At 46.4% G+C, this 142,239-nt stretch overlaps 4 protein-coding genes, 1 long non-coding RNA gene and 1 pseudogene across 17 annotated transcripts in view; 4 read left to right on the top strand and 2 right to left on the bottom strand.

Moving 5' to 3' along the window:
- The window catches only part of Shank3 (SH3 and multiple ankyrin repeat domains 3), a 54,952-nt gene extending 7,326 nt beyond the window's left edge, over window positions 1–47,626 (top strand). The window contains exons 10-23 of one of the 5 annotated variants that reach the window (XM_087213600.1): window positions 11,567–11,837; window positions 14,198–14,391; window positions 15,190–15,303; window positions 20,320–20,395; window positions 20,618–20,700; window positions 21,043–21,167; window positions 21,265–21,397; window positions 22,352–22,432; window positions 27,140–27,163; window positions 30,619–30,749; window positions 31,312–31,396; window positions 35,087–37,343; window positions 44,299–44,326; window positions 45,190–45,342. In XM_087213600.1, coding sequence (XP_087069726.1) covers window positions 11,567–11,837; window positions 14,198–14,391; window positions 15,190–15,303; window positions 20,320–20,395; window positions 20,618–20,700; window positions 21,043–21,167; window positions 21,265–21,397; window positions 22,352–22,432; window positions 27,140–27,163; window positions 30,619–30,749; window positions 31,312–31,396; window positions 35,087–37,343; window positions 44,299–44,326; window positions 45,190–45,210 — 3,623 coding nt within the window. In that variant the 3' untranslated portion in view covers window positions 45,211–45,342. The other 4 variants (XM_004845281.3, XM_087213599.1, XM_087213597.1 and 1 more) reach the window with 4 other exon arrangements.
- A 16,880-nt stretch (window positions 47,627–64,506) lies between these two features.
- On the top strand, window positions 64,507–69,036 carry LOC101721693 (actin, cytoplasmic 1). Its single transcript, XM_021258705.2, has one exon. It carries the CDS (start codon window positions 68,366–68,368, stop codon window positions 68,813–68,815), a length of 450 nt encoding a protein of 149 aa, XP_021114364.1. The 5' UTR covers window positions 64,507–68,365; the 3' UTR covers window positions 68,816–69,036.
- On the bottom strand, window positions 64,543–64,907 carry LOC147827428 (RNA-binding protein 7 pseudogene; annotated as a pseudogene).
- Window positions 69,037–70,922: 1,886 nt separating the features above from the next.
- On the top strand, window positions 70,923–80,487 carry Acr (acrosin). Its single transcript, XM_004845893.3, is given in 7 exon segments — window positions 70,923–70,966; window positions 70,968–71,066; window positions 71,929–72,135; window positions 72,225–72,508; window positions 75,642–75,787; window positions 76,317–76,818; window positions 76,821–80,487. Coding segments are annotated over 7 exon segments (1,356 nt in total). The 3' UTR covers window positions 76,895–80,487.
- Window positions 80,488–87,194: 6,707 nt separating this feature from the next.
- On the bottom strand, window positions 87,195–107,535 carry Rabl2b (RAB, member of RAS oncogene family like 2B). 9 transcript variants are annotated; one of them, XM_087213601.1, is made up of 10 exons: window positions 107,347–107,527; window positions 106,855–107,124; window positions 105,692–105,844; window positions 93,559–93,588; window positions 92,096–92,175; window positions 91,117–91,196; window positions 89,008–89,119; window positions 88,602–88,699; window positions 88,277–88,360; window positions 87,195–88,141 (listed from the first exon to the last, which is right to left on the bottom strand). In XM_087213601.1, exons 3-10 carry the CDS (start codon window positions 105,796–105,798, stop codon window positions 88,061–88,063), a joined length of 672 nt encoding a protein of 223 aa, XP_087069727.1. In that variant the 5' UTR covers window positions 105,799–105,844; window positions 106,855–107,124; window positions 107,347–107,527; the 3' UTR covers window positions 87,195–88,060. The 9 variants fall into 9 exon arrangements, with proteins under 9 accessions (XP_087069727.1, XP_021114361.1, XP_021114362.1 ...); XM_021258702.2 differs by having other exon boundaries at window positions 107,051–107,124; XM_021258703.2 differs by having other exon boundaries at window positions 105,692–105,808; window positions 107,051–107,124.
- A 27-nt stretch (window positions 107,536–107,562) lies between these two features.
- On the top strand, window positions 107,563–131,691 carry LOC147827427 (uncharacterized). Its single transcript, XR_015452192.1, has 3 exons — window positions 107,563–107,857; window positions 129,335–130,527; window positions 131,627–131,691. It is a non-coding gene; the product is annotated as an uncharacterized LOC147827427 (long non-coding RNA).
- Window positions 131,692–142,239: the final 10,548 nt, after the last annotated feature.

Below are 142,239 nucleotides of genomic sequence, written 5' to 3'. Positions count from 1 at the left end.
CAGTCCTGGGCACTCGTGGGAGTTCTTGGCTGGGGCCTGCACCCTGGAGGACTCCACCCACCCAGCCTCCTCCTCAGAAAAGACACCTTGGGTGGGGATCCACACCCGACGGTGACCCCTGTGCCTCCTGCCTCTGTCACTTGGACTATGTGTGAGCCTGGCCACCTCCTAGGTGCAAGCTTCTTGCACACGAGTGTTCTTGTGGATTGCTGTTCCATTGTGCTTTTGAAGAGTGTCCCCGGGTCCCCAGGAAGCGCTTCTTTTTTTTTTTTTGGTACCGGGGATCAAACTCGGGTCCTTACGCTTGCGAGACCCTTCATGTTAAGCTTCTTTTCCTCAACATTCCCTTTAGCGTCATCTGTTTTCTAGGCTGTATCACTGCTTTATTCCTTTTTATGGCTGATTAATAATCCATTGTTTCCATGACATTTTACTTATTTATTTGTCAACGGATATGTGAGTTGTTTTACCCTTTGACCATTATGTGAGGTGCTGCCATGAACTATTTGTGTATGTATTTACATGAGTAGCTGTTTTCATTCTTTGGATATATGCCCAGGAGGACCTGCCAGACTGTTCCCACCAGCTGTGTATGAATTTCCAATTTCAAATTATCTCAAATGATTGTTATTTATTTATTTATTTATTTATAGATGCTGGGATTGAACCCAGGGCCTCATACATGTAGGCAAGCACTCTGCCACTGACCTACAACCCCAGCCCATTATCGTCTGTCACTTTTCTTTTTCTTTTTTCTGTGGTACTGGGGATCAAACTCAGGGACATTCTACTAGCTGTACCACTGAGCTACATCCCCAGACCTTTAAAGATTTTCTTTTTAATTTTGAGACAGAGGCTTACTAAGTTGCCTGGGATGGCTTCAAACTTTCCATCCTCCTGCCTCAGCCTCTGAAATCACAAGGATTACTGGCCTGCACCAACTGTTCCCAGCTCATTGTGATTTTGATTTACGTTTTCCTAATACCTGATGTGGCTTTGAGCATCTTTTCATGAGCTATTGGGCTTTTATGTGTCTTTGGAGACATGTCAAATCCTTTGCCTGTTTTTAAGTTAAATTGTTATCCTGTTGTACTAGTTCTGTATAAATTTTGAATATTAATCTTTTATGAGGTACAGGGCTTGTAATTTTTTTCCTATTCAGTTGGTTATTTGTGGCTTCCTTTCCTTCCATCTGTCTTCTTTCCTTCTTTCCTTTTCTTTCATTGCTTTTTTGTGGTGCTGGGGATTGAATCAGGGCCTCATCCATGCTAAAGCTACATTCCTAGTCTGTCATTTTTTGATCATGTCCTTTGATATACAAAAGTTTCTAATTTTTTTTTTTTTGGTACCAGGGATCGAACTCGGGTCGTTGCGCTTGCACAGCAGGCAGTGAAAGCACTGAGCTAAATCCCTGGCCCAAGAGTTTCTAATTTTATGAAATCCACTCTCTATGTGCTCCCTTGGTTTGTTTTAGACATGGCGAGTGTGTGTGGGTGTATGTGTGTCTCACTGTGTTGCGTACTACAGGCTTGTACCATTGTTCCCAGCTATTTTTTTTAATTACTTATGCTTTTGATGTCCTATCTAAGAATCCATTGCCAAATCTAAGGTCATGAGGGTTCACCCGTGATATAAGGAAAGCTTAATTGGGTGTGGGGGTGCATGCCTGTGATCCCAACTGCATGGGAGATCAAGGCAGTAAGACTGTAAGTTCAAGGCCAGTCTGGGCAGCTTAGTGAGGCCTTATCTCAGAATAGAAAATGAGTAGGGAGGTAGCTCAGTGGTAGAGGAAAATTTATGCGTATTTAAACTTTAGAGTATATTTGAGTGTTTTGCAATTCAAATTAGAGGTACCACTCTATCCAGAGGGGAACTTTTGTGAAGTATTTATAGAAGCAGGACAACATGCTTTTAATTGGTCAGAAATTGGTTGGTGGTTTCTGACTGGTTCCATTTCTAGTTTCAGCTTCCTGTCCATGTTGGGTTTGTTTGTTTCGTAGGAATTTAAGGTGCCAGAGTTACCCCCATCTAGTGACTGCCCAATTAGAATTAAAATTAAAAATTCCCCTTTATTATCTGCCTCTCATTTATGTGAGATTGACCAAAACTTGAGCATGAGTTCCACCATCATGGCTGATTATCTTTGTCTTACACAGTCAGGATTGATGAAGAAAGGTAACTTTTGTTGGTCATCCATTTTTCTTACTCTGGTCACCGTGAGACCATTTGGCACACTGCTGATGGCTGTGAACACACATCTAAGCCTTTGAGAAGATAAGTGCATTGGAGAGATTTGAGTGATGCCTATCAGGATAACACCAAGACCTGAGTATGCTCCTCAGCCGAGGGCTCCACAAACCAAACCAACTAATGTTTCCATGGAGCAAAAGGAAAAGTGAAAGTCACTGACTAGAACAAGCTAAAAATTCAGTCTTTGAGTCTAAAAGGAAGTTTGTCCAGAAGATTTCTGGATTTAAGCTCAAAGCACAGTTCCTGGTTGAGGTTGGAGTGTCTCTGAGGCTCTGGGTGTCTTCCTGAATCCCCCTGTGGGCCTCACTCAGGCATGGGAGTTGGACCTGAAATTTCGTCATGGTGCTGATCTCCACCTTGTGAGGTTTTAGGAACAGAGCAGTTCTTCTTCTTAGTGATTCCAAGTTGGAAAAGGGGGAGAGAATTAGATTGGAGGAACCCCAGAATAATTTAGGATCCAGTCTAGAGCGCAGGTTCATAATAAAATTTGAAAACAATGAACAGGGCTACAATCTAATGACAGGTGTACTATAGTTTTCTTCTGAGGCATACTTTCTCTCTCTATAGTCGTGCCAGTTTGTACCAGAGATAATCAGAGTTAAGGCCGATTTGATTGCAAAGTAATTTAGTCTTATGAAACTCAGCTAAACTATTTATATAAATGCAGCAAGGATAGCAGTTGACAACATAGGGCTTTTTAAAATTTGTTTTGCCCTATCTTTCCCTTCCTCTCTTTCTTTTTTCTTCTCTTTCTCCCCCTCACTTTTTTTTTTTTTAATATGGGGATTGAATCCAGGGCCTTCACACTGTGCTACTTCCCAGCATCCCCTTTTTAAAGACAGAGCCTCATAAGTTCCTCGAGCTGAGCTCAAACTTTCGATTTTCCTGCTTCAGCCTCTCAGAATGCTAGGTTTGCAGGCATGTGGGTGGAACTTTTGATAAGGAATGTCAGATTGGATTTAAAAAAAAAATCTTTCAAGGCTAGGAAGTCAGATCAAGGGAAACTTCAGGCTTTGCCTGGCTTTTTTGTAGACTGAGTTCAATTCCTGTCTCTTCGAAGGACCCCAAATGTTTCTGAACCTGGTGGGAAGTTCTGGTTTGTGCTCCCTCATAGTAGGGCTGGGAACCCTGGACAGCTACATTCTAGCATGTTCCCAGGGGAGGACACTCTACTCAGAGCCTGGTAATGTAAACAGGGCTTCCAATTGTGTCCAGTTATAAAGAGAACAGATTCTCACTGAACTTGTGCAGAGAACTATATTGCCATGTAATAAAAATAGCCATGATTAGCATTACACATTATGAGGGGTCATATTTCAATTTTATTTATGAAAGTATAATTTAACACATTGCTGTGAGGTATAAATAACTTAAAAGAATTAGAAAAATGTTTCCTTAAATCTGGAAAATAAAACATTAAAAAAAACCAATAGATTTTTAAATAAAGCCATGAAATTATTGCCTCGTCAGTTTCTCAGTCTCGTGTCATTAATTCTTGTTCTGCTTAATCTTGATAAGTAATTTCCCTAAACCACCAGTGTTTTCTTTTTTCTTAAGAGATGGAGTCTTGCTGTGTTGTCCAGGCTGGCCCTGAACTTCTGGGCTCAAGTGATCCCCTGCCTCATCCTCCTGAATTGCCAGGATTATGGGTGTATGACACTGTGCTTGGCTTCTCTTTCATCTAGAGCTCTGGGAATCTTTACCCAGTCTCATGGTATAATCTTAAAGTTCAGAAACCTGGATTCCATCCTACTTGTCAAAGTCCTTTCCATGAATCTCTTTGAAGAAGAATCAGTTTTTTTTTTTCAGTATCAGGGATTGAACCCAGGGACTTGTGCGTGCTAGGCAAGGTCTACCACTGAGCTAAATCTCTAGCCCTTTTTTGAATTTTATTTTGAGACAAAGTCTCACCAAATTGTATAGGTGATCATCCTGCCTCTTAGTTTCCAGAGTAGCTAGGATTACAAGTGTGCATTACCACACTTGGACCGTAGCTGATTGCAGATGCTTTGTAGAGAATAGAAACAGTACCTGACTATGGGTAACAAGATTTAAGGTGGCCTTGGTTAAATTCTGATGAGGATTCATTATAACAGTGATTTGGTTGACAAGGAAATGTGGTTATTTTATGTGGCATGTGACATTTTAATATAATAACCATGAGTACGACTGATAACATTATAACAAGACATCAGATTTCTAGGAATTTCATACAATTCTGCAATACTAATATCAGTAACATACTTGTACTTAAGTTATATAATTTAAGTTATATACTTGTGCTTAAGTTATATAACTTAATGGAAATTTAGTATTATTTCCTGTACAGCTTAACATATCAGACAAGCCTAGTTAATATCTCTTGGATGTTCAAGGGCCCTTTTGGAGCATCCCAAAGCTAGTTTGGGATTAAAAAAAATTTAATTTAGAGTTTGGTTTTGGAAAGTCTGTCAACAGTGTCAGAGGTTTAAAACATTTGATCAAAATCCAAATCACTGTGAAATAATAGCCATTCATTTAACCAAAGTGATAATTAAAAGATTTCAAAGGCAAATACAGAAAATTAAGTATAAAATAATACTTGGCTCTTTTAATAGAGAAGACTCAGTTTTCTTAAATGAACATAAATCTAATAAGGATTATACAAAAGCATAGGAAATTAACTTAATATAACACAAATCCTTGTTTCCTATGTGAGCTACATAAAAGATAAGGAATACCGCATGCCTGTGATCCCATAACTTGGGAGGCTGAGGGAGGAGGATCACCATGAGTTCGAGGCCAGCCTGAACTACATAGTGAAATCCTGTTTCTAAAAAAAAAAGAGAGAGAGAAAACCTTTCTCTAAGTAAACTGTTCTTTTAGCAGAGGAAAAACAGCTTTTACTTCAAACCATTGCTCTTTTGAAATTAAAGCTCATTGTGAAAATAACTTTGTAATAAAGTCATTCAATTTTAGCTGGCTTGGCTACACATGAAACTCCTTTTTCAAATTTTCTCTTTTATAAATTTCTACAAGTTTCTTGGAACCATTTAGTTTGCCCTTCCTCTTCTTGCTCATGTGGAGCCATTGGTCACCGGACTTTGGTTTAAAAATTGCTCATTTTCCTGTAACTGAACCACATCTTTCAGTTTAGAACTTCTGTATAAAACATGCTTTCTCAGCTGGGGCTGGTGGCCTGCTGGCCTGGTGGCCTGTCATCCCAGCACCCTGGAGGCTGAGGCAGGAGGATTGCAAGTTGGATCCCAGCCTGGGCAACATAGAGACTTAGTGAGACCCTGTCTCAAAATAAAAGATACAAAAAAAGTGATGGAATTGTAATTCATTGTCAAGGCCCTGACACTGGGTCCTTAGTACCACACACAAAAGACAAAATGTCACCTATACACACTTTAAACTTATGTTTTAGTATTTAAACTTAACCTAGAAATGATTGAGACAGTTAATAAATATTTGTAGTTTAACATAACTGTAAGATTTTAACTCACTAAAAGAGAGAGTTTTGAAAGTAACATATAGGGGCCTGGGATGCAGCTCAGTGGTGCCATGCTTGCCTGGCAAGTGCAAGGTCCTGGTTTCAATCTCCAGTACCAGGGGAAAAAAAAGAAGAAAAGAAGTAAAAGCAAACCAAAGACTTCCAGGAGCCCACAGACCAACTCGCCAAGAGCCTAGCACGGGGCTCAGAATTGCATTTTGAACCATGGCCCTGTTTATAAGCCCGGCGTAGTGGTGCACACCTGTAATCCCAGCACTTGGGTGGTTGAAGCAAGAGGATTGCTGTGATTTCAAGGCCAGCCTGGGCTACGTAGTGAGTTCAGGGCCAGCCTGAACTGCAAAGCAAGACCCTGTCTGAAAAAATCAAACAAACAAACAAAAAGTAACATATAGCCTATAAAGCATAATTATTATTATTATTTTTTGTACCAGGGATTGAACTCGGGACCTTGGGCTTGCAAGGCGGGCAGTGGAACCACTGAGCTAAATCCCCAGCCTGAGCATAATTATTTTTGAAAAGTTTGATAAACTTTTATTTCATTTGCATTTACTTAACTTTTTTTTATTGTGCTAGGGATTGAACTCAGGGCTTTGTGCATACTAAACACATGCTCTACCACTGAGTTACCCTAGCCCTAATTTTATGCTTGAATTTCTCATGAAAAATTCTATTAGAGACTAAGCAAAGCTTTGCCATTGAAGGAGTTTGGGAAATGCTGTCCTAAAATATGCTCTTTTGGCACATGGATCATTCTGAGATGAAGGCACTTGAAAAATCACAGATGCACAGAGAAGCTTTCTTTGGATACCTTTCCTGGCTAAGGGCAGATGCTCCCAAGGCTCCACTGTCGCCTGTCCTTTCCCTCACCCCATCATCTCATGCTCCTGGATTTCTGTTGGTGAATCAATCAAGCAAGATTCAACCATATCTCAGAAGCTGAGAAGCTAAAAAGTTAAACATGGGTCTTTCAATTCTTTATTTCTGACTGTTATTTACCAAGCAATTCATTTTTACTGCACATTTTACTTTTATAATTTCTGGGTTTATGGTCTTAAACATTAGAGACCACACAGACTGACCAGCAGCCCAGCAAAAATTAGCAATTGTGAAAACACTCTTATTCTTTTTAAAATAACAATTTAAGTAATACTTTTTTTTTTTTTGGTACCGGGGATCAAACTCGGGTCCTTGCGCTTTCGAGGCAGGTGGTGACACCAGTGAGCTAAATTCCCGACCCAGTAATACTTTTATTTACCAGATCTACCTAAACCTAAATGTGAAGTTAGGGGAAAAACACATTTGGGCCAGTTTTTCTATTTGTGAGAGCTTTAGGAGTACTTTGTGAGTGCTCATTTATCACTATCACTAGGCCAATTTAAATAAAACTAGCTTGAAGGATTTTAATCAATTTTCTTAGTAATACCATCCAAAAAATCACAAACCCATAACATTTATACCCAAATATACATATAACACATGAGTGAGGAGTGTGGGTCAGTGGTAGGCGACTGGCTCAGTATATGTGCAGGGCCTAGGTTCAATTGGGCTTTGCAAAAAGAAAAAGCAGCTGGATGGGGTAGATTTACTGGAATTCCTCCATAAGAAATACAGAACCTCCAAATGGGCTCTGAGCTCAGTAACAGATTTGTCTTCAGTCTGCGTGTCTGGTTGATTGACCGATCTTTGTGGTTGGGAAGCACCAGGAATGGGTTTCATCCTCACAGTGATGTGAGGTCCTCTCAATTACACATGATCTCAGGGTGACCCATGAGTAAGATGGACAAAGCATTTTCTTTTTTTTTTTTTGGTATGAGGGATTGAACTCAGGACTGTTTTTTTTGAGACAGGGTCTTGCTGTGTAGTCCAGGCTGGCCTTGATTCACAGTGATATTTTTGTTTTAGTCTCCCCAGTGCTGGGATTACAGGCATGCACCACCACACCTGGACAAAGCATTTTCTGTGTGGACAGGGATACCTTTTGTTAATGCATTGAGCTCAAGATTTAAAAACAAATTTTTGTACTGGGGATTGAGCCTCATTCATGTTAGTGCTTTACGACTGAGCTACATCCCCAGAGCTCCTGTAGGTCTTCATCATTTCTAATACCACATCTGATAAAACGAAAACTAAAGCACATTTAAATTTTAAAGAGTTTGAGTATCGAATGGGGAATGAATACCACTGTAAGGAGGGGAAAGGAGGAAAGTTTTGTAAAGTATTTGTAGAAAATAAGAGAAAGACAATGCTCTTGATTGGTTAGTGGTTTCTTGGTAGTTTCTAGTTTCACCTTACCATTCACATTAGGCTTTAGTTTGTTCGGTAGAAATTTAAAGTGTCAGAGCCACCCCGATTGAGTGGCTTTCCAATTAGAATTTTTTCCTACTATCTCTTATGTTTTCTCCTAAGAGTTTTATGGGTTTAGCTTTTATATTTAGGTCATTGATTCATTTTAAATGATTTTTTTTGAGACAGGGTCTTGCTGTATAGTCTAGGCTGGCCTTGAACTCAGTATGTAGCCCAAGCTGGCCTCAAATGTGTGGCAGTCCTACCTCAGCGTCCCTGGTGCTGGGATGACAGGTGTGCACTACCACACCTGGTGTTTGTTTGTTTTGTTTTCTTGGTAGATTCTTTGTGATTTTCTCTACGTAGGATCATGTCCTTGGCAAGTAGATATAGCTTTACTTCTTCCTTCCCAATTTGGGTGCTTTCATTTGTTTTTCTTACTAAATTGCTCTGGCTAGAACTTCTAGTACAGTATTGGAGTACAGTAGTGAAAGTGGCATCTTTGTCTTGCTCTTGATCTAAGGGGAAAAGTTTGTCTTTCTTTCTATCGTGATGATAACTGTAGGTTTTTAAGCAGTGTCCCTTATGTTGAGGAAGTTTCTCTCCTTACTAGTTGTCTGAGGGTTTTTTTTCTTTTTAATCACAAAAGGATGGTGGATTATAGCAAGTGCTTTTTCTTGATGTAATGTCTTACATTGATTTAATAGTCTCTAAATTTCTTTTCTTGTAATGTCTTTATCGGGCTTTGGCATCAGAGTAATGTTGGACTCAGAATGAGTTGGGAAGTGTTCTTTCCTATTTTGTTTTTTGGAGGAGTTTGAGAAAGATTGATGTTAATTCTTTAAGTGTTAGTAGAATTCACAATGATGCCATCTGGTGGTGGACTTTTGTTGGGAGGTTGATGATTTCTGAATCAGTCTTTCTGCTTGTCATAGGTCTGTTTAGGTTTTCTGTCTCTTAAGTCAGTTTTGGTAATTTGGATTTTTCTAGAAATCTGTCCATCATCTCATCTAGCTTATCTAATTTGTTGGCACACAGTTGATTATTTTATAATCCCTTTTTATGTTTGAAAGATTGGTAGTAATGCTCTAAATACCATTTCAGATTTTAGCTGTTTTTGCTCATCTTTCTTTTTTAGTGTAAGAAAATGTTTAATAATTTAGTTGATATTTAAAAAGCTTTTCATTTCATTGATTCTTAGTTTTTCTACTTTCTATTTTCTTTATCTCTGCTCTACTCTTGCTTTGCTAATTGTCCTTCCTTTTGCTAGTTAGATTTGCTCTTTTTCTTAGTTCTTTAAGGTGTGCGATTCAGTTTTTTCCCCTCACCACTGAGAATTGAATTTAGGGCCTTCAGACTGAGCCACATCCATAGTCCTTTTTTTAATTTTTAATTTTTAATTTTTATTTTTGGTACCGCGGATCGAACTTGGGACCTTGTGCTTGCGAGGCAGGCGCTGGAACCACTGAGCTAAATCCCCGGCCCTTTTTAAAAAAAAAATTTTAAGGCAGACTGTCATTAAGTCACTAAGTTGCTGGCCTGGAGCTTGCCATCCTTCTGTCTTAATCTCTTAGAGAGAGCTGGGATTACAGGCATGCACCAACATGGCCAGCTTTGGTTATTTACTAGAGATCTTTTTCTTTCTGTGTGTGTTTGTGTGTGTGTGTGTGTGTGTGTGTGTGTGTGTGTGTGTGTGTACTGGAGATTGATCCCAGGACTTCATTCATGCTAAGTATGTGCTGTGCTGCTGAGCTATTGCCCCTAGTCTTTCTTTCTTTCTTGGTACCAGGGATCCATCTCAGGTCCTTGCGCTTGCAGGGCAGGTGGTGGAACCACTGAGCTAAATCCCCGGTCCAGTCTTTCTTAAATGTAGATGTTTACCACTATAAATTTACCTCTTAGTACTGCTTTTGCTCCACACCATAGTTGTAGTCTGAGTTTTCACTTTCATAGGTCTTGAAATATTTTCTGATTTTCCTTGTGATTTCTTTTTTGATATATTGATTAATAGTGTGTTTAATTTCTGTTCCATTAGATTGTGTTGAAGAAGATGGTTTGTATGGTTCTAGTCCTTTTAAATTTATTGAGACTTGTTTTGGTGGTCAAACATATGGCCTCTATGGAGAATGTTCATGTTCACTTTAGGAAAATTCTCAATATATTCTGCTATTGTTTGGTGAATGTTCTGTGCATCTATTAAGTCTGATGGGTTTTAGTTTCCTGTATCCTTATTGATTGTCTCCATTATTGAAAACGAAGTATTGAAGTCTCCAGTTATTAGTGGAACTTCCTTTCTCTGTCTTCAAACATGTTGATGTTTGTTTTATATATCTTTGTATTCTGTGTTAATAATCATTAATCTTCTTGATTAGTTGACTCTATCAATGTATAATATTTTCTCTGTCTTTAGTTACGGTTTTTATTTTAAAGTCTATTTTGTCTGATATTAACATAGCCACCAGCTTTCTTTCTTTCTTTTTTTTTTTTTTGGTACTGGGGATCAAACTCAGCACCTTGTGCTTGCAAGCAGGTGCGGTGCCACTGAGCTAAATCTCCAGCCCGCATCAGCTTTCTTTTTCTGTACTTTGTTTTTTTTTTTTTTTTTTTGGTACTGGGGATTGAACTCGGGACCTTGCACTTGTGAGGCAGGTGCCAGAACCACTGAGCTAAATCCCCAGCCCGCATCAGCTTTCTTTTGGTTACCACTTAACATTTTTTTTTTTTTGAGACAGGGTCTCATACATAGTATAAGCTACCCTTGAACTCACTACGTAGCCCAGGCTGGCCTTGAATTTGCAATCTTCTTGCTTCAGGCTCTAAGGGTTAGGATTATAGATGTGTGCCACCATGCCTGGCTTTACATTATATATATGTGTGTGTGTGTGTGTGTGTGTGTGTGTGTGTGTGTGTATATGTATATATATATAGCATATACATAGTTGGATAATATTTTTTAGCTCATCTGCTTTTTAAATAAAGTGTTATTGGAGCACAGACACACCCATGTGCTTATATGTTGTTTATGGCTGTTTTCATTCTACAGAATTTTCATATGGCAGAGTTAAATCATTGCAATAGAGACTGTATGGTAGCAAAGCTTGAGATAGTTTCCTGTGATTCTTCACAGGAAATGTTTGCTGACCCTAGGTCTTTTTCAGTTTCCCTGGCTAGAGTTAACTGTAAATGACCTTGCACAGCAGTAGTCTGGTGAAATTTGTCATGTGAAGCCTATTTTGTGTCTCCTGAAGCTTATGAACTGGGCAATTCTGATGTCAGATATGGGTATCCCAGGGGCCTTGTCTGGCTGAGAGGAGGGGCAGCATCTGCCCCTGAGGCCAGCATTAGAGACAAGGTAACTGAGAAGATTGTCCTTCTATGGTGGCTTCAGTCAGAGGGTGGCCAGCTGCCTTAGTCTTCTGGGACGGAGGTAGGTCCTAGAACATGGATTTTAGTTTTAAAATCTGGCAAGCTTGGGCAGACTAGGACAGCTGGTCACCTAGAGGGCTTTTGAATCTCACCTGTGTCCTTTCATCCCAGTACCATTCAGGGAAACCCCCAGCTACGCAAAGCGGCGGCGCCTGGCTGGCCCCAGTGGCTTGGCATCCCCTCGGCCCCTGCAGCGCTCAGCCAGTGATATCAACCTGAAGGGTGAGGCACAGCCAGCTGTCTCTCCGGGGCCCTCGCTTCGAAGTCTTCCCCACCAATTGTTGCTCCAGCGGCTGCAGGAAGAGAAGGATCGTGACCGGGATGGTGACCAGGAGAATGCTGGTGGCCCTTCAGCAGGCAGGGGAAGCCAGAGCAAGATCAGGTAGGAGGGCCTGGGAGGCTCCTAGAGGCTGGGGGTGCAGCCCTGGGCAGCAGGGAGAGGTGTGCTGGTCCGAACCAGGCCTGGGATGGGCCTCCTTTTGTGAAGGAGGGACAAAGGAGGAGACTCCAGGTTGGGCAGGTCTATCCATGCTGGCCTCTGGTGGATGCTGAACATGCTCTGAAAACAGGCATTTGAGGGAGCCTTTTGGGCAGAGAGGCTGTGGTCCGGAATGTGGTTAGAAAGTCCTCTGCAGCTCCAGGGCTGGTGGTGGTGGGGGTCAGGAATGCCTCTCCATGAGGGGTTAAAACTTAAGGTGACACCCAACCATCCCCCAGCCCCAGCCCTGCATACCTACAGGATTCTTTACCCTCGACCCTGAGTGCTGGGACCCTGAGAAACCAGGGACATTTGAGGGATTTGGCATCACTAGAATTTAAGAGTAGAAGGTGTGGCCTGGAGCCCACTGGCCTCTGCAGGCTGTGGAGTGAGGCTGGGGTGGCCCTGGCTCTCAGGTGGCCACTGTGCTGGCTCCTCATTAAGGGGGAGCTAACACTACCCAGGGATTTCCTGGGGGAGGCTCTCAGTAACTGAACAGTTGTCTGTTGGGCTCTGATGTGCAGCACAGGAGGTGCTGGTGGTGGTACCTGCTCCCTGATCCTTGAGGGCAGGAGCTGTTTTTCTTGCTTTCTCCTGTTCACATCCAGGCACATGGAGGAGTTGAGAGGCACCATTGGGTGAAGGTGTTACATAAACAGTGTGTTGTTTTGCAATGGCAGCTGCTTCTAAAGTCCTGTCACTCACTGTGCCATTGGGCTGGGCAGGTCATCTCTGTTGCCCTCCGTGACTCATGAGGCTATGCCTTGTAAACCCCGTGTTACAGATGGGGCCCTGTTGCCCGGGCTGGGTCAGAAACCTGTCCAGACATAGAGCCAGGTCAGCTCGCCTGGGTTCAGGTTTTGGGGCTTGTGAAAGGCTGCCTTTCTGCCCCTGGCCCCTGCCCTGTGCTGTCTTCAGCATCTGTGTCTGCTTATCCTTGCTGGTCTCCCAGGCTGTCTGTCCTGCCTCAAGTCGAAGTTCCTAGAAGCATTTGCCCCTTGAGTTTTCTAAGGGTTGAGTGGCCCTGTGGCTGGAAGAACGCATCCTTGGATGTTGCCATGTATCCACAAGGTGCTCCTGAGTCAGCACGTGTGGTGCACAGGTCCTTGCATTTGTCCGAATGTTTGTGTCCCATGAGCAGACAGAAAAGAAAGACCTGCAGGGTCAGGGGCTTCAGTTCATCTGCTCCGTGGGGATGGCAGAATTCTCTTCCTACAATTTTAGGTGCCTGGTGTGCCAGATGTGGTGGTAGTCCCAGGACGTGGACAGCTGGACTCAGGGCCAAGAAGCAGTTAGGGGGACAGTGCCCTGTGTTAGGGGGCTGCCCTGCGAGTGGACGGGGTCACATGTGGTCAAAGGACAGAGGACGGCCTTTGTGCATGGTGTGGGGCAGAGTGGCTCACTGGTGCCCCCTGTTGGACGAGCCTGGTGTGGCCCGTCGAGGCCCAGACAGGGTCTTCAGAGTCGCGCCAGCACCCCTAGTCTGTCTCCTAGAGTGGCAAGATGGGAGAGGGCGTTACCTAATATTTGGCGGGATGGCCAGGATTGGAGTAGTTTAGTTTTGGGCAACAACTTGATGAAGGGCCTAGTGCAGGGAGAAGGAGGGAGCCCACCCAGGTGATCGGAATGTGGCAAACTCTCCCAGAAGCCTGGGTGCTGAGGGTGGGAATTTAGCCTGCCTGGGTACTAGGGAGCCAGTCTGAGCAGGGGTCGGCATGGGCAGGGGAGAGTGCGTGAGCAGCAGGAGGAGGTGTGCAGGGCAAGGGACACAGGCCTGGAGGGAGGGGACGGGTTCTCAGTCGCCCTGCGGGCCGGGCTGGGCCCGGAACCGTGCCGCACCCCGTCCCTCCTGAGTGTCCCCATCCTAACGGGCCATCCGCCCCGCCCCCGCGGCCGCAGCCCGGGGTCCGCCCGCCGCCCACCGCCCGCAGAGGGAGGAGCCGGCGCGGAGGCGGGGCCGGCGGCCGCGGCATGGAGCGAGCCCGGCGCGCCCGGGAGCGCAGCCCCGCGGCCCCGGAGCCCTGAGCGGGCTCGGCGCGTGCTGGCGCGAGCGGGCCGGGCGCGGCGGCGCGGCCCATGGAGCGGCCCCGGGCCGGGCCCCCAGCGGGCGCCGGGCAGCGGGCGCTGCGGCCCCGGCTGCGGTGAGGCGGGCGGCGGGCGGCGGGCGGCGGGTCCGGGCCGCGCGCCATGGAGGCCCCGGGCGCCGGCTTCGCGTGCCCGCTGCCCCCCGGCATCGCGTCCGTCACCTACGTGTTCGTCTACAGCCCGAGCGGGCCCGGTGGCCCGGGCCCCGCGCCCGGCCCGGGCCCCGCGCCCCTCGCGCCCCCAGCGCCGCCGCCCCGGGGCCCGAAGCGGAAACTTTACAGTGCCGTCCCCGGCCGCAAGTTCATCGCCGTGAAGGCGCACAGCCCGCAGGGCGAGGGCGAGATCCCGCTCCACCGCGGCGAGGCCGTGAAGGGTGAGGGGCACGGGGGGCGGGGCCGGGGGCGGCGGTCAGGCTCTCGGGTGTCAGGCTGGAGCGTTTCTGTGTCACGATGGGGGCTGGCTCTGGGGTCTCCTCGTGGAAGGACCCTGTCCCATTGCAATGCTTCCTCGGCTGCGGGGTTCCTGTATCACTTCTGGGGCGTCTTCTCTGGAAATCCTTGGGATGTGTGGGGCCTTTGCCATCCTGGGAGGGGGCTGTGGATTGTAGGTGTCTGTATAGTGTGTACGTTCCTGTTGTGTTTGTGTGTGTGTGGGGGGGTCCTTGTTTTTTGGGAGGCACAAGCCTCTCTCCCTGGAAGGTCTGTGTTCACCAGGGTCCTGTCCTCCCCTGCCCTGTGTCCGTGGGGGCCTGAGGTAGCAGCAGTCCTGAGGATCAGCCCTCCTGGTACATCATGTGGCTCAGCCTGCTGGCCATAGCACAGTGACCCTGAGCTCTGGGTAGTGACCCCTGCGTGGGTAGCAGAGCCAGGAGAGTGGAGGGATACTGGTCATCAGGGCAGGATCACGAGTGGCCCCTGCCTTTGCCTTCTGTCCTCCTCAAGTGTGTCCATCTGCATGCCTGTCCCCCACATGCCCATCCTGTGCTGAGCCCATCTGCTTGTTCCTGTTTCCTGTGTGGATCCCAAAATCTCCCCGAGGGATAAAGCTAGGAGGCTGTGGGAAGGGAAGGGAAGCAAGGGTGGAGGGCAGAACGTGAGCCTGCAGTGGTGGGGAGGCAGGGGCGCCCGGCTCTGCCCTCCCCTGATAGCCTGCCTGGCTTCTTTCCCTCCAGTGCTCAGCATCGGGGAGGGCGGATTCTGGGAGGGAACCGTGAAGGGCCGCACGGGCTGGTTCCCCGCCGACTGTGTGGAAGAGGTGCAGATGCGACAGTATGACACCCGGCATGGTGAGTGACCCCAGGACCCCATCAACTTCCCTTTGGTCTCCTTCGTGATGAATCTGGATGTTCACAGAGAAAAGAGAAGTAAACTCAAACATACCCGAAGTAGATGCAAACTTGTATACATACAGCAGGCATGATGTGTGCATAGCACACATGTGCTTTGGCACGCATGTACTTTGGCACGCATATGCCTCTGACCTGACACTTCACGTGTAGTAGCCATTCCTGCAACAGCCCCACAGGAGGGTACATGCTGGTCAGCAATCACACACGTGACTCCCAGGCACTCTAATTGCACCTCTGGCACAGTCCTCACAGAAATACTAGGTGTTTGGAGCTTGCGATTCATGCGCAGCTGGCAGACCGGTAAGGAGGTCAGTGTGAGAAAAGAGGCGTTTTTCCAAAGTGGACAGATTGTCCAAGTGGGCAGAGCAGGAGGCCTGGCCCAGCAAAGAGGAAATGAGGCCAGTTGGTCCCTGAGGGGCAGTCATGGGTACCCTAAGGCTGGGGTGGTCTGAGTGCAGCTGGTAAGACATGGCTCCCATCCTTAGCCAGCAAGAGGACTTAAAAGTGAAGGCCAGAGCTCTAGTCCTACCCTGCTGGACACCTGGCCTTCCAGGAAGGACTCCCCTGGCTGCGGTCTGAGGGCTCCTGCTGGTGGTAGAAATGAGCTGGTCCTTTGGAGTCTGCAGAATGAGCTGGTTGCTTGTCTTGGATAGACCTCTGCAACAGGCCCTTGAGGGTCCTAGAAGGCCCAGACACATGAGTGTCACTTCTGTCCTGGAGAGCTGGGGAGTAAGCTGAATGATTCCTGAGTGGTGGTCACTGGAGGTTATCTGTGGTGAGTCTGGATTGAGGAACTTGTGTCCCTCCATTTGCATGTGGAAGACTTGGGCCAGGGTTGCTTTGTCTCCTTCCCTGGGTTGAGGACTTCCCAGGGGAGCCCAGCCCCTGGCCATGACTCTTGCCCTGTGCTGACCTTGAGGGGCCCGGGTTGGCAGGAACTGCTGACACCTTGCTGCTCTCGGCCCCACTCTGATGGGCTCCCCTGGTGGCTTGGAGGTAGAAGGGACAGGCTCTCTTGTTCCTGTGGGAGTGAGGAAATCTGATTTAGAGGTTTGGGCCCTAGGAAGGAATGGGGGGTGCTGCAACCTGTTGAATGGGAGCCAGTCCTGTGCCTGGGTAACAAAGGTTCTGGTTTTGGAACCGTGGATCCAGAGACATTTGGATTTTAGTCTGAAGCTGAGGAGGGAAGGAAGTTTGGGCTGGAGCAGATGCTTGTTAGGTTTGCCTCATGCTGGGGCTTGGACTGGCTTTACAGAGGCCCAGCTCTCAAGCTGGAGGAGAACAGGGACCCTGTGACTGCAGTGGGTGTGCTGTGTGCTGCTGTGCAGAGGTTGTGTGCACTGAGGTGCCTGACCTGAAGTAATCCGAGGGCTTTGAAGTAGAGGCATTGTTTGGGCTGAGTCTTCTAGGTGTTCCGCAGATAGGATGCCTATGTTGATTGTTTTTAGGATTGTGGGTGTGTGCCACTGCTCCTGGCTTGGGTGTCCATGTTTGGAGGTGTCCGGCACAGTGTTCTAGAGCTCTGCATGTCAGCACCTCTCATTCGAGGAGCCAAGGAGCCTAGCAGTTTTAAGAAGTGCTTGACATAGCTCAGCAGTCCTGGGAGGTGAGAATACTTGATATTAGTCCATTTTAGGGGATCCCTTGGCCCTGAGGGCAGGATCTTGTTAGGTTGGCAGTTGGCTTTGTGAGGGGCGGTGAGGCTGGAGTGGGAAGCATGGGGCCAGTTAGGTATCCGTGGAGTGGAGGAAAGGATAGCATTGTGGTGAGAGCGGACCAGGGTGGGGCTGCCTGATCCTGTAGGCCTTCTTTTTTTGGTACCGGGGATTGAACTCAGATCCTTGTGCTTTCGAGGCAGGTGGTGGAACCACTGAGCTAAATGCCTGGCCCAACTTTCCCCCTGTAGGCCTTTTAAGTTCAGGGTCAAGATCTGGGCAGAGCAGAGCAGAGCAGAGAGGTAGTCAGGGTAGGCCAAGGCCATGGAGAAGGGAGAAGGGTACAGTAGCCATCCTGGGAGTGGTGGAGCTGGAGGCCTCCAGGAAATGGCAGGGCTCCTAGGTGCAGCTAGAGCATGTGATCCAGGGGAGTAGGTGTCAGAGCCTCCTGGGTAGACAGGGGCTCTGTGGGTGGGCAGAGGGCGAGGGGTTTGGGGAGGCTGCCTGCAGGGGGTCAGGAGGAGCTGTCATGGTCTCCTGACATCACCTGCACACTTGGTCAACACTTGGGGCAGAATCTCCCACTTGGGACTCAGGCTGAGTTTGGCCTCAGGTTAGAGGGCAGCCCAGCAGTAGGAACCTGCTTCCTGCAGGCTCAAATTAAAAAAAGATCTGGGCCGGGGATTTAGCTCTGTGGTGCCGCTGCCTGCCTCATAAGTGCAAGGTCCTGAGTTTGATCCCCAGTACCAAAAAAAAAAAAAAAAAAAAAAAAAAAAAGATCTGATTCAGGGACTGGAATGGGAGTGGATAAGGGTTTAAAGGCCAAGGGGGCACACGCTGAGGTGCATGGGCCAGGCTGGTGTCCAGGGTCACTACCTGTTGTGGGACCAGGGCACTGTCCAGAGCACTAAATGAGCAGGACAGAGTTGAGCTGAGAGGGAGGAAATTTGGGGGCCACTTGTACTGAGACCCTAAGGCCCAGTGTGCCAGGATGCTCATTGTCCCTCCCTCCCCCATTCCTTCTTTCCAGTCCTTCCTTGGGGCCTGGTGCTGGGCATTTTCCCTTCAGCTGGCTCTTACGTGTCTGATTAATAAAACTGGAAAATGAATTTGTATTATGTAATGAATACATTTGTTTGGTTGATAAGTCTAAAAAGAGGTTAGTAAATGCAAATTTGGGCTTCTGCAAACAGGAACTGTGAGCATTTCTATGACTGGGTTGACCTGGAGAGGTTGTGGTGGAGGCCAGGGTGGGGCTTGAAGCTCCGTCTGCCTGGTGATGATGCCTAGTCTGTGCTGGCCTTGGAACAGCAGGATGGTGGGGGTGGGTGTGTCACTGAGGGCCCCAGCCCCAGCTAGCTGATGCTCACTCACAAGGACCAGTATGATGAGATAATAGGCCACCAGAACCCAGGGACCCTGCCAGGGGACTCTTCCTCCTCTGTAAGGAGAGGCTTAAAGAGAACAGCTGCCTGCCTTTCTGAGAGTTACACACCCTCATGACAGGGCTTGAAGTTTGAGCCAGGGTTTCTCTTGATGTGTGTCTTCTAGTAAATAGGAATTCTTTCTTCCTCCCATCCAGCCACTGCTCTATCTCTGTATCTATCTGTCCTTTGACTCACCCACCCCACCACCCATCTACTCATCCAGCAACCCACTCAGTTCACCCAGTTTATTCATTCATTCATTCATCCATCTATCCATCCATCCATCCATCTGCCTACCACCCACTCAGTTCATCTGTCCATCAACTGATCCATCCATCCATCCATCCATCCAGCCAGCCAGCCATATAATTATCCACCCATCTTTCCATCAGCCCTTTAGTCCATCCATTTACCTTTTATCTTACCGTATTCGTTCCATCTCTTGACCCACTCGTCCTTCTGTCCATGTAGCATAAGTCCATCCACCCACCTGGCCAGTTGGATACTGTCTTCCTTCCTGTTATATTTCAGGTGCTATGCGGGGCCTGGGCCCACAGAGGTAATAAGAGGTGGTCCTTCCCTTTGAGTTCACAGTTGGGGGATGATCATAAAAAATAGTAGGCTTCCTCTAATCTCTTTTTTTCCCCCACTCTGTCTGCCTTCCTTTGCTCCATTTGCACAGGTGCCATACCATCCCTCCAATGTCCCAGGCCAATACCCACTGTGGGCTTCACCCTGACCACCCGCTTCTAGTCACCCCTTTAACCTTATTTCAAGAGGCCTCTCCTCAGCTCCCTGTGCTGGTGAAGCCTTCGTGTGATCCCCTAGAACTGCACTTTTCCTGCACACTTGCTCTAATCACTTATCTCTTAAGTGCTTGGCAGCATGTGGCATGTTGTATGTTTATTGTCTCTTTATTCTGCCTCTCAGCATATTAACTCCACGAGGACAGAGACTTTGTTCTCTGCTACATTTTCAGAACCTAAAACAATGCCTGGTACATAGTAGGAGCTCAGTAAATACCAGTGGAAATAAAAAACAAATCCTGAGAAATGCTACAGTCAGAGAGCACCTTGGGGGAGCAGAGTGGAGTGTGCAGAGCCTGAGGGGCAGGTCTTGCTCACTTGGATTGGGGCTTAGTATGGAGACAGCAAGGCTGAGGTAGAGCAACAAATAGATCCTGGTCAGCTCCATTGTGGCCACGAGGGACTTTGAGGTCAAAGGACAGATGAGGACAAATTTTGTGGCATGCAGTGAAGTCAAGGAAGGGGACTTAGTGCAGGTCTGCTGTAGCAGGGACTTCAGAGTGCATGTCAGTGAAGACACAGTGTGCTGTCTGGGCAGAGTAGTGTACTGTGCACCAGTGAGGGTCACACATACAAGGAACTGACAAGCATGAGGACAGCACGTGCATATACTGCAGGTCACAGAGCCATGCAGTGTGGACACAGTGTTGACCCTGGACTGTGAGGTTCACACACATGCGTGCCTCTGTGTGTGTGTGTGTGTGTGTGTGCGTGTGTGCGCACGTGTGCGCATGCGTGCGTGCTCTCTCCTACATGTGGCTTTAGGGTTTGCTGGCTGGGTGGTCCTGGCCATGTCTGGTCTCCTTTGTTCAGCTGCATGCTCCTCAGGAGAGATGAGCATGGCTGCTGCCCCCCTTTAGGCCTGACTCCCAGAAGGTAGGGTTCCCCGCATGGTCCCTCAGCCTTCTTGCCTTAGGATCTGTGGACCCAGGACCCCAGGATTTGGGGCCTCCACTTCCATCTGTATACAGCCAGGCCAAGGGTATGTGTGAAGCCAGCAGAATTAAGAACAACGTAGCAAGCTGGAGGGCACAGCCATTCCTGAGCTCCTGATATTCCCTCCAGAAACCCGGGAGGACCGGACGAAGAGGCTTTTCCGCCACTACACAGTGGGCTCCTATGACAGCCTCACTTCACACAGGTACTAGCCGGTGGGACAGGGCGTGGACACACAGAGTCATGGGCTGGGTCTGCAGATGTGGGGCGGATGTCTGAAGAGGGAGGCCAGGGTGTGAAGAAGAGGATGCCAGCCACCTCTGCCTTCTGCTGTCACTTGGGGTGGCCTGTGCTGTGCGACCCTGCGGGATCAGCCTGCCACGCTCCCTACAGGGCTGGCCTTACCCTCCCTGCTTTCCTCCGTCAGCGATTATGTCATCGATGACAAGGTGGCTGTCCTGCAGAAACGGGACCATGAGGGTTTCGGCTTCGTGCTCCGGGGTGCCAAAGGTAATGGCGTGCTGCTGTGGGAACCCAGTGCATGCTGGGGCGTCTTCTGTGCCCCGCCCCCGCCCCTCCCCTCCTCCCAGCCCCTCCCACCGTCCTGTGCTGCTGGCGCCCGACTTGGTTTGGAGTCCCAGCTCAAGACAGCGGTTCTCTCCTTTCTGTCTTTCCCTCTCTGCTGTGGCGAGCCTGCAGAGTAGGGTCCTTCCTGGGGGGTGAGGGAGAACCTTGAGAGGGTGTGTCCTGGGTCCCCGGCTGGTGCTGCACCTGCTGCCTGCCCAGCCTGGGTCATGCCCGGACCTGAGCTCCAGCCACACTGCTGAGGAGCCCTACTGCTTGCCTCTGCAGCAGAGACCCCCATCGAGGAGTTCACACCCACACCAGCCTTCCCGGCGCTGCAGTACCTCGAGTCTGTGGATGTGGAAGGGGTGGCCTGGAGGGCCGGGCTGCGCACTGGAGACTTCCTCATCGAGGTGAGGCCCCTCCTGCCCTCCGTGGCCTGGCAGGGTGCTGACTCCTGAATCCAGGGGGATGCACTTGGACATCGCGCCCGCTGCTTCTCTGGCTCAGGTGAACGGGGTGAATGTGGTGAAGGTTGGACACAAGCAGGTGGTAGCTCTGATCCGCCAGGGTGGCAACCGCCTGGCCATGAAGGTCGTGTCTGTGACGAGGAAGCCGGAGGAGGACGGGGCTCGCCGCAGAGGTGAGGGCTCAGGCTCTGGGCTTTGGCCCAGACTCTCCCCTTTGCTCCTGACCTTAGCCCTGTAGCGTCACAGCCACATTTCTGTCCCCATCCCTGACCCAACACTGCTGACATCAGATCCCTGAACCATCAGATTCTCAGTCCAGGGTGCTTCTGATCCCCGCTATTAGACCCGCCCTGACCCCTCGCCAGGCCTCTGGTCCCTGACCCCAGGTACCCTTCCTCAGATTCCCGCCCCCTCCTTCCCAGTCCCCCAGCCCCTGGCGTGGCAGAACCCTCCTTCCCGACACCACCAGCAGCTGCCTGGAGGCCGGGGTTGCCATGGCAACTGTGAGGTTGACGCTGCTGCTTATTGTTGGAGGGAAGGGGGAGGCGGCACCTGAGGGAAGAGGAAAAGCGTCTTCTCCCCGCGCCACGCCGGGGAACAGCCTGGGCCCAGGAGGGTTTGCTGCTGGACCAGCCCAGACGGGCCTGTGGCTTGGCTGGCCACACCCTGGTCCCCCAAGGGGCAGTGGCTGCTCTGCCCCCTGGGGGGCCCCTGGAGCAGCAGCAGCTAACCGGGCAGGAGACCCTCCCAGCCCCCACCCCATGGCTTTGGTGCCCCCTTGCCAGGCCCTTAGAGCCTGCAGGGTGGGCACTCAGTCCAGAGCCAGCCAGCACTCTGACCCCACCAGCACCAGTTGACGGCCTTCTGAAGCCCAGGCTTTGGGGGTCCCGGGGGTCCCAAGGGCCCCAGAGGCCCCCATTGCCCCAGCCCCGGTGCTCCCTGATCTCCCCACGCCATGAAGAAGTTTGCATCCAGCCGCAGCCTGAACAAGATCCTGGCACAGTGTGACTCGTCCTCGAGGGAGTACGAGGAGATCCAGGCGGTAGAGCGCAAGTGGCATCTGCACCTGGCCACACCGCGCCGCCTGCTGCTGGACAGGAGGTCCAAGGCCTCCCTCTTCTTTGCAGCCCCACCGCCTCCCAAGAGGGCTCCCAGTACCACCCTGACCCTGCGCTCTAAGTCCATGACGGCAGAACTGGAGGAACTTGGTGAGCACTGTGGGGGCTGTAGGGGTGGACAGCAGGCAGATGGCCCAGGGCGGGAGGCCAGGGTGGGAGGCCAGGGCCCTGAGCTGGGCTGAGGCTAGGCAGACTGCAGGGAGGAGTCAGACGGTGGTGGTGCTGAAGAGGTAGAAAAATTCAGTGCCTGTAGGGTGAAAAGGGAATGGCGTGTGGAAGAGGTGAGGCCTGAGGGGCTGGAGGTGAACAGCAGGACCACCAGGACAGATAGCTGGGGAGCAAGGCCTGGACTTGCAGCAGGTTTGCACGTGTGTGCATGTGTATGTGCGTGTGCTGCTCCTGACTCCACATCTCCACTTGGACTTGGCTGCTGCATTTTGTCCAAGTAAGGAAAGAATAATGGATGGGCAACCTGGGGTCTGTTTCTGATTCTGCCAGGCACTAGCCAGGTCTTTTTTTTTTTTTTTTAAGATTTTAGTTGAATTTATTTTTTATACTAAAATTTGGTAACAGATTATTCTATAAAGTAGAATAAGTGCTCCATGAACTGAGGAGAAGAGGTTGGTTTAATACAGAAGGGCTCAAGAAAGCAGAAACAAAACAGTAGCAAGAAGAATTGGTCATTTCAAAGTTACTGTTCCCATAAGGCAGAGATAGATCAATAGGATAATATATGCTAGTTAACGTCAAGTTGTTTCATGTTTTCTGTGTGTGAGTTAAAGCAGAGGAAAGTTCATTATCACGCCATTGAAGCTGGCCTGCTTGGAAGATTTGATGGCTCTTTTTCTAATGCTGACTTTTCAGAAGGTCGGGTCATCAGCTTAGTCTTAGATGGGTGCCACAGAACTCTTAGCTGGCTCACTTTTATGTTTCTTTTACCTGGTACCTGTCCACTTGTCCAAGTGAGCTTGCTGACAGCTGGGTCCTTGGTGAGCACTTCTGGTCTGAAGATGGGACAGGGCCTCATAGGCTGTGGAGGGGAAGAGTGTGTGGGTACTGATGGGAAAGCTACAGGGACAGTTTCAGGGTGACCACGGACAGCATCCACATGGGCACGTCCCACATGCACGACTTCTTGACACAGTGAACAGCCTTGTCATGGGTGCATCCTGGTGTATATGACCATTTACATGTGATGATTAACAGCCTTATCATGGGCATGTCCATATGTACATGACCATGTCCTTTTTTTTTCTTTTTTTTTTTTTGTACCAGGGATCAAGCTCAGGTCCTTGCACTTGCGAAGCAGGCGGCGAAACCACTGAGCTAAATCCCCGGCCCCTACTATGTCCTCTTAACAGCATCATCCTGGTTGTGTCCCAGTGTACATGACCACGTCCTGACATGTCACGGATGACAGCCTTGACGTTGATATATGTGACTTATCCTTTTGGTGGACATGTCCTAATACATGTGTCCATGAATAGCCTTGTGGGTGTATTCCAGCCATTAGCCTCATTGCCAGTACATGTGATAGCTGACACGTTCTTTTCCTCCAGAGTCTGAGCCCTGTCTCAGTTCCAGAGTTTACTGTTGCTGTGGCTTAGTCTGGTTCCCAGAACTATCTCTGACCTTGCACACGGCCTGAGTTTGACTGTCCAGGCAACAGGTTGAGCTGTCCTATACTAAGCAGGTGCTCTTGACTATAGTTTGGTTCATTGTGGAAAACAGCTACCAAGGTAGACTGGGCTGATTTGATCAGGATTTTCCTTGCCATCAATATTCAACATGTAGTCACTTCAAACACGAAGGAAGAGGAATTCTCAGGTCTCAAAAATAAAGATAGAAATCAAAGTCAGGGGAGCAGGAGAAAGTTGACACTTCCTCAGCCCATGATTGAGGTGTTTTTTTTTTTTTGGTACCGGGGATTGAACTCGGGTCCTTGCGCTTGCGAGGCAGGTGGTGGAACCACTGAGCTAAACCCCCGACCCATGATTGACGTTTTAAGGGCAAGGGTTAGGTTCTGAAGCCTCCACAAGGCTAGGAGACATGAAACTAGCATAGCCTGAGAATTGCAAATCAGAGAAAAGTATGAAAGAGTAAAATAAAATGTTGAAGTTATTAGAGAGTTTAAGAGAACCAAAGCGCTAACAAATGAGAACAAGATAGAACAAAAAGAATAAGCAGATTTTAAAACTATTACTAAAGAGAACTGTTAATGAAACAAAAAAATACAGATTAAAAAATCTGTGGGTGGGATAAACAGTAGACTAGATTGAGTTGAAAAAAGAAGCAAGGAGTGAGAAGGTTTGAGGTGATTAAGTGGGATCAGCACAGGAAGAGGAGGAGCAGCCACCAGAGAACAGTGAGGGGACATGAGGACAGTGAGCACCAGTGAGAAGGTCCCAGAACCTACCCAGTGGGAATCCCCATGGAAACAGTAAAAAGACAGCATTTGAAGAGTAAATAGCTAAGAATTTCCCCAAAGTGGACAAAGATGTGAGACTCCAGTTTGAAGAAGCCTTAAGGAAATAACAAATCTACATTTAGATCAGAATAAAGCTTTAGACTACCACTGACAAAAATGTTAAAAATTGTGTGTGTGTGTGTGTATGTGTGCAGCAGTGGATTATCTGACAGCAGACTTACCAGCAGTAGAAGGCAGATGACGATGGAACAATATGGGAAGCCTTCCCAGTTAGCTTCTGCACTTAGCCAAAACTACTCCTTGAGAGAGCTAAAGATGATTGCAGACTTCTGGCTCCAGGGTTGTGAGAGTCCAAGGTCAGTCACAGAATGTTGACTTGACCAGTAAGCCAACACCACTTGGCAGCTGTATCTGGTTGGACACCAGGCAAGGCTGGTAGGTGGTCTCTGGAGTCACCTGCGACAAGCTGCCACAGCCATGTTTGGCTGCGTGTTCAGTAGGGACTCTCCTAGTCTGCACAAAGAGGTTTTGGAGAGCCTGAGTACTGTGATCCAGAGACCCAGGCTCTCTGTCCTGTAAGTGGAAGTGTTCTTTACTGACTAGAAGCAGTGAGTAGAAAAGATGAATCTTCCCTTCTACTCCAGAAGCCTCTTTGCTTCAGACCCTAGTAGTCCAGAGGACCTCAGTCATGGTGTCAGGCTTTTCCCTAGGCTGAATCTAGGGGAGGAGGAGAGAACAGCTTAGCACAAAGCCCATAATTCTGGGCCCAGTGTGCTGTGTTCAGAGAAGGGCTGGGCGACCAGGGGCTTGGAGAGCCACCCTGTACCCACATTTGTCCCAAGAGACCAGTCCACTTGCTCACCTCCTGATCAGGCTCCTCTGGAAATGTTAGGTCGAGGAAACAAGCATCAGGGTTCCCCAGGTGCCTGAGGCACCACCCCATAATCCAGTGTTGTGCTTCTGAAAGTTAGGAATAAGATATGTTGTTACCCCGAACATAAACATGTCCATCCTGCCGTTTGCACCATCAGGAACTGATAGAGCCCTGTAGGATCCATAGTCTATCGAGAAGCTGAACACTTAGAAGGAATTAAGTATGAGATGACGGGGAGCAGGCGGAAAGGGTGAAGGCTCACACCCGGATAGCTTGTGCTGGGTGGAGGGAGCGAGAGGGCTCCTGTGAGCCAAGGCTGGTTGCAGGAAATTAAGGGTGTGGGGGCTGAGTTAGAGGAAGGGGTTGATGTGGGGACCCTCTTGTGAGGTGATGGAAGGGGAGAGTGCAGAGCACCCCTGTTCCCTTCCTCAAGAGGGCTCCTCCGGGCCGGGACCCGGGATGTAGCTCAGTGGCACCGCACCTGTCTTGCAAGTGCAAGGTCCTGCGTTCAATCCCCGGTACCAAAAAAAAAAAAAAGAAAAGAAAAGAGGACCTCCTCACTGTCATAATGTGCACATCTGCTCAGCTTGAACGAAAGATGTGCTGGGGCCAGAGGCCAGGGCAGACCAGGACTGGGAGGGCCCTGGTGGATCCAGTGCCCTCATTCGTTCACTTTTTAAGGTGAAATCAGTTCCCTGTAATAACTGGGCCCCCTTTGCTTTTGTGATGAGAAGTTAGGGTAGGTGACATGCCCTTGTGCCTGTTACTGGCATCAGTGTGGAAAGGTTTCTCTTCTAAACATACTTGTCTTGCCTTTTGTTAAAAACCTACTTTGGGGGCTGGGGAGTGTAGCTTAGTGATAGAGTGCTTGTCTAGCATGCTCAGCGCCCTGGGCTCTATCCTGAGCAATAGGCCCCCCCCAACCCCCCCCCACAAGAAATAAACCCCCTCCCCCCAAACCTACCTTGCACAGAATCTTTTTTTTTTTGGTACCGGGGATCGAACTCAGGTCCTTGCGCTTGTGCAGCAGGCGGCGAAACCACTGAGCTAAATCCCTGGCCCCTTGCACAAAATCTTAAGGGTGACCATCTTGGTTTTCAGTGGCCTCTGAACTTGATTTTTATAGGTTTTTTCCTCCTTTTCTGAACAAACATTTGACTGGACCATGGCTTACTTGTACATGTTGTCATGTGCTTGTGTCTGTGTGCACGCATGTGTGAGTGGCCATGATGCATGTGTGAGCATGTGTGTGTAATACATACAAGTGTATATTCCTGCTGTGTGCCAGCCAGCACAGTATCTGGGTAGATTTGTGCTCACAGTCCAGTAAGGCGTGTAGGCTGGGCGGATCACTGAGGCCCTGTTTGGTGGGGAAGTGGGGAGTGGGGAGTTGGCATGGGGGATTGAATGGATGGGGAATGAGTGCGGAGAATGGGCCCAGTGCCATGGGATGAAGCCTGCCTCTTACCCCTTTGCTCTGTTTCTCGATTCCAAGCCTCCATTCGGAGAAGAAAAGGGGGTAAGTCATCTGCTTATGTCCCTAGGCCCAGCTCTTCCTGGCCCCTGTTGGGGAGCAGGTGTTGGAGGATGGTGGCCTGGAGTCCTGGCATACCTTCCCTTTGGGGGTCTGATAGGGGCATCGTGCATGGCCTGGGAAGGGCCGATGGGGTGTTGCCACGTGTATGACTATGTGGGATCCAATGAGGGCGCACACAGCTGAGGACCCTGGGGCTCAGGCGAGCTGGGAAAGGCCCTGGTGGAGGGTCCTGTATGTGCCGTGGCCGAGAGCTGGGGAGAGCAAGGCCTCCGAGGGTGCCACCATGGAGCTTGGGGCCTGAGTGACTGGGCCATAGTGGAATGTGGGCTTTAGGGGGTGCAGCTCTGGCCCGTGCGGCATCTTTCTGTCCATCCTTTTGGGGCTTCCCTGCCTGAGTTGTGGGCCCCACTATCATGCTGGATGGAGCAGGGCTCGGCCATACTGGCAGTCCCTTTAAAGTAGGGCTCTGGGTCCCTCAGCCCTGGGAGGGGTGCTTGGCCGTCCTTCCTCACATCCCCAGGCTGCTGACTTTGCCACCCTGTCTTCAGATCAGTCTCCCTGTATCCTACTGTCTGTATGTCTTGTGGGATGGCGTGGGGACAGAGTTGCCTGGGCCGGATACAAAGTCCAGTGTCTGGTGAAGTTTGGGGGCTTGGGTTGTGCTGCTGCTTCTCTGCCTTTTGGGTAGATGGGAATGAGGCCCAGGTAGAAACCATAGGGTGGGCTCAGGCATGTGTGTGTTTGCAAGTTGTCCAGACACCCGGTGCCCCTCCCCCTGTGATCAGCTCTTCTGGCCTCTGCTGTGTCCCCCTCCCCCAGCACCCCTATGCTCCCTTACCCCTGAGTCACCTGTGGTTCCTCCAGGTATTAACAACAGAGGATGAGATCTCTAAGCATCCCTTTTGCATGAATTTGGGACATTCTGGTTCTGCCTTGCAGTAGATTACTGGGGCTTCTGCCAGGCTGTGCTGTGGCCTGTGTGCCTCTTCCAGCTGGGGAAAAGTAGCAGATTTGTCAGCTCTGCAGGCCCCTTGTCTCTGCCTGGGCCCCAGCACATTCTGCCCTCTGTTCAGATGACCTCCATGGGAGACTGGTGGTAGTGCGTGGACCTGGCTCATAATGGCCTTTCCTTTTTTTAAGCACCTAAAATAATTTATCTAGGATTATGTTTACTAGCTTTTTTAGGGATATATCTCAACCTCAACCCTTTTAAAACTTTTGAGACAGGCTCTTCCTGTGTTGCCCAGGCTGGCTTTGACTTTGTGATCTTCTGCCTTAGCCTCTTGAGTAGCTAGGATTACAGGCATGCACCACCACACCACTATGCCCAGCTTCATTTGCAGATTTTTTTTTTTTTTTGGTACTGGGAATTCAACTCAGGACCTTGCACTTGTGAGGCAGGAGTGGCACTACTGAGCTAAATCCCTGGCCCTTGCAGAATTTTTTTGGAGACAAGGTCTTGCTATGTAGTTCAGGCTGGTCTTAAACTCACTGTGTAGCCTAGGCTGGCCTTGAACTCATGGTAGTCCTCCTGCCTCAGCCTCCTGAGTGCTGGGGTTACCCCCTGGCATTTGCAGAATTCTTTCCCTTTTGAAAACTGAACTCCACCATTGTCTCATGATCTAAAAGAGGTGCTTTGCTAAATTGTGTGCACTCTTTGGCAAGATGTGCTGGACCGAGAGATGCATCTTTTCTAAACTTACAGCTGAAGTGGCAGTGTGACTTGTTAGGAGACAGGCCGCCAGTGTTTGTGTCTCTTGCAGCTTCTAGGTAGTGTGGCAGTTAAGTGATTTCTTATTGGGTCTGTGATCTGGGGCAATTTAACTCTGTCTCTCTCAGTTTGCTCCTGGGTAAAATGAGGTTTATAATGGGATCTTCATAAGGTTTATGTGGGACTTTTATGAAGCCCTGCACACGCTGGACATCACCAAGGATTCAGTACCAGGTGGCAGTGGTGATTTCATCTTCAGAAAGGAAATTATTAATTTTATCACCAAAACAAATGAGAAGAGCCCTCAAACCAGCAATTCCTGACCTGTACCTGGACCCATCTCCTGTGTTGTTCAGGGCATAGTCTGGACTCCAACAGAATATGTACTCTCTTCTTCTGAGGACTTGCTAATTGTTTGGGGAGACAAAGAGTCAGTTGTTTTAAGTATGTGCTCTGTATGTGCATGGGAGGCAGCACAGTTCTGGGTCCTCTGTGCTGACTCTCCCCGGAGTTGTGGGTTGCAAGTGCTGGGTCAGTGCCTGTTGTAGCAGGTGTGGTTGGTGTGCAGGTTGGGTCTGGGTTGGGTACCAGACTGTCTCAGGGAGTCAGCACGGATTGCAGGGGGCCCCAGCAGGTGCTGGTGAGCAGCCTTGGGTTGGGGCTGGAAGGAGCAGGTGTCTAGGTGGACCATGGATCTCCAGCAGGAGCACTTTGAAAGTGAAAGAGTAGTACCAGGACAAGTGTCCCCTGAGCGTGCAGTGGGACCTGGGGCATGGGGAGAGCATGAGGGATGAGTGGGCTGGGTGAGGTCCTGTGTGAGAGGGCTGGCGTGGCAGCCAGGCAGGTATGGGTGCTGTCTCCAACTGCTGCTGCATGCTCTAAGCGCTCAGCTGAGTTTGTCCCCCTGGGGGATGGCCAGTCGCAGTCCTGACAGCTCTCAGACACGTGTTAGTTGGACAATATTTTCAAATCCTTTTGATAAGCAGAAGTACTGCTTTTTAAAACATTAATTTCGCTTTAATAAAAACAAGCAAACAAAGCTTTTCTTTTATAATGGACTTGAAAAGAACATGCCTGAGACCTCCTGGTGCTTTTCCACCCACTGGGCCTTGTTCAGACGTCAGCCCTCCACCCCAGCTCTCTGTTCTGTGGCACCCACTGCTGCCTGAGGGCCTGAGGGAAGCCCTTCCAGAAGGGTCTTTTCCAGCACCTCCCATCCTTGCTGGAGCTGCCTTTCCTCAAGGTGAAGGAGGAAGATTCTTTGCCTCCTGTCTGTATTGAACCATTTTTAGATTTCTGGCCCAAGCTTTGTTTTCAGGAAGTGTCCTCTACTTATCTGTTCATTTACTATGGGCTTGTTCACCCATTTGGACATCTCACAGGTTCTTGCTTGTACATTGGGTCTCCCAGGCTGGGGTCCCCCAGGAGCGACTTGCCCTGGGTGGGGTGCTGTGGGTTCAGGCCTTGTGCTGAGCGTAGGCATGGGATGGGGTAGGGTGAGAATTGGGGGGTGGGGCTGGAAAGAGTTCTTTCCCCCAGCTGGCCCTGTCCCTGCTGGTCAGTCAGTGACTATTTGGGGTCCAGGCTACCAGCCTTGGGCACTGAGGAGCCTGAGGACAGGTAGGTCCCGGGGTCCTGTCAGCGTCATGGGGTAATGGGCTGGGGGGTGCAGCTGTGGCTCAGCGGCAGGTCCAGGGGATGAGGGTAGCTCTCCTTGGCTGTGCAGAGAAGCTGGATGAGATCCTGGCAGCTGCTGCAGAGCCGACTCTGAGGCCAGACATTGCGGACGCCGACTCGAGGGCAGCCACTGTCAAGCAGCGACCCACCAGCCGGAGGATCACCCCAGCAGAGATAAGCGTAAGCTGCCCTGGGGCCTGGGGGCAGACGGTCACGGGCTCCTCGCTTCTGAGGGGAGAGTCCATCCTTTGGACCCCTTGTCTGGGGCGCAGAGCACCCCATGGCCTCTCTCGGAGACCCTTGGAACGGTGCAGCACCCATGGTTCTCGCCGCTGTGGCTGCTTCGTGTGGTGCAGTGGCGTCAGGCAGCTTCTGTGTCACTCCAGTACCACTCGGGCCCTTCAGCCCTCTGGGGCCACAACCCAATGTGTCCCTGTCTCTTTTCCCTCCCCGGCGTGGCACTTTCTGGGCCCCTGTCCCTCCTCTGCCCCCACTGAGGCCATGCCCAGGTCTGTTTCCACTGTGTCACTGTCCATACTGCCAGGTGAGCCAGTCCCTGACTGGCTGCACCCCCTGCTGCCTGAACGCAGGGCCTGGGCTGATCCCTGTGTCCAGTGCCACTGGAGAGGGTGCATGAGGCTGTAGTCTCCAGCTTAGCAGGAGGGGGGACTGGACGGAGAACTGGGGACCCTAGTGCCCTGGAACCTCCATGTTCCCCTCCCCAACCCCCCCCCCCCAACAGTCATTGTTTGAGCGCCAGGGCCTCCCGGGCCCAGAAAAGCTGCCGGGCTCTCTGCGGAAGGGGATTCCACGGACCAAGTCTGTAGGTATGGCTGGGTTTGGGGCTGCATGGGGCCTGGAGGGATGCGGCTGGGCCAGGTGGACTCAGCTGGAGGACCCTGCTTCTCCCTGCCCCCAGCTGGGGCTTCCATTTTCCCAAGCCCCACCTCTCCCTGCTGGGCCCAGGGAGCTCATTTGCTAGTGGACATAAATGCATGAGTCCTCCCCCAGCCCAGAGAAGCACTTCTGGAAGAAACCTTTAGGATTCCTTCACCAGCACTCCTGTCCACTGCTCCCCACCCCATTCCACTGCTCCCTTCTACTGCCCCACCTCAATTCCACTGCTCCTGTCCTCTAGACAGTCCATCACTTCTGCCTCCCACCGGCACCAATGTGCTTGTTCCCCAAGTCAGCCATCTCCTTTCCTGCCCGCAGGTCCAGTTTCTTATCCTAAAACCACCCTCTCCTTGAATCAATCTGTCTTCCCCTTTATAGCCAGTTTTCCCCAAATGATCCCTGTCCTTGCTCTGTCTCCTGTCCCTCACCTGTGATAAGCTTGTAGCAGATAAACTCTTTCCACATCCCAAATTGAAACTGCTCTCACCAGCCACTGCCAGTGGACTTCCCCGGACATCTTTGCTCCTTCCTCCCTGAAATTCCTCCCAGGGCTCTGGGCAGTGTTTCCTGATTTCTCCTTCTTTCTCAGGCTGCACCTGTTTAGTGCCCACCCCTACCTCCCCAGTGAGGGGCCTCCTCGGGGCTTCGGTGTCCCCTCTGGACCTTATGAGTCAGGCCCTTGTCAGACTCCAGTCACATCACACCCCACCCTTGGCTGGCTCCTCTTCTAGGACTTTACCACTCCCTGTCTGCCTGCAGGTCTCCAGTATCCCCTGCCTGTGACCTGGGCATCTGCCCACGGGTACCCTGTGCCATCTACTCCTCCTCTGTGCAGACCTTGCTTAGCACTGCCCTCAGGTGGACACTGAGTGTGTGTGCACAATGGTTCATGGAATACAGCAGCCATATTGAGCAACACCATCTATGTAAAATGATTTGCAGGGTTACACAGCTGTCCTGTTTCCAGTCCACCCTTCAAGCGAGCTCCTCATGTACCTCAGGATCCCTGCTTACTCTAGATCAGTGACAGTGACCCTTTTAGAGCTTTCAGTGATACAGCCACCCCGCTGCAGCATGTGTAGGTTCAGCCACTGCTCCAGACTGATTCTGGGCTGGGTCTGAGGCTCAGTTGAGGACTTCCTGTGACACCTAGGTGTCACAGAAGGCTGGGGGGTGGCGTGGTGTATTTGAGCTTAGAATCGGGATAAATGGGAGTTTCCTGGGGACAATGGGGCAGACTGCTGACATAGGCTGGTGTTTAAAAATCACATGTTCATTCATTGATTGCCCAGGATCATTTTTATAGATGGAAGAAAGAAGGTTGGTAAGATTTCAGCTACTTTGGACCAAGAAGTGCTCGTCTCTGACTTCTCTGATGGTTTCTTCTTTTTCCTCTGCCTTCCCTGGCAGATTTGGGGTGGGCTGCCTTAAAAGTCTGCCCAAGACAGGCCTCATCGTCTTGAACCTGGACCACAGCTTTGTTCTCAGGACCTTTTGTCCTGTTCACTATCCCATCCCTCTGGCAAAGCTGGCTTTCTGCAGTGCAGTTATCCCCCTTCCTCCCCTTGCTGGACCCTCATTTTAGGGCCCCAGGGACCAGCACCAGTCCTCTCCTCGCCCACTGGGGACCTGGTCTTCCAGCGTTTCCTTTCCTCATCTGCCTTCACTCTGTGGATAGCCTGTCCCGCAGCCCTGCCCTGTCCACAAACTGACACTGCAGGTCCAGATCTATGCTTTCGCTCTGCAGGCCTCCAGGTGGCTGGTAGGCTTGCTGGCCCCTCCCACCAGTTCCTCCTGTGGTCTGTTGACAGTGAGGTGACAGATGCTCATTGTTGGCATCTAGCTCCCAACATGAGCATTGCCAGGCTCCCGGGCTCTTCCTCTGTGGTGGGTGTGTGGCCCTGGGCACATGATGCAGCCCTGGGAACTGCAGGACACTATCCATGACCATGGAAACCACCTGGTACCTACCTCCAAGGCTCACCTAGGAGGCTGGTTCAGGCTAAGCTCTGCTTGGGCACATGGACTGCTAAGGTCCTGCACCAGGAGGCTTGCATACAGTGAGTGCTCAGGAAACTTGGCAGACAGGGTCACCTTTGCCCCCAGTGGCATCAAAATGGATTCCCAATCCATGCCTAGCAAGTGGCTTTTCTTTATCCTGAGGCAGAACTTGGCATGCCATTAGCATTAAATTTCCCCATTTTCATCTTCACACGTCACTCCCGCCTTCAACATCCTTGCAGCGCACTAGTTCTTCCTGCGTAGCTAACACACAGGTTGTGGGTGTTCAGTGCATGTTCATGTGTTTTGCAGGGGTACAGCTGGAAGGAAACCCAGGGCCAGCAGGCAGACTGTCCAGCAGTGGGAGGGAAGGCAGACCTAAAAATAACGTGATACCTCAGCCACCTTCCCGGGTGTTGCTGCCCGCTCAGCCCTGTGTTGTAAACCTCAAATGGCCCTGAACTGGGGAGGGGTCTGCCTTAACGAGACTGAAATTCCTAGAGAGGACAGGATAGAGCTGGAATTCAACCTTAAGTGTAGCCAAAGCCCACCCTTGCTACACCTGCAGAGCAGTAACACCTGGAGGTGCAGGCAGTGTAGAGTGGAGGTTGAGGGATGCTGGACTCAGGGACCGGCAGCCTGCGCTGGAGTGCTGTCCTAACAGTGCTGACCAAGCGCAGACAGAGGCCGTGTTCGTTCTCTACTCAGGTTGGGCAGTTCATCCTTGTGGCACGAGTGCCCACATTATGTACCAAAGGACACAGGAGGTTCTGATAGGCTCTGGCTGCATCCTGCATCCTAATGACATCTGAGGAAGGGAGTAGGAGGTTCACTGTAAGTCTCTGTTGCCCATGAGAGAACAAGCTCAGAGGGCTTAGGGCCTGGTCTGGGGTTACACAGCCAGTAGAGGGTCGGCATTGTTGCCTTCCATTTGTCTATCTGCTCTTCCGCTCATCCAGCCTTACTGAGTTTCAGCCACTGGCTGCATCCACAGCCTGGCAGCTCCTTGGCCCAGTGACGGTTTCTTGGAGAGGCCTCCAGGTTGCTTTCGCAGTACCCTATCTGGGCGTCAGCCCTTTCTCTGCCGCGTGTGGCTCCACTGTACACGGTCCTCCTGTACCACATCTGCAGGCGTCCTGCAGCCCTGGGCAGGGCCCCCTCACCTCTGGCCGTCTCCCTCCAACTCCTGGACTGTGATGTTTCTGAGTTGCCTTGTGGGGCCTTGGGCGGTCTAGGGCGGGGGGCTCTATTCCCCGCCCCCCCCCCAGCTCCTCTTTTTGTTTGTCCCCACACCTGGGGAGGAGCCCACCCCTGCCCTGCAGAACTGTCTCGCTCTCTCAGTGTGCTCAGGCTTGGGGAGGTCAGGAAGGGTCCTGCTCCGAGGCTTGCCCCGGGCGGCCCACTCCACCTATGAATGAACTCGGCTTTCCTCAAGAGCCCTTCCCGGTGCAGTGGCTGGGTGCCTGGCTGGTGTCTCGCTCAGTGCCCTCGCTGTGGGCTCCCTGTACCTCCCTCGCTCCCATGGGCCCTGACCTCCTTTCAAGAGTGGGGCTGCCGCCGCTCGGAGGGGTGGGGGCGCCGGACCAGGCTCACGCGCCCCTCCGTCCGTCCGTCCGCAGGGGAAGATGAGAAGCTGGCGTCGCTGCTGGAGGGGCGCTTCCCGCGGAGCACGTCGATGCAGGACTCTGGGCGCGAGGGCCACGGCATCCCGCCCCCTCCGCAGACCGCTCCGCCTCCGCCGCCCGCGCCCTACTACTTCGACTCGGGGCCTCCGCCCGCCTTCTCACCACCACCCCCGCCTCCCGGCCGCGCCTACGACACGGTGCGCTCCAGCTTCAAGCCAGGCCTGGAGGCGCGCCTTGGCACGGGCGCCGCGGGCCTGTATGAGCCCAGCGCTCTTGGCCCGCTGCCCTACCCCGAGCGGCAGAAGCGTGCGCGCTCCATGATCATCCTACAAGATTCGGCTCCCGAAGTGGGCGACGTTCCCCGGCCCGGGCTTGCGGCCACGCCACCCGAGCGTCCCAAGCGCCGGCCGCGCCCGCCGGGCCCTGACAGCCCCTACGCCAATCTGGGCGCCTTTAGCGCCAGCCTCTTCGCGCCGTCCAAGCCGCAGCGCCGTAAGAGCCCGCTGGTGAAGCAGCTGCAGGTGGAGGACGCGCAGGAGCGCGCAGCGCTGGCTGTGGGCAGCGCAGGCCCAAGCGGCGGCAGCTTTGCGCGGGAGCCGTCCCCGACGCACCGTGGGCCCCGGTCGGGTGGCCTCGACTACGGTGCCAGCGACCGCCTGGGGCTGGCGTTCGGGGGCCCTGGCCCGGGCCCGGGCAAGGAGCGGCGGCTGGAGGAGCGGCGCCGCTCCACGGTGTTCCTGTCGGTGGGCGCCATCGAGGGCAGCCCTCCCAGTGCCGACTTGCCGTCCCTGCAACCCTCCCGCTCCATCGACGAGCGCCTCCTGGGTGCCGGCGCCACCCCCGGCCGCGACTTGCTGCTCCCATCCCCTGTCTCGTCTCTGAAGCCATTGGTCAGCGGCCCGAGCCTCGGGCTCTCAGGCTCCACCTTCATCCATCCGCTCACCGGCAAACCCTTGGACCCCAGCTCCCCACTGGCCCTCGCGCTGGCCGCCCGAGAACGGGCCCTGGCCTCACAGGCGCCCTCGCGGTCCCCCACGCCGGTCCACAGCCCTGATGCCGACCGTCCCGGACCCCTGTTTGTGGATGTGCAGGCCCGGGACTCAGAGCGAGGGGCCCTGGCCTCCCCAGCCTTCTCCCCGCGGAGCCCGGCCTGGATTCCTGTGCCTGCTCGCAGGGAGTCAGAGAAGGCCCCCCGGGAGGAGCGGAAGTCACCGGAGGACAAGAAGTCCATGATTCTCAGCGTCTTGGACACGTCCCTGCAGCGACCAGCTGGTCTTATTGTTGTGCATGCCACCAGCAACGGGCAGGAGCCTAGCAGGCTGGGAGCTGAAGAGGAGCGCCCGGGTACTCCGGAGCTGGCCCCAGCTCCCATGCAGACGGCTGCTGTGGCAGAGCCCCTCCCCAGCCCCCGTGCACAACCCCCTGGCAGTGCCCCAGCAGACTCTGGGCCAGGCCAGGGCAGCTCGGAGGAGGAGCCAGAACTGGTATTTGCTGTGAATTTGCCCCCCGCCCAGCTGTCCTCCAGTGATGAGGAGACCAGGGAGGAGCTGGCCCGTATTGGGCTGGTGCCACCCCCTGAAGAGTTTGCCAACGGGATCCTGCTGGCCACCCCACCCCCCGGCCCGGGCCCCTCGCCCACCACGATGCCCAGCCCGGCCTCAGGGAAGCCCAGCAGTGAGCCACCCCCTGCCCCAGAGTCAGCCGCCGATTCTGGAGTGGAGGAGGCTGACACTCGAAGCTCCAGTGACCCTCACCTGGAGACCACAAGCACCATCTCCACAGTGTCCAGCATGTCCACCCTGAGCTCAGAGAGCGGGGAGCTCACTGACACCCACACCTCCTTCGCCGATGGACACACTTTTCTACTCGAGAAGCCACCAGTGCCTCCCAAGCCCAAGCTCAAGTCCCCGCTGGGGAAGGGGCCGGTGACCTTCAGGGACCCACTGCTGAAGCAGTCCTCGGACAGTGAGCTCATGGCCCAGCAGCACCATGCCGCCTCTGCTGGGCTGGCCTCTGCCGCCGGGCCTGCCCGCCCTCGCTACCTCTTCCAGAGAAGGTCTAAGCTCTGGGGGGACCCCGTGGAGAGTCGGGGCCTCCCTGGGCCTGAAGACGACAAACCAACTGTGATCAGTGAGCTCAGCTCCCGCTTGCAGCAGCTGAACAAAGACACACGCTCCCTGGGGGAGGAACCGGTTGGCGGCCTGGGTGGCCTGCTGGACCCTGCCAAGAAGTCACCCATCGCAGCAGCTCGGTGAGCAGGGTGATGTGGGGAGGGACCTTCCCTGTCTTCCATTCCTCTTGTCTATCCATGCCCTCTCCTCCGTTTCTCATTCTATCCCATTTCTCATATGTCTGGGGCCTCCCACCCCCAGCCACCCACCTCTGTCTGGCCTTGCTTTGCTGTCAGAGATAGCAGGCTCTTGGGACTGTTGTTTCCTACACCCCTGTTGGTGCTGGTGGTGGAACTGGCACTTATGAGACCCTCATGGTCCTTGAGAGCTGCTGGGGACCCTCCTGGAGGTCCCCTGCCCCGGCGTTCCTGCAGGATCTCACTAGCTCCTGATCCAGGCTCCCTTCACCATTAAGGACCTTTTCACAGTCCACATTGAAGCTCCAGCTCCCTCTCCCCAGTAATCTGGCTTTTCCTGTGTCTGCACCCCATGCCTCTTCTGTCCTCTTTGGGATTGCCTAGTCTCAAAGCTGCCTCCAGCTTTGCTTCATTTTGTGGCCCACAGTGCACTGGCTCCTTTTCTTTTGGGAACTTGCCATTTTCTGTTTTCTGCCTGGAAACATTTATCTCATGGTAATCTCTTTGAACCTCTTAAACACAGATTCCTGTGTATTATTTTTAAAGTGTGTGAATAACATAGGTGGGACCCGGGTGAGGCAGCACATACCTAAAATCCCAGCTGCCAGGGAGCCCGAGGGGAAGCTTTAAAGTTCAAGGGCAGCCTGGGCACTTTCACTAGAATATTTCAAAAGAAAAGGGGCTGGGAATGTTGCTCAGCGGCAGAGCATTTGCCTGGCATGTACAAGGCTCTGGGTTCAATCCCCGTTACTGGGGGAGAAAAGTTAAGATAAGTGGAAGTTACGTGTGTGCCCTGTCACTTCTCTCTCCCTTTTCCGTTCCTCTGTCTGTCTCGCCTCCACTGTGGGGACCTGGGGAAGTGCTGGCATGGGGAGGCCTGAGCAGGGGCTGGATGCTGCTGAGGCTGTTGGTGCTCTGTCTGGGCAGAAGCTGCCAGAGCCCCCGGGCTGATCCCTCTGGCCCTTCCTGGGGGAGCCCCTCCCCGAGGCTCTGTGGCCTGCTGGATGCTGACAACAGCTGGCTGCCGTGGCTAGTCTCTTGTTTGCCTTTCTCAAGCTGTTTTTGCCTCTGAGGTCCTCCCATCCCAGTTTGGATGGGATACCATTTCCTGACTCTCTTTGTTGCCCTGAAGACCACCTTAGTGGGCCCTTCATTGTCAGCTGTGTCAGCAGAGTTCACAGAGTAATGAGCAGTGCACAGTTTGAGGACTGAGGGTCTTAATAGGGCCCTTTCCATTCTTTTTCCAGTTCAGGATCCAAAAGATAGTGTGGGAAGCTCATAGTGCCTCTCCTAAGAGGTCTAGGAACATTGCCTCTAGCTCCTGTTACCATGAGGGCTTCCTCTGAGCTTGCTTCTCTTTTAGGCTCTTCCATATTCTGCTCAATTTGAAAGCCTCTTCCCAGCAGTGTAATGTGGAAGATAATAAACTTAGAGTGGGCCCAGAGGGTGTGGACCAGTCAGGACGAGAGGCCAGGGTCCCAGGTTTCTATGTAGGACCAGCTTCCCAAGAATGAGGGTCTCTGGACCAGCCTTCACCAGCCCCCTGTTCTCCCTCTGTGCTTCTCTCCCACCAATTCCTCTGTTCCTTTCCACCTCTTGGTCTTGAAAGTCAAAGCCATTAAAGTACATAGCACACTGCCTGGATGTCAATAAACACTTGTCTAGTGGATGAAAGAGTGAAGCTAAATGTAAGTGCTATCTTTTGTGATTTGTGATCCAAGGAGGTGGGTTGGGGCAAATTCCACAAAAGGACAGATACTGTGTCTCAGATATATGGGTATCAAGCGCCCACAGTTGGGCTCAGGTGAGCCTGGTTCTTGACATTGGCTCTGGCTTCCATTGAGCAGCTGGGCAGTTGCAGTGCAGTATCCAAGTGATCCTCAGCTAGATCCTTCTGAGTATTCCTTCTCTAGACTCATCCTCCCACTGTGGTCTTTGGCATTCACCTTGGTTGGGGTGAAGTTCTCTTAGCTTGTGGCTCTGTGGTTCATCAGTACCCTGCAGGGAGGGCAAGACCAGACAGAACTCTGACCCTTTCATCTGCCTGCAGGCCAGTGGCAAGTGCGCTGCTTTTGCTTGGTGGTTTGTGCAAAATTCCAGCATATTCTTGGCTTCCTGTAGCCCTGCTTTTTCAGACCTGTCACTGGGGTCATTGGCCAGGTGTGAGCTGGGGGTGGGACCAGCCTATCTGGAAAATAGGAGCTTTGTGTGGCAGGAGGTGCTCTCTAGGGAAGCTAGGTGCTGGACAGCCTGAAACAGCTGGTGTCCCTTATGATGGCATCTTTGCCAGTCTCAACAGCCTGCTTCTTTGCTCACTTTCAACCCTCAGCAGGTCACAGCTCAGTACTGTTTTCTTGGTTAGGTCACTTCTGTCCCTCCTTGTGAAGTGGTAGTGTAACGAATGGACCTCAGGCTGTCCAGAGGAGGGCAAACCACATCACCGGTCATGCACATGTGAGCTAGCATATCTTCACTGTCACCAACACCCAGGCATTCATATATATGACTAGGTTAACTTTGAGACTCCTTTATGGGAAAGTAAGGATGCTAGATATGGCACTAGAGAATGTCACATATATTATTTTATTTTCACAGCCATTCTGTTAGATGAAGAATAATATCTCATTTTTTCAGATAATAAATCTGAGGTACCAGAGAGTTATTCTGCCCAGTAAGTGGTGGCGTATCTAACCCCAGGCCCGTTTTCTGTCTGCTGTAATCTGGAGTCTATGTCCCTCAAGTTTTTGATGACATATGCTGAATTTATGTTCAGCAGTGTCTTGCACAGAAATGGGAAACATGTTTGCTGCATAGCATAGTTTCACATGCCTGTATTTATCAGGCATGTGTATAATATCTCCAGTGCCCACTTGCCAAGCTGTACTAGAAAACCCTTCTGCCCTATGCTTCCTTCTCTCCATGCCTGTACATCTACTGTTCTGCTCACTGTTCTACCGTTTAGGCTTCTTGTCCTCAGACTTGGGTAAATCACAGCTCTATGGAGCGGGCCCACTGTCCACAGCAGCTCCTTTGTTTCTGGCTACAGCATGCCTGGGGCCATGTCTGTGTCTAGTCTTGTTTCTCAGTGGCCTTTTGTGGGGCCTACCATGTCTGGGGTACCCATTGGGCCTGTGTAGCAGCTCTTGACCTATAACCAGTGGTGACTGGAATCTAGTAGTTATTACTCACTTTTCACTTTAGAGAAATGTCCAAAGAGTAAGATGTTCTGACATCCAGTTATGGTGGCTTCCTTTCCAAGTTCTGTCCTGGCAGAGGCCTAGGACATCAGCTAGGGTCATGCTTTTGAGCTACATCCCTGGTTCTCTGTGTGGTCCCTCTGTTTTACCTCCCAGATCCATCTCTCTTGTCCATTGATGGTCACCACAAGGAAAGAAATGGCACTGTCTACCCACCTTCTTCACAGTGGCTCAGTCCTGGCTCCAGTGTTCTTAAGGTGTTTTGAAGCCTAAGTTCTTTCTGAGCAAGTTAAGTTGCCTTTTATATTATGAAACCTAGGGTCAGTAACTTTTAGAAAAGTGATCAGCTTATTTTCCTGGGACTGTCTTTGGTTTTTGGATAGTAGCTGGAGCACTGGCAAGGTTCCAGGACTGCTGGCCTTCTGACACTTCCATCCCAGGTCATCTACCTGTTCTCTGCCCTCAGCTGCAGGTCCAGCCCTGATAGACCATTATCTACTCAGGTTCCCACACCTGACTCTGAGGGTCCATTTATGCCTTGGTTCCACCCTGACTCTGAGCTCCCCAAGGGCCCCCACTTGTTTATCTAGAGGCCCACACTGTCTCTGATCTCTGTTCCTCTTCCAGGGCCCCTATTTAACCTGAATCCTACATGTGGTCCAAGCTCCACAGCAATGCTCTGTTGGGCCTGGGCTGTCAGTTGTTTGCTTGTGAAACCCTCACATCTGGTTTTATGGAAAAAGTCCATGGTGAATTAGCTTTTGAAATACAAATTTAAAGAGATTCTTTGCTGCAGTACTTCTCAGAACTTTTGATGAGCTTGTATGGCAGAGGGGAGAGTGTGCTGTATTCTCCAGACCTGTTACGGCACTAATTGGACCTCACAGGAGCCCCACTCCCCTCAACATGGCTGAGAAGCTCTACCGTGGCTGCCTTTTGTAGGCTCTGCCTGTTAACTGCCTGGCCGGTCTGGATAAAGCCCTATGTGTTTGGGCACTCAGACCTGCAGGTACCTCGAGGCGGGGCACTGTGGCCTGGGCGCACACATGCAGGTATTTCCAGAACCCTGAACCCTGCTGGGAAAACAGGAAGAGGTCACAGAGGAGGGGACGTGGGGGTACCAGGGCATATCAAAGCTGGAGCCATGAACAGGCCTGGCTAGGGAGGTAGTGAGGTAGCAGAAGCAGTGACAAGAAGCTGTATGGTTCTGTATTCCTACTGAGGATTATTTACCTTAATGAGGCCCTGAACCCTAAAGGCCACAGGCCTGGACCTGCCCTATGTGAGTGCAAGGGGAGGGGTCTCTGGAGGTAGAGCCATGGAGTGGACTTGCCAGTTGGTGCCTATTGGCCAACAAAGATGGGCAAGCCCAGGGGGGAGATGCTGTGTTATTGAATGATGATTTCATTCAATGCATAATGTATCCTTGGCTTTATGGCAGATGCAAGAAGTTAAGGAGAGCTGTGAAGAAGTGAGGTGAGGGGCTAGGGTACATGTGGTGCTGAAGCAGGCACAGCGACGGGCAAAGGTCTAGCTTAGTGTAGAGCTTTTGCCAGTCTGAGGCCCTTATTTTGATCCCTAGTACCTTAAAAAAAAGTGAGGTAAAAGAGCCTGAGACCATGGAAAGCCTACGGTTGGAGGTGAGGTGGCCCAGTTGATGTTTGCAGTCGGCGACTCGTCTGCTCTAAGAGGGAAAAGGTGGAGGAGCTGACAGTGGCTCTCAGGCTTTCCCTGAGGGAAGATGGGGCACTGAGCACTGCGGGAGGCTTCCGCGACATGTTAGAAGACTCCAGTAGAGGGCTCAGGCTCATGAGAGACGAGCCTGGCCTCACCTGTGGCCTCCCTGGGCACATTAGCTACAGAAAAGGGTGGGGTGGGTTACGTGGCCAGGAGAAAGTGTTGACTATGAAGAGTGGAACTGAAAAATCCATCAGGGAAGAGACCAAGGAAAGGATGCCTCCCAGAGGAATGGATGAGCAGGTCAGCAAAGGGGCCTTGCGGGCAGCCTCGGTGATGGCCGGTGTGGGGGGGGGCGATGTCACCTGCTGCAGTCACTGGGGACAGCGATACAGGGCATGATCGGATGTTGGTGGAAAAGAAGGGAGCCATGGATGCTGCCTTGCCTGACTGTGACCTGTCCTCCGGAGGAGAAGCTGAGGCTGCCGGTAGCCTGCTGAGGGGTCACAGCTCACAGGGCAGGTGGCTCAGAGGCCTCTGGGAGGCAGCAGGCACTGTGAGATGGGCCGGGGCTGGTCAGACATCCAAGAGTGGGGAGGGTGAGTGATGGCTGTAGACACAGATGGAAACGTGTGGAAGTCAGAGCTGAACACTGCCGGGCTTCTGCCCTGGGGGCACCGTTCTGCCGGAGGAGTGTGAGCAGTGCGCACCCGGCACGCGTGGCTGACTCCTGCCTATGCAGCGGGCTTTGGAGGGCACATCCACCCTTGGGCTTTTCCCCAGGACTCCTGATACCTCTACCGTGTGTGGCAGGTGGTAGGTTCTCTCTACTCCCAGCCCAGTGGCTCCTCAGGATCTCTCCCCTGGTCCCTGGGCACCTCAGTCCAGGTCTCCAGGCCACCTGTGCTAGGCAGGAGGGTTCACTGCCTCTTGTGCCCAGCTCAGACCCACTGGACCCTGACCCTGCTCTGAGCCCTGGCCATACTTCCCTGCTGTAAGGCCCAGCAGCTGCTTGTACCCTCTGCCTTCACTGGTCTGCTTTAGTCCCGACCACTCAGCAGTATGCTTCTGTTTTACCCAGGACTGCAGGAATACCCGATGTCACAGCAGCATGGAAATATACCCCTTGGGGTGGGTCCTGGTTAGGTGTCCGACCTGTGATGTTGCTCCCCAGGCCAGGGTCAGTGTGTAAATCTGGGGCTTCAGTTCTGGGATAGTCCTGGTCTAGTCCTCTGCGGGTGTCTACAGTTTGGGCCTATAGCTGTGATTCCTTCATAGGGTTAGTACCCCCCACCCCCAGCAATCACGACCCCCGGGCACCCACCCTTGGGAACCCTGCTGCCACTTCACGGTGTCCTAAAGTTTAGATAGTACCATGAGGCCAGTTTTCTTCTGGTGGCTTGCTTTTTCTTTCGGTAGTTTTACCTGCTCCGTGCGCCAACCTCCGGTGTTGCTGGAACATCTGTCGGGAGCATTCTCCCTCTTCTGGAAGTGCTGCTCTAGTCTGAGCAGTTGAGAGGGGGCAGCAGGTGGAGGGATGGAAAGCACGAGGGAGAGCGTGACCTCCAGAGAAGGTCTGCCCGGCATAGCTGGGAGGTGAAGGGTGAAACTGGTGTGGGACAGGCGCTGGGATCCTGCCTGTGCAGGACAGCACCGAGGGGAGCAGGGGCCTTGGAGGAGGGGTGGCCGCTGCTTGGAGAAAGGCCAGGTAGACAGCAGCGAGGATGTCAGGTACTCGGAACCACCCAGTGCCAGGTCTGCCTTGACACCAGAGCCCTGAGCAGCTCCTGTGCAGGCAGATCTGCCCCGTCCACCTGCACTCCAGACATCACACAGGTGCTTCCCCTCCCCAGGACTCCCACGGCAGCTGGGCTGCCCCCGGAGTCCCTCCCTCCACAGGGTCCCAGACAGGGCCTGTACCTGGCTGCCCATTCTGTGGCTGTGACGTGGGCCACGTGGCTGGCCTGCTGACACTCTCTTTCATTGCTCTCTCCTGCCCATCTGCATGTGGCTGCTCTGTCTAGCTGCGCGGCGGTCCTGAGCGCCGGCTGTGTAAGTGAGCATGCCCATCCCATGCCTCTCACAGTCCGCGTGCTGTGCCTGGCTGCTTGGGTCTGCTCTGCATGGCTGTGTGGGGTTGGTGCCACCAGTAGCAGGATGGGAGTGAGCGTCTGGGGCAATTTCCTCTGGCGCAGCCTCACCAGGCAGGCCTTGGGCGTGGCCAGGCTGAGGTGGGCTGGGTCCTAGCAGGTGAGGGTGGGCAGTGAGGCGCCATCTTCCTATGTGCCTGCCCGTGTGTCTGTGCGTGTACGGTCTCCCTGTCACTGATGCTGCATGCCTGCGACCCATGTGGGCGCATTGCTGTCGTGTGTTGTCCCTAGGGAGCCACCTTCACACTGTGGTGTGCGATGCTCACGCCTGCACGTGCTCTGTCCCATGTGGGTGTGCAAGCTGCTCTGTGTCTCTTGACACCACAGACCATGCCCATGGCCCAGCCTTCCTCCTGCCAGTCCCAGTCCCGGTCTTCTCCTCAGCGCAGAGCTGCGTGTGGGGAGCCAGGAGGGTCTTGCGGAGTCTGACATCCAGCCAGGTGTGAATGGGCTCACACCGAGAGCCTTCAGGGACCACACAGCCAGCAGCCCCTGACCGGGGCTGCCTTTCCCCTAGTGGGCTGGGCTTGGTGCCTGCACAGAGTGGCCGTCCCCAGTCTGCCTCCTCGTGTTCTAGCCAGTCTGAGGGTCTACAGAGCAGGGTACTACTGGCTTTGACCCAGGAGGCCACAGGCAGGGGCCAGGGTGAACCTACGGGATCCCTCCCCTTAGCTCCCATCCTCCTTGCCCCCCACCCTGCTCCCCGAAGCCCACCCCGCTTTATTTGGCCCCCCTCACCTGGCCCTGATCCCTCTCCCTCCGCAGGCTTTTCAGCAGCCTCGGTGAGCTGAGCACCATCTCAGCGCAGCGCAGCCCTGGGGGCCCGGGCGCCGGGGCCTCCTACTCGGTTCGGCCCGGCGGCCGCTACCCTGTGGCGCGACGCGCCCCGAGCCCAGTGAAGCCCGCGTCGCTGGAGCGGGTGGAGGGGCTGGGGGCGGGCACGGGGGGCGCGGGGCGGCCCTTCAGCCTCACGCCTCCCACCATCCTCAAGTCGTCCAGCCTCTCCATCCCGCACGAGCCCAAGGAGGTGCGCTTCGTGGTGCGCAGCGTGAGCGCGCGCAGTCGCTCGCCTTCGCCGTCGCCGCTGCCCTCGCCCGCGGCCGGCCCCAGCCCCGGCGCCCCCGGCCCGCGCCGACCCTTCCAGCAGAAGCCGCTGCAGCTCTGGAGCAAGTTCGACGTGGGCGACTGGCTTGAGAGTATCCACCTGGGCGAGCACCGCGACCGCTTTGAGGACCACGAGATCGAGGGCGCACACTTGCCCGCGCTCACCAAGGATGACTTCGTGGAGCTGGGCGTCACGCGCGTGGGCCACCGCATGAACATCGAGCGCGCGCTCAGGCAGCTGGACGGCAGCTGACGCCGCACCCTGCTCCTGCCCTGCTGCGCCCTGCCGGCAGGGCCCCTACCCAACCCCGGGCCGCGGGCTCGGCCCCCTCCCCACAACGGCGCCGGGCCAGGAATGTTGCATGAATCGTCCTGTTTGCTGTTGCTCGGAGACTTGCCCTGTACATTGCTTAGTGCCCTTCCTCGCCGCCTAGCCCCACCCAGTACAGCCAGGAGGGCTCGGACCGGGGAGGCTGGGCCGGAGGGGTTGGGGGGACTCTGGCCGGGCCCCTCCTTCGCGGCTCCTGGTGGCCAACCTCCCCGGAGGGAACCTAGTCCAGCATGCGAGGTCCGGACACACCTTGGTGACTCGGGGGGAGGGGGGAGACATTTGGGTTCTCGATGGGGGTCAAGCAGCCCCGTTTTGCATATTTTAATCCACTCTATATTTGGAACGAGAAAAGGAACAAATATCTCTGTCCGTAATAGTTCCCCACGCCCTGCTCCCTAGCCTTCCTGCTGGTCCCGCCGCAGCCGCCAGTCTTCCATCTCCGGCCCTCACTGCCACCCCCCCACGGGGCAGGGATCGCTCCAGCTGGTCTGGGGCTGGCCAGGGTCCTGGTGGCCCTCCTGGGGCTCCGGCTCGGCCTCTGCCCTGGCGGAGCTGCAGTGCGCCCCGCCCACCCTTCAGGTGCTGCTCGGGGAGGTGCCGACGTCTTGTCCTACCGGGCACCGGCAGGGCCGGGGGGCCTGGGAGTCCATCGCCCTGGGGCTGGGGCTGGGCCCTGGCACTCACCCCCAGCCATCTTCCTCACAGGGTCTTTCCCCAGCCAGGGGCGCTCCAGCCTCCTCCCCATGGTCTTGGGCAACTACAGCAGAGAAGCTTCCCTGCCTCCGCCTGAAGTCTCCTGTCCCTGCGCTGTGTGTGTGCAGCCTGTGTGCCCAAGTAGAGCCTGGGTGCAGCGGAGCTCGTGGGAGCCCTGTGTATGCCTGGTCGTGTGGGGCCCCGAGGGGCTGTTCTGGACTTTGTGGGGCTACGGATGGTGGTGTGTGTGTGGGTGTGCCTGTGAAGCACCCCGTCTCCTCTTCCAAAGAAAGAGGCGTCCTGCCCTGGTTCTGGTGTTTGCCCCGCTTGCCCTTCCAGAGCCTCCCCACCCTGAGTGGGGTTCCTTGGGGGTCCTTGCCGCTTGGGGAGGCCCCCAGGGCCCTCTGGAGGCAGTGCCCCCTCTGGGCTTCAGAAGGGATCATGGGGGACTCCTAGAGTCAGGCCACCGCAGGCCCTGAGGAGAGTCAGAGACCCCCCCAGGGTGCCCCAGCCCCCCTACTGTGACTCCTCACACTCAGCAATGACCTGTGAGGGGGGGGCCCTGGGGGCATTTTTAAACCTAGGGTTTGGAGTCTGGACTAAGCTCCATCCACGTCACTCACGAGTTTCTGTTTATATTTCTAGCTTTTTTTAATAAAAGAAAAAAAGACCGAAAACAGAAGTTTTCATAGCCCAGGGGCCTGGCATGCCGGTCTGTGCCCACCTGGCCCGCTGGCCCAATTCCCTGGGCACAGTCATGCCCACTAACCCTGTCACCAATAGACCAGGTCACACACAGCAGCCACTGTAACAGACTGCCGCATACACAGTCTCACACTCACCTGTGGGTTTTTGGTTCTGTTCAATTTGGGTTTTTAACTTTACAGGGTCAGTTCCGCTTCACCCCTCCTTTTGTATGGAGTTCCATCCGGGGGCTTTCACCCCCTGCTCCAGTCCTGAGGCCTCCTGACTCTGACGTTGTGATACACCCCACAGAGATCTATGTTTCTTATATTATTATTATTATTGATAATTATTATAATATTATTATGTAATAAATTTATAAGAAATGAAGGCCTGTCTCATTGACTCCTTAAAGGATGTGGGGAGCAGAGTCGGTCCTTTGTACGTCAGACTGGTTGCACAGACCCCCACGTGCTTCTGCCCTAGGCCTTTGTGCTGGCTTCCCTGCCCAGGTGCCTGGCTTGCCCCTTGTCCACTGGACCCCAGCCCAGGGTCTCTGGGCTGTACATCTTTGTGTTCAGCTGCGCACTGAGTGGCATCTCCTCAGCTAGAAGTCCAGGGCTCCACCACGCTCTTTGTCACTGTGTGTGTGTGTTGCTAGGGTTCCAGCAGGGGCAAACACACGCTAGGCAGGTGCTCTGCCACTACCAGGTCTTCTCGTCACATTTTTGAATCTAGGGTTTAAACCCTTCCACTCATGTCCAGTTGTGTAAAAGACGTGCTGCTCTCGATTTCAAATCCTCTCACTCACTGTCCTGTCTGTGGCTGTTGATTGTATTTGGGCCTTGCCCTGCCATTCTGAGCTGATGTGGTTCCCTCCTGGAGTCCTGCCCTGTGCTCACTGGCGCCAGGCTGTCTGCATGTGCGGGAGCTGGTGGGCGCCTTCGCACAGCCCTCCCTGCACTCTGGCCTGCCTGCTGCCCCCAGCCTCGCTGCAATCTTGCAGTCCAATCCCTGAGCCCACCACAGTGGTTCAGGGTTCCAACTGCTCTTTCTGCCTCCCGCCCGGATCCCACCTTTCATCACACCGACAGGCTGAGTGCCGCCTCCCTTCTTCCAGGAGGCCCTCCCTGCCCACCCTCCCCAGGGTCTGAGCTGGACGGTAGCCCTGTGCCCTCCCCCACTTGACGCACTTACATTAGAGGAAGCTGGTGCTTCTCATTGTGGGTGGTCTCCTAGAAGTCAGAGCCCAGCTTTTCCTGCTACCTTTTCCTGCTCCGTGGAGCCAGACTTCACAGACAGACATTGTCTCTCAGAAGTGCATGGTGGCATGTAAGCAGCCCTCTAGCACTGGGCAAAATGTGGCAGGGGAGGGTCAGCCCGTTTGGCACCCTTCGGGTGGCTGCTCACAGGAGGGGCAGAGGCACCTGGAGGGATGAAGATGGGGTGAGTGGGTAGGCAGACTCTTGCCCAGTGAGAGGGCAGAGTGAGCCAAGGGCCAAGGTGTGAGGCCACCCAGAGGAGGGGTTCTGGAGAGGCAGTAGCTGCAGAACCTGGTCATATGGGCTGAGGGGGATTGTGAACAGAACTTGGCAGACTTAAGTCTGAGTCAGGGGTGGGGCTCGGTGAGAGGAAAGCAGGAAGAGCCTGAGGGAGCAAGACAGCCTGGAGGAGCCCCTTTGTGTCCATGAGGGGAGCAGGGGCCCTGGTGGGGAGGGAAAGGAAGGTCTAGTGGCCCAGGAAGGGTGGTGAAGACACTTCTGAGGCTAGAATGGTGATTTGCATTTTGTCTAGAAGGCCCTACAATTCTAAATGTCCAACATTTAAATTTTTTCTTTTTTTCCGGTACCGGGGATCAAACTCGGGACCTTCCGCTTTTGAGGCAGGCGGCAGAACCACTGAGCTAAATCCCCAGCCCTTCCAACATTTAAAATTTTTAGTCTCATTTTCCAGTTAGAAACTGTGTCCGTCATAGAGAAGAGCCACACAGGAAGTCCCGGAAAGAGGCTTGGAGAGGGTCTGAGTGCTAAGCTGCAGATGCAACCCCGGGTCTTTCTTGACAGACTCAGAACATGGAGTAGTGCAGCTTTTCCACAAGGAAAGAGAGGCCGGCTTCCTTCTGTGCAAGGGTGGGAAGCCTGCCTTCCATGATAACCACATTGGCCACTCTTGATTCCCAAGGGATCTGGGTGGGTTGAGGGAGAAGATGAACATTCCCCAGGCCAAAGCCCTCAGGCAACTTCAAGGCCTGAACCACAGAAACCTGACAGACAGGTAGGAAGAAGCTGAGAGCCTGTCCCAAAGGCCTGGGGGCAGGTACACTTCTTCACTCAGGGCCAGAGACTCCTCACTACCTCAAAACAATGCAGCACTGTCCTCAGGGGCCCTCAGAATCACCGGCACTCTCTGGAATCTGTGGCCCTGGTGCCTCCTGTGCCACCAGCAACCCCAAGATCCTATGACAGTTCAGATGGGCCTGGATGCCGAGGCTGGATGGACAAGGTTTTAGCTCTGCAGGTCTTCCTGGAGAGCAAAAGGTAAGAGCGGGAAGGAGCTGGGAATCATGTGGGAAAATATGGGGTAGGAGGGGATTGCTTAGGTGAGTGGCATGAGGAAGGCAGAGTATGGGCGGAGCTGCAGGGGCTGTGAGGTGGGGAACGAGTGGAGGGGGCATCTGAGGTGCCTGCCCCTGTGCTGGGAGCTCGGCCTCAGCCTGAGCCAAGTCCCAGGGGACCATGGGGACCCTGTCCTCTGGCTCCAGAACCTAACAGAACCTCCAGAACCTTCCCCACTCTTGAAATAACACAGTGGAGGCAGAGTCATGCTCAGTTGAGATGCCTACATGTCCATGAGGCTTAATGACAAACTCACACCGAGATGGACATGGACCTCAGCGGTCGCAGTGACCCAAGGCAGGTACTGGGCCTGCAGCCCCTGCTAGAATCGGAGTGAGCTTGTTCTGCAGTAGTATCTCGTAGGACCCAGGCATTGCTCGCCAGACTTTGTTATTGTGCACCTCCTAAATACAGTTTTAAAGCTAGGTACTACCTCTCATTTTAGTTTATAGGTAACTGTTTCACCATATAGTTAAGTAGTTACCAAGGTTTTGATGTACAAAGAGTTGTTAACATATTAACATTGAAAATAAAATATTCTTTTAAACAATTCTCATGGACCTAAATATCATAGCAGGGGCTGGGGATGTAGCTCAGTGGCACTGCAGCTGCCTGGCAAACACAAGGTCCTGAGTTCGATCCCCAGTACTGGGGGAAAAAAAAACAAAACCTCATAGCAAACAAACCTCTTATGCCCATCAAAATCCTTTAAAAACACTTGAGTAATATTTTCTTTAATAGTCAAAACTTTTATTATTGTTGTTCTTATTATTACAGTGCTAGGGATTGAACTCAGATGAACACTTGCGACACAAATGCTTTACCATTGAATTATACCCCTGTCCCTAACAGTCCAAACTTTAGTGTTACTTCTTGAATTCTTGTTTCCATTTCTGGAACTACATTTCCCACATCATTTTGGCTATTTATCAGCTGGATCTTGACCCCAGTTAAAATAAGTGAGACTTCTTAACACTCACTAGTTAAGCTGAAGCCTCTTAACACTCCAGTCGGTGAAATAGGATCTCTTGACCTTCAAATATAGAAAGTGAGTCCACCTGACATGAATGTTGAAAAGAGAGATCTTACACACTTAAAAGGGGAGAAGAATCCTCCTGATGGAAGAAAAAATTCCTTGTGACTGAGGTATGGAAGGTAAAATATCCTGATACTCAAAGTACCTGAGAACCCTGAAACTGACGTAGAGGAGACATACCCTCCTTGCAGTGTTAGAGGAGAGGAGACCTGACAGGCATGGTGCAGAAATAAAAATTTCATGCATTCAGTTGTTGTTACTGAGACATGCTTACATTCATAGTGGAAACAAAACCTCTTGCCTAGCAGATAGGAAATAATATGTGTCCATATTCAGTTAAGGGGAGGACTTCCTGGCAGACAGTTAAATCATCCTGCCACTCACATAGAGGAAGTAGGCCTTGTCACTTCCTGTAGGCAAAGATGAAATGTCTTTGTGCTGTAATGGGAGAGATCATCAGACTTGCAGGGAGAGTTGATATTGGGCAATTCGTGTGGAGAAAATGATAGTGTTCAAGAATGAGGTCTATGAGATGAGGCCTCTGGATGTTCTCCCAGAGAAAATGAGACATCCTGTCAGTTGAGCAGACGGGATGGGAATACCTGATACTGAGGTAGAGAAATAAGACTTTGTAATATTGATGTAGGAGAGATGAGATACAGTACGCTTATGCTCCAGGAGGGGAGATGGCACCTCTTGGAAGATATGGGAGCTCCAGACACATAGCTGAAGAGGCCTGTGTGCCATACAGAGACAAGATCTGCTTTCACTTGATGTGGACCAGGAGCCATGATTCTCAAGCTGGCATCTAAGACCTCCTTGTACTCAGATAGGAGATATGGTATTTCATACCCTCAGGTAAGGGAGGGGAGACCTTGAGACACACAGGTAGGGAGTTGCGATGAGAGCTTTGGACACTCACAATATAGGAGACCTTGTGATAGCCTGGGAGAGAAGGTAAACTCTCTGGACATTCAAGTAGGAAGATGAGACTGTGCTTGACAGGAGAAGAGCAGACTTCTGGGAGTCAAGTGGGGAAAGGAGAGCACTGACACTTCATCTGGCAGTAGAGACTTCAGAACACTCATATAGGTGAGTTGCAACCTTTCCATACCCGCTAGTGAGTGTAAGACCTTTTGACTGTCAGGCAGAGAAGATGCAAGAAGGAAACACACACATGTGGTGGGAATGTAACTTCTTAGCCTGTGGTTGGTGGAGGTGAGGCCTCTGACCCTGTGGTGTGAGATTCTCACACCACAGATGATAGACGACGATAGCTCCCTCATACTCAGATAAGATATTTGAGATCTACTGGACATTCAGTTGAGGGGCCCAAGACCTCCTGGAAGTGATACGAGATAAAAAAGTATGAAATGTAGTTAGAGAAGATACTCAGGCAGAGAAACCAAGATTGTCCCATAATCTGAAAGCTCAACACTCAGGGAGAAGAGATAAAATGTCCTGATAGGTAGGAGAGATGGGATCTTGTGATACTCTCAGGTAAGATGCAGCCTTTTGGGCCTGTGATAGATAGGCTGGTGGAAACTATACGCAGGTAGACTAGGTAAGAGTGCCCCTCTTAGATGAGATCTTTGGTAGGGTAGATGAGACCTTTTGGCACTCTTTCAGGAGAGATGAAAAGTTTTAACATCTGGGAATATGTATGAACCCTTGTCTTAGTTACTTTTCTCATTGCTGAGACAAAATACCTGACACCTCAAGTTAAAGGGGGAAAGGTTTATTTTGGCTCAGTTTGTTGATGTTTCAGTCCATAATTGGCTGGCTCCAAGGCAGGGTGACATGGCAGAGGGGCATCGCAGAGCAGAAGACAAGCAGCAGCAACAGCAGCAGCAATAAGCAACAAGCAACAAGTGACAAGTGACACTAGCAGCTTCTTTCTGCCCCTTTTATATTCTTTCTAGGCTAACAGGCTTCGGGTGGGTTCCAAAGCAATCAGTGGACTAATCTAGTAATCACATACCCTTAATCCTAGTATCACGTGCTCTAGATCCAGCCACCTCTGAAACAGCCCCATGTATGGCTGCATGAGGCTTTGGGGGGACATCTAGAAACAAGCCATAACATGCAGCACACTCTTGTAGGCAAGATGCTATCTCCTGATAATCATATAAGAACAATGGCATCTCATGATACGCAGGTAGCTGTGATGAAAATAGACATAAAAACATCTTGCTGCACTTAGATCCCAGAGAAGAGAGTGCAATCTGCTGATGAGTTCTGAGGAAATTCTTTCCAGGTTCTTGGTGTCCTGAACAAAAAATTGGACAAGACACACAGAAATGATAGCATTTATTGAAGATGGAAAAGAAGTACGCTTTGCAGAGTGAAAGTGGCCAGTAAACAAATTAACCGTGGACACCAGGATAGCAGAAGGAATCTTTTTGTATCTGGAATTCTTTATTTTTTTTTTTTTCAGTACTGGGGATCGAACTTAGGATCTGGCACTTGCAAGGTAGGCATGGAGTCGCTGAACTAAATCCCCAGCCCTGTATCTGGAATTCTTTTTTGGTACTGGGGATCGAACTTGGGTCCTTGTGCTTGCGGGGCAGGCGGCAGAACCACTGAGCTAAATCTCCAGCCCTGTATCTGGAATTCTTAAGACTGGCTTCTCCCTGCTGCAAATAAGGCATTTAGAATGGCTGTCCAATAAAAACACTCACTTGGTGGTGGGGGATTTAGCTCAGTGGTGCCAACGCCTGCCTCACAAGTGCAAGGTCCTGAGTCTGAGCCCCAGTACAAAAACCAAAACAAAACAAAACTTCACTTGGTCTGGTACCATATTTAAACTGTCTTATCAAAGACTTGTTTGGTTAGCACTTTTCTGATTGGTTTTGAGTGCAGTGTTCAGGAACTGCAGAGTTATTTTGGGTTCTGCACTCTGTGCGTGTGTTCTGGGTCTTGTGCCTTCAACAGGGAATGTCCAGTTATTTGACTGATTTTTCCCCTCTCCCACCTGAAGACCTGGAGATATTTCAAGTAGGAGATAAGAGACTGTGTGTGTTTTGCTCTGTTTTTCTATCATACATGTTTGCAGTACATAACGATCACATTCCTCATGGGGATTTGTACATGTGCAATACACATCTTCATTCTTTTTTGTGCCCTTACCCTCCCCTCCCTCCAATCCTCATTTCCTTCCTCATTTACAAGAGTTCCATTCGCACTTTTTCCTTTGATTCTGTATTTCTTTAAATCCCTTCTCCCTCCCCTCCCTTGTTCCCCTTCCCATTTGAAAAAGTTCTTTCTACTTCATAATATCTATCCTTCATTTTGCTTCTTATTTATACTTTGGGTTTCTAACACAAGACAAACAATGTGATATTTAAACTTATGTGTCTTATTTCATTTAAGATTATGGTCTTGAGGTGCATCCATTTACCTAAAAATGTCTCAAGTTTATCCTTCTTTATGACAGAGTAGTATTCCCTTGGGTATAAATACCACATTTTCTTTTTTCTTTTTGTTCTTTTATTGGTACATTTTAGGTATACAGTTCATTTACATTTATCATTGGGTGCTTGTGCCTGTACATGACGTATCTTGGTTCTTATTTTTTCCCCCATTCCCTGTGTACCCTTCAACCCCTCCACCCTTCCCTATTTACATAGATTTCATTTCTATTCTTTTTTCTTTTCTCATAGTTTTTCCTTTCCCTCTTTTCCTTTCCCCTTCCCCTCCCTTCACTCCTTTGTCTTTGGACCTTTTTTCCTATTTCAAATTATCAATTATTCATTATACTCATTTTAACCCTTGTTTACACTCTCAGTTTCTCACACTAGTGAAACTATTTGGTATTTACACATGTGTGTCCTATTTATTTCACTTAAGAGTATGGCCTTGATATGGATCCATTTAGCTGTAAATAACTCTAGTTTTTCATTCTTTATGGCTGAGTAGTATTCCATTTTATAAAAAAACCACATTTTCTTTATCCAGTTTCCAGTTGATGGGCACTTGGGCTGCTTCCAAGCTTTAGCTATTACAAACTGTGCTGCTATGAACATGGGTGCACATATATCACTGTGGTGTGATTCTTTTAATTCTTTTGGGAAGACACCCAGCAGGGGAATAGCTGGGTGAAATGGGACCTCTAGTCCTAGTTCTTTGAGGTATCTCCACACTGACTTCCACAGTGGTTGCACCAGTCTGCACTCCCACCAGCAATGGAGAAGGGCTCCTTTCTCTCCACAACCCCGCCAGCATTTGTTATTGGTTGATTTCTTGATAGCAGCCATTCTTTCTGGGGTGAGGTGGAATCTCAGTGTTGTTTTCATCTGAATCTCTCGAATGACGAGTGATGTTGAACATTTTTTCATATATTTGTTTGCTGCTTTTACTTCCTTGTGTGAGAAATGTCTGTTCATTTCAGATGCCCATTTTTGAATTGGGTTTTTTGAATTTGGGGGGTCTGATTTTTTTCAGTTCTTTATATATTCTAGTCCTTTGTTTGAGGTACAGCTGCTAAAATTTTTTTCCCATATTGTAGTTTGTCTGTTAGCTCTGTTGGTGGTTTCTTTTGCAGTGCAGAAGCTTTTTAATAAGATGAGATCCCAGTTGGTGATTCTTCCTGCTAGTTCCCGTGCTGCTGAGGTTTTGTTCATGAAGTCTTTTCCTATGCCAATGTCTTCAAGAGTTCTACCTAACTTATCTTCCAGCAAGTTTAATGTTTCTGTCTTAATATTTATATCTTTAATCCACTTCGATCTTAGTTTAGTGCATGGTGATAGGTATGGGTCTAGTTTCAATCTTTGGCAGGTTGAAATCCAGTTTTCCAACACCATTTATTAAAAAGGCTATCTTTCCTCCAATGATGGTGGTTGGCTCCTTTGTCAAAGATGAGGTGGCTGAGCATGTCTGGAGCTGTTTCTGCATCTTCTAATCTATTCCACTGATCCTCAGGTCTGTTCCTTTGCCAGTACCATGCTGATTTTATCACAGTAGCTTTGTAGTAGAGTTTCAAGTTGGGGATTGTGATACCCCCAGCCATGTCTCTGCTGCTTAGAATTGCTTTAGCTATTCTAGGTCTCTTCTGGTTCCAAATGAACTTTTGGATTGTTTTCTCTAGTTCTGTGAAGTATATTGTTGGAATTTCAATTGGCATTGGATTGAATCTATATAGTAGTTTTGGAAGTATGGCCATTTTGACTGTATTGGTTCTTCCTACTCAAGAGCAAGGGATGTCTTTCCATTTTCTTGTATCCTCTTCCATCTGTTTTTTCAGAGTGCTGTAGTTTTCAGTGTAGAGGTCTTTTTCTTCCTTTGTTAGATTGATTCCTAGATATTTCTTTTTTTGGATGCTATTGTAAAAGGAATTGTTTCCCTAATTTCTCTCTCAGTGAGTCTGTTATTTGTGTACAAGAAGGCTATTGTTTTTTGAGTGTTGACCTTGTATCCAGCTACTCTAACTGAATCTGTCAATTAAGTCTAGAAGTCTTTTGGTGGAGTTTTGTGGGTCTTCTATGTAAAGTATCATATCATCAGCAAATAATGACAGTTTAACTTCTTCTTTTCCTATCCTTATTCTTTTTATTTCTTTCTCTTTTCTAATTCCTGTGGCTAATGTTTCCAGAACTATATTGAACAGGAGTGGTGATAGTGGGCATCCTTGTCTTGTTCCTGATTTTAGTGTGAAAGTTTTCAGTTTTTGACCATTTAGTATGACGTTGGATGTTGGTTTTTCATAGATAGCCTTAATCTAGTTAAGATAAAGACCTTCTATTACAATTTTCTGCAGGGTTTTTATTATGAATGGGTGCTGGATTTTGTCAAATGCTTTTTCTGTGTCTATTGAGATGATCATATGGTTTTTGTCCTTGACTCTGTTAATATGGTGTATTACATTTATTGATTTATGAATATTGAACCATCCTTGCATCCCTGGGATAAATACGACTTGGTCAGGGTGTATGATCTTCTTCTTTTTTTTTTTGGTACCAGGGATTTAACTCGGGTCCTTGCTCTTGCGAGGCAGGTGGCAGAACCACTGAGCTAAATCCCTGGCCTGTGTATGATCTTCTTGATGACCTTCTGTATTCTGTTTGCCAGTATCTTGTTGAGGGTTTTTGCATCTATGTTCATTAGGGAGATTGGCCTGTAGTTCTCTTTTTGGGTTGGGTCTTTCCCTGGTTTTGGAATCAAAGTAACACTTGCTTCCAGAAATGAATTTGGAATCCTTGCTTCCCTTTCAATTTCCTTGATGAGTTTAAAGAGTAATGGCGTTAGTTCTTCTTTAAATGTCTTGTAAAATTCAGCAGTGAAGCCATCTGGACCTGGGTTTTTATTTGTTGGTAAATATTTTATTACATTTTCAATTTCATTCATTGTAATTGGGGTGTTTAGAATTTCTATATCTTCTTCATTTAACTTTGGCAATTCGTATGTATCTAGGAATCTGCCCATTTCTTCTGGGTTTTCCATTTTATTGGAGTAGAAGTTCTCGAAGTAGGTATTGGTGATCCTCTGGATTTCTGTTGGATCTGTTATGATTTCACCTTTTTCATTCTTAATTGCATGTATTTGTGCCTTTTCTTTCCTTTTTTTGATAAGGTTGGCTAAAGGTTTATTGATTTTATTTATTCTTTCAAAAAATCAACTCTTTGATTCATTGATTTTTTGTATTGTTCTCTTAGTCTCCATTGCATTGATTTCTGCCCTGATCTTTATAATTTCCTCTCTTGTACGAGCTTTGGATTCATTATGCTCTTCCTTTTCTAGGAGGTTGAAGTTCTGCATTAGGTTATTTATCTGAGTTTTCTCTGTTTTCCTAATATGGGCATTCACTACTACGAATTTCCCGCATAGAACTGCTTTCATTGTGTCCCATAGATTCCTGTATGTTGTACTGGCATTTTCATTTACTTGTAGAAACTGTTTAATTTCTTCTTTAATTACTTCTGTGACCCATTGGTTGTTCAAGAGGGTGTTATTCAGTTTCCATGTGTTTGTTGGGGTTTTGCGGTTTCTTATGTTAGTGATCTCCAATTCTATTGCACTATGGTCTGATAATATACAGGGGGTAACTTCAATTCTCTTACATTTACTTAGATATGTCCTATGAGCTAGTATGTGGTCTATTCTGGAGAATGACCCGTGTGCAGCTGAAAAGAATGTGTATTCCGATTTTGTGGGATGGAACATTCTGTAAACATCTATTAAGTCCATTTGTTCAATAGCTTGGTTCAGTTCTAGAATTTCCTTGTTAACTTTTTGTCTAGATGATCTGTCTATTTGTGATAGTGGGGTATTGAGGTCCCCCACTACAATAATGTTAGTGTTTATTTGGTTTTTCATGTCTATTAATACTTGTTTTGTATAGTTGGAGGCATTTGTATTTGGTGCATATATATTTAGAATTGTCATCTCTTCCTCTTGGATTGTTCCCTTCACAAGGATGTAGCGACCATCTTTGTCTCTCTTAATTAGTTTTGGTTTGAAATCTACTTTTGTCTGCAAATAAGATTGCTACCCCTGCTTTCTTCTGGGTTCCTGTGGTGTGGAGAACTGTTTTTCATCCTTTTACTTTCAGTCTATGAGTTTCTTTTTGAGTTAGGTGTGTTTCTTGTATACAGCATATTGTTGCATTTTCCTTTTTAATCCATTCTGCTGGTCTATTTCTTTTGATTGGTGAATTGAGGCCATTAACATTGATGGTTATAATTGATACATATTGATTTATCCTTGTCATGATGTTTTACTTTTGTTGGCTCTTTTATTTCTTATTTATTTCCCCCTTTCCCTTTAGTGTCTTACCTTGCCTGGTGGCTTCCCTCTGTTGAGCCTCATGGAGTTGTGACCTTCATTGCTTTTTTCTAGGATATTGTGTAGAATTGCTTGTAGTGCTGGTTTGGTGTTCATGAAATTTCTCAGGTGTTCTTTGTTGTAGAAGTATCTAATTTCCCCATTGATTTTGAAAGATAATTTTGCAGGATACAACAATCTAGGTTGGAAGTTATTTTCTTTTAGGGCTTGAAATACTTCACTTCAGGCTCTCCTTGATTTGAGAGTTTGTGTTGAGAAGTCTGCTGTGATTCTGATGGGCTTTCCTTTGTAGGTGATTTGTTTCTTTTCTCTAACTGCTTGTAGAATTTTGTTTTTCTGTTGGGTTTCTGGGATCTTGACTATTATATGTCTAGATGTAGATGTTTTTTTGATCATGGCTAGTTGTAGTTCTATATGCCTCACTTATCTATATGTCCAATTCTTTACCTCTGCCTGGGAAGTTTTCCACTATTACTTCTGTGAACAGTTTTTTTTTTTAATGTCAATTGTGCTTTCTCCTGTTTTTCATGGACTCCTATCAGTCTTATGTTATTCTTCTTTGCATTGTCTAGCAGTTGTTGGATTGATTTCTCGTGGTCCCTTACTATTTTTAAGAAATCTCTATTTTCATGGTCTCTAACCACGATCCTGTGTTCTATATCTGATATTCTATCTTCAGATTCCCTTAATCTGCTGTGGATACTTTCAATGGACTTTTTGATCTCCTCAATATGTGTTTGAATCTGTTTCATGGATTCCATTTCTTTCTTATGTTGGGCGATCATGGTTTCCATTTCTTTCTTATGCTGGGTATTCATGGCTTCCAGCATGTTTCTGAGCTCATCTATTTTTTTATCTGTTTCTGTTCTAGATCCTCTAATCATGTCTTTCACTCTGCTCACCATCTCTGCAGATATCTGGGAGATTATTTCTGCTTTGAATTTTTCTAGAGCCTCATTCATCTGTTTTGTTACTTCCTGTGCTATCAGTTCAGGGTATCCAGGTGGTTGGTTATGGGACTTTTCCATCTCATTTCCCCCAGGATTTACCCTTGGTGGGGTGGAAGTCTGAGTTTGTGCCTTGCTTAAATGTCTTCCCATTTTTGTTTTTGGTACTGTCCTTGCTTTAACTCCTGGGTTGATAGTTTGAAGTTGCTTATTGTAGGTATCTTTGTTGCTTGTAATTAGGACCCTTATGGAATGATTGCTTCTCAGAGGTGTCTTCCAGATATAGCTGATCTTTAAGTTTTGAGTCTAATGACTCTAAGGCTATCTCATTTTCCTTATACTAGGAAGGTTCATTGACTAGATCAATACCCACACCTTAGCCCAAGTGATACAATCAGCAACACCATTGCATCAAGTACATCTTTGAAAATGACCTTTTGTGGTAGTTATTAATCTATCACCTTTAGCTGTGTGAATTAAATCAAGATCGAAGACCAACACAACATATAGTGAATAAACTCTTCAATATAACAACTTTACCCTTCGGGATGGGGAGTTAGAAGGGGTTGGGGAGGGAGGGACAGATGGGAAGAAGGATAGGGGAAGGTTAGCAGTGTGGCCAGAGCACACAGGTGAGAAGGGAAAAGAGAATAATAGGAAAATAAAGAAGAACTCTGGATGAGGACCAAAACAGGGACAAAAAGGGAAGATGAACAATGTGGGAGAGCAAGAGTGAGTGTAAGAGAGAGAAAGGAAAGAGAAAAGAAAGAAGAAAAGAAAAGAAAAAAGGAGAGAAAAACAAATATTTGCAAAGAGAAGGGAAAAAAATAAAGATAAGAGGAGCAAAAGAAAAGAAAAGAGAAAAAACACAAACTAATAATACTAATTTTGGGAATAAAAAAAAAACATTGAAGACTTAGGGCTTCTTTCAGAGTATGTCTCTGCAGTCACAATGGGCAACGTGGGTAGCAGTGTGCAGATATAAGTCAATGAGTCTCAGCAAGCTAGTCGCAGACCCATGAGATTCAGGCAGATTTCTGGCTGCAAGTCCCAAGTTGAGCTCCCTGTCCTCCTGTAGGGTTGAACTCTGCAGAGTTGTACTGCAGGTTCCAGCTGCCCTTCCCCTTAAGATAGTCCCGGTCCTGATGGGAGGTGGAGATGACTCCAACTTACTCAGTACAGTGGTCTGGTGGTCCGGTGTCCTCTGTGTCTTTGTAGTGTGGAACCAGGAATACCACATTTTCTTTATCCATTCATCTTTTGCTGGCCATATGGGCTGTTTCCAAGATTTAGCTATTATAAATTGTGCTGCTATAAACATGGGTATGCATGGATCACTATGGTATGATGACTTTAACACTTTTGAGAAGATACCTAGAAGGGGAATAACTGGGTCAAATGGAACATCTAGTTTTAGTTTTTTAAGGAACCTCCATACTGTTTTTCACAGTGGTTGTACTAATTTACACCCTCATCAACAATGGAGAAGCGTTCCTTTTTCTCTACAACCTCACCAGCATTTGTTATAGGTTGATTTCTTGATGATAGCCATTCATTGTGGCATAAGATAGAATCTCAGTGTTGTTTTAATTTGCATTCCTCAAATGGCCAGTGATGTTGAGCATTTTTTCATGTACTTATTGACATTTGTACTTCTTCAGGTGAGAAGTATTTATTCATAAAATAGGAGACTGTGATTCTCAGCAGTGGACAGGGAGGATGGCTTTGTGTCATAAATTAAGGAAATTAAAAATGTCTCTTTGTGCAATGTGCTGATAGTGAAACAGGGATGGTATAGAAGATAAAACAGGACCTCTAAATGATATAAGGGAACTATTACAATTCTCAACCTGTTAGATGTCTAACTTACCAACTTTGTGTTCTCTAAAATCAAAGAATGAATTCTAGGAACAACAGAGATTAAGAGTAGGAAATATTTATTGAGAAGAGAGTTTCTGAGAAGCAGGAGGGGTCCCGAATGGGTAGCTGAGGATTCCATTTTACAAGGAGGTTTTACAGTGCAAAACCCACATGAGTACAATGTGGATTAAAGTCATTCAGGTAATAGTGATCCAACGGGGGAACAATTACCTAGCAAGTGTGGATGGAAAGAACAAAGACTTTTTCCAGTAAATGATGGGTCTGGATGTCTTGGTCACCCACAGGGTGACTGATGTCTATCTAGACTTCCTTAGGCCAGGTGTTACCACTTATCTTGTCCTTTGGGGAAGTATGTAGGCCTGGTCATTTTGTCTTTATCTTGAGGCCTGGTCTCTAACAGATGTGTCTCTGGCCACAGTTGTAATGTGTTTTTATCTTTTGCACTGACTCTTTCAAGGGCCCAGCCCTATTTGACTGCCTATATTTTTACCTAACTTAGCTGTCTATAATTTTTCCCCCTCTGAAGAAGTATCCTGGATTGCCACGAGGGGGCAAGGAACAATGACCCTTTTGGCTACTTCAGACTGAAGGGGGATCACAGTTGTAATTGGCAGTCAGGGGTATTTTCCAGAGGGCTAATCTAAGGGGCCTCAGAAAGAAGTCATATTGTAGTTTAGCACTTAAGAACTCGTTTTACAAGGTCAATCTAGTGGATCCTGATAGAAGCACTCTTGTACATTTGTCATTGGTTTCATCTGTATGATCACTTGGAGTTTGGCAGTCTCTGGGCAAGAATAAATAAATTTTCCAAGAAATTAAGGCATATGTAATCAAAGCAGGAACATTAGAAAGAAAGGCAAATTGGGGAAAAAGCCATGTCTAGAGGGCCACTACTCTCGAGGGACTGGAGTAGCAATTGTACTGGTTGGCTCTTAGGCCCCTCTACTGATGGAGATTATCTATAACTCTGATATGTCTGTCATGAGTCTCTGTAGTTTTAGTTGTAAGGAGATAGAGAGTTTGGTAGTTTGGAAGGACAATTTTAGCTAAAGAACTTAAAAGACTCTTGTTGAACTTTTACAGCTTTTACCATAGTTTTTTAGCCTCACTGAACCATAACTGTGGCCAGCTGGAAACTGCCCAAAGAGGTCAGTGATCGGAGCCCTTTTTTATATCTAGCTTTTAGTATTATGGTATTGTTTTATATCTCTTTTGGTTATATTTTTCTGCTTGGGGTTTAAGACGAAATTAAAATGAGACCTGTGTTAATCAAAATTAACCTCTTGCTGTCTGTCACGGTCAGATAAGTCTCCTCAGGCATTACTTTTGGAACATGTACAGAGCTTCTCAGCTCCTCTGTCAGTGTCAGTTGCCAGGAAAGGTCACGTTGTTGCTTGACCTTGTTGCTTTCTGTGAAAGCATGGAAGACTTTTTCTCCTGGTGACCCTCCTCTGGCACATTGTACATTTGTTGATTTCTTTTTTCCCTCCTTTTTATGTTTTTAATATATTAAAAAGTAACAGTACAAATGCTGAGATTAGTATTTAAAAAGGACCCAAATTTTTCAAGGAATGAATTTTTTAAACAATTTTGTAATGAAAGGGAAATAGCGTCTTGATACATAAAAGGTTTTAAGATTTTAAAATATTAAAAGCAGAAAAATGTTAACATTAAATTCTTTCCAATGATCAAACAAAAATCAACTTGTATAATCTCTGTGATAAAATGTGTCCTCGGTACAGGTCTTGGGCACTTGGGAAATGTTAACATTTCTGTAATTTGAGTGATAGAGGCAGCACGTAAAGACTTCATGAATCTTTTTTCCCAAAAAGAATACTTTCAGTAAAACACTTTACTATTTTATGAGTATGCATTGATATTTTTGTTCTTCCTGAAAAAGCGAATTTACATTAATACTGTAATTTTCCACGTGAAATATACACATACAGATATTTCACCTATTTAACTTCCCGAGTGACCAGTCATACGTCAAACATGATTTAATAAGAAATTTCTTAAAACTTTAGAATGAAATAGCACATGTAGATTCATCCTTGTACAGGGTAAAGCTACAAAGAGCATCTCACAGAACTTGTACTTAAACTCTCTAAGTTAACCAAAATGATTTATCCTCTAACAACCAAGAACATTCTGAAACTTTAAAAAAATCACTCAAAAATTATATTTTCTAATTTATTAACAGAATACAGATAGCCATCTGATTAGCTGATAGCTACCAATATGGACTTCCTGTTATATACACCGAAACTGGATTCACTTAGCACGGAATTTCTTGCAGTACAAAAAATTAAGGTCTTTGCTTTATAATACAACCATCTACAAGGTCTGACCAAAGTATATGGGAATGTTTAGATTTTTAAAATTTGTTACAGTAAATGACACAATGCCATTATGGCAATATAGAGATGTGTGTCTCTTACTATAATTTTTTTTCAAAATCTAAACATTGTATTTAAAAAAATCATGCCTGGCATACCATCCGCCCTTCTGAAGCTGTCTGGATGATCAGGAACTGTGGCCCTTTCTTTTGCATTTTACCCTCTCCTCTCCACAAAGCCCCGAGGTGAACGGTTGTTAATGAAGTGAGACTGCGACCACAATTCTTCCCATTCTGTATTAAACTGCAGCTATCCATTAAAAAATGTGGCAACTGGAAAAGCTCCTCTGTACAGTTTTTCAAAATATTTTCAGCTCAATTTAGTCAAAAAAACCTAAAATGGCTCTATAACATAACGTCCTTTAAATATTTATTAGTGTAAAGATGAGCGTCATTTTCCATCTCTACCACTTGTTCCTTCTGTTATCAGGATCATGGCTCAGCCATCACGATTCCTATCTTTGTAGAGGAAGTCTCCTCTGCTTCCTCTGTAATGGTGGTCTGACCCACGATCGGTGTAACTCTGTTCTCGGCTATAATGTCTACCTGCTGGGTAGGGATGAGAATTCTGTCTGATTTTACGCTGTGATGGTGGTGTACTCTGGTGCCACTGGGAGCTTGAAGACTGGTTATAAGTATGATCGTGTGATTCAACCGATGGAGAAGATCCTGATTGGTCCACATGTGGAGAACCAAATTTCCCACCATATGGCATCTGTGTTAAAAGCATTGTTCATCACTGCTTGTCTTTGATAATTTTCTGGAGACGAGAATGATTTCTGAATTATCTGTGATGATGGTGTCATGTTATCTCCAGTCCTTTCATATCTGCTGCTAGGAGATGTGGAGGTAGGACTTGAATTTCCAACATGATGCTGAGGGTATGATAAACTGACACCCTGTGAGGCATGACTATTTCCTGGTGGAACAGCTCAAAAAGCAGGTCCTCTGTCACTTTAGTTTCAAGGTGGTCCACAAAGAGAGTTTAGTCTGCTTCTGCAGCCGCCACCCCCATCTCAATGTTGACCCCTCCCCACTCAGGCTGAAGGGTCACAGTGACTGCCCAAACTTGAAAACCCTACGTTTTTGTACTCAGGTGCCCTAAAGTAAACATCCATCATGCCAGATTTCGGTCAGCGTGGGAATGAATATGTGTGCCCAGTGCACCTGCGTACAGGTTTAAGGTGGCTTCTCAGTGCGTCTCATGTTAGTTATGGCATTCCTAGTAGTTGATTTATCTTTCAGAGTCAGGGTGGCTGATCTGTGGAGAAGCAAGGAAGTTTTCTTGACCCATGGATGTAACGTAGACGCTACTAGCAGTGTTTGAAGATGGCCCTGAACTATGTCCATTGGTTGATTTCTGCCCTCTAGGGTCCATCAATCTCCCTCTTCAGGAGGTTTGGTGATTCATCAAAGTTATGGGATCTTGTAGAAAGGGTTCTCTCATGTCTTGAATTCTTGTTGGCCTTGAAGGGCCAGGGCCAAAATTTTGGCTGTTTTCTTAGCCCAGTTACCTCTATTTCTGGTCTCTAAACTTTAGTTGTTGAACACCCAGAAGAGATCAGTTACACAGGTATTGCAATGAGAAGAATGAGCTTAACTATTATAATTTGATTTGGATATCAAACACTTTGAAATATAAAGTACAGCCGAAGAACTTATTTTTTATCAGTTATGGTTGTTTCAAAACTTGAATCCCTGTGCGATGTTAACAGACAACAATTATAAAGTTTTATAGAGAAAACATATTTTAGCATGACAATTATATTATCTTTGAAACACATTTAAATGTCTATCTTAGTATAGAATAGGTTTACAATTAATTATCTCTATCTAGTACCCAAAGAAGCTCTCACCTAATTTGTTATCATTTAATAGAATGTCATTGAAGAAGTGTGTGATATTGTCTGGACTGTTCAGTGTCTGAGTATCTCTAAGTGTGGTGACACATATATAACATACATATCACATAAGCTTTTTAAAAAATAAACTATCATTTGATTGGTAGTCTCATGCTGGTTTGACATATACTTTCCATCACAAGTAGCTGGAGCTTAAAAGAAACGCAGATATCTAAGTCTAAGAAAAAGGTTATCATCATAAACAATCTTAGTTTTATATCTTAGAAGACCTGTACACTGGGAAGACGTGAATACATTTAGTATATCACGGGATTAGCAATAACGAATGTCACAGCTATATGGAAACCTTTGTCTCTTAATTTAGTTTTGTACTAAGGGGATCTTTTAATAAGAAAATCTTATTGTTTTACCCATAGAAAACTTACTCTTTGATGATAACCAAGGTAAACATATTACGATAATATGTTTAGCAATGTTTATTGGGATGTATCTCCCATAGGGCTATGGAAACTATTGGAGTCCCATTAGTGGGACTAGATAGAATAAGATGTTTCCAGGCAGCTGCTCCTTTATTTACCAAGGGGAGTCCTATCTGGCAGTTTTTCCAAGCCCAAGGGGTCCTCATTTAATCATCTTAACAAATTCTAGACAACCTATGAGAACCAGATTATAGCAATTAATACATTATTTTTGACCAAGGAAAGACTTCCAAGTTATTGTACATGGACAACTGTATGTATTGGATTCGTAAAGCCAGTCTCAGAATCATTTTAATTAACTGGCAACCTAGGTGGAAGCATGTCCTTAACTCTAATGACACTTATCTAAAAGCCATCTTAAGTTATAGACAAACATCTTAAAAATCTAAAAAGGCAAAAAGAAGAAAAAATTTTTTGAGCTCAAATAAAATAACTGTAAGTATTGTGTCTGGTTATAGATTGGACAGACAGATGGACAAGCACACAGAAGACAATTTGCTTATAAATCAGAGTGCCCTTGGATGTGTTTGGCCAAGTCAAATTATAATAACTCTTTTACAATTTTTAGGTTTGTAGCTATAAATAAGACTAGTTGGAACTTTTTATAGGTCAATTAACAGATCTTTTGGAATAAGAATCAGAAAGAATAAAATGCTTTTACTCTTGTGAAAGCAACTTTTATTGGTTTTTCTATTTTTCTTTTGGGTGCCTTACTTTAGGATTTATTTTTGTCTCCACGAGGGGGAGGCAGTGTACCTGACTGGGGTGCATGTATGTCACAGTATTTAAATAAGATGAAACATCTCTCCCCAGGAGGGGAACTGGACTTTCAGGCACAATTAAAAAGGAATGGGTGAAGAGAAAGCTGAACCTGTTCCAGCCTAAGGGTTGTGAGAAATAGTGAGTTACCTCCCCTCCAGTGACTCTTTTTACTGGGGTGTGATGGCTGGAGGGAAGGTCAGGGCTGAAGAGAAGGACGGAGAGACATGCACCAACCAGAGTTCAGCCACAGGCTGAGTTTCCCTCTATAGCCATGACTACCTGGGGCTCGTCTGTGGAGATGTCAGTCTGGCTAGAGGGAGAAGGCAGAGACTACCTTGGGGCCCTTTAGTCTTGTTGGATCAGCTAGTAAGATGGGCCAGTTTTGGGGGGTCTCTGGCTCAGGGGCTGGCTGACTTCCAGAGGTCACTTCTGCTCAGGGCACAGCTCATGGGGGCTCTTATGGCAGTCTCTCTCTCTCTCTTTTTTTTTTTGGTACCAGGGATTGAACTTGGGTCCTTGTGCTTGGGAGGAAGGTGGCGGCACCATTGAGCTAAACCCCCGGCCCACGGCAGTCTCTCTCAAGGTGGCCTGGCTTTCCACAGCCACAGCAGATGAGTTTAGCCATTGGGCTCTTCTTGCAGCCCCGAGAATCAGACCTATGCTCTGTTTCTTTTAAAGCTGAAATTAAAGTGACTGCTCTCTCTTGGCCTCCATTTTTCCTCTTTTGGCTTCCTCTCGGTCTCAATTATGTATCGAGGAGGCAATCCTCACTGAACTATCAAGTGAGTTATCTGGAGCAAAAACCATCTTTTGTAGCTTTTAAAAAATATCTGCTGATGACTGGTTAATAAATTTCTTTAAGAGTAATCTGTCCTCTATTGAATCAGGAGCTAGGGATGTACGTTCTATCAATATCTTTTGTAAATGATCTAAGAAGGCAGAGGTGTTCTCATCCTTCTCCTGATAAATAGTTAACAACTTAATATAATAGAAGGGCTTAGTTCTCATCGTTTTTAGACCCTCAAGAACACATGTCTGAAAATGTCTCCTATTTCAATTCCCCATCTGGTTGGTAGGCCAGTAGGGGTCTCATACAGGGACTGCTGGGGCTCCAGTAGGAGCTGGCTGTTCCCCTGGCTGTCCATCTTCTGGCCTTTTAAAACTAACAGTACAGGATGAGATTTATCTGCAGATGAACAGCGCCTTGTCTCACCCGCAGGTTCAGTAATAGTAGGTGAGACTTTTTTTAGCGCCCTCTGCTTGTGGTGCCGCCTCCTGGTCCTCCTGCCGCCGCCGCCATCCTTAGTCACTCCCTGCGCAGCTCCGGCCGCCCAACTCCCCGAACTAGCCGCTGATATTTGCAGTTCTTGATGGCCACCGCTGAGTCCTCCTCCTCTCTGGAGAAGAGCTACGAGCTGCCCGATGGCCAGGTGATCACCATTGGCATCGAGCGCTTCCGGTGTCCAGAGGCTCTCTTCCAGCCCTCTTTCCTTGGTATGGAATCTTGTGGCATCCATGAGGCTACCTTCAACTCTATCATGAAGTGTGATGTGGACATCCGCAAGGACCTGTATGCCAACACAGTGCTGTCCAGTGGTACCACCGTGTACCCGGGCATCGCCGACAGGATCCAGAAGGAGAACACAGCCCTGGCGCCCAGCACCATGAAGATCAAGATCATCGTGCCCCCTGAGCGCAAGTATTCCGTGTGGATCGGCGGCTCCATCCTGGCCTCACTGTCTACCTTCCAGCAGATGTGGATCAGCAAGCAGGAGTATGACGAGTCAGGCCCCTCCATTGTGCACCGCAAATGCTTCTAGACGGTCTGAGCAGGTGCCAGGCACCTGCTGCATGAGCTGATTCCGAAGTATAATTTGCCCTGGCAGATGTACACACCTCATGCTAGCCTCACGAAACTGGAATAAGCCTTTGAAAGAAATTTGTCCTTGAAGCTTGTATCTGATATCAGCACTGGATTGTAGAATTTGTTGCTGATTTTGACCTTGTATTCAAGTTAACTGTTACTTTGGTCTATGTTTAATACCCTGTGCATATCTTTGATTCATCCCCTTAGTCTGTGTGGCTCGGTAACTTGTGGAGAAACCCTCGGCTCAGCGACCTGGGTGGCCGAAGCACAGCCATCTGTGCAGGATATTGAGTCAGAGCTGCCTGTTCCAGGTTTTCTTGGGCTGGCAGGAGTTGGTGCACCAGTTGTCGCTTCTGTCCCCTTGCTAGTCTAACAGGGTGGGAAAGTCCGAGCCTTAGGATCCTGTTTCCGTCATCATTGATGTTTTCCCGCCTGAACACAGTGGGTGGTTTACTTGCCTTGAGTTGGAAACAGCTTGCATTTACACCTGTAAATTTATTCATCCTTTTAATTTATGTAAGGTTTTTTGTACTCACCTCTTTAAGATGACAAATTTTGTTTTTCTACTGTGAGAACATTAGGCCCCAGCAACATGTCATTGTGTAAGGAAAAATAAAAGTGCTACAGTACATAAGAAAAAAAAAAAAAAAAAAAATTACCTGTAGTTAGTATCAAAATCCACTAGGTGGCACTCTAACATTATTTTTCCTTAGCGTTTTCCGAGCCAAGCTAGCAAACCATAGTCAAAGCAAGAAACAGGTTAAGCAAGTCTAAATGTAGCATATATAAAACAGGAATATAAGACCTTGGCCACAAAAGTAAAATGTCTTATCAAAGAAATATGATCTTTCCATGTTCTCAACTGAAATTTATCATCGATTTAACAAAAGACAATGCATAAAAGAGAAAGAAAGTGTACAAATTGAAGGCATACACTTTTGATTACCTAAGCGAGTCACAATCCAGAATCCATAAAACAAAACAGATTCTTACCTCCTCCCAATTATCTCTTATCTCGGTGGGACCTCCAAGATGATACCGGGATGATATAGGAGATGAAATAGGACTTCCAAATTATGTAAGGGAAATATTATAATTCCAACCTATTAGATATCTGATGTACTGAGTTCATGTTCTTTAAAATCAAAGAATGAATTCTAGGAACAATGGAGATTAAGAGTAGGAAATATTTATTGAGAGGATAGCTCCTGAGAGGTAGGAGGGGTCCTGAATGGGTAGTTGAGGATTCTACTTTTTAGGGAAAGTTGTATAGAGGAAAAGCCTATGAGTGCAATGTGGGTTAAAGTTATGAATAACCAGTAAGTTTACAGCTGTAGTCATTTAGGTAATAGCAGTCCAATGGGGGGAACAATCACCTAGCAAGTGTGCATGGAAAGAACAAAGACTTCTTCTAGGGAATAACAGATTCAGAGGTCTTGGTCACCCACCAGGGTGACTGATGTCGATCTAGACTTCATTAGGCCAGGTGTTACCACTGATCTTGTCCTTTGGGGAAGTATGTAGGCCTGGTCATTTTGTCTTTATCTTGAGGCCTGGTCTCTAACAGATGTGTCTCTGGCCACAGTTGTAATGTGTTTTTATCTTTTGCACTGACTTTGTCAAGGACCCAGACTTAACTGACTGCCTATAATATTTTTACCTAACTTAGCTATCTATAATAATAGCATACCGGTGGAAGACTGAAAAATATGTTTCCCCCGCCAAGTATTAAGGATCCATTTATCTGTTGAACTAGGCTCCTTTGAACTACGGATATGTTGCATCATCTTGTCACACAGGGCCAAACTGCTCCCTAGTTCATGAGTCTGCCATGGTTACAGCTCAAAAAGGAGCAGACCATGAATCTCCACAGAGTGGCTCCTTGGAAGAATAATTATCAGTGAAGACCTTGGCCTTGCGACGGAGGGAATGAGGACATACATGAGTCGCCATCACCCTAGGGGTACCGGAAGTGAGAAAGTCACCTCAGCAGGAATCAGTTAAACCTAGGAGCCCGTAGGACTTGTTGGGGTGGGGGTGGGGATGGGGGTTGGGTGGCCATGCTGATTGGCCAGGAAGCCACGGAGCTCTGTGAGGTCACAGCGTAGGTCTGGCTGGAGCGGGACTATGGTGGAGATGGTGCCAAGCGCCGTTCTGCTGATATTGGCTGTGTCTGCGACCGCCAAAGATGACGGCACTTGTGAGTAAGTGTCAGGGGACCTTGATGGGGAGGGTGTTTTCTGAACAGCAGGTCCCACCCAGACTCCCTCTGTCCAGGGGTAGGGACCCGAAGATTAAGCCTTAGCAGTCTCTGGATCCTATAGCTCCTGCGACCCACATACCCAGCACAGGCTCTTCCTGCTCTCAGAACCACCAGCCCAGAGCTTGTTGGTTCCCACTTGTCTACGGTCCCCTGAAAGGGACTCCTCAGCTCCTGGATCTGTGTCCCCCACTTCCCTGGTGACTGACTGTCCCACTTCTCAGACACTGACAGACAGCTCCCACGGGTAGCTGAGATGTCTCACTCTAGCCTAACTTCAAAGGCCTCTCTAGCACCTCCACTCACCTGTAGGTACTCTCACCCCCAAGGGACCCTGTATGCCAGCAAGCATCAAACTACTGGCCCCTGCTTGCGGCACAGGGGTCAGAACTTCCATCTCTGGACCCTCACTGCTCCCACCGTGCCCCATGCCTATGGACTGCTGCACTGCTTGCAGCTACGCTTTCCTCCTGTCGCCAAGACCCCCTTCACCACCTGCCTCTGTCCAGGCTCTCTCACCCAAGATTGGCTCTGAAGACACCAGGTCATGGCATCCCTTTACTTTCAGTCCCTCAACCTCGGCTCTAGCCTTCCGCTCTGCCCGCAGCCCCCCTACTTCCAGGGCTTGTACAACCTGTTTCTGCAGAACTCCCCAAACCATTTCCTGGAGCTTCTGGCTTCCTGCACACCCCAGGCTGCCTCGTCCTAACTTCACAGCTATTTTGCACCTTTCCCAACCCCATATTCCGGCCTCCTCCAGGCATGGAGATAAGGATGGGCTTGGTCTAAGTCTGGTCTCTCCTCAGTGGCCCCTGTGGGTTGCGGTTCAGGCAGAACCCACATGGGGGTGTCCGACTCATCGGAGGGCAGACAGCACAGCTCGGGGCCTGGCCCTGGATGGTGAGCCTCCAGATCTTCAGGGCCCACACCAACCGCAGGTACCATGTGTGTGGTGGCGTCCTGCTGAATTCGCACTGGGTGCTGACAGCGGCTCACTGCTTCGACAGCAAAAAGTATGTGTGGGAACGTGCACGGGGGGCGGGGGGGATGTCCCTAGAACTTCTGTCCAACCAGTCTGGGAGAATGACTTTTGTGCCCACAGAAAAGTCTATGACTGGAGACTGGTTTTTGGAGCACAGGAAATTGAATATGGAAACAATGAGCCAGTGAGGGCACCTGTGCAGGAGAGATATGTGGAGAAAATCATCATCCATGAAAAATACAGCAGTGTGAATCAAGGGAATGACATTGCTCTCTTGAAGATCACCCCTGCTCTTTCATGTGGACAGTTCATTGGGCCAGGCTGCCTGCCCACTTTTAAGGCAGGCCCTCCCCAAATTCCCCAGACCTGCTATGTGGCTGGCTGGGGGTACATAAAGGAGAATGGTGAGTACAGGAGGGGTTCTGAGCAGGGCATCGCTGGGCATTCAAGAGGGGAGGGCCCTGAGGGAGGGTCCCCAAGGTTACACCCACCAGTACATTCACTGTCTAGCCGGTCTGTGAGAATGACCTTTGTGCCCACAGAAAATTCTGACTGGATTCTGGTTTTTGGTGCACAGAAAACTGAATACAGGAGTAAGCCAGTGAGGTACAGGGTTCGTGTGTGATGACTGGCTGAGCAATTTTCAGTTCTCATCAACGCACCACAAATACACCCCGGCACAGTGCCCTTGCATAACTGAAGAAACAAGAGAAGCTGAGTCCCCTGTCCATGGTCACGGCATTTGGTGAATTAGTGGCTTTCTAAGGGAAGGCTGAACACAGGTGCAAATAGAACCTTGGCAGTTTTCTGAATGAGGTCAACGCTGTGTCTGATTCTGGCATCTGGAGCTCTGGAAAATTGGAAATACCCTGAAAAGCATTTGAGGTACTTTAGTTGTGTTTCTGTGGCAGTGGGCTAGTTTTTCTGATCTGTAAATGGAAGGGTCAGATCAGATGGACTCTTTAACAGGTAAAGAATGTCCAGTTGAATATCCTGGCCTCTGAGAGTCCAGGGCAGTCTTTATCCAGCAGCAGCAGCAGGCACCTGGGCTCCCCATCCTTGGGCAGTCAGAGCACCAACCTCCACCCTTTCCATCGGAGTTACCTGGAGTTTTCTGTGTAGCCTGGGAGAGAAGCAGGTGTGGGTGTGGTTTTCTGCAGTTCATAGCTATTCCAGTATTTTAGGCCCCTCCGAGCTGTCTAATAGTTCCCTTCCCATTCAAGATGAGAGCTGTCTGCTGCCTCCCTGTACCTTTCTGTCCTTGACAAAGCTGCCTGCCTAGATGTCTCACCCACTCAATACTATAGGCCCATTTGGCACCGGATGGGCAGTGAATAGGGGACTCTTTTCCACAGCAGAGCAGCTTATGGAGGGTCCAGGGAGTGGCCCACTGTCACACTGACACCACAGTCACTGTCTGAGTCCCAGACACCCTCCCCACATACTGGAAGTCTAGAGGCACTGTTTATTCCCGAAGCAACAGGTCACTCCCTTAGGTGGCAGAAATGGACAGCAAAGGTTTGTAAGTTGGAACTTGGTCTCTGCACATGACTGATGTTTTCAGCTTCCCAGAGGTGGTTGTGTGAATTTTCATCCAGTCACACTAGGGGTATGAAAATGTGACTGAAATTAACTTAGTTATCTTTCTCTTCTCTTTCTTTCATAACAAAAAATTTAGGCTTCCTAATTCAAGGCAATTCAGTCCTTTGGAATTTAAAATTCAGTCTTTTTTATAATAGAAAACTAATAATTTTGGGACTATTCCCTTTACTCACATTCCTCTTTCCCAGGGAGGTTGATGTAGTTCCCAAGAGGTTTGTCACATGTCCTGTCCTTCAGGGATGGTGGTCTCATCCCAGCTACCTTTGTTCCCTTTAGCTTTTGCTGACACATGACTACTGGTCCCTGGCCTGGGGTTCCTACCCCCATCCCAGGTGCGGATGCCTGTGGCTCTGCCCTGGCACCCAAAGTGAGGACAACGTTACTCTTGCCCCACCTCCTATCTACTCTCTGATAATGTTCACAGCTCAGGGTTCTTGTGGTTCACGGGAGGCTGATCTCAGGATGTCTACTCCAAACCATCTTGTGCTCAGGAGGGTTGTAGGTTTCCAGTTACATTTTGGATGTTCCGGAGTCCCCATGGAAATGTAATGGGCAATCTCTCATCCTTTTTTATTTTTTGTCTTGTTTTGTTTTTACAAACACACTCCCCACCCCTAAGCCCAAGTCTTTGAGAAAGGTGCCAGGCTCCAAACTCTGTGACTTGCTCAAACTTTCTGTGTTCTGCCTCCTGGTTCAACTCATCTGCTCTGGGACTGGAAGAGCTGCCCCAGAGTGTGTCTTCATTCCCTTGAATTTTGAATTCTTGTAAGCTTTTTGCATCTGTAACTTAAAGCCAAGGGGCCAGGATTAAGAAAATCCATCTTCTGGTTTCAGGTTTCAGGACACCTGGTTCTTTTACAATGAGGCCCATAGCTTTCATGCCTATGGGTCCTGCCATAGATTTTAGAAGTCATTTTAATGGTGAACAAGCCAAAAATTATTGTCATCGTTATCTCAGTATTGCCACTGTCCCAAAGGCAGGGCACATTCAAAACTCCCATGCTGCCTGGATTGGAAAAATGCCTGGCAAACATGCATTCAGCAGTCACGTACTGAATGCCAGCTGCATACTCAGCCCTGCACATGTGGCTCTTTGCTTCTCCTACCTTATCATCAGGCCTATATGCCTGTGCTACCCAGGTCTGCCCTACATCAGGCTGCTCCCACCCATGCTGCAGACATCTAGACCTATCCATCAGGGTTCAGGTGCTGTGTGGGAGGGGACCCTGCTGTCTGCACTTGAGGAAGAGGCACAGCTGCACTGGTTTGGGGGCTGTTTGAGCCACATGTAAGCTGATTGTGTGAGCTGTAGCATAGCTGGCCTTTCCTAACCTCAAGGTCGTGATGGAGTCTGGGACTGTGAAGGAGATCCCGACTCAGTGCTCCTTTTCCTAAAGTCTCCTCAGAGCAGATCTGAAGCACTTGGGGACAGGCTAATCAGTCCTGCTTCAGAGGATCCTGTCTACAACTGAAGAGGAGCCCTGACAAAGGAGAAAAAGCAGGGAGGGGGATTTCTTGCCAGATTGTGGGGAATGGAAGATGTGTCTCAGATTTGGGTCTGGAGAGGGGTGATCTTGGCCAGGTCTCAGCCCCCTGCACCCCCACTGTGGCTGGATGATGCTCCAGCTCCAGATCCAAAGTGAGAACAACAGGACCATATAGATCAAATGAGTATTGGCTACAACTAACCTCTGTCAGCCCTATCTACCTTAAGTACCCATGCTCACACACCCTGCCCCTCATCCTGGTGACAGGTCTCCAGCTCCACCCACTCTCCTCTCTCATTGTGCAGGAGTATATGAGGACAGGTGGGACTCTGGCTGAGAGATCTGGGTTCAACCAGAGCATTAGAGGATGGGAATTTGGTGGAGGGAAGAGGCAGGGCTTCCTTCTGTGTCTTCCTTGATCACTGACCACTGTGTGGCCTGGCTACAGCCCCTAGGCCATCGCCTGTGCTGCTGGAGGCCCGTGTGAAGCTTATTGACCTTGACCTGTGTAACTCGACCCAGTGGTACAATGGGAGGGTCATGTCAACCAATGTGTGCGCCGGCTATCCAGAAGGCAAGATCGACACCTGCCAGGTAACCCTCCTTCTGGTGCCAGACCCCTGGGTCCCTTCAGGGCACGCCAGACCCTTATTTTTGGACCCTAAGCTTCACTGTCTCCACTTCCTGCCAAAGGCTCTAGTGACTCCTTCCCTGGTCCCTTCTCCCAGCATCAGTAGTTACATTGAGGACTTGGAGGTGACTCCTATCAGCTACCCCCACAGACAACTGTCACCACACTTAGCACAAAGGATGCATCGCCCGAACCTGGTCCCTGGAGAGAATGTCTATCTCCCCTCCCCAGAACACAAAGCACCCAGAGTCACACAAGCTCCTGTGTTGCAGGCACCAGCCGCACGCGCACCCCCTCACGGCAGGGAACCCACGCTAGCCACCTCCCTCTCCCACCTCACTGGAGGCTGCGGCACCAGCTCAAGCTTGACCACAGCCATCTATTTTCTGGCATCAGGAAACCACATAGCTGCAGCAATTGTCCTCTTAGAGCCCATGACCCCCAGGCAGGGAGAGTGGCTCAGGGCAAGTGACTGCTCTGTCCTTTGGGCAGGGGGACAGCGGCGGGCCTCTCATGTGCAGAGACAACGCGAACAGCCCCTTCGTGGTCGTGGGGATCACGAGTTGGGGGGTAGGCTGTGCCCGTGCCAAGCGCCCTGGAATCTACACAGCGACTTGGGACTATCTGGAGTGGATTGCTTCCAAGACTGGTCCTAGTGTCCTGCATGCGATTCAGCCAGCTACCCCTCCCCCTCCCCCCTCTCGGCCAAGGCCCCCAGCCCGGCCCACCTCTTCCCGCCCCCCCGCTGCAAACCCTCCTTGGTATTTCCAAAGCCCTGCTCGCCCTCCTCCTCCTCCTCCTCCTCCTCCTCCTCCTCCTCGACCCCTTCAACCTTTCGCACCTCAGCCCCAACCGCCTACAGCCCAGGGCCCACCCCGACCCTCCCCCTCTCCTCCCCCCTCGCCTCCTTCTCCCCCTCCTCCGCCATCGCCCACCAGACCGACCCAAGGACTCTCTTTTGCCCAGCGCCTCCAGCAGCTCATTGAGGCTCTGAAGGGATGCGCCGTTCTGGCCCAAAGAGCTCTTACGGCATGGAGATACCAGAGCTCCCAGAACCCATCTCTTTCTGATCTGAAATTATTCTCAACAGACTAGTGAACAGTTCATCTGAAATAAATAAATGGATGTATTTACAAATATATCTATCTATATACACATGAGGAAACGCTTTTTGGCCTTCTATCTGCCCACCTCTACTCAACCCAAGCCTTCCTCCATCAAATCTATTCCCTCTAAGGGGATGGAATGTATGAGTTGCTCAGACATTTGTGTAAATTGTGGTTTTTAAAATCTTAATTTTTTTTTTTTTTTGGGGTGCTGGGATCAAACTCAGGACCTGGCGCTTGTGAGGCAGGCGAGGTGCTAAATCTTAAATTTTAAGACTGGAATAAAGTGACCTGGGACCATAGGCTTGGTATGATCTGTGTTTCACACTTAGTGAAATGGACAGGACTTAGCAATGAGGGGCTGACTTTGCATAAATAAATCAGAACAGTGGCTGTGTGGCAGGGAAAGACTGCCTGGGAAAAAAGGGGTGAGGGTCAAAGTCTACTACTAGGAAGCCTTGTTCTATAGGTGCCATTTAAAGACATCCACAAAGAAGCTTTTGTATGGAAGGTTGGATTCCCCAGCATAGCTACTGGGCAGTCAACACAACAAACCTCCGTACCAGACACAGTTTTACTTGTGCTTTAATGGTGGCTGGCCAATTGAACACTGCCAGTCCAAGTTCATTACTGACCTGTGGCTAACCCTATTAGTTTCTGGACTCAGGGAAATTTAAAAATGATTTGTTAAAGCTTTGCAGCAGTGTGAGTGTGTGTATGTAGGGGTACCTTTTGGAGCGCCTTTTTGAATGAGTTTTGAATGACTTCCATAACATTATTTAAGATCTTCCATTGCAAGGAACAGAAACCATAAAAGTGCCAAGGATACAAAGATGCTACACAGAACCAATAGGAAAGGCCAGAAACAGACCTAGGAATGATGAGGAGCTTGGTGAAGCATGACCATAGTCTGAAGTTTTTGCAGAGAGCCTGAGATGTTCAGTTTGGCCCACACTGCCCAAGTAGGGCTAGGCCCAGCCAGAAGTACTTACAGTTGCTTGCAAAATCCTGGTAGAGAAATCCTAATGGGCTCCATCAACTGGCCACTCCGGTTAAGGTTGTAAATCAGACTCAGCTGAGAAAGCCCAAGGGACCAATAATTTCCTGACTGGCTTGGAAATGGGAAGATGAGGCAGCCATGAGCCTTCATGTTTGGGATTCTTCTGTCTGCTTGGGTTCAGACAAGGCCCCCATTCTACCCCTCATCAGCTCTGTGTCCTTGGAAAGATGTGCCGGAAGGATGTGTGACCATGAAATAAGGACAAGGGGGACACATTTGGAGCAGGGCTTGACACACTGTAAATGCTTGTGAGTGTGGGTGTCACATGGGAGCCCACTGGTGAGAAGCTGCCAGTGAATAAGCCATGGTCATCACAGGAGCAATCAGCACCACTAATCTTCCCATGAACGCTCTGAAATACTTTGGTTTGGTCACATGGGAAGGCTTGCATATGGGTTTGAGAGCCCCTAGCTCTGCAGCATAGCAACATTTGATAGAAATCAAATTCTCTCTGCCTTGGCTAAAAAGCTGGCATGATTGAATGTGAACTTGGCAATTTTGTTGGCTTTTGGGATATCTCCCAGACACAGTCTCCTCTCCTCTCCTTCCCTCCTCCCTCCTGTCCTCTCTCCTCTCTCTGCCCCTTCTCCTTCTCCTTTTTCCTCTCTCCCTCTGCTGGGGACTGAAGCCAGAGTCTCATGTATCCCAAGCTAGCTGAGTTACTTTCAGTCCCCAGCTCCTTTAGGCCAAATTCTATAATCTCCCTGGTGCCAGGCTCTTAGTCATCTTCTAACTGCTAAGCAAGCACAATACATGTTACAGTCCACGTGACCTAAAAAGCAGGGGTCATGACTATTTTCTCTCAGTAATGTTTTGAGTGTTTTAATCTTAATTTGTTAGAATTAATCTTAAGTGTTTTATATATATATATACATATATATATTTTTTTTTGTACCGGGTATCGATCTCGGGTCCTTATGCTTGCAAGGCAAGTGGCAGAACCACGGAGCTAAATCCCTGGCCCAAGTGTTTTATATTTTGATACTCAATTTGCCCTTTGCTAGCGTACAGAAACGTAGTTGATTTTTGTATATTCATCATACATCCTTTTGTTTTGAGAATGGGCCTCTCATGTTGCCCAAGTTGGTCTTGAACCCTTGGGCCCAGGCTGAAACCACAGGGGTGTGCCACCACATCCGGCTCAAGAAAGTGCTCTTTAAAAAAAACCGACTACTAACCAGCTAATCATTTTGAGAGTCATTTATGGGGTAGTATGTATCAGTAATTTATTCTTTTTTTTTTTTTTTGGTACCAGGGATCAAACTTGGGTTCTTGTACTTGTGCAACAGGCGGCGAAACCACTGAGCTAAATCCCTGGCAGTAATTTATTCCTTTATTTATTGCCAAATACTTTATTATATATCACAATTTATTTTTTTATTTATATTGGGTTGCTTTCAGCTTAGACTATAACAAATAAAGCAGCTATGAATATTCATATTCATAAGCCTTTTATATTTTTGCTTAACAAAATATGCACATATTTTCATATTCCTTGGCTAAGTGTCTATGTGAAGAATAGCTAGATCATACAGTAAGTGTATGTTAAGCAAGTTTTAAAAAACTGCCAAAATATTTCTTCAAAGTAGTTGCAATATTTTGCATTACTACAGTTCTATCTTTCTACATCCTACACAGCACTTGGTCTAGTTAGTCTTTTTAATTTTAGTCATTATGATAGCTATATGGAAATATTTCATTGTGATTTTAATTTCCATTTACCTAATGGCTGGTGATGGTAACCTCGTTTTCATGTGCTTATTGTCATCCAAATATCTTCTTTGGTGAAGTTTCTCTTCAAATCTTTTGCCTATTTATAAATTTTTGATATATTTTTATAGTTCTGATAGTTCTCTTTATGTGCTGAGTGTGCCATTTATCAGTAACACGCATCTGTAAAATATTTCTTCCCTGTTAGAAGTTTTTCTTTTAATTCTCAGGGTTCCCCCCGCGCAGATCTGGGATTGAACTCAGGACTTTGTGCTTGTGAAGCAGGTGTGGTGCCGCTGAGCTAAATCCCTGGCCCCTCTCTTTTAATTCTCTAAACAGTGTGTGTGCGTGTGTGTGTGTGCATGTGTGTTGTGTGCACATGTGTGTGTGTACACCACTGGGAATTGAATCTAGGCCCTTGTGATTTCTAGACAAGCAGTCTACCACTGAGCCACTGCCCAATAGTGCTGTAGGCTTGTGACCATGCCTTTCACACATGAGCTTTAGGGGACATTCTAGATCCAAACTATAGCAGGTACTAAACAGAAACCATGGGCTCAAAGGTATAATGATTGAAATGAACTCACTAGAGGAGTTCAAGAGCAGACTTGAACAGACAGAAGAAAGAACTGATGAATCTGAAGGGAAAATAATTGGAAAAATTCAGTCCGAGGAATAGAAAGAAAAGAGAATTAGAAGAAAACTGAACCAAGCTTGAGGAAACTATGGAGACCATCTAACATAATAAGATATAAATTATAGGAGTTTCAGGAGAGAGAGAGAGAGAGAGAGAGAGAGAGAGAGAGAGCGGAAGGAGGAGGAGGAAGAGGAGAAGAGAAAAAATGGAAAGAAAACATATTTGAAGAATCTATGGCCCCTAAACTTCTCAAACTTCCCAAATTAGAGGAAGGATAAGAATACACACATCCAAGAATTCCAAAGAACTCAAAGCAGGATAAATTCAAAGAGACCCACATTAAAATCAAACTCTCTTGCCGCTGCCTGCCTTGCAAGCCCAAGGTCCTGAGCTCGATCCCTGATACCAAAAAAACTCAACTAACCAACCAAACAAAAAAGCTCTCAAAACACAAGAGTAAATTTTTTTTTTTGGTACTGGGGATTGAACTCAGGACCTTGGGCTTGTGAGGCAGACGTGGTGCCACTGAGCTAAATCCCCAGCCCAAGAGGAGTAAATTTTGACAGCAGCAAAAGAAAAGCAACTTATATAAAAACAATTTCAATAAGAGTAACAGCTGATTTCCCATTAGAAGGAATGAAGACATAAGGTAGTGGTATGGCACATTTAAAATTCTAAAGAAAAACAATTTTATCTATAGATCAGGAATTCTACATCCAGCCAAGTATGCTTCAAGAATGAAGGAGAAATTAAAACTTTTGCAGATTACAAAAAATGTGAGAGAGTTCTTTACCAGTAGACCTGTCCTAGAAGAAGCTGAGGGGAATTCTTTAAATTGAAATAGAAGAAAACAAAAGAATAACTTGGAACCATAAGAAAAAATAAATACTGGTAAGGGTAACTATATAGCTACAAACAAAAGCAAGTATTTTTCTACTTCTGATATAGTTTATAGTTTCTGTCCTTTCCTATATAACTTAATAGGCAAATACATAGAATAGTAATTTTAAATCCATGTTACAGGCACTCAAAGTATAAAAAGGTAATCTGTGATAATAATATAAAGGGAGAAGGACAGATATGAATAGTAGCAGTACTGATATACTATCAAAAATAAATTAGGGCCGGGGATTTAGCTTAGTGGTTTCTCTGCCTGCTGCAGAAGCACAAGGACCCGAGTTCGATCCCCGGTACCAATAAATAAATAAATAAATATTACATAAATTAGCTTGCAATGAATTTAAGATATAATTGTAATTCTCAACATAACACTGAGAAAATTACTAAAAACATATGGGAAAAGCAAGCATATTCCTGTAATCCTAGGACTCTCAGAGGCTCAGGCAGGAGGGTCATAAATTTGAGACCAGTATGGGCAATTAAGTTATTTAGCAATACCCTGTCTCAATAGCAGCAGCAGCAACAGCAGCAACAACAACAACAGGACTAGGGATGTAGCTCAGTGAGATGGTCCTGGGTTCAATTTCCAGTACTACACCCCTCATAAAACTTGAATACCAGCACAAACTAATAACAGACATATATAGGACATTCCACTCAGCAAGAGCAGAATACTTATTCTTCCTAAGTGTATCTAGAACAATTCCCAGGACCAACTGTATGTTAGGTCACAAAGCAAGTCTTAATAAATTTAAGGAATGAAATCATGTAAAGTATCTTTTTTGAATACAGGAGAATAGAATTACAAATCAGGGACAGAAGAACTGAAAAATCTACTTGTATGTGTAAGTTAATGGATTTTTTTTGTGGCACTGGGGATCAAACCCAGGAGTGTTTTATCACTGAGCTATATCCTCAGCTTCTTTCCCCTTTTAAAATTTTGAGACAGGGTCTCACTACAGTGTTCAAGCTGGCTGCAAACTTGTGATCATCCTGCCTCAGCCACTCACGTAGCTGGGATTATGGACATGCAACACCACACCTCGCTTAACAATGCATTCTTAAACAACCAGTGGGTTAAATCACAGGGGAAATTAGACAATGCCTTAAGGTGAACTAAGAGAGAAATACAACATATTAAACTATGGGATGTAGCAAAGCAGAACACTGAGAATAAAATTTATAACTGTAAATGCTTATATTAAAAAATAAAAAATATGAAATCTATAATCTATTTGTATGACCTGTATGCCTGAAATGAAAAATCTAGAAAAAAAGAGCAAACTAAACCTAAAGCTAGCATAAGAAAGGAAATAATGATTAGAGTCAAAATACAGAAACGAGAAAAATAATAGCTACCAAAATCAGAAGGAGGTTCTTTGAAAAGAGCAACAAAAGTAACAAACCTTTAGCTAGAATGACTAAGAGTAAAAGAATGAAGACTCAAATTGCCAAAATAAAAAATAAGAATAAAGATATTAGTACCAATTTTATAGAGGCAAAGAGGACTATGAGAATATTATGAACAATTGCATGCCAACAGATGAGATAACCTAGGTGAGATGGACAATTTCCTAGAACACACAAGGTACCATAACTGACTCAAAAACAGAGAGAAAGTCAGAATAGATTTTTCTAGAAGAGATTGAATCAGTAATCAAATACCTCCCCGAAAGAAAGGCCTAGACCAGATGGCGTCATTTGTGAAATCTATCAAACATTTAAAGAATTGACTCCAATCCTTCTAAAATGCTTGCATAAAAACAAGAGGAAGAAATAGTTCCTAACTCTATGAGGTCAGCATCATTTTGATAACTATAGGCCAATATTCCTTATGAATATAAATGTGAAAATTCTCAACAAAATACTTGCAAATCAGATTCAGCACATCATCAAACTCAGCAGCAGAATAAGAGAAACTAGGAAACACAGTATACAATTGTCACTTGAAACATGAACCCTTTTCCACACCTATCAGGAAGAAGGACCTGTAGTTGTACTCACATAGGACCACTATACAGACCCTTGCTTTTGCCCAAGGCTATATAAATTCTCTTACTCCGAAGTTAACTGGACCATCCTAACTTCCCAGAGAACATCATTTTAATCCACTGTATTGACAACTGCATGTGAATTGGGCCCCGGGAGCTAAGTACTCTGGATATCTTGATAGGATGCATGCACTCCAGAGGATGGAAGATAAGCCCTAAAAATATTTTGGAGCCTGCCACATTGGTAAAACTAGAAGTTTATTGGTTTGGGTTATCTAGGTGCATGGGTTCCAAAAGTGGACCGCTGCCTACTGGGGGATGACACTGAAAGATAGTGGGTGGAAAGGGGAAAGTCAATAGGTAGAGTTTCAGGCAATGCAAGAGGCTGCACACATTGTGTAGAAGGAAGTGTCCTGACATTGGGGAATTTGTAGATTTATAGGCTTAGTCTGAGAGGAGCAAGATCCAAGTGATCAGGTATAAGTAAGTCTTTAGGACCATAAACATATACAATTATTGTTAATTGAAAAATAAACAGAAAGTCTTCAGGAGAGACATGAAGATGAACCTGTGGGAGTGAACATAAGGGCAGAGAATCATTGTTTTGTAGACTGTCACTGGAGTACGTCACTGCAAAAGAGGCACTGAGGAACACAGTAGACAGGTGGTGCTGACTAGTAGATGCCAGTTAGCCTCTGTGCTTGGCCATCCCAGTGCTCACTCAGGGGCTCAGGAGCAAGGGTGGTTACAATGGCAGAGTTGGAGACTGTATATGGGCCTCAAGGCTGACTGACTAATGCCACTGCATGTTTAGTAGAGATCAGTCCTGAACTCTGATGTCTAGTATCTTTTGAAGAGACCAGTGAGATATTTAGTGGCAAGTTGATTGCATTGATTTATCCCATCCCAGAAAGCATGTTTCATGCTTTGAGTGAAAACAATGTATTAAGAGTGTGTTCTGGGCTGGGGATTTAGCTTAGAGGTTCCACCGCCTGGCTCGCAAGCACAAGGACCCAAGTTTGATCCTCGGTACCAAAACAAAACAAAACAAAACAAAACAAAACAAAACAAAACACAAAAAAGAGTGTGTTCCAGGGGGCCAGGGATTTAGCTCAGTGGTTCCAGTGCCTGCCTTGCAAACCCAAGGTCCCGAGTTCAATCCCTGGTACCAAAAGAAAAAAAAAAAAAAAAAAAAAGAGTTGTTCTGGCTGTGGGCTTGCCTTTTCTGCTTGGAGTACCTTATCAGCATGACTCAGTCTCCAGGTCCACCCAACTTTTTTCTATTGATAAAGGATCTTGCAAAAGATCACCTCAGCCCTTTACTGCCTAGAAGTGCAGTGGTGGCACATGCCTATTGCTCCCTCTAAATACTACATGATCCAGAAGCGACTGCTCCAGAAGAGCAATAAGGCCCTCTTAAAGACCCAGTTAAGTTGTCAGTTTGGAGGTGACACCCTATTGGGATGAGGGCCCTTCAGGATGTGGTATACAACTCAACTGTCAATATATAGTTCTGTGTCCCATGTCCAGGAGTGGATATAAGAGTGCCTTGCTCAGTGACACACTTGGGGAATTTGTTTCCTGTCTGCAACTGTATGCTCTGTGAATGGATGTGTTGGTGGGGTAGAGGTTTTCCATTAAGTGACACAGTTAAGTTTCACAAAACATAAAGCCATGAGTGTTCCTCAATTCTCCATGTGCAAGTAAACTGGCAAGCAAAGTGAAGAATTAGCATTCTGAAAAGAGGTAATTTTCCTTGATCAGAATTAGAAAGAAAGGATTTTGCTGTATAATAGAAACTGGGAGGAATGCATTTGGGACTGTTGCCAATCAGTTGAGGGTTCTTTTGGTCGATTCAGCAAAGTACAGCTCTGCTATCACCAACTAATGCTGGACATCATAGGTCAGCATTGCCCGGTGTGCTCTCTCTTACTGCTGACCACTGCCATTTGATGCTGGCTTGTGCTGGATGCCACTGAGTGACTGCTGGGTGCAGGTCTCTGGAACTCTTCAGGACTAGCAGCCCCTAGTGTTTATGGCTCTTTTTTAAAGCAACTACTCTGTCCACACTACTCAGGGTTAGAGTGCCAAGTAGATTTACAGGAGCTTCCTAGCTCATACTACCAAGATAATTCATGAGCAGATTTTAACAGGACCTGTGTAGCATCACAGAAGAGTGAATACATCAGAAGGGGCCCTCTTAGACTAACCCGAGAAGTGTGAAAGTGCTGCTTATATAGCAGCTGCAGGCCTGTAATTGGTGCAAGTGTAGGCTACTGCTTGGTTCAAATTTGGATCTGCTCATTGGTCCAGGTGTAGGCCTGTGATGATGTGGCTGTCACAGTGACAGTTCAACAAAATGTCAGGGAAGCAGGTGATGGGCATACAGCTGTGGGCCAGACCACACCTCCCTCTCTGACAGGCACCTCTCCTCTGTCTCAGTACTTAGGTGATCCACATTCTTAGTTCTTGTACCCACCAGGCAAGCCATGCAGACCAGCAGAAGTGCTAGCCAGAAGATGGTGGTAGAAAAGGTAGATGTGTTTCAGTTTCCAAGAGAATTCAATTGCAGAGAGGGCTCTGGTTTTCCTTTCATGCTGACCCCTTCCCAGAATCTGGGACCCCAGTTAAAAACTTGGGGAAGCTCTGGCTTAAGGTTAGAATGAACTGTTTAAGCAGGTGGATCTGAGCAATGTGTTGGCAGTGGATGCTGTTGGCTCTCTACCTGAGCATCCACCCCTTGAGTGCACTGAGTGTTGATGGATAAAACTCCCAGCTCCCCTCCTTCCCAGAAAAGGGCCCTAGCTGCTTTGGAGCCACTTTACCCTGGAGGCTATGAGCTGTCCCATTTACCTCATACTCTTGCCTGACTAGCACAAGAGGTTCCTGGGCTTGAGGCTGGACCAACTTTGAGGCAGTTTGTCCTCCAGAGCTTCCCTGGGAATGGGGATGGACTGAATCTTCTGCTGAGGCTATAACCTTGTTCAGCTTCTTCTCTCCTGCACTCTCTCCTGCCCTCACTCATTTAGGAATGATCCCAGTACGACATCTGAACAACTACCTTCTCAGACTCTGCTTCTAGCAAGCCTGATTTAAAAAAAAAAAAGACATGTAAAATCAATACTGATGGTGAATTTTAGTAAGTGATATTTATTTCAACAAAACTGTTTGCATTTAAAAATAGTACTACCGAATAGTTTCTCTAGTGTGAGAAACTGAAAGTGTAAATAAGGATTAAAATGATTAAAATGAATAATTGATAATTTGAAATAGGAAGAAAAGGTCCAAAGGGGTAGGGGTGGCGGGAGAGAAGGGAAAAGGAAAGAAGGGAAAGGAAAAATTATGAGAAAAGAAAACATGGAAACAAAGTCTACGTAAATAGGGAAGGGTGGAGGGGGTGAAGGGCGCACAGGTAATGGGGAAAAAAATGAGAATCAAGATGCATCATGTACAGGTACAAGCACCCAATGATAAATGGAAACGTATTGCATACCTAAAATGTACCAAGAAAAGAATTTAAGGAAAAAAAAAATTACTGGGCCAGAGGTGTAGCTCAGTGGTGAAGTGCTTGCCTAGCCTAGTGTGCCCTAGGTTTGATCCCTGGTACCACACAACAAAACATAAAGTAACCCATCTCACACGTCTTGGTCATTTACAATAACTAGTTTTTCTTTTTTAAAATCCCACTTTCTTAGAGCAGTACATTCCTGAAAAGCCTTGGTCAGGTGAAGTCTAGCTCAAACACGTATCACTTTTTCGAAGTGGAATCATTTTTGTTCTGGAGCTCCAAGATCAATACCTACACTTCTGAGAACACTACATTCCACTGAAAGGGTCTCCTTTATGGTCACTCAAGAGTTAACATAGGCTATCTTGTGGCAGATCAAGGCAGTCTCCCTCATTAATGTGGTTGATGATCTGTGTCTTTTTTTTCCCTTAGTGCACATTCACCCAGATGGCACGCAGTATTTTAATTCAATTTTTATTATAAGAGAGACTAACAAAATAAATTACTGACAACAATGCAAATAATGCCATAGATGATAATAAGGGCATATTATCAAGCCACAGCTCCTGGGCAGGGGAGGAAAGGCAGCAGACAAGTCTTCCTTTACATGCCTCAGCCACCTCCAGAAGGCAGTGCTGAACTCTTCCTGCAGTAGCGGAGGAAATCTTCCTATACCGACAGAGGCTCTAATGGTAGCTGTTCTGAAAATCATTTTTTTTGTAATCCAAATGGGTATTTCTTGTGGTGTGGCTGTACAATCTGATGTGTTGGACCAAATACAGCTATACCCAACACCTGCTTTTACTTAAATGGCTAACCTGTTCCTATAATGTCTGCCTGACCCACACGATCTCCTGAAACGGAGTAAAATCTACAATCTGTCTGCTTAAAAACATCTTTAAAAAAGCTGGCTGGTTTACTAAAGGGGAAAAAGAACAGAGCCTCACACATTCTGCTGTAGGGGAATGCTGTAACCAGGGATAAGAAATCATTTTTTTGGCAGAAGTACCAGGAATAGTCCCCGAGGTCAGTTTTGGGAAGAAAAAACCCAACTGCCTGAAAGTCTGTTTACTAAAGAGACACAGTGTTTCTGGATTCTCTCCACTGTTGGCCAGGGTGGGCAGGGAGGTGTGAAAGACACCAATCCCTAACTGAAGTGGGTCTTCATGTGGGTCCAGAGTGTGTCAGTGCCCATCGCCTCCGGCACCATGGATGTGGGTTTGCAGGATGCCGAGCAGGGGTGGCTTGGAGGGGCCCTCCCTTCAGAGCTTGAGGGGTATCCCCAGGTTTATCCCCGTGTCAGGAACAACAGGCTGCCCTCTGATCAGGAGAGGGATGGGCTCTTGGTCTTGCCACTCTGCTTTTGGTCTGGTGCATCTTCCTCTTTCTGCTCCAACTTGAAGTTCTGTGAACAAGGTCACAGGTGAGGTCTGGCCCTATGTTTGCCCAACAGTAGTTCTGATCCACTTAGAGGTGACAAAGGAAGGCAGAGCCCAGCAGCCTGCTTTTTCTATTCCACCCCAAGTTGGGCCCCGCCTACCTCGAGCTCCGCTAAAAGCTCATCCATGAAGTCCTGGGAATTCTGCTTGTAAGACACAGCTAATCGAATTGCATCACTGAAGAGCTGAGGGTCAGATGGAGATTGCAGCAGTGGGCAGGACGGCCCCAGGCCCCCAAAACGGCAAACTCACCCTTCAGTTTATCTTCTCCCTATTATCCTGACTCCATGCACAACAGACTTCTCCTGCATCAAGCCCAGGCCCTTCCCATGGCACACACCCATTTCCTGTCCTCCCCATCCCTTCCCTTCCCAGCCTCCCTCTAACTGTACCACCTCACAGGCTGCCTCTGAAATTGATTATTACCTTCACAACGTTGGTGCCATCAGCAGCTGAGACAAAGTACAGGGGCAGGGAGAATTTCCTGGCAAAATTGAAGCTTTTTTGGGTCACTTGTAGGTCTGCTGCAGAGAGAGGTAAGAAGCAGGACACTGGGTTGTCCATCCAGGGAAAAGAAGATGGGTTTGGAGGGGTTAGGAGAGACCCCATCCCAGAAAGTGGGGCAGAGACAACTAGGGAACATGCCCTCAGAAGAGTTAACAGGGATCTCTGTCTGGGGAAGAGTGGGTCGGCTCAGCTGAATCTTTACTGGGGAGGGAGCATCTCCCAAAGGAGGACAAATACTGGAGGCTGCCTATGCCAGGAAGGGAGGGGGATATGTGTGGACTGGGTCCCCACAAACCACTTCACCCAGATGCAGGGATGGCCCCACCATCGATTTTGTTGGCTACCACGATGCATGGGATCTCTGGCCTGAACTCTCGAAGCTCGGCATACCAGGTGCTCAGGTTTTTATAGGTGACTTTCCTCTGTACATCGAAGACCTGCAAAGGGGCAGAAGCAGGCAGCTTGGGTGTGTCCATGTTTCTGCATGCCACCTATATGTGACTTCCACACCCAGGCAGGTGAGTATGGCACATGACATAGGCTAGGAACTCAGACCAGCATTCTTAGAAGAGAATCTGAGAGGAACCAATGGATACATCACATACAGGTGACTCTTAGAAAAGAGACAAGCTCAAATACCAAATGCCAGTCCAGGAATGAAATGAAAATGGCTATGACTAACGTCCCTGCTCCTGAGGGGTCAGACTCTAGCACCACATAGCTCCCTTGCGCCTTGCTGCATCTCCCTCCTTTGTTTAGTACTCTTGGTTACTAGTATTGAAACTTTGCAAATTCTCAAGAGCTTCTGGACTTAAGAAATGGTGGGAGGAGTCAGGTGATGAGCCCTGCACAGGATCAGGAGGGAAGACTCTTCACTGTTTCCCCCTGTGCCTACCAGCTGGTGAGCACCTGTGGATAGCATGTGCATCTTTCTACCTTAGCATTTTGCCCATGCACACTACAGGTAGAATCCACGTGCCGGAAGTGGTCAGAGGGCTGTGGGTGCACTCAGGAAAGAATAATCCTAATGATAAAACATCTTGCATCTACATAAGGCTTGAAAAATGATAAGTGTTTCAAGTTTCCCCTCAGCTTCTGTCCCTTACGGATGAGATGACACTCACTCAGGGCCAGAGTAAGCTTGCGTATCTACAGGCAATAACAAGTAGGGGTAGGCTATGAAGAATGAGGGCATACGTTACATACCAATAATGACTGGCAACTTATGCACCCTGAGAGCAGGACCTGCTTCTTCCCTTTGTGACAATAGCCAGAGTAAGACCATGTGACTTCCAGGACCAGGCCACAGGGGTACTGCAACTCCTACCTGGTCTCCTAGGGTGCTCATTCTTGGGATACAGAAGCATTCTATGAGCAAACTCACATCTGCCCACACCAACATACAAGGGGAGATGCATGGAGCAGGTCCTGCTAATGGCCCATCCAGCTGCCAGTGGGTGTGTGGAGATGCCTGGCACCCAGCATGGGGCTCTTCTCAGTTGAGGTCCCAGGCCTTGTGGATTCCTGACTCAGCAGAAAATGGTTATCGTGTGCCACCAGGTTTTGAGTTTTGTGTGACTTTGAATGCTTCTTCAAAGAAGTTTGAGTGTCTGAGATTTTTCACTTGGTGACAATTGCTAGGGTTCGTAATTCAGAAAACCAGTCTATTGGGCTGGAGGTGCTCCTCAGTGATAAGGGTTTAGCATGAGCTCTGGGTTCAACCCCCAGTACAAAAACAAACACCCAAACCAGTCTATTATTTCTTGTGTTACAGATGGCTAATATTTATGAAAATGTTTATGTGGACCAAAAGAAAAAACATTCCTTTTCACTGTCTTAAGAGTGCGAGTCTGAGAACTGCGCCCGGCTTTCACAGGGAGGAGCTCCCAGAGGACACGGGTTTTCATGATCCCTTTCTCACTTCTTAGCCCTTCTCCCGGCTGCATTTTAGGCATTCCTATGGGCTTACTACCCACTGGCCACTGGCTGGGGTCCTGATGATGGTCCTAGACAGCACAGTGAGAGCCTGGGAGGGAGGTGTGGGACAGTCTGAATGAGAAAGGTCCTTAGGAAGCAGCAGGCAACAATGGAGGGAGGCTCCATGAGTCCCTCATAGAGAGGCACTCGGTTAGGGAGGGACTGTGGCTCATCTCAGCCAGGTTTGCCTCTTGAGCACTTTGTGTGGACTCCTGAGCTTGATGCACTCCCTAGAATGGTAGTTCTTTACCTTTCCTTTGCCCTCCCTCACTCTGCTCACTCAGAAGCTCTGGGGAGCACAGTATGTGAGGTTGAAGCATTCCTGGTGGTCCTGATCCCCTTTCCCAGAGCACCCAGCTTGGTTAGGGGGACCCAGGACTGCTGAACCACTTCTCTCCTTTATTCCTCAGGCCACACTTTCCCAGCACCTTTGTCCACCTCCTGGCTGGTCTCGTACCATGATGCAGGCATGGGCCTTGTGGTAGTAGGAGGCATGCATGCTCTGGAACCGCTCCTGGCCTGCCGTATCCCAAAAGTCTGCAACATGAACACAACTGTAATTGTCTGATGGGGCTGGAGGACAGAGACCCACATGTCCCATGCATTTCTGAACAGGTCTCTGTATTTAGAGACAAGATACATATGTGATGCAAACCACAGCCTGTATGTAAGTACATGTGAAGAGCCTGACCTCAGAACAGAGTGTCCAGGGGTGCAACGAGAAAATGTGTTATGCTAGTGAGTAGGGGAGACCCAAGGCTAGAGGCTAGGAGGGAGGACAGTGCAGACTATTCAGGAAGAGGGAAGGAGGTCCCTTTATCCCTGTACTCAAGATGCAGAACTTCTGTGTGTGGTGATCACAGGTGGTGGACAGTCAGGCAGGATGTGTGGCCTGGACAAGTTGGGACCTCACACATGGTCAAGTTCAGGGTGGGAGACCATGAGCTGGCTGCATTTGCTATTTCTTTATGCTAGGTGAATGAGAAACCCTGAAATAAGAAAAGATACTACCTTGTCCAAGGCCTCTGTGCTCTAGAGCAAGCTCTGGCAGTACAGCTCTCAAGAGTTTCTTATTTTCTTTCTTTCTTTCTTTTCTGAGATGTGATTTTATTATGTAGTCAGGCCAGCCTTGAATTTGCTATGCAGGTGAGGCTGGCCTCCAACTTGGAATCCTATCTGAGTCTCCTAGGTGCAGGGATTAAGGTATGTGCACTATATTCAGCAAGTCTGCTTTTCTGAATCCTGCCCAACGCACTAGTCCTTGCTATGGTGCTGGGTCTGCCTCCTCTTCCCTGGCTCTGGCTCCTCCATTTCCTCCCGCCTGATTCCCTTCCAAGGACCTCCTCGTGCTTGCTTTGGCAGCACATATACCAAGGACCTCCTCCTCTCTGAGTTTCTTCTTGAGGCTCAGTGTGGCCTCTGTCCATGGTGCTCACCCACAAGGATGGTCTTGCCGTCCACAGTGGCTGTATGCTTATACAGAGTCAGGGCGTACGTGGACAGCTGCTGTGGCTGACTGCACTCAGGTTAAGGAGTGAAGATGAATAAAAGGGAAGTTAGGAAGGCATGGTGAGGTGGGAGTTTTGTGTGATGGAACAGGCTCATTTCCCCCTTTTCTTTTTTGAATTACCTAGATTTTAAATTGAATGAATCTTTCAGGCTGAGGTTCAGCCTCTCATTGGCACAAGCTCCACAGAAGGGCAAGGGCAGCAGAGGTTGGGAATGTGTCCCAGTATCTAAGCGTGAGGTAAACATGAAACAGGATTTTACAGAGAAGCTGTCATAGGGGCATCATGAAGTTGGAAAATGCAACTGTGGATGCAACTCCTTCATGGATACAGTTCTTGTAAGATAGAATGGAAATCCTAACTCTAGGCAGTAACATGACTGTTCCATGGAGAAAAGCTCCTACAAGTCAGACAGCTAATAGGCTGTTTATAAACCGACATTAGCCAGAGGTTCAGCGGGTAATGCCTCCTTTAGCTAAAAGATGCCGAATGGTTTAACAGTAAAGCCAAGATGATGTGGGCAGGCGGGTGCATGGGAGTGCTTGGTATGAGGTGGTGCAGAATATATGGAGATCCCCAGGTGACAAACCTCAGCCTTGGGTGCCAGGGCAAGAAGCAGCAGGCTCTATGGGCTTTCTTACCTACAGCTCTCAGTGGTCCATCAGGGAAGCATTTTAAAAGTCTCCCAGTTAAGTGGGCATGATGTTTCACACTAGTGATCCCAGCTATGTGGGAGGCTCAGGCAATAGGATCACAAGTTTGAGGCCAGCCTGTGCAACTTATGAGACCCTCTCATAATAAAATAAAAAGGGCTGGGGATGTAGCTCAGTGGTAAAGCATTTGCCTAGCATGTGTGAGGCTCAGGTTTCAATCCCTGGCACCATAAAAACATAAACAACAAAAAATCCCAAACTTCTTAGTTGCGGGGTGGGGGGGCCTCATTTCAATCTTGCATAATACAAAAATTTATGGGAGAAGGGAGATGTAGTAACTCATATTTTACAAAATTTATTCATATTAGAAACTTTCAAAAGTCATGTTGAGGGGCTTGTTCTTTGAGGTTTGAGGTTAGGTGACTTGCCCAAGTCAGAGGTATGAAAGAGGAGGATTTGAGCATCTGAGGAGGAGGATTTAAAACAGACAGGGTGTTCTCAGCCTTTCATATTGCTCTCCTGATATAAGATAAACCCAAATATGAGTAAGCTCCAAGAGAGCAGAGATTGTGTGATGTCACGCAGGTCCACTGGTGAGAGGACAGTGTGAAGAAACCTGAGCATTCATCCATCCATCGCTCTTTCCTGGGGTGCTGGTGCCAAGGAGTGGGCAACATTCTGAGCTCGAGTATGGGAGGAGCCACACAAACCAGGGGCATCCCCAACCTTAAAGGATACAATCCATTCACGAGAAATCTCTCCATAAGCCTGTAGGGGGAATATGCAAGGTCAGGTGGCATCCCTTTCTCCTCTTTATCCCTACGTCAACAGGCTCTGGCCCACAATATGGAAGCCACCAACTAATTTCCAGCCAGTTTCTACGTCAAGCCCCTAGCTTGGAAATCACCATTACCAACCTCTCACAGCAAAACCACTCATATCACTATTAGGATACAGACCAGCCCATGTTAGGATTTCAGATCCATTATTTCTACCTCAGCACACTGTGGGACATGGAATTACTTTTGTTTTACACATGGGTAACCTTAGGCCAGGAAGGCTGCACCCTCCAAATAAAAGCCATTCTGTATGTCCGCATCTACAAAATGTCACCTAAGCAGTGATAACTCTAATAGGGAAGTAGTTCTACCCATCACATACTCCTTCATTTCTCTCTGACCTGAGCAACTGAAATATTGAGTATTTTACTTTACTGTCTCTTGGCCAGAATGGAATGTGAACCAGAGCAGTTGTCAGATGAGTGGTTTATTGCTGGAACTCCACAGTGTAAGGAAGTGCAAAGATGTACGCTGTTCAATCAGTAATAAACACTGGAATATAAGCAAAGTTAACAAGCTTAATTTAGCGTATATTCCCAAACCCAAAGACATTTCTGAGTCCTTGTAGGGCTTTCACAACCACTGACCACCAATTAGGCCATATAATAAATTTAAAAAACCAAAACCCCAAAACAATGGTCTCAAAAAGCTCAACAGGAGTTACAAATACAAGATCCAAACCAAAGTCATACATATAACACCACTTATAAGTAACTTATGTGCTAGAAAAGGATTCCTGAACTTTAGAACAAAAGAAATTTTCCAATATAGAATATAGAATATTCTAATAACTGAGGTTATTAGGCTCCTGTACAGGACATATCTTTATTCTATGTATTTTCCCTTCCCCTCGTCCTCACCCCTCATGCTTGTTTCCTTGGACCACCTCCCTATTGCAAGAGATACAGCTCCTTGTCCCCTTCCATCCATCTTTCATTATTCTCTTTGTTTGTTCTTTGCCTCATTCAAATGAGAGCTATCATATGGTATTTCAGCTTGTGTGTCTGGTTTATTTCACTCAACATTATATTTTCCAGAGCTAAGATCAATAATACTAACAAGAATGAAAACTGGGGTAGGGGAATGGGGGGTCAGAGGGAAGAGGATTAAAAAAAACCAACAAGCTGTGGTATCTACATGTAACCACTTCTCAAGATGACTGTAAACTATATGAATTACAAACATGTACTAAAAAAATTACTAAAAAAAGGAGTATAACGTTGAAGAAGATGAAAGAGACCCAGGTATCTGTGGGTCTATAAAATGACATTCTTCGGAGCTGCCTGGAGCCATCCTCACTATACCAACCCCTTGCAGGCCTCCCAGCCAGGGGCGGTCTGGGGAGGAGCTGAGCCAGACAGGAGCCTGGAGCACCCCACCCCCTTCTGGCCTCCTGGTTGTGCCTGTACCTGGATCCACACCCCAGAGGAACAAGGAGTCATAAAGACCACTGTCCTGAGCTCTAGAAGATAGAGCAGAAGTGAACAACAGAAAGGGCCTCTCTCAGGCTCCTTGATGAAAATTGAAGCCCACTAGAAAAGTGAGGAGAATCTCTGAAATAAAGGCACATCAGGTCACCATAGTTGGTAAGTTGGAGGGGCCGTCACCTCCCTTCAGAACCTGGACTATCTTCAGGGGAAGGGCTGCTGGAACCTGCAGTAGAACCTTGCAGAGTTCAACCCTGCAGGAGGTCAGGGAGCTCAACTGGGACCTTGCAGCCAGAAATCAGCCTGAATCTCAGGGGTCTGCTGCTGGCTTGCTGAGACTCACTGATTTAGATCTGCACACTGCTGCCCACATTGTCTACTGTGACAGCACAGACATATCCCAAAGGAGGCCCTTCATTTTCATTTTTTATTTTCAAAATTATTTATTCTATTATTTAAAATTTTTAATTTCTAGTTATTGTTTTCTATTCTTTTCAAATTTATTTTCTTTCATCTTTCTCTTTTCTCTCACTCTCTTGCTCTCCCACATTGTTCTTCATCTCCCTTTTCGTTCCTGTTCCTGCCCTTATTCATATTATTTCTTGCTTCTTCTTTTCTTCTCTCTTTTTCCTTCTCCTGATTGTCATTAGTTTCAAAGGAAAGTGAATACAGTTTCTAGCTTCCCTACTGCTGATAGGTTGTTCTGTTCTTGTCTTTGTTCTTTCATTCTGTCTTTTCCTCTTGTTCCTTAGAGTTCCTTAGAGTTTGCGGTCCTGTGTCCTCGGGCCTCACTTCTAACCTTTCCCTATCCTTCTACCTATCTATGCCCCCCTCCCCAACTTCTTCTAAGTCCTTGTCCTGAAGAGTAAGTTGCTATATTGAAGAGTTTATTCACTATAAACATTTTGGGCTGGTCCTCAATTTTGATTTAATTCACATGGTTAAAGGTGATAGATTAATAACTACCACAAACTGTCATTTTCTAAGGTGAACTTGATGCTATTGTGTTGCTGACTGTATCCTTTGGGCTAAGGTATTGTGATTGATTTAATCAGTTATCCTCTGGTATAATGAAAATGAGATTGCCCCAGAGTCATGAGAGACTCAAAACCTTAAGATCAGCTGTATCTGGAAGACACCACTGAGAAGCAATCATTCCATAGGGTTCTAAATACAAGGAACAAAGATACCTACAATATTCCGCTACCTGCCTTGCTTCAATCCCAGGTACTCCCCCAAAAAACAAACAAAAAACCCCAAGAAACCTTCAAAAAGCAATATTGAATCATCAACCCAGGAACTAAACCAAGGACAGTACCAACAACAAAAACAGAAATGAGAAGACATTTAAATAAGGCACAATCCCAGACTTCCAGCTCACCAAAGGCAAACTCTGGGGGAAGCGAGGTGGAAAAGTCTGATAATCAACCACCTGGACACCCTGAACTGATAGCACAGGAAGTAAGAAAACAGATAAATGAGGCACTAGAAAAATTCAAAACAGAAATAATTTCCCAGATAACTACAGAGGTGGTTAGCAGAATGAAAGACGTGATTAGAGACTTTAGAACAGAAACAGATAAAAAAAAATAGATGAGTTCAGGACCATGATGGAAGCCATGAATGGCCAGCATAGGAAAGAAATGGAATACATGAAACAGATTCAAATAGATATCCTGGAGATTAAAAAATCTATAGAAAGTATACACAGCAGACTGAGCCAATCTGAAGACAGAATATCAGATATAGAAGACAGGATGGTGGTCACTGATCATGAAAAGAGATCTCTTAAAACTAGTAAGGGACCATGAGAAATCAATCCAACAGCTCCTAGATGATGCAAAGAAGAATAATATAAGACTGATAGGAGTCCACGAAAAAGCAGGAGAAAGTACAAATGACATAAAAACACTGTTCACAGAATTAATGACAGAAAACTTCCCAAACAGAGCAAAAGAATTAGACATACAGATAAGTGAGGCATATAGGACTCCAGCTAGCCATGATAAAAAAACCCCTACACCTAGACATATAATAATCAAGATCCCAGAAACCCAAAAGAAGAACAAAATACTACAAGCAGTTAAAGAAACAAACACATGCAAAGGAAAGCCCATCAGAATCACAGCAGACCTTTCAACACAAACCCTCAAATCAAGGAGAGTCTGGGGTGAGGTATTTCAAGCCCTAAAAGAAAACAACCTCCAACCTAGACTGATGTATCCCGCAAAACTATCTTTCAAAATTGATGGGGAAATAAGATACTTCCATGACAAAGAACACATGAGAAACTTCATGAATACCAAACCAGCACTCCAAACAATTCTAAACAATATCCTAGAAAAAGACAATGAACGTCAAAACTCCATGAGGTTCAACAGGCAAATCCATCAGGCAAGAAATTAAAAGGAGAGGGAGAAAAAATAAAAAAGAGCCAACAGGAAAATAACATGACAAGGATAAGTCAATACATATCAGTTATAACCATCACTGTTAATGGCCTCAATTCACCAATCAAAAGGAATAGATTGGCAGAATGGATTAAGAAGCAAAATCCAACAATATGCTGTATATAAGAAATGCACCTAGTTGAAAAAGAAACTCATGGACTGAAAGTAAAAGGATGGAAAACAGTTTTCCATGCAACAAGAACCTGGAAAAAAGCAGGGGTAGTTATTTTATTTGCAGACAAAGTAAATTTCAAACCAAAACTAATTAAGAGACAGAGAAGGTCACTATATCCTTGTAAAGGGAAAAATCCAAGAGGAAGAGATGACAATCATAAATATATATGCACCAAATACTAATGCCCCCAATTATACAAAACAAATATTAAGGGAGATGAAAAACCAAATAAGCATTAATACAATTGTAGTGGGGGACCTCAATACCCCGCTGTCACAGACAGATCATCCAGACAAAAAATCAAAAACAAAATACTAGAACTGAACCAAGCTTTTTTTTTTTTTGGTACATCCTTTTTTGGTACATTTTAGGTGTACAATATAATGACATTCATCATTGGAGATATGCACCTTTACAAAGTCTCTTGGTTCTTATTTTTTCCCCCTTCCCCTGACCTCTCTTCAACCCCTCCATCCTTCCCTGTTTACTGAACCAAGCTTTTGAACAAATGGACTTAACAGACATCTACAGAGTGTTCCACCCCACAAAGTCAGAATATACATTGTTTTCAGGTTCACATGTGTCATTCTCTAAAAAACAGATGACATACTAGCTCATACAACATGTTTAAGTAAATGCAAAGGAACTGAAGTTATCTCATGTATATTATCAGACCATAGTGCAATTAAACTGGAGATCAATAGCATAAGAGACCGCAAGAACTTCACAAACACAAGGAAATTGAATAACACTCTCCTGAACAACCAATGGGTCACAGGGAAAATTAAAGAAGAAATTAGTTTTTGCAACTAAATGATAATGCCAGTACAACATACAGGAATCTATGGGACACAGTGAAAGCAGTTTTATGAGGGAAATTCATAGCAGTGAATATCCACACTAGGGAAACAGAGTGAACAACCTAATGCTGAACCAAATAAACAACCTAATGCTGAACCTCAAGCTCCTAGAAAAAGAAGAGCAAGACAAACCCAAAGCTCTTACAAGGGAGGAAATTATAAAGATCAGAGCAGAAATCAGTGCAATGGAGATGAAGAGAACAATACAAAAAACTCAATGAATCAAAGAGTTGGTTTTTCAGAAGAATAAACAAAATCCATAAATCCTTAGCCAACCTTATCAAAAAATGGAAATGGTGCAAATCCATGCAATTAGGAACAAAAAAGGAGAAGTCACAACAGATCCAGCAGAAATCCAGAGGATCATCAATACCTACTCTGACAACCTGTACTCTAATAAAATGGAAAACACAGAAGAAATGGACAGATTCCTAGATACATATGAATTACGAAAGTTGAATGAAGAAGATATAAAAATTCTAAGCACCCCAATTACACTCAGTGATATTGAAAACGTAATTAAAAATTTGCTAACAAAGAAAAGCACAGGTCCTGATGGCTTCACTGCTGAATTCTACAAGACATTTAGAGAAGAACTATTGGCACTACTCTTTAATCTTTTCAATGAAATTGAAAGGGAAGCAATACTTCCAAATTCATTCCTGGAAGCAAGTGTTACTTTGATTTCAAAAGCAGGTAAAGACCCAACCAAAAAAGAGAACTAAGGCCAATCTCCCTAATGAACATAGATGCAAAAATACTCAATAAGATTCTGGCAAACAGAATACAGAGGGTCATCAAGAAGATCATACACCCTGACCAAGTTGGATTTATCCCAGGGATGTAAGGATGGTTCAACGTATGTAAATCAGTAAATGTAATACACTATATTAACAGAGTCAAGGACAAAAACCATATGATCATCTCAATAGATGCAGAAAAATCATTTGATAAAATTCAATACCCATTCATGATAAAAACTCTGCAGAAAATTGGAATAGAGGGTCTTTATCTCAACCTGATAAAGGCTAGCTATGAAAAAACAATAGCCAACATCATACTAAATGGTCAAAAATTGAAAACCTTCATGCTAAAATCAGGAACAAGACAAGGATGTATCACCACTCCTCTTCAATATAGTTCTGGAAACATTAGCCACAGCAATTAGAAAAGAGAAAGAAATAAAAGGAATAAAGATAGGAAAAGAAGAAGTTAAACTGTCATTATTTGCTGATGATATGATACTCTACACTGATGACCCAAAAAACTCCACCAAAAGACCTCTAGACTTGGGCCGGGGATGTAGCTCAGTGGTTTCGCTGCCTGCTGCACAAGTGCAAGGACCCAAGTTCAAAACCCGGCACCTGCCCCCCCCAAAAGACTTCTAGACTTAATGGACAGACACAGTAGAGTAGCTGGATACAAGGTAAACACTCAAAAATCAATAGACTTCTTGTACACAAATAACAGTCTCACTGAGAGAGAAATTAGGGAAACAATCCCTTTCACAATAGCATCCAAAAAATGAAATATCTAGGAATCAATCTAACATAGGAAGCAAAGACCTTTACATTGAGAAGGACAACAGTCTGAAAAACAGAGATTGAAGAGGATACAAGAAAATGGAAAGACATCCCTTGCTCCTGGGTAGGAAGAACCAATACAGTGAAAATGGCCATACTTCCAAAACTACTATATAGATTCAATGCAATGCCAATTGAAATTCCAACAATATACTTCACAGAACTAGAGAAAACAATCTAAAAATTCATTTGGAACCAGAAGAAACCTAGAATAGCAAAAGCAATTCTAGGCAACGGAGACATGACACGGGGTATCAAAATCCCCAACTTGACAATATACTACAAAGCCACTGTGATAAAAACAGTACAGTACTGGCAAAGAAACAGACCGGAAGATCAGTGGAATAGATCAGAAGATACAGGAACAACTTCATACATGCTCAACTACCTCATTTTTGACAAAGGAGCCAACCATCCTCATTGGAGGAAAGATAGTCTCTTTAATAAATGGTGTTGGAAAAACTGGATTTCAACTTGCCAAAGATTAAAACTTGACCCGTACCTTTCATCATGTACTAAACTAAAATCCAAGTGGATTAAGATCTAAATATTAAAACAGAAACACTAAACTTGCTGGAAGATAAGTTAGGTAGAACTCTTGAAGACACTGGCATAGGAAAAAACTTTATGAACAAATCCTCAGTAGCACAGGAACTAGCACAAAGAATCGACAATTGGGATCTCATCTTAGTAAAACCTTCTGCACTGTAAGAGAAACCACTAACAGCTAAGAGACAACCTACAATGTGGGAAAAAATTTTTATCAGCTGTTCCTCAGACAAAGGTCTACTTTCCAGAATATATAAAGAACTCAAAAAAATCAGACCCCCCAAATATAAAGACCCAATTCAAACATAGGCATCTGAAATGAACAGACATTTCTCAGACAAAGAAGCAAAAGCAGCAAATAAACATACGAAAAAATGTTCAACATCAGTGGTTATTCAAGAGATAGAGATGAAAACAATGCCGAGATTCCACCTCACCCCAGTGGGAATGGCTGCTATCAAGAATTCAACCAATAACAAATGCTGGCCAGGGTGTGGGGAGAAAGGAACCCTTCTTCATTGTTGGTGGGAGTGCAAACTGGTGCAACCACCATGGAAATCAATATGGAGATACCTCAAACAACTAGGATTAGAAGTCCCATTTGACCCAGCTATTCCTCTGCTGAGTATCTTCCCAAAAGAATTAAAAGAATCATACCACAGTGATATATGCACTCCCATGTTTATTTATAGTGACACAGTTTGTAATAGCTAAAACTTGGAAGCAAAGCAAATGCCCATCAGCTGGAGATTGCATAAAGATGTGGTTTTTCTATAAAATGGAGTACTACTCAGCCATAAAGAATGAGAAACTAGAGACATTTATAGCTAAGTGGATGTACAATGAGGCCATATTCTTAAGTGAAATTAATAGGACACACATGTCTAAATACCAAATAGTTTCTCTGGTGTGAAAAACTAAAAGTGTAAATAAGGTTAAAATGTATAACTGATATTGTGTAATAGGAAGAAAAGCTCTAAAGGAGTAGGGGAAGTAGAAGGGGTAGGGGAAAGGAAAGAAGGGAAAAGAAAAAATATGAGAAAAGGAAAAAAAATGGGAAGAAAGTCTTTGGAAATAGGGAAGGGAGGAAGGGGTGAAGGAAGGGCAGGAGAATGGGGAAAAAATAAGAACCAAGATACATCATGTAAAGGTATAAGATTCCAATGATGAATGTAACTGTATTGTATACCTAAAATGTACCAATAAACTTAGTAAAAAATAATAATAAAATAAAATGACATTCTTTTCACTGAAATCCCAGGAGAAGAAGACATAGGATCAGGCTGAAAAACCAAAGAAACTTATGCCTAAAACCTCCCCAAATTCTGCAGAGTCAAGAAGCTGAGCCTAAGTCGGACAAAAAAAAAAAAAAAAAAACAAAAACCCAAAGAAATATTACACAAACACAGCATGGTTACTTCCTAAACACTAAAGACAAAGAAAAATCTTTGAAAGCAACCAGAGAGAAGCAAAATTGTATAGATAGGGGAAAACCATTTGAATGACAGAGGCCCTAAGTACTGAAAGAGAGGAACTGCCAACCCAGCACCCTAAATCCAGTGAAATTCTAGAGAATGAAGGGGAATTAGAGGTTTTTTTTTCACATGAAGGAAAAAAAAGACAAGTTACTTCCAGTAGGCTACCCTAAAAGAATGGCTAAAGAAAATCTTGGGACCAGGAAGGAAATGAGGAAAGAAGGAATTTTGGAATATCAGGAAGGAAAAAAGAACAGGGTAATAAAGAAAAAATACCAGAAAGTACAAATTTTTTCTGCTGTTTAAAAGCAAGAAGTGTAACATCGTCTGGTGGCATTTTCAGTTATGTAGAGGAAATAATTAAGACAATTAAATAGGGGAAGGTAAAGGTATGTAAAAGGAGGTAAGGTGTGTATACTTTACTCCAACTTGTGTTATCACCAGCAGACTGAAAAGTTACACAAGTATAACGTAATACTTAGAACAACTACTACAAGAGATATAAGAAAAGATATGTTCAGTAATACTTTAGATAAATCAAAACTGAGTTTAAAAACTGTTTAACCCACAGAAAAACAGGGAAAAAAATCCAAAATGAAAAACAAAACAAAAAACAAAATGGTAGACTTCAGCACTAGCAAATCCATAATCACAGTTAACTGTTATTATTCCTGGTAGCTATAAGGTTTTTGCAAATATTGTATTCATGAACACTGAGCTGTTTGCTCTTGGCAGAAATACAGATTTAGGTTCTGTGAGCTTGGTCACATTTCTATCAACTGATCAATACATATCCTTGCTGAAAAGTATTTGCTTTAAATTTTTAAATGGAATTTCAGCCAAATAACTCCTTGATACTTCTCTAACCAGAAAATTGCTGGTGAATATTGATAGAGTTATTGACTTTTTCTGTGGCAGAAAATATTAAAAAATATAATGGGACTAGATTCTGATTAAAATAATATCTGAATGTAATATATATAAATAAAGAACATATATGGCCTTGTTTATGTAAATCTATGTTTAAAAATACAACACTTATTATATATTGTTGACTCATTAATATTGGTCTCATAGCCAATAATACTATAAGTCATGCCTGAACATAGCTTATCTAACACACGCTTTTTTCTCTAAGGCATACTATAGCCTTCTACAAACTATAATACATGAATAACTCTCCACACAGAAGCTTGGCATCTTAGACAAAATGGGCCAATCTCTCAAAAACACAAACCAACAAAACTTAACCCAATAAGCAACAGAGCATTTGAATAGCTGTGTAATTACTAAGAACTTTGATTTTATAGTTAAAAGAATTCTCAAAGAGAATTCTCCATGCCCAGCCAGTTTCAGTAGAGAATTTTACCAAATCTTTAAAGAACAAACACTGATTTTTAGATAGTCTCTTGCAGAAAAATAAAATAGGAGAGAACACTTCCCAGCTCAGGCCAGTTAACCTTGATACCAAGATCAAAGATAGTATAAAACAAACAGGGAAAAATGGCAGATAAATATAGCTGCATAAATTATTAACAAAATATTAAATAGAATTTAGCAATATATAAAAGATGTTATATTCCATGACCAAATGTAACTTGTTTCAGAGATGCAAGGCTGGTTTATTATTTGAAAATCAATGTGACTCACCATATTAATAAGCTAAAAAGGAAAATTCACATGGTCATATCAATTGATGCAGAAAATATACTGAAAAAGATTCAATGCTCATTCATGATAAAAAAAGCAGAAATAGAAGGGAATTTCTTCAATTTGATAAAAAGCCTCTACAAAATCCCATTGCTAACATCATACTTAATGGTGAAAGATGAGATGTGTTTCCCTGAGATCATGAACAAGGCTAAAGTGTTTGCTCTCATCTTTCTTATTTAACACAGTGCTGGAAATTCTAGCCAGTGTGATAAGATGAGAAAAGGAAATAAAAGGCATAGAGATCAGAAAAGAAGAAATACCACTGTCCTCATTTGCAGATGTAACAATAGTCTATATAGAAAATTCCAAGGAATCTACAAAATAGAGATGCCTAGAACTAGTGAGTTAACTAAGGCCACACATTATAAGAGCAACATACAAAAATCAAGTGTATTTTTACACCTTGACAATGAACACATGTATACTGAAATTAAAAATACCATTTGTAAGAATTAAAAATGAAAAAATACTGCCTGCCCTGCAAGCTCAAGGACCCGAGTTTGATCCCCAGTACCAAAAAAAAAAGAAGAAAAAAGGAAAAAATATCTATGTGTAAATCTAACAAAAACATTTACGAGACATATAAGCTGAAACTGCAAAATACTGATGAAAGAAAAAAATATAGATACAAATAAGTTCACAGAAGATTCAGTCTATTCAATCTATATCATATGAAGCTATACACACATAAGCACCAAAAAACAGAGCCGCAAAAATCTATGAAGCAAATACTGACATAACTGAAGGGAGAAATACAGAGTTCTATAATATTTACAGACGTAAGGGGCCAGGGATGTAGCTCAGTGGTGCCATGCCTGCCTGGCAAGCGCAAGGTGTGATTCCCAGTACCAGAAAAAAAAAAGAGATGTCAATATCCCATTTCAATAATGGATATAACAACCACAGAGATCATCCAGCAAACACAGGGCTTGAACACTAAAAAACCAATTAGATCTAACCAATACACACAGAACGCAACTGAACAACTGCAGAAAACACAGCCTTCTCAAGTGAATATGGAACATTTCTAAGCAGATCATGTTAGACAACAAATTCTACTAAAAGATTCAGGCCAGGCATGAATCTGGGATGCCTGTAATCCCAGTACTTAGGGTTAGGTTTAAGTAAAGTAGAGTTAGGGTTAGGGGGCTGAGGATGTAGCTCAGTGCTCACTGGTTCCCTGGGTTCATTCACCAGTACCTCCTGCCCCTCAGAAATATGAGAGGTAAACAAAATAGAAAAATAGAGAAAAATCAATGAAGTCAAAAGTTGGTTCTTTGGAAATAACAAAATTGACAAACCTTTAATTGTAATAATAATAAGCCAATCTTTATAACTATTACAGTTAATCATCATTGCTGTCTACACTTATCAATGTCAGTGAGTCCCTCCAAGAAAGCATCTCTACCAGCTTTGTCCAATCCATCACTTTCCTCTCTCCATTCCTATTGTCTCATGCCCTGCAATTCCTTATCCCTTCCACCACATACAGGAGTACCACAGTTCTCACCTCCTTCCTCTAGACTATTTGAGCAATCTCCAAGATGACCTGCTCTGCATCTTCTGTCAGGATTCACAGAAAATGCTCAAATTCTTTCGTCCTTATGAATCATGTCTCACCTGCTCAACACACACAGATGCCCAAGTGGTCTCTTTGTTCACCCACGTATGTCTTGGTTTCAGCCAAGACTCCTCCCTTACCACTCCATAGGAGCCATGCCCCTCTGCACCTCTGGAAGACTTTTTAACAACTCAGGCCCTTTTGGGGCCTGATTATTCTTCTCTAATCTCCCAACATACTTGGACTTGCCCACTGCGCTGTCCCCCAGGCAGATGATCTTCACATTGTCGTCAGCATCATACTTTTCTTGGTCCAGCTCACAGGGTTTGGTTCTGTCTCCTGCCATTGGCTCCTAGCTGTAAGAGAAGCCCAGCCAGGGGTCTTGTCACTGTCTGGGAAAGTCAAAAAGAGGCTGCTGTTAGAGATAAGAAGTCCCCTCAACCAACTCTCTTTCTCCTCCTGGACAGCAGCTTATGAGAGAGGAGCCCTAGGATACATCCTTCTGCGTTTACCACCAATTTGGCTACCACATGCTGAGTTTTGAGGTTGTAACCTGGTCCTCAAGATTCTCCTATGTCATCTCTATATCACACCTTCCACCTGCCATACTGAAGCTTTACAAGTTCAACATACAAGTTTTCTCATTTGTAAAACACTGACAAAAACAATGTCCACGTCACAAACACAGCCCAAGAGAGCTGGGCATGGTGGTGCACACCTGTAATCCCAGCACTTGTGGCTGAGGCCACAAGTTTGAGGCCAGCCTGGCCTACATAGTGAGTTCAAGGCCAGCCTGAACTACATAGCGAGACCCTGTCTCAAACAAAACAAAACAAAACAAAACACCAGTCTGAGCTCTCATCAGTAAATGACAGACCACGCAGCCAAAGACATCTAACACACATTTATTACCAGCTGCTCGTATCCCTTTCACTTCCCCATCATCTTCTGTCCTGCTATTACAAGGTGCATCTCCCTCCCTCAACATGGATAGTCCGTAAACCCTTTGATATTTTTAACTTGTAGTAGTTTCAAGTATATCCTAAATGCTGACAATGTCACACTGCAATTACAGAGATTTGCTTCCCCCAGTAAGACTCAGACATGCAATTGCCCCCTAGGAGTCTAAGGCACACAGGCATAAGTTATATGTTAAACATGAACAGAATACTTTAGTCCTGCCAAACCAAATGCTGCTCCTCACATTCCCAGCTGTACAACACATTACCACTATCCAGTGCCAACACTTATGTATAACGGCATCTCTAGCCTTTTCCACTCCCCGTAACCCAAATAAGACTCTGCAAACAGTCCCAAGAATGAATTACAGTTCAGATTCTAAAGTAGCTGGGCACTAGAATTATACCATGATGACGACCTAGCAGCAGTAATGCACACTTACTTAGCATTCACGATGGGGAGACATTGCACCAGGTTCAGAGCATGAGACACAATGGTGATAGTCTACTGCAGTAAGGACTAAGAGAGCTGTACACATAGGTGAGGGGCAGAAAACACCAACAGGGACCCGAGGTACCCTGCATTGCACAGCTACTGCGTCTGCACAGGCAGGAACCGAGTCTTGCTTACTGTAGTACCTTCAGCCTCTGATGCAGTGCCTGGGAAGTGGCAAGTGAGTGAAGAGCACGGTGAGGGTCCTATCCCTTCCAGCCTGCAAATATACGACCTATTCAAAAGCCAAATCTAGCCTATCGCTCCAAGCTGGAAAAGCTTCAATGGCTGTCGCTGTTGTTACCATCCAAGGTGCAAACTCTTTGGTTCGACAAAAAATTTCTAGGGACCCATCAGGCCCAGTCGCGCTCCACACAGTGCGGGAACCCACCCCGGAACTTCCCTGGCTCCTGCCCTCCCTCCCCCAGGGTCCACTGACAACCTTGGAGGGGGCGGATCCCACAGGCCGAGTAGCCTTGCTGATGCTCCGACCTCTCCTAAGATCAGCGCCAGGGCTGAAAAGACCAGGGATGCCACACAAAAGTCAGACCCCACACATCTCCCTCCACTCGCCACTCCGCTCCAGGCCTGCAGCGTCCCCGCAGCTGCTTCGCAACCACGGCAGGACCCTGGGAGGGCTGTCCTGCTGAAAGCCCGAAGGACCCCGCCAGGGAGCGGGCTGGCTAGCGCGGTGCCTGGCAGACGCACGTGCATGCGCTGGAGTTGCCAGGTTCCGGGGAGTCCACCTGGGGTCTGGGTGTGGGTGTGGGTCGGGTCCTGACCCGGTTAGGCCCACGTGGCCTCATTGTGGTGGTGGGGGCAGTAATTCCTTTTGGGAGACGTATAAAGGTCCTAGTGTTGTAGATAGCTAAGTTAATTAGATGCCTTGTGGGCAGTTAGGGCCGGCCCTGGAGGAGTCAATAGGAAAGACAATCCAGACACCTTCACTAAAGGTCAGCATTATAAAAAAATGTACTGCACTTACATACTTCCCCTAGAGATGAATAGCAGTGATTGATATTCTAAATAGGCATCAATCTCCTTAAATGGAGACTAAAATTTTCCTAGCCCATTTCCTTTCTGGAAATTCCTTGTTCCATCCACCTATGGACTAGCTTCCCCATTTGATCCCCATTTAATCAATATTACCTCAGTGACTGTATTTGTTGTAATCTTGTTTGATCATAGTTTTGTCCACCTCATGATTTCCCATTGGATCAATATTACCTAAGCAACAATACTTGTAATCATATTAGTTGACTGTATTTTTTTGTTTTTGTTTTGTTTTGTTTTAACATTTAATGGCACAAGATAGACATTTTTTATTCCAAAAGTTACAAATGAGGATAGCAAGGAACAGGAACAAAGTAAGATCAAAATTTTGCAGGGCAAACATTAAATCCTATAATTTTACTTTTAGCATCTCTGGCAGTCTGTGGAAAGTTGTGCTCTAAAGAGCTTGGGTGGTTCTGCCCTTATGGCACTTCTTGTGGTTGTAGCTCTTAGGGCTCTTCTCTGGGGCTGGCTCTGCTCTCTCTTTGCAGTTTTCCCCAGATGATCTATGTTTTTGTCTTTTCTAAACTTTTGGGGTCTTTACTGGACCTTCGGCTTTATACTCACAGCTTTACACACTGTCCTCTCGGGCACACTGCCTGGCCTCTCAGGCCTTCCTTTGAAATCTGGGTGGAAGCCTTTCTGCCCCAGAACTCTTATATTCTGCATGCACCTAAAACCACCACCATGTGGATGATGGCAAGGTCTGCTGCCAGCTGGAGCAGTAGCCAGGCATTTTTCTGTTTTGGCTGTAGAGGTCTAGTGAGTTTGTTACGGGAAATATGAAATGTTGCATCTCCCAACCTGTTAACTGTGTGATTTGCCGAGTTCTTGTTCTCTAGAAATCGAAGAATGAGTCCTAGGAACGACGGAGGTTAAAAAGTAGGAGGATATTTATGGGTAGGAAAGCTCCTGAGGGGCATGAGGGGTCCCGAGTGGGTAGCCAAGGATCCCACTTTACAGACAAGTTTTATAGGGTGAAACCCACATGGGCCACAGCCATGAACATTCAATAAGGTTACAAGTATAGTCACTTAGGTAATGGTGGTCCAGTTGGGAAGCAAGTCACATAAGTGTGGATGGAAAGAACAAGGATTCTCCTAGGAGGCAGTGGGTTCAGAGGTCTCTGGTCACCCCCAGGGTGATCGATGCCTATCTATACTTCACTAAGCCCAGTTCTTTGAAGAAGTCTGTGGGTCTGGTCATCCTATCTCCATCTTGAGGCCTGGTTTTCAGCCAATGTGTGTGGTGTGTTTCACCTTTGTCCTGGCCCTCTCGAGGACTTAGCCCCATCTGACTGCCTGTAGTATTTTTACCTAGCTTATGTATCTATAATAAGTTGATTGTAGTTTTGTCCCACCTTGTACCCACCTCACCTCATGGCTTTGCTCAATAAAACACCTTTGAAAAGTGGGGTGGGTGGGCAACCCACTCTCTGGTTCCCATTCTGTCTCTCTTAGAAGCTATCTTTCTCTCAACAAAGTTTTTCTACTCTTAACCTCCATTGTTCACAGAATTCATTCTTTGATTTTAGAGAACACAAACTTGATGTGTTGAATATCTAGCAGGTTGGAAGGTATAATATTTCTCTTACATTATTTGGATTATTTCCCTTATTTGGAGTACTTGGTGCCCTATGTCACTAGCATTAGCAGAAATGGAAATTAAAACTAAAACAAATTAATAGGAAAAGGCTTAAATTGAAAGTTAGGAAAGAACTCCAGCTTCGGTGGCTAGATGGGCAGCACTCTGATACAGGGGTTCAGATTGGCCCACCTTCAAAAGTGGGAGGCCAGTTTTCAAGAAGTAGTTGATGGGCTGGAGCTCTGGTTCATTATTACCTCAGTCCTGATGTCATAGTTCTAGAATCTATGGCTGAGAGGTGGTTTTGCTCCCAGGAAAGGACTGTGTCTATGGTGGTCTTGGTCACACTTTGCCTTCCCTGGAATCCAGGTGATCGTAAGTTTGGGAAAATGGCTGGAGACTTTTAGATGTCCTCAGTGATAGATTTCCCTCCAATTTAGGGTGGCTGCTGTATATAATACCTACCTTCTTCCCAACATGCCCCTACTCCCACCAAAAGAGTAACCTAATATTTGCTCTCCTCCTAGCAACTAGTGACGTCACAGGCTCCTCCAGCCCCTAGCCACTACCTCACTCAACCCCACCCCAGCTCCTACAAGCTCCACCCCCGCTCCTATAAAAGGCACTTGCTGTCCTGGCCATATTGCTTTTGTCTCTCCTTTGTTCAGAGACAGCCTGGCAGATCTGTTCTCCTAATAAAGGCTTGTTGTGACCTGGTCTGGTCTTGGTTTTCAGTCCTTTTACCTGACAGTCTTGAAGGGAGATGAGAGCCTGTAAATTCAGTGCTAATCAACCCTGTCTGACCAGCTCCTAGATAGACACTTCCTAAATGGTCAATATACCCCTATGGAGAGGTGGGAAAAGATTTGACCCAAGGTTTACAGTAATGAAGGATGCAGAATTAAAGTCAAACCTTGTTCTGCTTTTTGTTAACTATTGTGCATCTGTAGGCCGAACTGAATAGTCATGAGTCATAACAAAAAAATGGCTTTTAAGTTCTAGAAGGAAACACAAATTATCATTTAATGAGAAGCAGGTGCTGGCCTGTTCCTCATCCTTATGGTGGTCTCTGACTATATCATGTGTCAGTATGTGATAGATTTCCCTCCAATTTAGGGTGGCTGCTGTATATAATACCTACCTTCTTCCCAACATGCCCCTACTCCCAGCAAAAGAGTAACCTAATACTTGCTCTCCTCCTAGCAACTAGTGATGTCACAGGCTCCTCCAGTCCCTAGCCACTACCTCACTTAACCCCACTCCAGCGCCTACAAAAGGCACTTCCTGCCCCAGCCATATTGCCTTTGGCTCTCCTTTGTTCAGAAGACAGCCCAGCAGATCTGTTCCCCTAGTAAAGGCTTGTTGTGGCCTCGTCTGGTCTTGGTTTTTGGCCTTTTACCTGACAGTATGATTGGTAGGTCATTACAGGTTACAACTCTTTGGTGGGCATTTATTACTAACCCAGAGGCTGGATGGCCACAAAGTGTGCATGATTTAGGGTAGGAGCCTGGTCTTCTTTCCTGGTGTAGTCACTGATTCCCTCAGCAGGTGCCTGTGAGATCAGCTCTGGGGCTGGACCCTTCCTAGGGGCTGTGGCCACCATGCCCTCCTAGTGGGGCCAACAGCTGTGATATTACAAATGAAAATGTTTGAGGAGCAGGGGAGAGCCAGGTGTGGGCTTTCCAGCCATAATGTCCTTATGAACTGAAAGGGTCATGAGGTAAGTTTTACCAGGTGAGCCCAGAGATGCACCTGGGTCACTGGTGGTTTCATTTTTATTCTGAGAGTAGAATGCTCATTGAGGTTTGAAGGAAGGAGCCATGCCTGATTTGCAATTTTAGGTCCTTGGAGAGGCTGCCACGCAAGTGCAGGAGCAGTGCTGGTGGCTTGTGTACTGAGAGACATTTAGGAGGCAAAATTGTTGGGACTTGGTGGGTGGGAGAGGAAGGGGGAAAGGATGGCCTCTAGGTATCTGGCAACTATCTCTCTTGCTCTTGGCTAACTCACCACCATGACCTTAGGGAGAGCCAGGTAGGCAGGCCTTTGCCTGCAGTCTAGTGTGACTCCTCAGGACGAAGGCTTGATCCGTCACTGGAGCCAGGCCCTATGTGGCTGTCCTGGGCCTGTCAGGCCACTTTGAGAGGCTGAGACAAGTGTTATCTGGCCTGTATTCTGCAGTTTGTCTTCGGTGATAGGGTCTGTCATAATTATGAAGTTATGAGGGTTGAGGGCAAGTTATATTTCTCTATTGTAGGGTAAAGCTGTTTGTTGAGATGCTGAGACCATTCTTGCCTTTAGAGATCCATAAACCTGAATAGCTTTGCCCTGGCGGACAGTTTCATATGATTTGGTGGTGGACTGGACTAATTATTAATGACTGAATGGTGTGCTAGCAAGTGTGCCATTTGTGTTTCTGGCAGGGCTTCTTACTACCTGTTGGGACAGAGATCCTCCCACAGAGAGGGCTGCTGGGCCATCTGTGTGCTCCGGGAAAATCTTCCAACATTTTTTCATCACAGTAGTTCTCTCATTTGTGTAGTGAAGAATATGTTGCCCAGAATCTGCTCATAAAAGCCAGGCAGCAACACTAGCAAGTACCTCTCCTTTAGCCCAGTCCCTTTCCCATGAAGTAAGGTTACATAGGTACATTACTAATGACCTGTTTTTACTATCAAGAGATATAGTGAAGGGACAACACACTCTTATGTAAGGTTTTTTTTTTGGTTGTTGTTAGTGCTGGGGATTGAACCCAGGTTGTTTTGCATACTGAACCCCCATCCCAGCCCTCACAGTTATATTAGGAATTCTGACACAATTCTTATAAACATAATTTCAGTTTCTCACTTAGGAATCATCCCTGCTTCTACCATTTATAGATGCAGCTCTAACCCTAGGATCCACTGCTATGTGTAAGGTCAGACTGAGGCACAATTGAGACCACTGAGGCAGGCAAAGTCTAAGCAACATGCGATGAGTTTATTGCCATCTGGGTGCAGATGAGCCAAGGGCGAGAAGGGCATTGGCACTGAGAGGAGGGTGCCTGTGGTTGATATGGGGCAGTTTAGGTAGGGGAGGGGCACTGGTCAAGAGGGTGGAAAACTTTAGAGCCCCGTGGGTGATGGGCCTGGGGCCGGCTGATAAACAGGGCAGTGGTGAGAGCAGCAGGGTGGCTGCTGGCTTTCTGTTATCTCTGTGCTCCTGTGCATGCGGGGAGTGGGTCTGCTTGGGCGGGGTCTGACTTGGGGGACCTGTCACTATGCGTAGGGAAAGATATTGAGATAATGTGGGAAAGGGAAAAAACGTATAATCCTTATACTAGCAAATCATTCCTTGGCAAGAATTACACAGTCATACCCCGAATTGTCCCCTACTCCTTCTTCCCTAGATCAACCAGCAGAACAGGAATAGAGGAGGTGCACCTTCAGTCCTACTTGTGCTGAGTGAGCGCACATGTGAAGGTGTGTAACCCTGTCGGCAGGTTTTGTTGCCAGGTTTTGGGGCACCAGAGTCTCTTTCTAGAGGTGGTTTCTAAGTTCTTTCTGTCCTGAGCAAAGAACTGGTCAAGACAAGTGCAAAAAGTAGCAAGGTTTTACATTTATTAAAGATAGAAAAAGAAACAGGCTCTGCAGAACGAATCTTGGCCAAGTAGGAAAAGAAGTATACCCTACAGTGTGAGGGTGGACTACTATGAAAAAAGATAGAAAAAAGCTCAATGTCAGCTATCTTTTTGTATCACCCATTCCTCAAGTTGTCATGAGGTCTAGGCCACTTGTGGAAAACCTGTGGAAAACCTGCTTGAGTTCTCCCAAGAAGTCCACATGCAGGATTCTGGGAACTGTTCTGTGCATGTGTCCTGGGATTTTGTAATTAACAGATCACACCCACTTCCCCCACCAATTTGCCATGCCCTAATCTCTCTCATGCCCACTCTTGAGGCTTTGGTACCCCCACCCCCCATATTAGACAGCTCCCATTTGAGTTGGTGGGTACACTTTACAGATTACTGCTCTGAGGAGGGTATCTCTTCTCATTGTTGGACATTATGAGCTTGACATTGTATCCCTTGCCTGAAGAAATGATGGTCTTCCATCCAAATATGTGCTATACCATCCGTTCCAGTTATTCTATGGGAATCTGAGCATTTGTATCACTATAGGGTAAACAAAGCCCAGTCTAGAGTCAGTGTCTGTTTCCATCCATTTTTAGCCCTCAGGGCCACTAGTATCAGTCACACTTGCCAAGTGTGTTCAGGGTTTTTCCCCAGGGGAAATCCATGTAGCCATCTACAGTCTCTGTCCATCTTGTTGATATGCAAAATAGTCCTTAGTGCAAGCCGAGCATGTCTAGATTCAACCCCTCACCGCACTGATGTAGTGCCCCAAGGCCACCCATTTTGTAGACCCAGGTAGCCACCTGAAGTGAGCACACAGGGATGTCAGCTTGTTGATCCAGTCACTTTCCAAACATGGGAGGGAATTCTTTTGAGGCAACAACATGTGCCACTTCAATAGATCTCAAATATTTCCATAGGACTGGGCCTTGTGCACCCCATAAATAGGCCAGGTTTCATTGTCTTCCTGCTTGAATATGTGGTTAGGCCACTGTACATTGCCCATGAGTCAGTAGGAGCCAAAACACAGGCTTTTACCACTATTCAGTTTGTCCATCACTGCTAGGAAAGCAGCATGCTATCCACTCTACTGAGTTCTTCCTTCCTCCCTCCCTCCCTTTTTCCTTCCTTCCTTCTCTCCTTCTTCCCTTTCTCCCTCCCTGCCCCCTTAACTGTAATCAGATCAGCATACTACCAAATACTGTGATGTCCCACCATATTGGAACTGCCACCACTAGCCTAGCAGTTCTTTATAGGGCAGTTACGGGAAATGTCCTAAGGGGGATAGAATCTTACAACTCCACATGCAGTTTCTGAGGTGGTTCTGAGTAAACGGCTTCCCTATTAAAGAGCAAAATCAGTGTCAACCATGTCCATGTCATTATGGTGCTCTTTTGGACACTGCAAGCATTATTAGTGTTCCACAGGGTTAGGATTAGGAATAAGGTTAGGGTTAAGGCTTGGGTTGTGGTTGGATTCAGATTGGGAATGGGGTTTGGATTAGGGTTAGGGGTTAGGGTTAGGGCTGGGACTAGGGTTAGTGCTAAGGTTGGGTTAGGGTTTAGGGTTCGAGTTAGGGTTTGGGGTTATGTTAAAGTTAGATATGGTTAGGATTAGCCTGAGGGATAGGATGATAGAGTTAGGGTCACGGTTAGTGTTGTTTTTGCTGTTTGGGTTAGTATTAGCATCTGTTTATTTCTAGGGTGTGGAATTTCTAGAATTTATTTAAGGGATAGGAGTTAAAGTCTAGGGTTAGTTAAGCTTAGGGTTCGGGGTCAGGTTAGGGTTAGGGCTTTTATTCGGGTTCAGTTTAGGTTTTAGTTTTCAGATTCAGGTTAGGGTTTAGGTTAAGGCTTGTGTTCATGTTAGGGTTTGGGATATTTTTGCGTTAGGATTGGGGTTTGGGTAAGGTTAGGATTCAGGTTGGGGTTGGAGTTTGGCTTAGGGTTGGGTTGGGGGTTAGAGGACTTGTTTTAGTTTGTTTCTACATTCACTTAATTTGGTATGGTTCCAAAATACTTGGTCCATCATAGTTAAAGACATGAGTAATGAGTTTCAGTTAGAATTTCTAAAATTATGACATTGAATAATGTGGATACAGGACCAGATTTCTTTTGTTTTACTTGATGGGCAGGAGGTGCGCTTGTGTCCCACTGAACTGCATGCCTTCCACACTCAGACCTCACAGCCGCCAGAGGGTGAACGCTCCCACCTTTCCCAGCTGGACACCACCTGGGAGGGTGCTGGAGACCTAAATCCAGGGACAGGGCATGTTTTAGTTTCCACATAACAAGTGAAGTCATGCATTAATTGTCTTTCTGTGGTTGGCTTATCACTTAACACAATGTTCTGCAGGCTTATTCATGTTGCTGTAAGTAACAAAATTTCATTTTATTTCATGACTGAATTATATTCTATTGGTTGTACCTGCCACAGTTTCCTTATATACTCAGATGCTCTTGGAGATCTAGATTGATTCTTTATCTTGGTTATTGTGAGTAGTGCTTCCTTAAACATGGGTGGGCAGCTTTCATGGTAAGGCAGTTCACCTAGGTAGCCTGGCTGTTTTGTAGGTTGCTGGTGGACATGGTCCTGAAATGGCATCATGTAAACATAAGTCACAATATATGCTGGAGTAAACAGTCTTGTGAATGCCTCAGCAGCTCCCTACATGGGGCTTGTGACCTGGGAGCACTGAAGGATTATCTAGCAGCAAAGAAACCAAAAGGTTCTGGCATTATTGGGGGCAGCTAAAGGCACTGTTTTCCCATTCCCACTTGCAGAAGTCATTCTGTCTTCCTAGCTGATCTCCACTAGTGAGGCAGGACCGTGGGTGCTGGATGCTTTCTTTCCTCTGTCTCTCCTGAGTCTCATGCCCCATGGCTTGTCTGTCACATCTCCACTGCACTGCAGCACTCTCTGTCAAAGTCTCCAGCTGCACAGCAGTTGTTTATTTGTTTTGGTCCTTTCTTATGGAACAAAAAGCACACCAGATATCTCTAGTCATGTGTCTGCAGAAATAAATCTTATGACTATATCTTAATGTTACAAACATGAATATTTTGGTGTTCACCTTCAGTGGGATAAAGATTTCTGGGATTTCAGAATTGTACTTGAGAGTGTGTACACCTGTTTGCAAATCTTGCATGTCAGATTTCCAATTTAATTTTCAAATGTAAGCTCTTTTGACAATTTTTACTTGTTTTTGACTACATTTACCTGAATCTTCTCCTTCAAAGCTACAGCTGACCACCAGAACCCATGGTCTAGTTTTTCGGTGCTACAGTTTGGGTCATAATGAATGCCTGTGCAAGTAAAATTAATGCTGGGGTAAGAAGCTCCATGGGATACCTGACAGTGGCCTCCTTGTCACTCACAGTGATGGAAACATTTCAAACTTCAAATGAAAATCAAATTTAAAAAAGAAATGCCATAAATTCCAGATAAAACTTAAATAAGTCATATTGTAATTAAGGCTAAAAATGTAGCCTGTCACCTGATCCTAGCAGAAATACATATTACCAGCCCCATTTGAAAATAAGTTGCTGAGAGACATTAAAGAGTATGTTTGAAGGGCTGGGGATTTAGCTCAGTGGTTCTGCCTCCTGCCAAGCAAGCACAAGGTCCCGAGTTTGAGCCCCAGTACCAAAAAAGAATATATTTAAAAACACGACAATCCTACTACTCCTAGGATGTCAGTCTAAAGAAATAGCAAGTTCATAGCATTCTTGAGCCAAAAGATTCTTAATAACAGAAAAAACATGTTTGGAAAAATTGTGAAGATCCAACAATTGGAGAAAAGTTAAATATATTGAGCTATATAAGCAGAATTATGTAACCTTTTAAAAACACTTTGCAAGGAAAATATTTTGGAAGGGCTTATAATTGTGGAGATATAGTAATGTGATGTGACATGGAGACAACAAGTACAAATATTTAGGGTACAGAATGCCCTTGCCCCCAATATCTACACTGCATTCTTCACATAAACTGTCCAGGATACTGTTATAACAGTAATTTTCTTTCTTTTTTTGCCTTAAATTGTACAGACAAATGGTTACCTCCTATGTAACCCAGGAAGGATGCTGGTGGTGTGTCAGTACCCACAGAGATGGGCCCCACAGTTGCTACTGCCTCTCTAGGGCCTCTCCTCCTCGGTGATGTCCATGAAGCCAGGGACACTCACAGCACAATACTTGGGGTTGTATTTATAGAAATCTCCCTTTAAAGGAAAGGGAGAGGAGACTTGATTACCATCAGCTACCTTTGGGAAATATGAGTTCTTGCACCACAAAATTCAGCACTTTGTAGCTTATTGATTTACAAATAAATTTTGTGAAAAATATCCTAGGAAGTGAAGTGCCAGTGGTTTGAAATTTAAAAATTAGTTGATGTTTTTTCATAGAGATTTTTGTTATGAAGAAATGTACAGATTGTACATATATTCCCCATGTAACATGGAGCAGCTATATGTTTACCATCTAACTGGAAAAAGCTGATAATTTATAGTGAAAATGCTGATAATTTGTACATCGCGTATCTACCGTTTAAAATGAGAAAGGTGCTTGGAATCAGTGAAATTACTCCACTTTCTAAAATTAGAGCTGGAATTAGAACTTGAATCTGAACTTGAGTCTTTATATTGACTCCAGTGAATTATTTATAACCCAATTTTTATGTCCCCCAAATCAAATTATTTTGGATAACTAGGATGCCCATAAGTGAATCTACTTGGAAGATTATAAAAAGAACGTTATTAATTGTGGACATTGAAAATTCGAAAGCTCAGAAAATCTGGAAAGATCTAAGAACTGTAGAGAGAAATATTTATTTATTTTATTTTGTGTGTGTGTGTGTTTTTGGTACTGGGGATCAAACTCGGGTCCTTGCGCTTGCGCAGCAGGCGGTGAAACCACTGAGCTAAATCCCTGGCCCGAGAAATATTTATTTTGTTTTAGCACCTCCTGCCTTCATCATTTTAGAGTTGATGGGGTTGTTATCTATGTAAACATGAACTCAAAATTTTCAGGAAATTAGGAAGATGTACAGCATGGCTGGACAATGCTTATTCAGACACAAGTTAATGTATAAGACAAAATCGTCTATTTTTTATGTAGACCTAGTAAGAAAGCTCTCAAATGGACTTTTATTAGATAATGTATAATAGAAGATTTTTAAATTGTTACCATTTTTTAATTGTAATAAGCCATAGGGGATATCTATTATCTAACTCAACTTCTGCTGAGTAGAATAACCAAGTAGAAGCTGTCAGGCTCTTGGTTAAGAAAGCAGACTTGAGAACATTTTGGAACTGGCTAACCTTGCAACTATTGTAGTCATGACATCTGGACCATTATAGAGGTGAGAAATAGCCAGACTTGGGCCTTTACTTGCTATTGATTAAAAAGCATGATTTTCATTTTGTTGTCAGGGATTGAAAGGTCATTTTTGCTATAAATTCCAACTTTTTAAACTAATGTCTAGCAAGATATTGTTGTATTTTGTTATAATCTCTAATTTTTTTTCAGAGCATGTATATGTTTAATAATTTTTCTCCATTAGGTTTATTGGTACATTTTAGGTATACAATACAGTTACATTCATCATTGGGAATTGTACCTTTACATGATGTATCTTGGTTCTTATTTTTTCCCCATTCCCTTGCCCTCCCTTCACCCCCTCCTCCCTACCCTATTTCCAAAGACTTTGTTTCCATTTTTCCTTTGTTCATATTTTTTTATTTTCCCTTCTTTCCTTTCCTCTACCCCTCCTACTTCCCCTACTCCATCAGAGGTTTTCTTCCTATTACACAATATTAGTTATACATTTTGATCCTTATTTACACTTTTAGTTTTTCACACCAGAGAAACTATTTGGTATTTACACATGTGTGTCCTATTTATTTCACTTGAGTATGGCCTCAATGTACATCCACTTAGCTATAAAAATCTCTAGTTTCTCATTCTTTATGGCTGAGTAGTACTCCATTTTATAGAAAAACCACATTTTCTTCATGCAATCTCCATTTGATGGGCATTTGCACTGTTTCCCAGTTTTAGCTATTACAAACTGTGCCACTATAAAAAAACATGGGAGTACATATATCACTGTGGTATGATTCTTTTAATTCTTTTGGGAAGATACTCAGCAGAGGAATAGCTAGGTCAAATGGGACCTCTAGTCCTAGTTCTTTGAGCTATCTCCATATTGATTTCCACAGTGGTTGCAACAGTCTGCACTCCCACCAGCAATGGAGAAGGGTTCCTTTCTCCCCACACACCGGCCAGCATTTGTTATTGGTTGATTTCTTGATAGCAGGCATTCTTTCTGGGGTGAGGTAGAATTTCAGTGTTGTTTTCGTCTGCATCTCTCGAATGACCAGTGATGTTGAACATTTTTTCGTATGTTTATTTGCTGCTTTTACTTCTTTGTATGAGAAATGTCTGTTCATTTCAGATGCCTATTTTTGAATTGAGTCTTTGAATTTGGGGGGCCTGATTTTTTTCAATGCTTTATATATTCTAGATAGTAGTCCTTTGTCTCAGGTACCACTGCTAAAATTTTTTTTCCATATTGTAGGTTGTCTATTATCTCTGTTGGTGGTTTCTTTTGCAGTGCAGAAGCTTTTTAAAAAGATGAGATCCCAATTGTTGATTCTTTGTGCTAGTTTCCATGCTACTGAGGATTTGTTCATAAAGTCTTTTTCTATGCCAATGTCTTCAAGAGTTCTACCTAACTTATTTTCCAGTAAGTTTAGTGTTTCTGTTTTAATATTTAGATCTTAATCCAGTTGGATTTTAGTTTAGTGCATGATGAAAGGGGTCTAGTTTTTATCTTTGGCAAGTTGAAATGCAGTTTTTCCAACACCATTTATTTTTATTTATTTATTTATTTTTGGTATTGGGGATTGAACTTGGGACCTTCCACTTGAGAGGCAGGTGGTGGAACCACTGAGCTAAATCTCTGGCCCTCCAATGCCATTTATTAATGAGGCTATCTTTCTTCCAGTGAGGATAGTTGGCTTCTTTGTCAAAAATGAAGTAGGTGAGTATGTATGGAGTTGTTTCTGCATCTTCTAATCTATTCCACTGATCTTTGGGTCTGTTTCTTTGCCAGTACCATGCTGTTTTTATCACAGTGGCTTTGTAGTATATTGTCAAGTTGGGGATTTTGATATCCTGTGTCATGTCTCTGTTGCCTAGAATTGCTTTTGCTATTCTAGGTCTCTTCTGGTTCCAAATGAATTTTTGGATTGTTTTCTCTAGTTCTGTGAAGCATATTGTTGGAATTTCAATCAGCATTGCATTGAATCTATATAGTAGTTTTGGAAGTATGGCCATTTTCACTGTATTGGTTCTTCCTACCCAGCAGCAAGGGATATCTTTCCATTTTCTTGTATCCTCTTCAATCTCTTTTTTTCAGACTGTTGTCCTTCTCAATGTAAAGGTCTTTTGCTTCCTATGTTAGATTGATTCCTAGATATTTCATTTTTTGGATGCTATTGTGAAAGGGATTGTTTCCCTAATTTCTCTCTCAGTGAGACTGTTATTTGTGTACAAGAAGTCTATTGATTTTTGAGTGTTTACCTTGTATCCAGCTACTCTACTGTGTCTGTCCATTAAGTCTAGAAGTCTTTTGGTGGAGTTTTTTGGGTCTTCAGTATAGAGTATCATATCATCAGCAAATAATGACAGTTTAACTTCTTCTTTTCCTATCTTTATTCCTTTTATTTCTTTCTTATTTCTAATTGCTGTGGCTAATGTTTCCAGAACTATATTGAAGAGGAGTGGTGATACATCCTTGTCTTGTTCCTGATTTTAGTGTGAAAGTTTTCAGTTTTTGACCATTTGATATGATGTTGGCTATTGTTTTTTCATAGATAGCCTTTATCAGGTTGAGATAAAGACCCTCTAATCCAATTTTCTGTAGGGTTTTTTTCTTTTGGTATCAGGGATCGAACTCAGGTCCTTGCACTTGTGGAGCAGGCAACAGAAACACTGAGCTAAATCTCTGGCCCTCTGTAGGTTTTTTTTTTTTTTTTGTCATGAATGGGTGTTGGACTTTGTTGAGTGCTTTTTCTGCATGTATTGAGATGATCATATGCTTTTTTTCCCTTAGCTCTCTTAATTTAGTGAATTGCATTTATTGATTTTTTTAAAATTAAATTCTTTCATTGGTACATTGTAGGTATACAACACAATTACATTTCTCATTGGGAATTGTACCTTTACATAATGGATCTTGGTTCTTATTTTTTCCCCATTCCTAGCCCTCCCTTCAACCCCTCCACCCTTCCCTATTTACAAAGACTTTATTTCCATTTTTTCCATTTCTCATCATTTTTCCTTTCCCTTCTTTCCTTTCCCCTGCCCCTCCCACTACCCCTACCCCTTTGAACCTTTTCTTCCTATTTTACATTATTGATTATTCATTCTAATCATTGGTACATTTTAGGTATACAATATAATGACATTCATCATTGGAAATTTGCACCTTTACATAGTCTCTCTTGGTTCTTATTTTTCACCCTTGCCCAGCCCTCCCTTCAACCCCTCCATTCCTCCCTATTTACAAAGATTTTGTTCCTATTTTTCCATTTTCTCATATTAATCCTATTTCCTTCTATCCTTTCCCCTAGCCCTCCCACTTTCTTCCCCTTTGCCCCTTTTCTTCCTATTTCACATTACCTATTATACATTTAGTCCCTATTTACACTTTCAGTTTCTCACACCAGAGAAACTATTCGGTATTTACACGTGTGTCCTATTTATTTCACTTAAGAGTATCGCCTCAATATGCATCCACTTAGCTATAAATGTCTCTAATTTCTCATTTTTTATGGCTGAGTAGTACTCCATTTTATAAAAAACCCACATTTTCTTGATCCAGTCTCCAGTTGATGGGCATTTGGGCTGTTTCCAAGTTTTAGCTATTACAAACTGTGCTGCTGTGAACATGGGTGTACATATATCACTGTGGTATGATTCTTTTAATTCTTTGGGGAAGATCCCCAGCAGTGGAATAGCGGGATCAAGTGAGACTTCCAGTCCTAGTTCTTTGAGGTATCTCCATACTGATTTCCACAGTGGTTGCACCAGTCTACACTCCCACTGGCAGTGGAGCAGGGTTCCTCTTTCCCCACAGCTCCGCCAGCATTTGTTATTGGTTGATTTCATGATAGGAGCCATTCTTTCTGGAGTGAAGTGGAATCTCAGTGCTGTTTTCATTTGCATCTCTCGAACGACCAATGATGTTGAACATTTTTTCATGTATTTATTTACTATTTCTACTTCTTTGAGAAATGTCTGTTCATTTCAGATGCCCATTTTTGGATTGGGTCTTTAAATTTGGGAGGTCTGATCTTTTTAAGTTCTTTATAGATTTGAGATAGTAGACCTTTGTCTGAGGAAGAGCAGGTGAAGATTTTTTTTCCCACATTGTGGGTTGTCTCTTCACACTGCTGGTGGTTTCTCTTGCTGTGCAGAAGCCTTTTAATAAGAAGAGATCCCACTTGTTGATTGTTTGTGCTAGTTCACGGGCAACTGAGGTTTTGTTCATAAAATCTTTTCCTATACCGATGTCTTCAAGGGTTCTACCTAACCTCTGTTCCAACTGTTTCAGAGTTTCTATTTTAATATTTAGATCTTTAATCCATTTTGATTTTAGTTTAGTGCATGGTGAGAGATATAGGTCTAGTTTTAATCTTTTGGAAGTTGAAGCCCAATTTTTCCAGCACCATTTATTAAAGAGGCTATCTTTCCTCCAGTGAAGGTGTTTGGCTCCTTTATCAAAGGTGAGATGGCTGAGTGTGTCTGGCATTGTTTCTGCATCTTCTAATCTGTTCCACTGGTCCTCAGGTCTGTTTCTTTGCCAGTACCATGCTGTTTTTTATCACAGTAGCTCTGTAGTAGAGTTGCAGGTTGGGGATTGTGATACCCCCTGCCCTGTCTCTGTTACCTAGAATTGCTTTTGCTATTCTGGGTCTCTTCTTGTTCCAAATGAATTTTTGGATTGTTTTCTCAAGGTCCATGAAGTATGCTGCTGGGATCTCAATTGGAATGGCATTAAATCTATATAGCAGTTTTGGAAGTATGGCCATTTTCACTATATTAATCCTTCCTACCCAGGAGCAGGGGATGTCTGTCCATTTTCTGATATCATCTTCAATCTCTCTTTTCAGAGTGCCATAGTTTTTGGAGAAGAGGTCTTTGATTTCTTTCATTAGGTTGATTCCTAGGTATTTCAGTTTTTTGGATGCTATTGTGAAAGGAATTATTTGCCCTATTTCTCTCTCAGTGAGTCTGTCATTTGTGTAGAGGAAATCTATTGATTTTTGTGTGTTGACCTTGTAACGAGCTACTTGACTGAACTTGGTTATTAAGTCTAGAAGACTTTTGGTGGAGTTCTTGGGGTCTTCTATATAGAGTATCATGTCATCTGCAAATAATGACAATTTGACTTCTTCATTACCTATCTTTATTCCTTTTATTTCTTTCTCTTGTCTAATTGCCGTAGATAATGTTTCCAGAACTATATTGAACAAGAGTGGTGATAGTGGACATCCTTGTCTTGTTCCTGATTTTAGTGTGAAGGATTTCCATTTTTGACCATTTAGTATGATATTGGCTGTTGGTTTTTCATAGATGGCTTCTCTCAGTTTGAGGTAGAGACCATCTATTCCAATTTTTTGTAGGGTTTTTATCATAAATGCATGTTGGATTTTGTCAAATGCTTCTTCTGCATCTATGGAGATAATCATATGGTTTTTGTCCTTGGCTCTATTGATATAGTGTATTACATTGATTGATTTTCATATATTGAACCATCCCTGCATCCCTGGGATGAATCCCACTTGATCAGGGTGTATGATCTTCTTGATGATCTTCTGCATTCTGTTTGCCAGTATCTTATTAAGGATTTTTGCATCTGTGTTCATTAGTGAGATTGGCCTATAGTTCTTCTTTTCAGTTGGGTCTTTCTCTGCTTTGGGGATCAAGGTGATGCTTGCTTCCGGGAATGAATTTGGGAGTATTGCTTCCCTTTCAATTTCATTGAAGAGTGTAAACAGTAGTGGCAGCAGTTCCTCTCTAAATGTCTTGTAGAATTCAGGAGTGAAGCCATCAGGGCCCGGGCTTTTCTTAGTTGATAAGTTTTTAATGACATTTTCAATTTCATTGGTTGATATTGGGTTGTTCAGAAGTTTTAGGTCTTCTTTGTTCAACTTTGGTAATTCATATGTATCTAGGAATCTGTCCATTTGTTCTGTGTTGTCCATCTTATTGGTGTATAGGTTCTGGAAATAGGTATTGATGATCCTCTGTATTTCTGCTGGGTCTGTTGTCATTTCACCCTTTTCATTCCTAATTGCATGGATTTGGGCCTTTCTTTCCTTTTTCTGAGAAGGTTGGCTAAGGGTTTGTCAATTTTGTTGATTCTTTCAAAGAACCAACTCTTGGCTTCATTGATTTTTTTGTATCGTTCTCTTATTCTCCATTGCATTGATTTCTCCTCTGATCGTTGTAATTTCCTCCCTCTTATGAGCTTTGGGGTTGTCCTGCTCTTCTTTTTCTAGAAGATTGAGGTTCAGCATCAGGTTGTTTAATTGGGCTCATTCTGTTTTCCTAATATGCATATTCACTGCTATGAATTTCCCTCGTAAGTGTGCTTTCATTGTGTCCCATAGATTCCGATATGTTGTATTGTCATTGTCATTTAATTGAAGGAACTGTCTGATTTCTTCTTTAATTTCCTCTGTGACCCATTGGTTATTCAGAAGTGTGTTGTTCCATTTCCATGTGTTTATGAAATTTTTCAAGTTTCTTTTGCTATGGATCTCCAATTTCATTGCACAATGGTCTGATAATATACAGGGGATAACTTCAATTCCTTTGCACTTACTTAAACATGTTCTATGTGTGAGTATGTGGTCTGTTTTGGAGAATGACCCATGTGCAGCTGAGAAGAATGTGTATTCTGATTTTGTGGGGTGGAAGACTCTGTAAACATCTGTTATGTTCATTTGTTCAGGAGTTCGATTGAGTTCTAGTATTTCATTACTTATTTTTAGTCTAGTTGATCTATCTATTTGTGACAGTGGGGTGTTGAGGTCCCCCGCTATAATTGTATTTGTGCATATATGACTTTTCATGTCCGTTAGTATTTGTTTTATATAGTTGGGCGCACTAGTGTTTGGTGCATAGATATTTATGATTGTCATCTCTTCCTGTTGGATTCTTCCCTTTACAAGGATGTAGTGTCCTTCATCTCTCTTAATCAGTGTTGGTTTGAAATCTACTTGATCTGCAAAGAGGATAGTTACTCCTGCTTTTTTTCAGGTTCCCGTCACATGGAGTATTGTTTTCTACCCTTTAACTTTCAGTCTATGAGTTTCCTTTTGAATGAAGTGTGTTTCTTGTATGCAGCATATTGTTGGATTTTGCTTCCTGACCCATTCTGCCAGTCAATTTCTTTTGATTGGTGAATTGAGACCATTAACATTGATGGTTATAACTGAAACGTATTGACTTGTCATTTCCATGACTTTTTCTTTTTGTTGGGTTCTCTCCCTTTACATTTAATTTCTTGTCATGCCAGATGGGTTCATTCTGCTTTGCTTCCTGGGATTGTGATCCTCAATGTCGGTTCCTAGGATATTGTGTACAATTCTTTGGAGTACTGGTTTGGTATTCACGAAGTTCCTAAGGTGCTCTTTGTCATGAAAGTATTTTATTTCTCCATCCATTTTGAAAGATAGTTTTGCAGGGTACATCAATCTTGGTTGGAGGCTGTTTTCTTTTAGGGTTTGGAATATATCACTCCAAGCTCTTCTTGCCTTGATGATTTGTGTTGAGAAGTCTGCTGTGATTCTGATGGGCTTTCCTTTGTATGTGATTTGTTTCTTTTCTCTAACTGCTTGTAGAACTTTGTTCTTCTGTTGAGTTTCTGGAATCTTAACAATTATATGGCTATGTGTAGTTTTTTTTGATCAAGGCTATTTGGAGTCCTATATGCCTCACTTATCTGTATGTCAAGCTCTTTCCCCCTGCTTGGGAAGTTTTCTGCCATCATTTCTGTGAAGAGATTTTTTATGTCATCTCCACTCTCTCCTGTTTCTTCATTGAACCCAATCAGTCTTATGTTATTCTTCTTTGCATCATCTAGCAGCAGCTGGATTGATTTCTCAGGTTCCCTTATCATTTTGAAGCAATTTTTCTTTTCCTGGTCACTAATTGCAATCTTATCTTCTATATCTGAAATTCTGTCCTCACATTGGCTCATTCTGCTGTGTAGACTTTCAATGGAGTTTTTCATGTCCTGGAAATCTATTTGCATCTGTTTTATGGATTCCATTTGTTTCTTATGTTGGGATTCCATCATGTTCCTGAGCTCCTCTCTAGATTTATTAATCATGTCTTGCACTAGGGGCACAATTTCTCCTGTTATCTGAGAAATTATTTCTGATTTCATTTTTTCCAGATCCCCTTTTGTTGCCAGTTCAGTGTGTCCAGGTGGTTGAGTATCAGAGTGTTCCATCTCATTTCCCTTTGGGGTTGCTGTAGGTGATCTGGAAGTCTGGTTTTGAGACTTATTTACGTGTTTTCTCATTTCGACTGGGGTGGGGGGCTGTTAGTACCTGCATGGATTACCTCCTCTGAGCTGGGAGAGGTGGGACAGGGGCTGGGAGCAGTGGTAGGGATGGTGACCCAAAAGCCCTTTCCTGTGGGCTGGGAGCAGTGGGAGGGATGGTGGCTGGGAAGCCCCTTCCTCTGGACAAGGAGCAGTGCGATATCAGCTCAGGAGCCCCTACCTCTGGGCCAGGAGTGGTGGGAGGGATGGTGGCCCAGAAGCCCATTCCTCTGGGCCAGGAGCAGCGGGACAGAAGGTGACCCAAAAGCCCTTTCCTCTGGGTTGGGAGCAGCGGGAGGGATAGTGACTGGGAAGCCCCTTCCTCTGACCGGGAGCAGTGGGATGGTGGCTCAGAAGCCCCTACCTCTGGGCCGGGAGCAGCGGGACTCAGTACCGTGGTCTGGTGGTCTGGTGTCCTCTGCATCTTTGTAGTGTGGCATCAGGTGGCTGCCTGTCTGCCTATATCAGTTTTTTTTTAATGGACTTGAGTTCCCGAGTTGTAGCCATCAGTAACTTTTCTCAACTTTTTTTTTCCTATTATGCGAGACAGAAAATCTAGAATGACTCACAACGTCTAGTTGCTCTTCCTCTTCATCAGATACGGCTGTAGCAAATTAGCTTCCCTTGAGCACAATCTCATTAGAGAAAGTAGAACTGTCTGGGCTTATTTCAAAGTGGTTACTTCTGTTCTTCACTGCTCACGGAAGAGATTGTCTCTCATATTTTACTCACCCCTGGTGGGTCTTCTGAAGACCAAACCCATACCAGTATAGGAGGCCCCCTAAAACTGGGTACAGTGGATTTTAACTCTGGAGTTAGTCTGCAGTCAGCTTTCAGCAGTTCATCAGTTGCTGTTTATTTGTTCCTACCAGTTTCTATCTCCATATGTCTCTGGTCCCGGTAAACTGTGATTCTCTATACTTGCATGTCTGTCTGGTTTTTGCTGTGGCAGTTTGTGACGTGACCTCAGTGCTCTTGCAGATCTAATTAAAGTTGCTGATTTTTAGTTTTTTCAGCTGTTTTCGTATAGTCAGAACAGGAAAGATAATTTCAGAGCTCTTTGTGTGTCAGAGCTAATCAGGAGGCATGACCAGTATGCAACTAGAAGCAGGGGTCTGAAATCCATATGTACTTAGGCCATGGCCCATGGGGACAGGCGTATTGATTACTTCCAGTGGTCACTGACTCCTTCATAAAACCAGCTTTTCAGCTAAACTGCATTCTACAAATGTACTACTTGCTAGGTTACTGGTCAATTAAATGCAGTCTTCAAAAGAAAGACCTTTTAGTGAGATTTGGCTTTGTGATTTGAACTGGCCTTTTTGTTTCCACTCTGTCCAATCCCAGAGGCCTTTTCAGCTGGTGAATGGGTTTCTCATATGTTCTGTGCATCGCTATTACTCTTAATGTATTCTAGAACATGTTTTTTCTGGTTCGTAAGCATCTCCAACCCAACTTATGAGTTTTCAGTTCTTTGGATTTAAATCAGAAACATTTTAGTAAGTCTGAGTCCTAGAGACCCACTACTAATAAGACTATCACTAGGATGAATAGATGAAGGTGTGTGTGTGTGTGTGTTCAAACCTGTATCAGTGATTTTATATATTTATACCTATGTTATAAATTTGTGTATCTGATTTCTATGCTAGATCTCGTTATATATATATATATATACTTATCTAAATCTTTTTGAACAATTATATAATAAGAATTATTTAATACCTATCTTTGTAAGCACATTTATAAACTTTTGACATGAGATTTGTAAGTTCCTAACCAGCATTAATATTATATTAAGAAATTTGTAATAAAAGTGTCTAAAATTTCTTTTCATAAAATATATAACAGTTTAGAAAAATAGTTATTTTAAGGCATATGTGGAGCAAACTGACATATTGTTTCATCTACAAAAGTTGCAAGAAGTTCATGGGAAACAAAAAGATTGAGTTGTCAGTATTCATAGTGCTTCTCCCTGTTGATTTATTACTTTGTGCACCTACATATTCTGGTAAATGCTTAATAACTGGTTCTCCCAAAAGAAATGCCCCAAGTGTGGAATCTATTAACTTCTTTAGTGCAAATACCCCCATAATGGTCAATTCCAGGGCCACGTAACACTGAGTAGCAGAGGCATGCACTAATCAGATCTCATTAGGTCCTAAGGACTGACTGGAGCATTTGCTGCCTGTAAACAGGAGACAAAGGATTGTTAGGGGCATCATAACTGTTTGAGAGTGTTGACATCTTACAAAGATGATGGGAAAGTCAGAGGTTGGGGCTGGTGAGGCTTCTCAGTGATTTTTCATGGAGATTTTGCTGGTTTCTGAGTGACGATGTGGGCTTTAAAAATATATGGATCATTTGATTTTCAGATACCTACGCAATCAAGGTGACATTTGTGTTATCATGCTTTGTGTCAGGTAGGAAAAAAATTGTCAGTTGGGAAATAATGCTGTTTTTTTATTCCTTAGCATTTAGAGTTTAAATATAATGACTTTAGTAATAATCCTATTAATAACTATATGTGTCTTGGTAAGATATCCTATTTTTTCCACAGTATTGGCCATTTAATCATTGAAGGTGTTATGTGAAGAGAATATGATGACTCTGAGAATGTTGCTGGTACAGAAGTTTTGATGGGATCCAAAGAGTGTTAACGGTTCCCTAATGATGAAAGTGGACCAAGGTTATTTGTTGGTATCTTGATAGAACAGACTGTGTCCTTAAATGTATTTATCACATGGATCTACTTAGGTTCCGGTCAAGACATCACTGTGTACATACATGTTCATTAAAGGAGCTTTCCAGGTATGCAGGCAAGTGATAAGGAAGGATAGATAACACCCTTGACTAACACTGAGAAACCATGAAATTAGAACTGTGACACTGGAACTTATGTTCTCAAGTCTTTTGCTCTCCCATCAAGCTCTTTCCAAGTGCATGGAGATGAGCTGCTCTTACATTTCTCATTAAAGATGTTGTTTCCAGACATCAAGGTAATTAATGATACTGTTGAAATTCTACTGAAATTGTTTTTGGTATGTGTGCAGATGAAAAAATGGCCAGCTTAAGTGGGAACACTCAGCTTAACTGAGGGTGATTCAGCATGTGGGTGACCCACCTAAGGATTGTTGCCAGAACTGCATAAAAGGAGGCTAGGAGGGGAGGAATGCTGGCTGCTGATTTCCCAGGAGAAGCTTTGTTGGAACTGGAACTCAGTGGTTTTTCTTGCTGTTTCTCCCTCAGTGGGTGGGTGGGGGGTGCTGGTCTTTGCCTTTGTCTTGAGTGTCACTCCCTGGTTCCAGTGCAGATCCCTCAGTGTTCTGGCACAGATTGTTCACCCTGCCAGCATAGACTTTTGAGCTTCTACCACTGGCCCTTGGGCCTTTTGGTGCAGATTCTTGATATGAACTTGCATGAGACATTGCTGAGGGCTATAGGCCTCTGGCTGGACTCATGTGGAATATTATGTGGAAAGATCTATTGCACTTTTCTGGGTTTGACTGTTTGGGAGAATATTGTAAGACAGTCCTATAAATTTGTATATCCTGTGGTAAATCTGTTTCCTTGGAAACACCGACTAGAACAGTATGTTTATAGGTAAAAAATAAATTTGTAACAGTAAACATGGATTTTTCTTTATTTGCAGGTATAGACATGCAATAAGATGTGCACCAAACACTGGGATTTTTAGATTTCTGTCAAGACCTTATAGTAACCCTTTCAACTGTTGGTCAGCACACCATGTAGGTAGGTGGTTTCATGTAGGTTCTGTTGTAGGCCCAAACCACAGCACAGCTTGGCAATCTTACTGGGTTTACCTTCTCAAATATTCTTATAGATGTATTTTCTAAAGCCTTTGCAGATTTCTATAGTGAGATCACAGTTAATCTAACACCAGCCTTTAATGGCAGACATTGCTGTTATGCAAACAAGTGCTGATGTAGACCAAAACTAAAGCACAGACCACCTGATCTTCAGATCACATGAGGCAAGTGGTTATGGTTTCCCTACCACTTGCCATCATGATTTCTTTGCCAGATATTCAGTACTTCTGAAAATAATTCTTTTCTTATTTCCACTGAAAGGATGCATATCCAACTTATCACATAGAGACTATAGTGTAACTGTATTCAGTTGCATGTTTCCAAGTATCACATTATCCCAACCTATAGCACATAGGATCTAGTCCAGATATTCCATGAAGAAATGTTGTCTTATCTGACATTATCCTTGACCTTGGAGAACCACAAGAATCCAGGTAGAGTCCTGTGCACATGTAATGGGAAGCTATTCAACAGTTTCTGGTAGGTTGTGTCTTGATTCCTGTCAAGGTTAACAGTGAACTTAAAAAGTTCATTATCAGGAGATATTTCTGAATTAGAGTAAATATTTTCCTGTACAGCACATGCCAGACTGACCATTAGATCATCAAATATCTGGGTCAGTGATGTTTGTTTCCCTACAATTTTTATCATATGATTAAAAAAATGTAAGTATGTAGATAAGGAATGCAGTATTTTGTATTCTAGAAACCATATTATTGCATTATCTTACATTTAGACAGAATTTACCCTGGGAATTTCAAATGACTTTCATGTACTCAGGTTATTATTATGCATTTATGCATCATGGTAGTTAACAAGTTAAATATTAGCAGTCATGAGATAATGAGGTTTGGAACAATGATGTTCATCATAAAATAATCAAGAATACAAGTAGAGTTGATGAGTCCATGTAGAAATGAAATCTTGCAATAATGACAATAAAGAAAGTTATTTGGAGGGTCCCAGTAGAAAAGTCTTACCATACATATACTTGTCGCCCATGTTTTTACATTTCCATGCAGATACGGTGGTAAGTCTCATGATGACCAACAGTGCAATTTGTTGAACCCCATGGCCATGATGATCAGAGGGATATTGTAAGTGTGGGGTTCTTACATTTATTTTAGCATGTTTCCTGTACATATTTAGTAGGAGGCTGTTTCTCTGGTACTGGCTCTAGTAAAGAGCATTATATGGCGTTCTGGACTGGAGCCTAGCTAGGAGGATGAAAGCTAGCAGTGTCATCACTTGTAAGTTTTCTACGGAGCATAGAAAAGACATTGGCCATTGGGGATTCCAGCGCCCAACCAAAAGCCTGAAAGCCTCCGGACTTGTGGCCCTCAAGATCTGTTTCGGCCTCGTGGGTCCTAGATTTCCACCTGAGCAAGGGGAAGGCACAAGGGAGGCTCCATGTCCGCTCCAAGTGAGTTAAATTGCAACCGCCCTTAAGATCTTGATTTGGGTAATGTATGGTGGATGGTGCCATAAGGACAAAATTTCCAAAATGGGAGAAGTGGCTGGGGAGAGACGAGTGAGCAGCATAGTCAGAGGCCCGGGCTTTTCTTCCACCCTGCCTCTCTGAGACAGCGTCATGTCTTTGTTATTTTTTGATATTTATATCATGAATGATGCTTTTGAACTCCTGTGGTAACCTCTGCTTAGAACACAGTTCAAAATATGATTTGTCTGACTTTGTAAAATATGAGATTGTACTATGGACTTATTTAGAGATTGTGATAGGTTATTGTATAGGGATGCAGGTCATTGACCATATTTCCTATCCCCTAGTATTGACCATGGGAATTTTGCTAGTGTTTCTTCCAAACAAGATGGTATTTCTTAGTAGGCTTTTACCCTCAGCAGCCCGCAATGTTTGTGTATTCCAGCCATGAAGTGGGGGCTGCGGGGGTCGGGGAGGTGGGACAGAGCTCTGACACCTCACAGCCTGCCCCTGTCCAAGCAGGCCCCTTACATACCCTGAGCGCGAGGGGAAGCACTGCCCATGAGAGGTCACGGCTGGCGCTGACGGCCAGGACGGGCACTGGGCTGCCTCTCTCACATGTGGGTTCCTCCTGAACATTAGCTGGAAACATCTGCGGCCAGAGCCGAGCCAAGGTCGGAAAAGGCTCGGATTGTGGTCCTTTCTGTGGCTAGACCTTCGGAAAGCGGGAAAACGGCAACAGCTCATCCTCCCCTCTTCTCTGTCTCCCTCCAAGGGGTCAGGATGGGAGACAGCTTCAGAAGGGCACCCAGTTTCGTTGGGTTCTAATACCAAGGAAGTGAGGTCCGCATCCTCAAAGTTTCGCTACAGTTAGGGTGAGGAAGTGGCTTAGGACCAAGGGGCAAGGTGCAGTTTGGGTTGCAGTTTTTGTTGGGATTTAGTTGAGGTTTTGGAGTATATTTCGGCTTCTGTTATGGCTGAGGGTGGGAGATTCAGTGTTAGAAAGTAGGCCTGCGGTTTACATTGTTGTTTATTTTTATTGTGCAGCTCACAATCACTTGAGGGGTGGCTACATGTACACAACAGAGCTTGAAGGGCCAGGGATTTAGCTCAGTGGCACCATGCCTGCCTCACCAGCACAAGGTCCTGAGTTCAACCCCCGGTACCAAAAGAAAGAAAAACCAAAAATACCAAAACGACAACAACTCATAGTACAGCTTATATATATTACGAGTTTTAGATTTATATACAATTAAGATGGCCACCCAGTTCTTCCATTTCCTGTTATTAATGTCATCCATTAGTCTAGTACGTCCTGTACAAGGAGTGAGCAAATATTGATGTATAATTACTAACTAAGATCCACCTTCACCACTTGCTCTCCACAACAATCTGCAGTCCCGTCCGGGCTGCCACATTGCATTTCATTGTTGCATCCCTCAGACGCCCCTTGACTGATGTTTTCACAGTTTTTCCTTTTTTCGTTTGGTATGAGCTGACAGTTTGGAGGATGACTGAGCTGATATCTTATAGAATGTCCCTCGATTTAAGTTTTCCTGATGTTTCCTTCCTGATTAGATGAGGGTTACATGTTTGGGTGCGTGGCTTTCTGCAGGTGTTCCATGTTCCTGACTGCACCCTCATCCTGGGTTCTCCAGTGCACCTTTGGCTTAACTCTCACAGCTGCACGCACTGCCCTCTCAGGGACACCCAGCCTGGCCTGCCAGGCCTTCTTTGGAAATTTGGGTGGAAGCCTTCCTGACTCAACTCTTGCGTTCTGCATACCTGTGAAAACAGCACCCTGTAGATGACACAAAGTTCTACCACTGGTCCCAAGCAGTCCTTAGGCCTTTGTGCGTCATGGCTGCAGAAGCATCCATGGGCCTGGATGGCTGAGCACCCCGTGAACTGAATGAATCCCAGGGAACCCGCCGAGGTGGCCCTTCTCAAGCAGGGTGCCCTGGGGCTCTCCTCTCAAAACAAAGTCTTTCCCTTTTGCAACTGTGAGCCTTGGAAAGGTTGGGCCTTGTGGGTTCCTTATATGTCTTCAGGGTATCTTTTCCATTGTCCTATTGTAAAGTACTTGATTTCTTTTTAATGCTAATCTTTGATCCACCAGGCTGTCCATTGCTCCATCTTTACAGGCCTTTCTTTGGTGGGGGGGGGGGGGGACTGAAAAGTTTTTAAATGGGCTTTTGCTCCTCATTTTCAGCACAAACCTGGCTCAAAGTAGCAAGCAGCATCCATGCTATGGCCTGCGATTAGGCTACCTTGATATTTTCTCCATCAGATGAATGATTCTTCCACCCTTAGTATCAGTCTCACACACATCTCAGGACATGAACACAATACAGTCATATTTTCTGCTGGAGCACAACACACATGGCCTGGATCCAACTGCCACTGGCATCCTTCTTCTCAACGGAAAACCTCCTAAGTCTGGCCTTTCTCATCTGCAATCTCTCTGCACTCTGGTCTTCTGAGCTCGGACCAGAATCTTCCATCAAGCTCAGATAAGAGCATTCTAGGGCTGCTTCCCCAGCTGGCATCTCCAAACCTTTCCAAACTGCTGTGGACCACTTCCACAGGCCTCTGAACCACCTGGTGAGGTACAGTCGCTGCAGTGACCGGACTTCTTGTACCAACATCTGTATCACCCACTTTCTTGTCCCTGAACACAATACTCAGCACTACACATTAAGGGAAGAGAGGTCTGTTTCAGCTCACATTTCAGTTCATAGCTAGTTCCAGGATGGCCGGATGGCACATCAGAGGTGCACATTGATAGAAATGCTGCTTGCCTGGTGGAGGCCAGGAGGCACATGGTAAAGTGTGGGCCAGGGAGCAAGATACACCCTCCCAGGTCACACCCGCGCTGACCCACCTCTTCCAACCAGGCCCACATCCTGACACCAAGCCTGGCGTAGCACCCCCATCACCCAGTCACCCTCTGGAAGCCCTCACCTCTGGGTGCAAGGGGCTTGAGGGGGACATCCAGATAGAATCCATAACCTGTAGTTTCCATAAAAGGATGCAATTTCTGATAAGTGATCTAGAAGTGTTATAAGAAATCTATGAAATATTTAGAGCATGAAACCTTACAATTTATTGAAGACAATTTTCTTTGCAGTAATGCACATTATGATGGACAGAATGGGAGTTAGTACTGATGATGAGTCTTTATTTTAATGTTTTGCTCCAATGCCCTGTTTTGTTTGCAGTAGTAGTTTGGTCCTTGAAGTATTTATAACTGTGGAATGAGTGCACAGACGGGTTTCTGAACTGTGTTTCTTTCCTCATTTCTCTTTTGGTCACTTGTACCGGCATCAGCAGGAGATATGAATTTCACAGAAGCATTGAATAGTGATAATCAAGAACAGTGTGGCTATGAGGGCTATTTCAGCTTAGGTGATCTCAGACTGAATCAGGTGTGGATGTCAGGGATGTGTGCACGTGACATGTGTTTCACACCTAAATGTTTGAATTAGAAATGCAACAAAGAATGGAAGCTGGGACAGTATTGGGTTGAGGATTCAGGCCACATAATGTCTGAGGAAGAGGATGGGATGTGTACATTTATGCTCAGGGACAGTTGGAACCCTGTAACAGGCACTTTTTGTCACACAGAGTTGTAGGAACATCGCAGCTTATTTTGGGAGAACACCTCCACCTTCAACCCAAGACCTCCATTGTGTACATTTGGGAGGGGATTTTGTTTGGATTAAACCCAATGAGGATAGTCATTTCCATGGTTATACGGGTTGGTTATGACTAAATCCTTTACACAAACCCAATCAGAACAGACGTGAAGAATGTTATTTGAAATGATGGAAATGAGAGGCTTCTCATCTTGGGAAATCATCTGAGAGCCACTACGGCCCGAGGGAAGCCTGGAATAGATAAGGGAAGGTATGCCTAAGAACCCAGAAGTGGAGCCAGGTCTGAGGAAGGAGAACAACACAGTGAATGCTGGAAGTTTTTTAATCCTTCCTGAAGTCAGATGTCAGAATTGAACAAACAAACCAGCTTTTTGTTACTTAAGGCTTTCAAATTTATTTCTTACTTTTAGCCTGAAATATGGTTAAATGATATGGGTCCCAAATTCGGCCATAACAGATGAATGAATGAATTACGGGTGACATGATTAAAAAAATCACTTTAAAATTTATTCCAGTTGAAAAGGATGCATATGCTGCTGTTGGGACGGGAGAGCCCAATGCCTGTTGTGCCTACGAGGAAGAAAAGGAGCAAGCTAAAGTGGGCTGACTAAGGCTGAAGAACCTCTGCTAGGACACTTGCTATGGCGGAAGAGAAAGGCCGAGGCAACGGATGGACACGGGTAGGAATGGCCAAAGACTTTTGCCATGGAGACGACCAGGCCCTGAGCAGACAGCAAGCAATACTGTCAGTGTCTTGAGATCAGCAAAGCAGCAGACTAAGACGGCCCTACACACAAGTGAGGTCACAATGGACCGCCCTTGCTAGCTGGGGAAGAAATCCCACGAGGACAGGACATGACTGGGCGCTGTGTGGTGGCTGAGCAGCAGGGGAGTCAGGCCCTCCCAGAGACCGATCGAGCCTTTCTAGAGCTCGTGGAAGGATCAGGACCCCACGGGTCTTGCCAGGTCAGGAGCTCTAGTGTGGCTCGGGTGGGCACAGGTGCGGCCGGGAAGCTGCCGGGGCCTTGTGGAGAACGTCGGACACAGGCAGAGCCACTCCTGCACCCACACACCCTACTGTTTTTGACCACACACCTGGGGCAGGGGCCTAGACCCGTCCAGGACTCACCGGGGGCTGCCCCACCGCGTCTCCAGAACCTCCCCAAGAGCCAAGGTTGGACCTGCCCCCGAGAGGTGTCACTCACGTGCCATGCAGGTGTCAAGGGCAAGACCTCGAGGGGAGTGACTTGGTCACCGAGACACGCTACCGGGGACACACACAAGTTAACCGAGGAGAGGTTTATCTCGGCTCGCACTTGGGAGAGGTTTCAGTCCCTAGTCAGCAGCTCGAAGGCAGCGCGGCATGGCAGAGGGGTCTGGCAGACAGAAAGCAGAGTCCAGGGAGCAGAGGCAGCGAGATGAAGGCTTCCAGGCCCCGAACCAGGCGATTTCTCTCAGCCCAGATCCCACCTCCTGACAACCCAGGTGTACCACACCCATGAGGCAATCACCTCCCAGAGGCGGCTTGTGAGTGCGTGAGGCTCTGCGGACAGGTAGCTCTAAACTGTCCCCAAGGGAGAGGGATGGGAGGGTGACCTTGGGGGCAGGAGGAGGGGCGCGCATCCCTGCAGATCAGCTTCCCAAGCTGGAGCTCTCTCCTCCTGGGACCAGAGCAGGCGGGGCCTGCAGTGACACCGAGCGGCCACCGGAGGGCAGCAGAGCCCTGCGCTGAGATCACGCGCTCAGGTTGCCAGGGGAAAGAGAATATGTTCGTATATTCGTGCTTATTTCTACCACCTTATTCTGTCTTCCTCTCTGTCTTGCTTCCTCTAAGTAGGCTTGAAGCTTTTCGTTATTTCTTCAGAAGTAATTCACCTCACTGTTTCTTTTCCAGAGAGAGAGAGAGAGAGAGAGAGAGAGAGAGAGAGAGAGAGAGAGAGAGAGAGCGCGCATAGGTCTTGCTCAGCGTCCGAGATCTGAGATTGCTGGGAAGCACCACCACACCTGACTTTTCCTTTTCTCTTGCAGTTAGGAGTGATGTATCTGGTCTCTGGTTTTTCCGTAGTGACCTTAGATATCACACCCTGAACTTTTGCTTGTTAAATGTAGGTCTTTAAATTTCTTGATTAACTTTAGTTTGGAAGAGGTTTAGCTTCCAGGAAAACTGAGAGAATGCTGGCCTGGCACAGCTCAGGGCGAGGGCGGGGACCTGGGCTCCCCAGAGGGCAGAGCATCTCCAACAAGCACTCCTTACTCCTCTGCCTAGGAGGACCCTGCCCTTTCCCGGTTATCTGACGGTTTTGTTCCTGGGGCCACAGTGACGCCCCGCTGGGATCCTTGCCCTGAGGGCTCCGCTGGGCGCCTGAGCTGAGCTCGGCAGTGGCACAGGGGGGTCTCAAGTGAGCTGTTCGCCGCCCTGGCGCTCTGCCTTCCTGTGGCCCGGGGCCTTCTGCGTCCTGCGACAGGCGCTTCCTTCCTTGTCCCGAAGGCCTCTCAGGGACCCCGGTGGCTGCGCTGAGCTGACAGGGAGAGTGAATTCTGGGCCGCACTGGTCCCGGCTTCCTCCCTTCCTGTTCGCCCCGCGCTCTGAGCCGCTCTCCTGGCTTCCCACGCGTCCTCTGCGTGGCAGTGTCCCCGCTGTCCTGGTCCGGGAGGAGGCCTGTAGGGGGGCCGCCTCTGCGGGCTTCTGCGCCCCGGAAGCTCCTCGCTCCCCTGGGTGCCGAAGGGCAGAGCACGCAGCGAGCCTGCGCGGCCAGCAAGGCGCACCCGAGCCTGTGCGGGTGACCGTGGTCCTTGAGGTGCGGGGTCCCGAGGCCACACACGGGTGGTTCCAGCCTGGCCTGGCCGGGCCCCAGGAAGCACCGGGTCCCGCCTGCAGAGGAGCCCCTTTCCGCCTCGCGGCCACGCGTGTGTGGACACCGGCAAGCCCTGAGATGGGGCTAGTTTAGTGCACGGTGATAGGTGTCTGTTTAGTTTGAATCCTTGGCAGGTTGAAATCCAGTTGTTCCAACACCATTTATTAAATAGGCTATCTTTCAGGGAGGACGATTTTAGTGAAACTCAAAGAAGCTTAGATCACATGACAGCACCCACCACACCACATGACCTATGAGTCGAGGTCAGGGTCCCCATGACAAGGAGGCACTAGGGATCATGGAACATCTTAGAAGAGAGCCTACAGTCCCAAGAGCTGACGGAGGAAAAGAGGCAGATTGTAGATGTCCGGATGCAATTGCCAGCGCCCTCTTACCACTTAGCTTGGCCACGCGGATCCAGTGCTCCACCACCCTGGCCCTGTCTCCAGCCCTCGTGCTGGGACCCCCAAAGCAGGAGGTGATCGTGCAGTTGGCCACGGGATTAAAATGTGTGATAGAGGCCCAAACGGTGGGCGCCAGAGGTTCTTTGCCCTTTTTGTGTCTCCGGGTCCAGATGGAGCCCAGGCAGTCCCAGGGCACCACATTCTTGAACAGCTCCTGTGGAGGAAGACTGCATCCCACGGGCAGAACCCACCCCAGAGAGTCGATGGCTTCAGCCATCCACAGGCAGGTGGCCGTGGCCTGAGCTGGACATCAGGAAGCTGCAGATATGGACAGAGACTTCTGCAAATAGCTGGTTTCTCTCCACTGCCCACTAGTGATGTCCAACTTATGACCTAGGACCTAGCACTGACGTGAAAATCAGTGGCATTTTCCCCGTGCCCATCCTCCCAAACCTCCAGCACGAGCAGGCATCTCCGTCCCGCTCACTCTGAGGTATTGTCTTCTTTCCAACCTCACCTGCCCTCTGCTCCTTTGCCCAGGTCAGTGGCACATTTCCTGGGACAGCTATGACTGGGGGCTCTGTGTGGCTGTCTGCTGTAGAACCCATGAATCTCAAATGCCTACAAAGTGATAAGGCTGGCCAGGTCTCCTGGCATGATGGCACGGTGACACATGGTCCTGCATGCCCCTCAGTGCACACCCTCCTCTGCCAGTTGGTCTGAGTCCCCGCCCTTTTTCCCAATTGTCCAATCTCAGTTGACATCAAGGTCACTGTGTGAAGCGGGCATGTGAGTGCCCTGCCTCTACTGTCGACCTCCACCCAAGGACAGGAGTGGCTTGGGGCTGAGAGACAAGTATAGGCGATGCAGTTGTAGTAGAAGGAACTTTGATCTGGTAAACTGGGAATGTCAGGCCTGAGGAGATCAGTGCGAGAAGGATGGCTGGCTGGCCCCCACCCCACCCCACCCCCCCCCACCGAGCTCAGCTGCTCACCACATCCATCAAGGTCAGCTGCTCTGCCAGCAGCTTGGGAGAGAAGGCTAAGAGCACCTTCTGCAAGGACCTGTCCTCGTCAGCGGCAGCAGAGAGGCAGGAGTGCTGTGGAGCTGGCTTCTGCTTCTCTCCTGTCTCCAGAGGAGGCTCTTTCTCTGGTGCTGGCTCTGGCTGCAGAGCAGGCCCATGGCGTTCTGGACGTGGAGCCGGAGCTAGGAGGAGGAAAGCTCAGCAGTGTCAGTCACTTGCCAGTTCCCTGCGGAGCATAGAAAAGACATCCTGGCCATTTGGGGGATTCCAATGCCCAACCAAAAGCCATGAAAGCCTTCCGGACTGCTGTGGCCCTCACCATCTGTTTCGGCCTCGTGGGGCTCTAGATATTCCACCTGAGCAAGGGGAAGGCACAAGGGAGGCTCCATGTCCGCTCCAGGTGAGTTCACTTGCAAGCCGGCCCTTTTGATCTTGATTTGGGGAATGTCCGGTGGATGGTGCCATTCGGACCAGGTTTCCAAAATGGGAGAGGTGGCGCTGGGGAGAGACGAGTGAGCAGCAGAGTCAGAGGCCCGGGCTTTTCTTCCACCCTGCCTCTCTGAGACAGCGTCATGTCTTGTGTGGTCCTCCGTGCCTCGGTGTAGAGGAAAGCTGACCCCACCCCAAGCCCTCTGTGACTGTCCTAGAATTGGCTGACTTTGTCCCACTAGGCTAATGCTAACATGGGTTTCCACTTCACACCCTGATGATCCTTTCTGAGCGAGGCAGGCACAAAACTCCGTGCACCTGAGCGCTCGGGGCTGGGCTCCAAGCAAAGTAGTCCAAAACAATCTGTACCCTAGCAGTCCGCAATGTTTGCTGTACTTCCAGCCATGAAGTGGGGGCTGCGGGGGTCGGGGAGGTGGGACAGAGCTCTGACACCTCACAGCCTGCCCCTGTCCAAGCAGGCCCCTTACATACCCTGAGCGCGAGGGGAAGCACTGCCCATGAGAGGTCACGGCTGGCGCTGACGTCCAGGACGGGCACTGGGCTGCCTCTCTCACATGTGGGTTCCTCCTGAACATTAGCTGGACACATCTGCGGCCAGAGCCGAGCCAAGGTCGGAAAAGGCTCGGATTGTGGTCCTTTCTGTGGCTAGACCTTCGGAAAGCGGGAAAAACGGCAACAGCTCATCCTCCCCTCTTCTCTGTCTCCCTCCAAGGGGTCAGGATGGGAGACAGCTTCAGAAGGGCACCCAGTTTCGTTGGGTTCTAATACCAAGGAAGTGAGGTCCGCATCCTCAAAGTTTCGCTACAGTTAGGGTGAGGAAGTGGCTTAGGACCAAGGGGCAAGGTGCAGTTTGGGTTGCGGTTTTTGTTGCGATTTGGTTGAGGTTTAGGAATACATTTAGGGTTCTATCATGGCTGAGGGTGGGAGATTCAGTGTTAGAAAGTAGGCCTGCAGTTTACAGTGTTGTTTATTTTTATTGTGCAGTTCACAATCATTTGAGGAGTGGCTACGTGTACATAACAGAGCTTGAAGGGCCGGGGATTTAGCTCAGTGGCACCATGCCTGCCTCACCAGCACAAGGTCCTGAGTTCAATCCCCGGTACCCAAAGACAGAAAAACCAAAAATGCCAAAACAACAACAACTCATAGTACAGCTTATATATATTACGAGTTTTAGATTTATATACAATTAAGATGGCCACCCAGTTCTGCCATTTCCTTTTATTAATGTCATCCATTAGTCTAGTACATCCTGTACAAGGAGTGAGCAGATAGTGATGTACAATTACTAACGAAGATCCACCTTCACCACTTGCTCTCCACAACAATCTGCTGTCCCGTCCGGGCTGCCACATTGCATTGCATTGTTGCATTGCATTGCATTGCCCCTTGACTGATGTTTTCACAAGTTTTCCTTTTTTCGTTTTGTATGAGCTGACAGTTTGGAGGTGACTGAGCTGATATCTTATAGAATGTCCCTCGATTTAAGTTTTCCTGATGTTTCCTTCCCGATTAGATGAGGGTGACATGTTTGGGTGCGTGGCTTTCTGCAGGTGTTCCATGTTCCTGACTGCACCCTCATCCTGGGTTCTCCAGTGCACCTTTGGCTTAACTCTCACAGCTGCATGCACTGCCCTCTCAGGGACACCCAGCCTGGCCTGCCAGGCCTTCTTTGGAAATTTGGGTGGAAGCCTTCCTGACTCAACTCTTGCGTTCTGCATACCTGTGAAAACAGCACCCTGCAGATGACACAAAGTTCTACCACTGGCTCCAAGCAGTCCTTAGGCCTTTGTGCATCGTGG

Source organism: Heterocephalus glaber, unplaced genomic scaffold, assembly GCF_053883595.1.
Source record: "Heterocephalus glaber isolate CG9 unplaced genomic scaffold, H.glaber_assembly_v1.0 deba00001444, whole genome shotgun sequence".
Taxonomy (NCBI): domain Eukaryota; kingdom Metazoa; phylum Chordata; class Mammalia; order Rodentia; family Bathyergidae; genus Heterocephalus; species Heterocephalus glaber.
The sequence above is the reverse complement of the archived record's forward strand: the minus strand, read 5'-3'. Positions and strand labels throughout refer to the sequence as shown.

Bases quoted from the DNA above. Each gene is read 5' to 3' on its own strand.
- LOC101721693 (XM_021258705.2), top strand. From the start codon at position 68,366: ATGGCCACCGCTGAGTCCTCCTCCTCTCTGGAGAAGAGCTACGAGCTG.
- Rabl2b (XM_013072548.3), bottom strand. From the start codon at position 105,798: ATGGCAGGAGACAGAACCAAACCCTGTGAGCTGGACCAAGAAAAGTAT. The intron at 91,197-92,095 runs GTGAGCACCATG...TTCATGTTGCAG, and splicing joins CGGCAAGACCATCCTTGTGG to ACTTTTGGGATACGGCAGGC. The intron at 88,142-88,276 runs GTAGGCGGGGCC...CCTTGTTCACAG, and splicing joins AGCTTTTAGCGGAGCTCGAG to AACTTCAAGTTGGAGCAGAA.